This window comes from Lytechinus pictus, chromosome 11 (genome assembly GCF_037042905.1).
Source record: "Lytechinus pictus isolate F3 Inbred chromosome 11, Lp3.0, whole genome shotgun sequence".
In the NCBI taxonomy this organism is placed as follows: Eukaryota; Metazoa; Echinodermata; class Echinoidea; order Temnopleuroida; family Toxopneustidae; genus Lytechinus; species Lytechinus pictus.
Window position 1 is genome coordinate 14033952 of NC_087255.1, and position 144179 is coordinate 14178130.

Here is a 144179-nt window from a genome sequence, read left to right on the forward strand (position 1 = left end):
TGTTTGCATTGTTCATTTAGGCTGTTGCCTATGGTTTGTTCATTAACGTTTTATGCACTTTTTGTAATCATGAACAGTATAACTATACATGTATAACCAAACAATTAATGCGAGCGGGAAAATGAGATTTCTAACCTAAAAACGGGACACTCTCTTCATGTTTTGTAAATCATGAAAAAATTTGGTATAAATTGGTATTTTCCTACATTAATAATGCGAGCGTAAAGGATGAGCAGAAAGAATTTGATATTCTGATCTGAAACTGGATATATAGGCTCATAATTATTGAAATAGAGAACAAGCTGCGTATCTGAATATACATGCGTGCGCATGTTTCAGATTTCGACCTAGAATCTGGGCATTCTAAATACCCCTTTTTCAACATGAAAATCAATAAAGCGAGCGCGAAGCTCGAGCTTGAAATATTTGATATTTCAATCCGACAAAAGGGTCAATTTAAAGGAGAATGAAACCCTTGAAACCAGCTGAATCCATATCAAAGAGAAAAATCAAAGAAACATATTGTTGAAAGTTTGAGGAAGATTGAATGAATAATAAGAAAGTTATGAGCATTTGAATATCGAGATCACTAATGCCATGTAGATCCTCCTATTGGCAATGCGACCAAGATCTGTGATGTCACACACGTACAACTCCCTCATTACTTTAGTACTTATTTCACTTATATTCTCACTTTTATAGAGTCTATCACAAGGTGAGGTGTTCTCTTTATGAGAGGACAAGTACAGAGGTTTCACAACATTATATCATTGATGAATCGTTTGTCATATGATTAGAATGAGCAAAAAGAGATGTTTTGGGGTATATTTTCAGTGTCCAAAAGGGGAGAGTTGTTCATCTGTGACATCATAGATCTTGGTCGCATTGCCAATGGGAGGATCTCAATAGCATTAGTGATCTCGACATTCAAATGCTCATAACTCTTCTATTGCTAGTCCTATTTTACTCAAACTCTTGTTGATCTTATTCTTTGATTTTTCTGCTTTCACAAAAGCTAACTTGCTCCAAGAGTTTCATTCTCCCTTAAGCTCTGTATTCCAAGCAATTTGTAGAAAAATTATGAGGTAAATATGAATCACAGTTTTAAAAAAATCTGATATGTATTATTATTATTACTCTGAGTTTTGACATAGGACAGGGACATTCTAAGAAAATTATGTCATTATATGAACATTTCTCCGAAATTTTTGATAAACTGTCATGAAATGGGGATTTTTGGAAGTAGTTTCAGTGCGTGCGCATGTTTCAGATTTCGACCTAGAATCTGGGCATTCTAAATACCTTGTTTTCAACATGAAAATCAATAAAGCGAGCACGAAGCTCGAGCTTGAAATATTTGATATTCCAATCCGACAAAAGGGTCAATTTAAGCTCTGTATTTCAAGCAATTTGTAGAAAAATTATGAGGTAAATATGAATCACAGTTTAAAAAAAATCTGATATGTATTATTATTATTACTTTGAGTTTTGACATAGGACAGGGACATTCTAAGAAAATTATGTCATTATATGAACATTTCTCCGAAATTTTTGATAAACAATCATAAAATGGGGATTTTTGGAAGTAGTTTGTTATACAGTGCGCCCCAGAAAAAACGAAACCGAGATTTATCGATGATTTATCATAACTTAATCACAAATAAAATAAACAAATTACCTACCATTTTAAAGCTTAGAATCTCCTCTTTCATCTGAAATTACTTAGTGTATTTCTCATTGACGCATGAGTGAGCAAAAACAATTTGTAAATGGGATACCAAAAAGGTCACTTGGCGGGCCGTATCTGGGTTTTCAAAAGAAAACCACATTTTTAAAAAGTTCAATATCTGCTCTTTAATTTGATACCCCAATTTCAGAAAATGGTAAAAAAATAACAAAGTTCTGATTATTTGAAATAAGGTATCAAAGAAAAGAGCAGATATTGAAGTTTTTAGTCATGTGATTTTCTTTTTGAAATTCAGATACCCCCCGCCAAATGAGTTTTTGGCATCCTTCGAATTGTTTTTGCTCACTCATGCGTGAATGAGGAATAATCTAAGTAATACCAGACGAAAAAGGAGATTCTAAGCTTTACATTGGTAGGTCATTTGTCTATTTTATTTATGATTAAGTTATGATAAATCATCGCTAAATCTCGGTTTCGTTTTTTCTGGGACGCACTGTACAATTAATATTGAGATATAATTATCAAATTACCAATCAAAATGCGAGCGTGCAGCACTAGCTACTACGGTTTGACAATTTGACCTGAATAGGGATATTTGAATACAGGAAATAATAGGTACCTGAGAGATCAAATTTTGCAAGCGCGCAGCGCGATCAGAAAATGTTGATATTCAGAAGAAAAAAAATAAATTCCTACAGGGCACTTACTAAAAAACAATCTGTAAATGAAACAAATTCATGAAAGTTCGAATATCCGAGCTGAAATTTGTTTTGTATATTGATTACAACATTTGATATTTGAGCAAGATATATTAATCCCCTAAGAGGCAATGCGAGCGCGAAGTGCGAGCGAAAATTCATACTATACTGTGGCATAAAAGATTTTCAAAAGTATTTTCCAAGTCTTCCCCTCATCTTTTTTATTCACTCACCTTCCTCCTCTTATGTTTTCCGTTTTTTCTCCCCTCTTTTCCCTTCCTTTTTCTTTCTTTCCCCCTTTTTTCTTTTTCTTTGCTCCGCCAATAGGGGGCGGGCCCCTCGGCCCCCTGGATCCGCCTATGCATTAGAGGGGCTAGGAAAAAGTTAGAAGAATAAACAGTGAAAACAGACCAAAAAAACATTAGAGCGAGAAGAAAGCGATAGGAGAAGAAGGGGAAGGGTGTAAAAGGAATAGGAACATAAATTACTAGGAATGCAGAGAGAGAGAGAAAGAAATTTTAAAACAGGAGAGAGGGACGGGGGAGAAGGTGGTTTTTAAGGAAAGAAAGGGAAAAATGATCGAGATAAAAGCGCTGATGGGAAATTTGCTTTGAGCAAAACTATTTCTTTCCGCTGAGCAATTCAATTAGGAATATTAAAAATATATAGAATAATGATAATGACCATACAGCTTTGGAGAAGCGTTATTTTTACAAAAAGAACAATCATTTTTCGGTGGATGGCATTTTCGGCGTAGCTATTATCAGAGGAGCATTTGTCCCTACATGCGGAGCGATTGTCGGTGGAGCAAATGTTGGCGGAGCAATTGTTGGCGGAGCAATTGTTGACGGAGCAATTGTCGACGGAGCAAATATTGGCGGAGCAATTGTCGACGGAGCAATTGTCGATGGAGCAAATGTAGCATTTTGGGGAGCATTTGTCACCGGAGCAATCGTCGCCAGAGCATGTGTCATGGATTCGTCCATTGGATATCAAATTGACGCGGTCTTCATGGGAGTTCAAATAAATTCTCCATAAACGGCGAATTTGCTGGATTCCCACCATGTTGTCTAGACTGAGCGTTTTGGCTAAGGCAACGTATATTTCCTCACCTGTGACCTGTTTCTTTTCGTCATTCCTGATATCATCCACACGTAGAAAAATGGGCTTGGGTCCTTTGGGCATGTGTGTTTCTTGGCGTGGCGTCGCTTTCTGTGCATACATAGTGCGTGTGTATCCTATACGCATTCAATGTCACATACGCCAAACGGTTAAACTCCCCGAAATATAAAACCAAGATAGGTAATATCAATGATCCAAAACAGTTCCGTAGACTAAATATTACAAACAGATGGTTGTCCAATTTCGCGATATTTCTAGATATTAATTCCTAAATGGAGAGGATGCTAGAGTGATGTCTTAACACCTCGAAAGCGCCCTCATTAATATCCCCCGCCTGGGGAATATGATTTGGTGTCTCAACCACGGTTTAAAGGGTCTGGAAATACATTGGACCAAGTTACAAGCCCTTTGGGCTAATCAAATATATTGGTGTACACATGCGTGACCAAAAAAAAACGCGTTTAAAGGGGGGGGGGTTCAGTTTTGGACGCGGGCCGCGCGTGCACTCGTTAAGGATATCAAAAACACCGATTTTCAAGAAAGAGGGTGGTTTTGAAAGACTGCTCAATCAAAGGCTCAAAACGTAGTTAGGATATGTTTTTCCCCCAAAGTTCTTTTTTAGACTAGCCAAACTTTTTTCCCCGGGGTCAAATTCCATATACCCTTTAAACCATGGTGTAAACATCAAAGTCATATGTCCCAGTTGGATATGGAATGAGCTTTGTTCGCTCTCAGTATCAGCAGCCATTTTAGACTCCATTTTTGGAAGCCATCTTGATTTTTTTGTGTATACCAGTCCACTAACTGTCTTGGTAACTTGTCCCTTAGATGCACTTCTTGACAGGGGCCGCGGAACGGTTTTCAAAGTGGGCGGGGGGGGGGGGCTGACCATGCAAATGGTCATTTTTCGTTTTTGTACACGGTTTTGGGAAAAAGTGGGGGCTGAAGCCCCCGCCTCCGCTGCCCCTGCTTGATCATCAAAATCTTTTAAAATCCATATTGCTGCCAAATATGCATGACATGGATCAACAGACAGCCCAACTGAAATATTGCGCGATTGATATTATTGCTTTGTTTTGATCTTGGGCATTAGGCGTGCAGTCCATGTTGATACAACGCACCTGACGAGATCAGTTCATTCGAGTTTTTTGTTGTCTTACTCTTAACATCTACCGCTGTACAGCTACCTCGCACAGTATGGAAGCTTAGCCATCATCAAAATCAGGGTTCCTTCGTTGACTAAAGGTAAGATATCCCGATCAAGGGATATATATGCTTTAATCTCTCTCTCTCTCTCTCTCTCTCTCTCTCTCTATATATATATATATATATATATATTATATTTACTAAGACCAAGGAGGGATAAACGATCAAAGTCAGGGGCGGTATTCTGAAAACGTTCTTATCTTAATTTTGTTCTTATATACGTCACGTTCTCAAATTTGTATTCTGAAAACGTTCTTATCCTTTTCTTATCTTTTGTTCTTATCTTTTTCTTATCTTGCTTTCCATCGATGCCGAGCGCGTAAATTTATAATTCGCGCATATGATACAAAAGCGCGCTAAAAGATAAGAACAAAATAAAGATAAGTGGTATTCTGAAAACGTTCTTATCTTTACTTTTTTGAGGGGTTTATATATATATATATATATATATATATATATATATATATATAAACCCCTCAAAAAAGTTTGGAAATCTGTGTTTGGTCATTATGGTCATGATACTGTGAGATAACATGGTTTGAAATACCCTTGCATGTTTGTTTGTTTGTTATGTTTTGCTTGTGCAGAGGTGTATTTGATTCCATGTTAATGGTGATGTTAATGTGCATGAAAACACTTGAAAGAAACCGCTGAGAAACTCAGTCATCACCACTGAAAAAGAACGGTGACTTTCAATATTGTGTCCTTTTGCAACTTTTTAATTTTGACCTTGCCCCATATTTCAAGGCACTGCACCTCCATGTGAATCAAAATCATATCCAGTAGGGTATCATTTTAAAGAGAATTAAGCGATCTATTTATTAATATTAATAACACATTGATATTTACTAAAACCGATGTGGAATTATCGATCAAAGTAAAAAAAAAAAACGTTGAGAAACTCGCCCATCAACGCAGAAAAAAGAACAGTGACTTTCGATATTGTGTCATTTTGCAACTTTTGAATTTTGACCTTGCCTCACATTTCAAGGCACTGCGCCTCCATGTGAACCATAATCATATCATGTCGGGTATCATTTTAAAAAGAATTAAATGTTTTATTCATTTATATTAATTACACGTTTATATTTACTAAGACCAAGGAGGGATAAACGATCAAAGTCAGGGGCGGTATTCTGAAAACGTTCTTATCTTAATGTTGTTCTTATCTACGTCACGTTCTCAAATTGGTATTCTGAAAACGTTCTTATCCTTTTCTTATCTTTTGTTCTTATCTTTTTCTTATCTTGCTTTCCATCGATGCCGAGCGCGTAAATTTATAATTCGCGCATATGATACAAAAGCGCGCTAAAAGATAAGAACAAAATAAAGATAAGTGGTATTCTGAAAACGTTCTTATCTTTTATCTTTCTTATCTTTTTACGATATTTATGATAATATTTAAGATAGCTAGAGGGTTATCACATCTTACGATGTCCGCGTTCTTTCTTGCTAAAAAGCGTTGGCCGCTGGTAGTAACAAGAATTCCTCCCACCTTTTTTTTTCATTTACCCTTTATTTTGCCCGTCTGTTTTTCTATCCCTTTTTTCTTTCTTCCTTTCGTTCTGTCTTTCTTTATTTCATTTATTTATTTTCTCTTTTCCTTCCTTTCTACCTGTTTGTCTTTTTCCTTTCTTTCATTCTTCATTTATATCTTTTGTTCTATTCTTTTGAATCTTTTAATTTCTTCCTTATATTTCTTATGCGTTATTTTTTTTTTCTTTTTTTTTCTTCCTTTTTTATTTTCCCTTTTCGATTTTGTCCTTTTTTTCTTTACTAAGTTTTTCTTTTTTTATTTACCATTCTCTCTCTCTTTCTGTTTTTCTTTTGCTTTCTTCTTTTACTTTATTTTTTTAAATCTTTTTACTTCTTCATTCTTTTTTCTTTCGTCTTTATACATTTTTTTTATTTTTTCTTTATTCATCTTATTTGTTCCATTTCTTTTTTTCTTTCCTCCTTCCCTTAATTATTCATTTTCCGCTCATTCTTTTTTTTTCTTTTATAATTTCATTTTCTTTTTTTTTTCTTATTTCGCTCGTTCGTTTACTCTTTCTTTCATTCTTTTTATTTCTGCTTTATGACACTATATTGTTCCTTATTTAGGCCTACTTTCTTCTTTCTTTATTTTAATGTATGTTTTTTGCTCATTCTTATTTCGTTCGTTCTTTATTTACTGTTTCTTCTATCAATTTTTAATAATCTTTTTCTTTATTCTTTCCATTAATCTTCTTCGTTTTTTCATTCATCCTTTTTTTCTGCCTTTTTATTTCCCTTTCTTTGTCTTTCCTTCTTTGAATGTACCTTTTTATCTTTATTTAGTTTTAAATTTTGCTTTAATTTTCCTTTCATCTTTTATCTTCTCTCTCTTATCTCTTTCTTTCGTTGTTTCTCTCTCTCTCTCTCTTTATTTCTTTTTTCATTTTCCTTTTTTCTCTCTTCCTTTACTTTTTTTTAAACATTTTTATTCCTTCCTTTTCTCTCTTTTTACTTTCTTTCATTCGTTTTTCTAACTTTTTTTGGTTTTTTATTCCTTCATTATATCCTTTTTAATCTTTTTATTTTGTCCTTTTTCGTTTTTTTTCCTCTAAGTTTTTTTTCCTTTTCCTTCTTTATTTTTCCTTCAATATTTTATCATTGATTATCATTCTATTTATTCCTCCCTTTTCTTTCCTGTATTCTTTCCTTTTTAATTCTTTGATTTTTTAATTTTCTTTTAAGTTCTTTTTGCTTGCTTTCTTTCGTTTACCTTTTCTTTCTTTCATTGTTTTCTGCTTTGGTCCTTTTTTTTATTTCTGCTTTATTATGACCATTTTATGTCTTCTTACTTACCTACTTACTTTCTTTCTTCCTGTTTTATTCTTTATTCGTAACTGCTTTCTTTACCTTTTTTCTTTCTTTCTTTCTTTATTCCTTTCTTTCTTTCTTTCTTTATTTTGTGCACGTGTCTCGAAATAATAATCAGTCGATCATTGCGTATAAAATGCCTACTTCGCGCAATGTGCCAGAAACAGTGTACGCGCAGCCCCCACTATTCTCTTCACATAAGGAACGCTCCTATTGGTTAAACTGCCAATATAAAGCGCATTTTTATTGGTAATATCTTAAAAATGGGCGTGTTGAAGATAAGAAGGAGGCAGTCCTTACAGAGATAAGAACGCGTTAAGAAGATTTTTTAGAATACCGATTTGCAATGATTTTAGCGTCTTCTTATCTCATTGAGATAAGAACAAAGATAAGAACGTTTTCAGAATACCACCCCAGATTTCCATTTTTTTTATGAGTTTATATATAACCAAATAATGCTGATGATAATACTTTGATTGGCAATAAAGTTTTTATTATTCGCTCGATTTTTCGACGGTCCTCTGTCTTCTTCAGGAGTTTACAATGTGGTATCAGTATATATATATATTATTTCTACGGCATTTTCTAAACCATTTGTGATTGATTATATATATATATATATATATATATATATATGTATATATATATATATATATATGTATATATATATATATATATATATGTATATATATATACACATATGTATATATGACTCATGAGATACAGACATGTATCTCACCAACAAATTAATGCGAGCGTGAAGCGCGAGCTGAAATTTTTTTAGTATACTGACCTTAAGACAGGAAAAGCGTACCTGTTTAGCACTGTTTGTATAGTAACTCATGAGGAGGATACATATTTCACTACACAGATAATGCGAGTGCCGACATCGAGCTAAAATTTCTTTATATTCTGACCTGAAAGCTTGATATTCTAAGCATTTTTGCTACCAATGATTAAGATTGGTTTCTAAAAGAACAAATCTCTCTCTAAAAGCTCGCATCTCTATAAAAGAGATGCAAACACGAAGCGCGAGCTGACAATTATGATATTTCGATCTGAAAAAAAATGACAGTTTAATTGACGTTTTTTTTTTTTTTATAAAGAACAAGATATATATCCAACAAAAGATTATTGCAAATCGAAGCGGGAGTTATTTTGAGGGTTAGAACTGAAAACGGGAAATTCTATTCACCTATTTAATCATGAAAAGTATGGGTTTTGCTACAGAAATGATGCGAGCGCGAAGCGCGAGCTGAAAATTTTTGTATTTCAATCTGAAAAGCGGACATTTTGAGCACGATTTGAAATAGAGAACGAGTTGTGTATATCAATCTCGCTTGCTGAACATTACAATCTTATTTTATGTTTGCACATCCGGAATTATTGGGGGGGGGGGGGCAAAACGATATGTTTGCCCCCCAATATTTTAATTGGTGGAGCGATCGCCCCCCCCCCTGCTCCCCCAGGATCGACGCCTCTGGTGATTCTAGTAATGTCTGTTGATCTCTGAAATTGGTGGTCCGATAGATTTATCATTACATTCGTTATGTATTTCAATGATTTTGTTACCTGTATGATATTTTGTTTTAATTCCGTGTGTATTTCATATATCTTGCTTTATCTTTTTTGCCAACTCCATCCGAGAAAAGTTGATACGAATAAAAAGGAAAATGCAAAAAAACAAAAGAAAGAAAAACAATGGCCTAAAACGAGGAAGTTATGGCCTAATAAGGTTTTGCTTAATTTTTCACTAAACCAATGTCGGTATGCAAATAAGGAAGCAGATGACGTAATTCACTCAATATTTCATTTCCCTTTATTGTATATTTGAAACAAACAATCCAATGTTTTTCCTCAAACAATTGAAATTTGTCCTCCCTAAAACATTAGGAATGGCCATTGTTGCAACCTATTGTAATTTTTTTTTTATAGTTTCCTTATTGTAAAAAAATGAATTTATTTCATACAATCCAAAAGAAAATTTGTTAGACATCATCGACTCTCATTTGGGTATCGTTGCATATAACTGTTCTGTGAAGATATGTGATTATAACTGTTTATTGAGTTTTGTGGCGTGTGCCCGTAATCTAATCTACATGGGAAGCTTACCAAACGTTAAAGAATAAAAAAAAAATAGTTCATGGTATTGAATAGAGTATTCAAATTAAAAAAATAAAATAAAAATTCACTGTGCAGTGTTAACTCATACGCTACTACTTGCCCTTTTTTCCCTCTTTCTTAAATCTTAGAAACTACGCCTTCCTGAACAAAATGGGTCTAGCAGTGTTTACCATGTTAATTATTTCAAATTGCTCCATAATGCATTTTGCCAGATTTTCTCTATCTGCTCGCTCGCAGAGAAGCAGTTACAAGTTATGTTAAATCCCGACCCAATTTATGCAATACCTTAATAATTATATTTTGTTCCTTGTTATCTGTTTAGATGCCAGATATTCCTCTCATATTGATAGATTTCCTCGATCAGATTCTCAGGTCATTCTTTACTAAAGTTGATTTTTCAGGAGTGACATCAAGATCCCAAGCTATCAAAGCCTGTGCTTCGCGCTAGATTTTGCGGTACGTGCGATTCATATTTCTTGTGCATCTCTCCTCGGTAAAGCTCCCCCCTGCATTGAATATCCTGGTATGGTGCTGAACTGGAAATGGGTCAACAAAATGACGAGGGGGAATTCCCTCCCGATGGCCCATCTCTCTGCTCCACCTATTATGCAAGTTCCTCACCAACAAGTCTTTGTTCAATCATTGATCTCTATTGTTAGGAAAGAAGGCATGGACCGTGGTTCAATAGTCGCTCTATTGAAGATGGGTTGCGGCCGATGGCGACCCTAAAGAAAAAAAATATTACGTGATAGGGCGATATGTAAACATAGAGACGAAGAAAAGTAAATTGGTAGAGAAATAGATAGACCGAGAAAGAAAAAAAAATGAACGAGCAGGGATAGGAGAGAAAAAGCGGAAAGAAACAGAGGTGTTATAGAGAGCTTTATAAAATGAGTAAAGTCGGGTTTAAGGATACCTTGTTTCTCCTCAGTCCTAGGATAAAGATGAAACGTAACATTTTTGGGAAAACTAAGGTACTTAAATCCAATATACCCTTTCACTGTCCTTATTTTCGGGGTTTACTACACTAAGAAATACTATAAAGTATTGGAGGCCTTTATTGGAAGCGAGTTTCTCCATATATCGAAATTGTATAAAAAGCTATTGGATGTGAATTTTGTTTTTACTTTACTTATTATGACTTTGTACTCAAATATATGAATACTAAATCGTTGCTCTTTGAAGGGAAAATGTTCCCCCGCGATCACAGTCATTAAAAATACCCAAATTAACACGATATTTTTTTTCGATTAATGATGAATATTCTTCCTCCTATAGAAAATATAAAACGACGTGCTAAACTTCCGCGCTTTCTAAAAAAACAATAATAATTCACTGATTTGATTTTCAATCAGCTTCTAATAGAAAATTAAATCACTTGTCAATTCATCATTTTAATTCATGCCAGTCATACACGACCTTCATTATTCTCGACTAGTTTTGTACTAGAGTATGACAAGTGTAAAGGTAAAAAAAAGGAGTATAACCCGAAAATAACAACTCGGTGAGAACAGATATTACGCAAACAAGAAGCGAATTCAAGAAACAGGCCTATTTACAAACTCGCGTACTTGTGGTACTTGGGCTCCTGAATTTCTTAATTTCCTTGGGGGAAAATATTTGAATCACATTTTCAACGCATATTTTCTTTTTTCTTTTTAAAATGAAAAAAAAATATGATAGCCTTTTAGCCTACTTTCATAAAAGTAAATTGTGATACTTGTTCTCCTATAACTATGCTCTTTCATGAGTCTGACCCAACAAAATCACAAAACATGCCAATACTTGCGTGTCCGATTATATATACTCTTATATATTCTATTTTTTATGATAGAGGAATGTATATTTCGATAGAATTTAAAAGATAGCTATAGATTATTTGACTTCAATTTATTTTTTTCTGTAAACTAAAAAACACCGATATATTGATTGTTTTTTGTGAACGCAGCCTCATTCCCAGATTTCATCGTTGCCCCCCCCCCCCAATAAAAAAAGTAATACTAGTCATCAAACTTAATTTAATTTGTTAAATGCGTTCAAACATTTTAATCAGCTGCAATGCAATGAAAAGGCAAAGACGAGACAAACCAGGATCCATTAACTGATTTGATTTACTCGAATTTGACAAAAATTTCCATACCCAAATCCATTCATTTCAATTCTTTTATTGTCATGCAAAGCAGATTTGTACTAATTGTACACACACATTACATAAAGGCCTTAACCAGCAAACAGGCAGGTCAGGGTCTGAATTAAGCGTCGCTTTAGGGTGAGGGAGGGGTGTGGAAACAACTCCAAACATTTTTTTCAGCGCTGCACAGCAAAAACTGTGATGTTAATCGGTGTACATAGGGGACCACACCAGTTATTTTACACCGGTGTTAAACTGGCGGTGTTAGTTTTACACCTATAGGTGTTATTACAACACCTATGGTTGTTATATTTACACTCTTTGGTGTTATGTTCAATCTATAGGGTGTTATTTTAACACTTCAGGGTGTGGTCCTCTATTAACACCAATTGGTGTCAGTTTTAACACCACAGTTTTTACAGTGTGCAAGGCACGCATTTTCACCCCTGAAATGTCCACACAATGTGCTCCTTATCTGTTTCAAAGGTTGCGTGTGTCCTGTCCTATTCGAGAAATGCCCTTTCGGGCACAGTCTGAATTGTGAAAAAGTAGTGGAAGGCGGGGTGAGTTGTGACACTTTTTGCTTTTCGTATGTTAGAATTGATATGATTAATGATCTTGTAGAAATGAGTACCTTGCCTTAAAATTTAATTATTCTGAAATATTTTTTCACCTATATATAACTTTCTACCCCCACACTGAAAGTCATTGTCACCTTTGAAAAAAGAGATGTCAAATGACTCAACTTGTCCCATCTGTGGGGTAAGTTGAGCCACAAAAACTATGTATAAAATGCATCGAGGAAGAACCAGCATGTCAATTTTTTTATTGAAGGTCTTTTTTATTTTCTAATTCTCTATACATTGTTAATACTAACATCCTCTAAAACGAGTCATGTAAATTTGCTCCTTCTGCCTACATATCGATGGTTGTTTAAGGTTAGTTTGATTTTCTATATACATTACCATGAGAATGACCATGGCTCAACTTACCCCAGTCCAAACTTAATGCGACAATTTCGCATCCACATATTTATTATGCATCCATCATGCAAAAGACTATGACAAGAATGAAGATCCATACCTGGACTAACAATATTGTTCTTATCTCTTTATTATATTTAAAGACATATGTGTGTGTAAAAAACACTTATCTATTTCACACCCTTTTTTAAATACTTTTTTTGCTGAAATTTGTATTTTCCCTCTAAAAAGTACTTTTTGTTTCAAAGTTGAAAACAATGTGGTGCATGGGTTAGGGGTCATGCAATGGTTCATCAATACATGACACAACCACTATGTCTGACTCATTCATTATTGGCCTGGGGGTGGTGGCTCAACCTGCCCCTTCCCCTACTGTTGTTTTTTTATGCCACTGGCCGTCATTGAGGAACCAAAGATGAAAAACAAGTAAGGGTAGAATCTTTACCGAATAGCTCTTCCTCTTTGACAGAATACACCAGCAAATAGCTCTTTAATTTCGTGTGAGCCGTAAACACATTTCATTCGCATGAGGATAAACGCGTTGAATAGGCCTACTGAACATGTTGTAAGCGGAACTACTCAATAAAATGTCATGGGTGATTAAATTTGAAACCTCCATAACAAGCAAAAGTAAGAACCAAAAAAAAATCACAAAGGAGTTTTTTTAGAATGATTTTGTATCGAACTAATTGATAATTCATGTACGAGCCGTTGCGTACAGATGGGGGGGGGGCGCTTGTGAGTGTGGTTTATGATGTTAATTTTAAAAAATGCCTCAGAATGGCAAGGTTCGTACGTGGCAATCATCAGATTTATGAGATACACACTCCTAACTAAAATTTACAGTAGAAAAATGCATAATACGCTGTATCTGATCTTAGTTTCCAACACATGAGACATTTCGTAATGTACGCTTTATTCATGTTATGCCCCAGTTTTACCTGTGAAGACCTTAAATGAACTTTAAACCTGCACTGACTTAAATGCCTTTCGATCCATATATTCTTATTCATTATTTCATTCGCTTTGATATCAAATATATGTTTATTCTGTAAAATTGATCATAAATATAAAGAGGAATGTGTAAAAATGGGTGTGGCTTATGACGTCAATATAAATAAATGCTCAAGCTTTGGTGCATAGGTTACACTCTTCGGAGTTTTGAAGCCTATACCTAATACTGCCACTTTGAGACAAAAAAATGTATACCTAACTAGAATGTCATGCCAAAATTTCGGTCATATTTACCTGACCAAAAAATCGTCAATAGCAATATACCGCACTAACCGCACTAACGATATATTGTACAATGTGTATATCTGTGCGGCGTAACTGGTATTACCCCGACTTTAGCACGTTTACTCTTATCGGGCGCTCGAGCATTCAAGGCCTTACTTCCTACCGGTTACCTTTTTACTACCCCTGGTTGGAGAGTGGCAAATGTAGATAAACGCCTTGCCAAAGGACGCGAGTGCTGCAGTGGGATTCGAAGACTTCTCCACTGAGCCATGATTGAACACCTCTACACATACTGTTAATTGTGTCATGGAGTACTTATTAGCCTGTAGATTGAAGGTCGTGTGTGCGGCAGCATTACGTCGAGTTCTATCCATTATTTTTTATATATTGATCACAAAAAAATAGAATTGACATTGCGGTTATAAAACCTGATTGATATTGCTTGTTTGGTTTATGCCACTTGATTAATGAAAACCACTATTTCATTTACTTCCTCTATCGAAATTGCTTTGTTTGGTAAATCCATAATTATGACAGTGTATAAACTACCGGTGTTTATCAACACTGTTCGAATTTGTTTGCTTTTTTCCATTCCATCTACCATGCTTATCGCTTAGCGAAAACTATAGAAACAGTTGCAAACAAATATTGAATGACCACACACGCTGACAATTTTTAACAAAGAAAAAGAAATGTTATGAATTTATACTCCAAGGTAAATTATTTTTAAACGTAATATCCTTAATATAAGGAAATACTATGCAATCATCCATTACACGTTTAAAATCATATTCATTCTTTTTCTTTTTCCTGTTATTCAGCTAGCTTATAATCGATAAGACAAGTAGATTAAACAAATAAACACGTCTTTATAAAAAAATGTTTTTTTACTCGCTACCCCTTCTTTCCGAACATAAGATGGATATCCTCCGTATGTGCCTAAAACCAATCAATCATAATTATGCCTCCCTTTCTCCTTATAAAGAAAGAGACCCATTCTACTACTAACAGGTATAGTGTGATATAGCCCTTTTCGACATACATATGCCTGTATTATATGCTGTTCTCCTCTTTTGTGAAATGTTCATTCAGATGTGCCCTATGATTCTCGCACACAAGCCTAGTTTTGGATATAATTACGTCCCTTCTTTTTTAAATACGACACTTTGTTATCCTCAACTCAGCTCACCATATACATTGATCAATCGAGTATTGATTGGACAGAATAGCGAATGTTTCGTCCTTTCATAATAATGTTTCATTATTTTGTTCGACCTTCTTTTCCATCCCATCTACCACCATCTTCGGTTACGGGAAGCTATGGAAACACATTGCAAGCAAATATTGGATAAAGACAAACACACCAGGGCCCCGTTGTAGAAAGAGTTACGATTGATCCAATCAATCGCAACTATGGAAAGCCAGCAAAGTCAACATACGAAATGCATGTTTGTTAAAAAAATCTAGATATGAATCCATATCCATAAATTCATTGATTTCTTGACAATTTGGAGCGTTCTCCTTTGATTACAAAGGACATTTTGCAAATTTCCTGTAGAAAAAATTATGACACTGATGGATCGGATCAATCGTAACTCTTTGTACAACGGGGCCCAGGGCTCCGTCTTACAAAGAGTGGCAATTGATCCAATCAATCACAACTATGGACGGCCGGCAACGTCAACATCTATTATGCATGTTTGTTCAAAATATTTTCAAAATATGATGTATATTCATGCATTCATCATGTTCATTGTTTTTTTCTTGAAAATTCACTGTGTTTACTAAAGACATTGTGCAACTTTCCTGTAGAAAAAAAATGACACCGATGGATTTCCATACAGCTACGATTGATCAATCGTAACTCTTTGTAGGACGGGGACTAGAAATATTAACCAAGAAAAAACAGTATGAAAATGGTTGCTTCAAGGTAAACCATTCTTAATCAGACATTACATCCTAAATATTACGGATCAATATGCAATCATCCATTACAACTGCAACTTTTTTTTTCGTTACTGATTCAGCTGGCTTATTGTTGTGTTAACAAAACCACTGTGATGATATCATCGTGCACACTCATCATACCATGGTCACATTTGCTCTACGGCGAGTCGAAAACAGCCGTTTTATTAATTTTGATCCAAACCACCTGTATGTATAGCTGGTACAAAAAATGTTCAAACGGCTGTTTTCGACTCGCCGTACGGCGGCCGTAGAACAAATGTGACCATGGTATTAACACGAATGATCTAGAGCACTGGTTAGACAGATAAAAGAATTGACAGTTTCTGATCCAAATAGGCATAGGATGAGTGGGGAGCGTGAGTATACAAGACCACTTCAAGTTTAGAAGATAATATTCTTAAACGATAAAATGAGGGATTAATCCAAAATTGCTTCAACATAGTGGAAATATGCAAAAAGAATGAAAAAAATCTGATTATCTGATTTTTAAGAGGGCTCTACTTTTTTAGGCCACGGGAAAAAACGAATGAGAAAGCATGGATCCTACTAGTAGGATCCATGGAGAAAGCAAGGTGTCCTACGTGAAAGAGATCCGTTCACCCAGTAAGAAAATAAAAGAGTGCAATTTGTACTGATTAAAAAGGTATTATGACGATTGTGAGTTTCTCGAGAAATGTTGGGCCTCCGATACTAGCACTGCACATGCATTGAATAACATGAGTTTTAATGCTATTCCTTTTATTATCGTATTATCCTCATATTTTGTTGGGGTGCTCACATAGGCGGTACTTATCAAGAATGATGGAGAGAATCTGCGGAGGAGGTCATCAGTTATCCAAGCTTCTTCTTGTTCTTTGGATGCATACCATGATCCACTATGCAGCTGGTCGTAAGTATCAAATCAAATTTGATAATACGCAAAATTTATTTTTATTGGTGAAATATGCTTCATAACATTGTGTGAGAGAAACACTGTCTTTTTTTTGTCTTTTTTTTTTTTTTTGGGGGGGGGGGGCTTTTTAATACGTAAAGATTCATATCATTTATTTATGAAGTTATTTCGTCGATGTTCAGGGTTTGATAAATCACGGTCCAAGCAATGCAAAGGAAAAAGTGCGCGTGCGTTATTTTTGGGAGTATGTGCGTGTAGGTTTGGGCCGGTTTGGGCGTCTTCGGGTGTGTTCTAGAGAAGAAAAGAAAATTCAGGAGAATCCTTTCTGTTCTGCCTTATTGGTTATAAATGCCCTTGCATACACAAACACACTCTCCCTTTTCACTCAACCCTTTTTTCTTCTTTTTTTACTCTTCACGCTACTGCTATAAAGTTCACAGTGGCGTACAGACTACAAAAAAAGGAATCTAAAGAGATCTAAAGAAGTGAAATATATTATTTTCTGGATATCATGTCAAAATCTATCATAAAATTGGATTTTGTATGAAAAAGTTAAAAAAATTTGCTCGCTCGCAACTATTTTTAAAGATAAATTTGCCCGATACGCAATTTCTGGCCTTTTAAAGGACAAGTCCACCTCAACAAAAAGTTGATTTGAAAAAGAGGAGAAAAATCTAACTAGCAAAACACTGAAAATTTCATCAAAATCGGATGTAAAATAAGAAAGTTATGACATTTTAAAGTTTTGCTTAATTTCACAAAACAGTTATATGCACATCCTTGTCAGTATGCAAATAAGCAGACTGATGACGTCACCCACTCACTATTTCTTTTGTATTTTATTATATGAAATATGAAATATTCTAATTTCTCCTCCTTTTCAAGTGAAACAAACTTTTATTTTTCCCTCAACATGTGGAATTACCATTATTTTAACAGTTTATGGTTAAGTTAAGATGGTGCTTATTGTCAAATCTGTAAAAATTGAAAGATTGTATTATTCAAACAATAAAAAACAAAAGAAATAGTGAGTGGTGGATATCATCGACTCTCTCATTTGCATATCGCTGAGTTGTGCATTTAACTGTTTTGTGAAAAATAAGCGAAACTTAAAAATGTCATAACTTTCTTATTTTACATCCGATTTCGATGAAATTTGCAGCGTTATGTTTGTTTGATTTTTCTCTATCGATTCAAATCAACAATTTTCTTGGGTGGACTTGACCTTTAAAATAGTCGCCTTATTACACCATTATGCCTGTTCATACCATGATATGACCGGGAAATTTTTGGCTCTTGAACCCCCCCCCCCCCCCTGGCCACCGACCCCTGTTACGCCGCCAAAGCTGCTTGCTACTGTTCAACACGTATTGTCTAGTATCCAATAGCAACAAGACGATAAAACCTATTTCCGACTGCAAAAGTGGTCTAAAAATTGTGTAAATTTAGGTAAAATTACTTATGAACTCTACAAATAAGATAATAGCTTAAAAGTGTTAATTTTAGTAAAAACAAATTGCCTACCCCAAAACATAATGAATAGACACCAAAACCAGGGAAAAGGACCACTAAAAATAGAAGTTGTGGCCAAAACTATGATTTTTTTTAATTTTTTTTTTTATTTTTATTTATTTATTTATTTATTATTATTATTTTTTTTTTTTTTTTTGGGGGGGGGGGATGGCAGCCATTTTGGATTTTTGCCTGGCACACTTTCTCGGACCCTAGACAAAAAAAATGCCGTTTCATGTTGAGATAAGGTAAAGGAACACACACAGAAACTGATGTTTCAGTAAAACCCTAAATCACCCATTTATAGCCCACACCTATACCCGATTATTACACGTTATTCTTTTTCTTACTCTAACAGAGAATTTCAATTGCTCATTATCAAACATGAACGTGTCGTGTGCTTGATTTTGTTATGATTATTTTGTTTTTTAATTAATTTAGAATTAAAAATCAAAATGACCACTTTTCAACAAACCCCCTCTCTCACGCAACCTTCAATTACTTCAAGTTGCAATACTATTCAGGGAACCTGTTTCTTATAATAAACATGATAGATAGGGAATCGTTTTGTTTTTCTTTCAAAGAACAGATTAAACTTTGTGACTGTTTTTCGTCTTTATCCATCCTTTGTGGCATATCTTCCATCTTACTAAACAGAAATAGTTTTACATGAAATGGAACAATATGTCAGTGATTAGATTCAGTTTAACATTATGTTTAGCTGAGTGTAATCATTAAAATTGAACTATTCCCGAATATCACACTTTATTCTTTTTCTTACTCTAACAGAGCATTTCAGTTGTTCACTATCAAAAATGAACGTGTCAATGGCGATGGTTTGTGATGGATATTACGACTGTGATCATTACGAGGATGAATCAAATTGCAGTGAGTTTTAGGTTTTTTAATAAGTTTCAAGTTTTTAATTCCATACCAAGGATCGCCAGAATGTTTTTGAAGATTTGAGGGGGCTAAGTAAAATATGGGCGGAGGAGGGGAGGGGTCTCGAGCCCCTCCTTCTAAGTTCCGCAGGCATATTCACAGATATTCATAGATCTCTTTAATTTTTTTAATTTTTTTTTGAATAATGATTTTACCCCACCAAATCGCATGATCTATGTTAAATTTGTTTCAAATGTTCTCAGTTACTCTATCTAATGTAACTTAATGAGTACTATAATTCTTCATTTTCTAATTTCGTAATTGACCACGTCATGGACAGGCCTACTGCATTCGTTTTGCACAATCACACGAAAACCCAATTCTGCCCAAGAATGTTCTTTCTGAATTTCGTATTCTCACACATATAGTTAGACATTATATTAAGGACTAAATGTTTATGTCTATGTTATATATATATACAACATACATATATAAACATAATGTTTGCTTTGCCCAGATCCTCTTAATTTTCATACCGTAAACATTCCAATGTTGTCAATTTCATTTCTGTCTAAAGTTTCCTCTCCATAAAATTAGGCAAAGGTCACATACCTTGGTCATGTGATTGGTCAAGGGCAAGTGCTACCTAGAGAAGCCAAGATACAAGCTATCTTAGACTTCCCAATTCCCACAACTAAGAAAGAGTTGCTCAGATTCTTAGGTATGAGTGGCTTCTACGGGAAATTTGTTCCAAATTACAGTACAGTGGTTAGTCCTCTGACAAACCTGCTGAAGGCAAAAGTGAAGTATGTTTGGTCTGACGAATGTCAGAGATCATTTGAGAAATTAAAGGCCATTTTGGTAAATGAGCCTGTTTTGGCAGCTCCAAACTTCACAAAGCCGTTTAAAGTAGCTATTGATGCATGTGATGTTGGAGTAGGAGCAGTATTCCTCCAAGAAGATGAAGAAGGCATCGAAAAACCAGTGTGCTACTTTTGTAAGAAACTCAATCGGTTTCAGAAGAAGTATTCAACTATTGAAAAAGAGGCCCTGAGTCTCGTACTAGCCCTTCAGCAGTTTGAGATGTATCTAAGCAATGGAGAGATTACAGTCTATACAGACCACAATCCTCTTGTGTTTTTTGAGAAATTCAAAACAAAGAATCAACGACTGTACAGATGGAGCCTAATGCTCCAACCATTCCCTTTGAAAATTGTACACATAAAGGGAAAGAATAATGTAATTGTTGATGCTCTTTCAAGAGTATAAAAAGTGAAATTATTCATGCTTTTGACCAAGTATGTCATTTGAAGAAAGTGTCTTTGATGTTCATTTATTTAAAAATGTTTGTACAGTACACATTTGTACACGATAACTGTAAACAATTTATCAAGATGACTTCGAAAAGTTAAAGGGAAAAAGGGTAATCTTAAAGAAACCTTTACTACGGTAAAGCTTTCTTTTCCCCAGTGGGGGAGGTGTTACATATAAGAAGAATCGTAAGAGCAATTACATTCATTTATTTAGCATAGAATGATCAAGAATGTTCCATTACAGCTTTGTTGGACACCAATCTTTGAATACTCTTTGTTATTTCTGAATAGAGATTACTTCACAATAGACTTGTATTGGTAGTGGAAATGAACAATAGGCTTAGCTATTTTGTTGACATTGTTGATTTCAATGAGGTCATTCAAGAGTCTTCTGAAATTTGGCTGCTCCTGAAAGGAGAATGTTTTTTTTTTAAACAATACTAGAGCCTTCCATAATAGTGAATACTAGAAGTCTCTAGAATAGTTGTAATTTGTATATAAGCTACAGTTTCTTCAAGAACATCATCATATTAGATCACTTCATCACATCAGATCACTTCATCATATCAGATCAGAGCTAAGAGTTTCACGCCAGACTTTATGTCAGATCTGACTTTATTTCCACCTGGAATATTTATCTTCTGTTGAATCATTTGCACGCCATCAATGAATTGTTTGCAGTTATTTGGGTGGAAACAGCAGGGGCTGTTTCCACCAAATCAGGCAGCTTATCGCCATTTTCATTCTACTGAAACGGCCCTGTTAAAGGTTTAGAATGATCTTCTGCTTGCTGTGGATAAAGGACAAGAGGCTGTTCTTATCATTTTGGATTACTCAGCTGCGTTTGACACGCTGGACCATGGTGTTCTTCTTCAACGTTTGGAACATGATTACGGCTTCAGCGGAACTGTTCTTCTTTGGTTGGAATCCTACCTTGCCGGACGAAGCCATAAGGTTGTCGTGAATGGTTCATTTTCTAAACCCTTTTCTCTGCCCTATGGTGTCCCGCAAGGCTCCGTTATCGGAACTCTCTTGTATATCCTGTATACTGGTCCTTTAGAAGGGATTATCAACTCTCATACAGGTATCCAGTATACTACCTATGCTGATGATACTCAGATATATCTCACCATGAAGCCAGCGGATCGAGGAGTTGCTGTTCAAAGACTGTCTGCCTGCATTGCTGATATCAAGCGTTGGTCATCCGACAACAAGGTTCAGCTCAATGAACTAAAAAACTGAGATGCTGCATGTTTTCTCTAGGTTTAGGAGTTCAGGTCATTTACCTTGTTTAGATTTTCTCGCTGGAAATATCAGTGGTTCAGATACTGTAAGGGACCTTGGAGTTATTATTGATGACAACTTGACCCTTAACCAGCATATCAGAAATGTTTGTCGTTGTGCATCATGGGGTATTTGTAAGATAGGGAAGTTAAGAAAGTATCTTGATAAATCATCTACTGAACGTATAGTACATGCCTTTGTATCATCCCATTTAGATTATTGTAATGCTTTACTTGCTGGTTTACCTCAATCTAGAATAGCCCCCCCCCCCCCTTCAAAGAATTCAAAATACTGCAGCTAGATTGGTAACCCTCACAAAGAAATTTGAACATATCACCCCTATTCTCTACTCCCTCCATTGGCTTCAGGTTCATAATAGAATTATTTTCAAGCTCCTCCTTTACTTGTCTATAAAATCATCCATGGTCTCGCCCCATCCTACCTTCAAAATCTTATCTCTCTCTGTCCCTCATCCTCTGCAACTCAACGTCTCCGATCTTCTTCTACTGCTCACCTTCGATTATCTCTAGGTCCCCGCACTTTTACCCGTTATGGCGATCGTCCTTTTTCTGCTCTTGCCCCTAAACTTTGGAACAATCTCCCCATCTCCATCCGTAATGCATCCACTGTCGAATCTTTCAAAACACTCCTCAAATCTTACCTCGTTAAGCAGTCCTCTTAATTCCATATCCTGTTCTCTTTCACTGTATTTTGCTACTTCTTTTTTCTCTTTCCAATGCGCTTAGAAACTTTTGTATTAAGCGCTATATAAATGTTAATTATGATTATTATTCTTTTGAGGAGGAATTTTCAGTTCTCATCGAGATCATCAAGCTGTTTAATGAACGCCTTTCAGCACATGGATTGCTGGATTTGACTGTTAATCGTCATCAACATCGTCTTCACAGACATTTCTACTCGTTACAGTGACCCTTGTTATTCATCGTGCTTCAACATCAGTTTCATCATCGCCATCATTGTGGACTTTTATCTGGATACTATCATTTTGATTATTATCGCAATCTCAATATTTATTTATGTTTTATTTATGATTGTAAATGTATAATTAATTTCCTGTTACAGTAATAAAAAAAGGAAATTAAAATCTAAACCTAAATTTTACTTGTTATTTGTTGCAGTATAGTAACACTACTACTACTACTACTACTACTACTACTACTACTACTACTGCTGCTACTACTACTACCACTATTGCTACTACTAAGATATGAAAAAGTACAAATAATTTTGACATCAAACTTTGTTGTTTGCGTGAAAGTTTGATGTCAAACTTATTTGTCCTTTTTCATATCTTAGGTTTTACGATTCATGAATCTTGTATTAGTTACGATGCATTTAGCTCTACTTAAAAACTGATTATTAGTATAATTCTCATATGTAACTCAGAAGTAATGACCATTTACTCAACCTGTTTTACAATTATTTTAATCATTTTTGTTGACTGCGTAAATGTTTTTCATTGCAAACTTATTTGTTTCTGTCTTTTTATAATAGGTTTTACAATTCATCGTGTTAAATTAGTGGTCTAGACTTAATTGATGTAGTTTGTAGATTCTATAGGTGTTTTTTCATAGATGTACATTGTCTTCAGTTACTGATGTAAGGACCCCATTCGAAATAAGCCATCTCGGCTTTCATGGGCAATCCTGTCAAGGTATACACCTCTGTTCATATTTTCTTGTACTTGTTCATAGTAACCTGATGAATAAAATCAATCAATCAATCTACTATTGCTACTACTACTACTAATACTACTACTACTACTACTACTACTACTACTACTACTACTACTACTATCGCTACTACTACTACTGCTACTACTACTACTACTACTACTACTACTACTACTACTACTTCTACTACTACTTCCAGCCTCATACGTGCCCTGTGGCACATAAGGCCTCCACGCTTTCCGTTGCATGTGCACTCTGTTTAAAATACTGACCGGGAACCAATCAGTGCGGTTCTCCCATATTTCCAATTCATTGCAAACCTTTGTGTTACGGAGCCCTGGGCCCCGTCTTACAAAGAGATACGATTGAGTCGATCGATCGGAACTATGAACGGCTAGCAACGTCAACATCTATTATGCATGTTTGTTCAAAGTATTTTCTAGGTATGATGTATATTCATGCATTCATTGTTTTCTTAAAAATTCACTGTGCTTCTTTTGGCATATAAAGGACATTGTGCAAATTTTCGTACAAATAATTATGACACCGATGGATTTCCATAGAGTTACGATCGATCAGATCAATCATAACTCTGTGTAAGACGGAGTCCTGGTCTTACAAGATTTGTGAAACATTCAAATCAATTGAAATGCATTTGGTGAAAATCCCCTTCCTTTAATTATAGAGATATTACTTAATAATTGTAATCTGAGGTTAATATGATTTACATTCCTTGTACGTGCAGCGCTAACGGGCAAGCCGTTATGAAATAATGGCGTTCTCCACCATCCAACCTTTAAATAAGCATCAATATTAGTCGTAATGACTCTTACACATTTTTATGTACCTTGGAATCTGCTTAGATTACTCAACGACGTATCTGCAATCAGGTGAATCATATTCATTCATCATACCACGCAACTACACCATAGGATTTTACCACGCAACCTTGCTTGAAACAAATGATACGAATGGATTTCGAATCGTGTTCCAAGATTTGTTTCTATATTATAGTCATCGAATCCAAATAGGGGCAGGGACTGATCCTTCTGATCAACAATCTGTCATCACAACCATCGATGGATACAGGACCTGCTGCCCTGTTGATGTCTATGTAGAGACAAATAAGATGTGGATTGCTGTAATAGGAGGATCGACTTCCACCAATCTTGAGATTGATGCGGAGATTGTTGCTTTTGACTTTTCAAGTAAATATGATATTTTATTAACAGTTTTATATCAAGTATAGAAAAACTGTGGCCTGCCAACTTTCATTCCCCAAAAATTATAAACCGATTAAAATATTAGCCTATTTTAAAGTAAAAGAAGACAGAAACACATTGAAATTGAGGATGGAAATTGTTATGATCAGAAAATGACAGTACACCTTCAATAATGCATTGTCTGAATTTTTAGCTCACATAGCAATGCATTTTTTCCCTTTCCCCTTTCTACTCCCTATCAGCCCTGTTTAATTGCCCCAGGAGCAATATGAAAGTGTCATCAGATGTTCTGTGTGATGGAGTGTACCACTGCGATCATTATGAAGATGAATCGACATGCAGTAAGTCAAATAGAGAAGCATTTTGTCTCTTGCATACTTTTTATTTCATTTGCTTTCTATTTTGAGTAATAAGAATTAAAGTATACTGATAATGAAACAAAAAATCAAAATCGATAATTTGAGTGATATATAGTTGTCATCCGAAGTAGGAAACTAAACGACCGCGATGTTTCGGTTGCAAACTGACAGTACCTTCATTTGCTAATGTAGAGCTTGATACTTGATGTATGAGTACACCATTATGGCTGTCCCCCGGGGGGGGGGGGCACTCAGTATAAAATGCATAGTGGGTATGTGCCGCGGAGGGGACCCCCATTTTTACACTCAAATTTCCGTTCCGAGGCATAGCATTTTTGTCTTATTGAGAAAAAGAACAAAGAAAGCCGCTCCAGAGCATAGCAATTTCTTCTTCTCGAGAAAAAAAGAAGAAAAAAATCCGTTCCAGGGCTTCGCATATTTTCCGTTCCGCCGTTCCGGTAGCAATTTTGGTGAAAAGTGGCCGCAGCTCGCTGTCCGAATATCGCCTCTGCGCTAGCGCGCCCGTCAGTCGTGCCGCCGGGCTAGCTGCATGTACGTTTCATAGGGATGCATACGCACTCGCACGCAGGCGACCCGTTCCAAGGACCCCCGTTTTCACAAACATTTGTAGTTCCGAAGCCCGTTCCGAGGACCCTCCTTTTTACAATGAGCCCGCTCCAAGGCCCCCGTTTTTTGTCTCGCCCGCGGCACACCCCTACCACTTTTTTGGTCGAGTGCCCCCCCCCCCCCCGGGTGGCCGTCACTCTGTTTGCTTTCACCCATGTGTGCAAAAACAGGTTATCATTATAATAGGCAAATTCCTATAAATATGAGAAACATACACCTTAATCAGATTCCCCTATACTTATATCATTAGTCTTCGTCATTATAAGCCTTCATAAAATCATAATTCCACATGTTCCAGTAACGTTTAACTTTTGATGTGTTGACGATAAACCAGGACCTCGTCTAACAAAGATTTGTGAAACATTAAATCAAACTGAAATTGCATTTGATAATAGTTCCCTAACTTCCCTTCACTTAATTATACAGATTTAAATCAATTTGGATCTGAGATTGGTATGGATTACACTCTTTGCAAGTGCCGCGCTAGCGACAATTGTAAAGTTATGAAATAATCGCGTGCTCAATAGACGACAAGCCGTAAATTAGAAGCAATGTTAGTCAAAATGAGTCTTTAACAGGTTATTGTATATGTGTCTTCCTCTGCACCATCTTAGATTATCCAGCGACGTATCTGCCATCAGGTGAATCACATTCAATCTACATACCACACAAAAGTAATGGAATGTTGTAACACTGTGTATCACAGTGCTGTGATTGTGTGTTCTTTGTGGTAGGTTGGGTCAAACATCTTAATCATTACCTTCATTTCTCTCGATTTTATAAATAGATTACACTGCGACGTATCTGCAATCAGGTGAATCTCATTCAATCGACATACCACGCAACTACACAAGACGATTTTACCACGCAACCGTGCTGCAAACAAACGATACGAATGGATTTCGAATCGTGTTCCAAGATTTCTATATCAGATCTACCAATCAAGTCCAAATTGGGACAGGTACTGATCCCTCTGATCCTGAGTCTGTCATCACAACTATCTATGGAACTACATATTGCTGTCCCTGGGATGTCTACATAGAGTCCAATGAGATGTGGATTGGTGTCATAGGAGGACTGACTTACACCAATCTTGAGATTGACGCGGACATCGTTGCTTTTGACCTTTCAAGTGAATATTATATTTTAACCAGTGTTATATCAAGTATAGAAAAACTGGGGCCTCTCAACTTTCATTAAAAAAAATTATAAACCGATTAAAATATTAGCCTTGTGTAAAGTAGTATGAGGATTACATTAACTAAAGAGAGACAGAAACAAAGGGAAATTGAGGATGGAAATTGTTGAGATCAGGAAATGTCAGTAGACCTACAATAATGCATTGTGTGAATTTCGTGCTCACATAGCAGTGCATTTTTTCCTTCTCCATTTTTACTCCCTATCAGCCCTGTTTGATTGCCCGAGGAGCAATATGAAAGTGTCATCAGATGTTCTGTGTGATGGAGTGTACCATTGCGATTATTATGAAGATGAATCGGCATGCAGTAAGTCAAATATGGAAGCATCCCTGCCTCTTGCGTACTTTTTATTTCATTTGCTTTCCAATTTGAGTAATAATGATTAAATTATTCTGATAATGAAAACAAAAATCAAAATCAATATTTTGAGTGATATATAGTTGTCATCCGAAGTAGGAAACTGAACGACCGCAATGTTTCGGTGGCAAACTGACAGTACCATCATTTGCTAATGTAGAGCTTGATACTTGATGTACGAGTACACCATTATGGCCGTCACTTTGTTTGCTTTGCAAAACAGGTTATCATTATTATAGGCAAAGGCCTATAAATTAGAGAAACATATACCTTAATCAAATTCCCCTATATTTGTATCATTAGTCTTGTCATTATAAGCCTTCATAAAATCATAGTAGGCATGCATAACCACTTGCACTGGAAGCATTGTGATTGGATAAAACAGGTGGGTGCACTTTCCACATGTTCCAGGAACGTTTAACTTTTAATATGTAGAAGATAACCAGGACCTCGTCTCACAAAGATTTGTGAAACATTTAAATCAAACTGAAAATGCATTTGATAAAGATTCCCTTCACTTAATTATACAGATATAAATCAATTGCAATCTGAGATTGTATGATATGATTTACACTCCTAGTTAAGTGCCGCGCTAGCGACAGACCGTTATGAAATAATTGCGTGCTGAATAGACGACAAGCTGTAATTAAATTAGAAGCAATGTTAGTCAAAATGAGCCTTTAACAGATTATTGTACGTATCTTACTCTGCACCATCTTAGATTAGCGACGTATCTGCCATCAGGTGAATCACCTTAGATCTACATACCGGCAATAGTAATGGAATGTTGTCACACTGTGTATCACAGTGTTGTGATTGTGTTTTCTTTTTGGTAGGTTTGGTCAAACATCTTATTCATTACCTTCATTTCTCTCGATTTTATAAATAGATTACACTGCGACGTATCTGCAATCAGGTGAATCTTATTCAATCGACATACCACGCAACTACATAAGACGATTTTACCACGCAACCGTGCTACAAACAAATGATACGAATGGATTTCGAATCGTGTTCCAAGATTTCTATATCAGATCTACCAATCAAATCCAAATTGGGACAGGTACTGATCCATCTGATCCACAGTCTGTCATCACAAGTCTGTTTGGATATAGAAGCTCTTCTGATGATGTCTATGTGGAGACCAATCAGATGTGGATGGTTGTCATAGGAGGACTTTATGACACCAATCTCTTCATAGATGTTGACATATTTGCTATTGATCTCTCAAGTAAATAGATTTAACGCTACTATTCGCTTTCATGGATTTAAATGGTATATGATTGGAAGGACAAAGTTAAAAACATGAAATGTAACCACCACTAATGTTCAGTAATGAATCAAACCTTTAAAAAATGTTTTTGACCATTCAAGTGAATACGGTATGTTACTAACAGTTTTATATCAAGTATAGAATAGCTATGGCCTACCAACTTTCATGCAAAAACTATAAAACTGATGAGATTTAAACCTTTTCCACGGTAGTATGAGGAATATATCTAATAAACAACAAACAGAAACACGGGTAGATTGAGGGTAGTAGTTGTAATCAGAAAATACCATTATATAATGCACTGTTATAATATTGTACTCATACAGCCGTATGATTTTTTCCTCCCCTTTTCTCTTCTCTACCAGCCCTGTTTAATTGCCCAGTGAGCAATAACGGGTTATCAGTTCTGTGTGATGGAGTGTATCAATGCGATTTTTATGAAGACGAATCGGCATGCAGTAAGTCAAATAAAATGGTATTCTTCTGTCCTCTGTTTCTTGAGTAGGCCTCCTTTTTAAATCATTTGACTTATGAGTAACAGTAATAAAAGTATACTGAGAATGATATCAATATCAATATTTGTGATGTAGATGCAGTGGTCATCCGAAGTAGCAAACAGAACGACCGCAATGTTTCGGTCGCAAACTGCTAGTACCTTCATAATGTTCATCTGGTATGGAGAGCTTGATACTTATGATGACATGATGAGTAATCAGTGCATCTTCTGACCGTCGCTGTCGCTTCTTTCACCCTGGTGCGCAATATAGTTGTTATCCTTATAATTGACAAAGGCCTATAAATAAGAGAAACATATACACGACTCATATTCCTCTACTTGTATACTTGCTCTTTGTCAATATCAGCCTTTATAAAGTCATAGAGGAATGAGGCATGCGCTACCACGTGTACCAGAAACATTGTATGATTGGATAACACAGATGAGATTCATTTCCACATGTTCCATGAACGTTTTAATGTGTTGACTCCAGAACAGGACCCGGTCTTACAGCTATTTGTGAACATTTCAATCAAACTGAAACTGCATTTGATAACAAAAACCCTTCCTTTAATTATACAGATATAAGTCAATAATTGCATCATGTGATTGATATGATTTACACTCCTTGTAAGTGCTTCGCTGGCATGGTCATTTGACCATTATCCAAACATATAAATAAACAGCAATGATAGTCGTAACGAGTCTTTCTTTATGTGACTTTCTCACCATCTTAGATTATCCAGCGACGTATCTGCCATCAGGTGAATCACATTCAATCTACATACCACACAAAAGTAATGGAATGTTGTAACACTGTGTATCACAGTGCTGTGATTGTGTTTTCTTTCTGGTAGGTTTGGTCAAATATCTTATTCATAACCTTCCTTTCTCTCGATTTTATGAATAGATTACACTGCGACGTATCTGCAATCAGGTGAATCTTATTCAATCGACATACCACGCAACTACACAACACGACTTTACCACGTAACCGTGCTACAAACAAATGATACGAATGGATTTCGAATCGTGTTCCAAGATTTTTATATCAGATCTACCAATCAAATCCAAGTAGGGACAGGTACTGATCCCTCTGATCCAGAGACTGTCATCACAACTATCTATGGAACTACATATTGCTGTCCCTGGGATGTCTACATAGAGTCCAATGAGATGTGGATTGGTGTCATAGGAGGACTGACTTACACCAATCTTCAGATTGAAGCGGACATCGTTGCTTTTGACCTTTCAAGTGAATATGATATTTTAACCAGCGTTATATCAAGAATAGAAAAACTGTTGCCTGCCAACTTTCATTAAAAAAAAATTATAAACCGATTGAAATATTAGCCTTTTGTAAAGTAGTATGAGGATTACATTAACTAAAGAGAGACAGAATCACAGGGTAATTGAGGATGGAAATTGTTGAGATCAGGAAATGTCAGTAGACCTACAATAATGCATTGTGTCAATTTGGTGCTCACATAGAAGTGTATTTTTTCCTTCCCCCTTTTTACTCCCTATCAGCCCTGTTTAATTGCCCGAGGAGCAATATGAACGTGTCATCAGATGTTCTGTGTGATGGAGTGTACCATTGCGATTATTATGAAGATGAATCGGCATGCAGTAAGTCAAATATGGAAGCATCCCTGCCTCTAGCGTACTTTTTATTTCATTTGCTTTCTAATTTGAGTAATAATGATTAAATTATACTGATAATGAAAACAAAAATCAAAATCAATACTTTGAGTGATATATAGTTGTCATCCGAAGTGTAGGAAACTGAACGACCTCGATGTTTCGGTGGCAAACTGACAGTACCATCATTTGCTAATGTAGAGCCTGATACTTGATGTACGAGTACACCATTATGGCCGTCACTTTGATTGCTTTGCAAAACAGGTTATCATTATAATAGGCAAAGGCCTATAAATTAGAGAAACATATACCTTAAAGGGGAATCCAACCCAAATAAAAACTTGTTTTTATAAGGAAAAGAAAAATCAGACAAGTTGATAGGTGAAAGTTTGAACAATATTGGACAAACAACAAGAAAGTTATGAATTTTAAAAAGTTGTAAATATTAGTAATCACTATACCCATGGAGACTTCAAATTGGCCGCATATGGGATGTCATAGTGATGTAAGGCAAGGACTACTCTTCCATGTACTCCAATACATATTATGGCTAAAATTTCATTTTCCCCAAAAGTTTTATTTCAAATTATATTTTTCTTTCATGCGGACATAAAACAATATACTACCTGGGTTATATTTAAATTACTGCCCCAGGGGAATGGGTACTTAGGAGAAAACCACAAATCCCTGATAATAAAGTACATGGCCTATGGGAAAGTTGTCCTTGCCCCTTGTCATAATTTACTTACCCAATTGCCAATTTGAAATCTACATAGTATAAGTGATCTCAATTTTATAACAGCTATAATTGTCTTATTGCTTGTCCGATTTCTTTCAAACTTTCACCATTCTCTTTAATTTATTTTTCTCCTTCCCAACACAACATTTTATGGCCAGGGCTGGATTCCCCTTTAATCAAATTCCCCTATACTTGTATCATTAGTCATTGTCATTATAAGCCTTCATAAAATCATAGTAGGCATGCACTACCACTTGCACTGGAAGCATTATGATTGGATAACACAGGTGGGTGCACATTCCACATGTTCCAGGAACGTTTAACATTTAATGTGTAGAAGATAACCAGGACCTCGTCTCACAAAGATTTGTGAAACATTTCAATCAAACTGAAAATGCATTTGATAAAGATTTCCTTCACTTAATTATACAGATATAAATCAATTGCAATCTGAGATTGTATGATATGATTTACACTCCTAGTTAAGTGCCGCGCTAGCGACAAACCGTTATGAAATAATCGCGTGCTCAATAGACGACAAGCTGTAAATTAGAAGTAATGTTAGTCAAAATAAGGCTTTAACAGATTATTGTATGTATCTTCCTCTGCACCATCTTAGATTATCCAGCGACGTATCTGCCATCAGGTGAATCATATTAGATCTACATACCACGCAATAGTAATGGAATGTTGTCACACTGTGTATCACAGTGTTGTGATTGTGTTTTCTTTTTGGTAGGTTGGGTCAAACATCTTATTCATTACCTTCATTTCTCTCGATTTTATACATAGATTACACTACGACGTATCTGCAATCAGGTGAATCTTATTCAATCGACATACCACTCAACTACACAAGACGATTTTACCACGCAACCGTGCTACAAACAAACGATACAAATGGATTTCGAATCGTGTTCCAAGATTTCTATATCAGATCTACCAATCAAATCCAAGTAGGGACAGGTACTGATCCCTCTGATCCAGAGACTGTCATCACAACTATCTATGGAACTACATATTGCTGTCCCTGGGATGTCTACATAGAGTCCAATGAGATGTGGATTGGTGTCATAGGAGGACTGACTTACACCAATCTTCAGATTGAAGCGGACATCGTTGCTTTTGACCTTTCAAGTGAATAGGATATTTTAACCAGCGTTATATCAAGAATAGAAAAACTGTTGCCTGCCAACTTTCATTAAAAAAAAAATTATAAACCGATTGAAATATTAGCCTTTTGTAAAGTAGTATGAGGATTACATTAACTAAAGAGAGACAGAATCACAGGGTAATTGAGGATGGAAATTGTTGAGATCAGGAAATGTCAGTAGACCTACAATAATGCATTGTGTCAATTTGGTGCTCACATAGAAGTGTATTTTTTCCTTCCCCCTTTTTACTCCCTATCAGCCCTGTTTAATTGCCCGAGGAGCAATATGAACGTGTCATCAGATGTTCTGTGTGATGGAGTGTACCATTGCGATTATTATGAAGATGAATCGGCATGCAGTAAGTCAAATATGGAAGCATCCCTGCCTCTAGCGTACTTTTTATTTCATTTGCTTTCTAATTTGAGTAATAATGATTAAATTATACTGATAATGAAAACAAAAATCAAAATCAATACTTTGAGTGATATATAGTTGTCATCCGAAGTGTAGGAAACTGAACGACCTCGATGTTTCGGTGGCAAACTGACAGTACCATCATTTGCTAATGTAGAGCCTGATACTTGATGTACGAGTACACCATTATGGCCGTCACTTTGATTGCTTTGCAAAACAGGTTATCATTATAATAGGCAAAGGCCTATAAATTAGAGAAACATATACCTTAAAGGGGAATCCAACCCAAATAAAAACTTGTTTTTATAAGGAAAAGAAAAATCAGACAAGTTGATAGGTGAAAGTTTGAACAATATTGGACAAACAACAAGAAAGTTATGAATTTTAAAAAGTTGTAAATATTAGTAATCACTATACCCATGGAGACTTCAAATTGGCCGCATATGGGATGTCATAGTGATGTAAGGCAAGGACTACTCTTCCATGTACTCCAATACATATTATGGCTAAAATTTCATTTTCCCCAAAAGTTTTATTTCAAATTATATTTTTCTTTCATGCGGACATAAAACAATATACTACCTGGGTTATATTTAAATTACTGCCCCAGGGGAATGGGTACTTAGGAGAAAACCACAAATCCCTGATAATAAAGTACATGGCCTATTGGAAAGTTGTCCTTGCCCCTTGTCATAATTTACTTACCCAATTGCCAATTTGAAATCTACATAGTATAAGTGATTTCAATTTTATAACAGCTATAATTGTCTTATTGCTTGTCCGATTTCTTTCAAACTTTCACCATTCTCTTTAATTTATTTTTCTCCTTCCCAACACAACATTTTATGGCCAGGGCTGGATTCCCCTTTAATCAAATTCCCCTATACTTGTATCATTAGTCATTGTCATTATAAGCCTTCATAAAATCATAGTAGGCATGCACTACCACTTGCACTGGAAGCATTATGATTGGATAACACAGGTGGGTGCACATTCCACATGTTCCAGGAACGTTTAACATTTAATGTGTAGAAGATAACCAGGACCTCGTCTCACAAAGATTTGTGAAACATTTCAATCAAACTGAAAATGCATTTGATAAAGATTTCCTTCACTTAATTATACAGATATAAATCAATTGCAATCTGAGATTGTATGATATGATTTACACTCCTAGTTAAGTGCCGCGCTAGCGACAAACCGTTATGAAATAATCGCGTGCTCAATAGACGACAAGCTGTAAATTAGAAGTAATGTTAGTCAAAATAAGGCTTTAACAGATTATTGTATGTATCTTCCTCTGCACCATCTTAGATTATCCAGCGACGTATCTGCCATCAGGTGAATCATATTAGATCTACATACCACGCAATAGTAATGGAATGTTGTCACACTGTGTATCACAGTGTTGTGATTGTGTTTTCTTTTTGGTAGGTTGGGTCAAACATCTTATTCATTACCTTCATTTCTCTCGATTTTATACATAGATTACACTACGACGTATCTGCAATCAGGTGAATCTTATTCAATCGACATACCACTCAACTACACAAGACGATTTTACCACGCAACCGTGCTACAAACAAACGATACAAATGGATTTCGAATCGTGTTCCAATATTTATATATCAGATCTACCAATCAAGTCCAAATTGGGACAGGTACTGATCCCTCTGATCCAGAGACTGTCATCACAACTATCTATGGAACTACATATTGTTGTCCCTGGGATGTCTACATAGAGTCCAATGAGATATGGATTGGTGTCATAGGAGGACTTTATTACACCACTCTTGAGATTGATGCGGAAATCGTTGCTTTTGACCTTTCAAGTGAATATGATATTTTAACCAGTGTTATATCAAGTATAGAAAAACTGGGGCCTCTCAACTTTCATTAAAAAAAATTATAAACCGATTAAAATATTAGCCTTTTGTAAAGAAGTATGAGGATTTCATTAACTTAAGAGAGACAGAAACAAAGGGAAATTGAGGATGGAAATTGTTGAGATCAGGAAATGTCAGTAGACCTACAATAATGCATTGTGTTAATTTTGAGCTCACATAGCAGTGCATTTTTTCCTTCTCCATTTTTACTCCCTATCAGCCCTGTTTGATTGCCCGAGGAGCAATATGAACGTGTCATCAGATGTTCTGTGTGATGGAGTGTACCATTGCGATTATTATGAAGATGAATCGGCATGCAGTAAGTCAAATATGGAAGCATCCCTGCCTCTTGCGTACTTTTTATTTCATTTGCTTTCTAATTTGAGTAATAATAATTAAATTATACTGATAATAAAAACAAAAATCAAAATCAATATTTTGAGATATATAGGGGAAGGCGGGGTAAGTTGAGCATAGGGGCAAGTTGAGCCACCGCCCCCATGCCAATAATGAATGAGTAAGACATTATGGTGGTGTCATGTATTGATGACCCATTACATAACCATTAACCCCACCACATTGTTTTCAACTTTGAAACAAAAAGTATATTTTTAGAGGGAAAATACAAATTTCAGCCAAAAAAGTAAAAAAGGGTGTGAAATAGATAAGTGTTTTTTACACACACACTTCTTTACATATAATAAAGCATAAGAACAACATTGTCAGTCCAGGTATGGATCTTCATTCTTGTCACAGTCTTTTACATGATGGATACATAAGAAATGTGTGGATGCGAAATTATCGCATTAAGTTCGGACTGGGGTAAGTTGAGCCAGCAAACATGGGGCAAGTTGAGCCATGGTAATTCTTATGGTAATGTAAACAAAAACACAATCAAACCTTAAAAGCCATCGATATGCAGGCAGAAAAGAGCTAATTCACATGACAGTTCTTTTACTTTTAGAGAATGTTGGTATTTTTAGAGAATTAGCAAGTGAAAAGACTTTAAATAAAAAAATGATATGCTGGTTCTTCGCGCATACATTTTGTACATAGTTTTTGTGGCTCAACTTACCCTCGAAGGTGGCACAACTTACCCCATAGATGGGGCAAGTTGTGCCACTTGACATCGTTTTTTTCAAAGGTCACAACGACTTTCAGTGTGGGGGTAGAAAGTTGTATATAGGTGAAAAAGATTTCCCAGGAATCATATTTAAAGACAAGGTACTTATTTCTACAATATTATTAGTCATATCAATTCTATCATGCAAAATGCAAAAAGTGTCACAACTTACCCCGCCTTCCCCTATAGTTGTCATCCGAAGTAGGAAACTGAACGACCGCGATGTTTCGGTGGCAAACTGACAGTACCATCATTTGCTAATGTAGAGCTTGATACTTGATGTACGAGTACACCATTATGGCCGTCACTTTGATTGCTTTGCAAAACAGGTTATCATTATAATAGGCAAAGGTCTATAAATTAGAGAAACATATACCTTAATCAAATTCCCCTATACTTGTATCATTAGTCATTGTCATTATAAGCCTTCATAAAATCATAGTAATAAGGCATGCACTACCACTTGCACTGGAAGCATTGTGATTGGATAACACAGGTGGGTGCACTTTCCACATGTTCCAGGAACGTTTAACTTTTAATGTGTAGAAGATAACCAGGACCTCGTCTCAGAAAGATTTGTATAACATTTAAATCAAACTGAAAATGCATTTAATAAAAATTTCCTTTCACTTAATTATACAGATATGAATCAATTGCATTCTGATTTACACTCCTTGTAAGTGCTGCGCTAGCTACAAGCCGTTATGAAATAATCGTGTGCTTAATAGACAAGCCGTAAATAAAGAGCAAAATGAGTCTTTAACAGGTTATTGTATGTGTCTTCCTCTGCACCCTCTCAGATTACTCAGCGACGTATGTACAATCAGGTGAATCTTATTCAATCGACATACCACGCAACTACACAAGACGATTTTACCACGCAACCTTGCTACAAACAAATGATACGAATGGATTTAGAATCATCTTCCAAAATTTCTATATCAGACATACCAATCAAATCCAAATAGGGACAGGTACTGATCCATCTGATCCAGAGTCTGTCATCACAACTCTCTTTGGATATCGAAGCTCTTCTCATGATGTTTATGTGGAGACCAATAAGATATGGATTTCTGTCATAGGAGGACTGGCTGACACCAATCTCCTCATAGATGTTGACATCTTCGCTATTGATCTCTCGAGTAAATAAATTTCATGCGACTTCACTTTCATGGAGTTATATGGTATATAATTGGTAGGGCAAAGTTCAAAACATGAAATGTAACCACTTTAATGTTGAGTAATGAATGAAATCTTTAAAGATTGTCGAAACCTGCCACTTTTCACGCAAAAATTATAAAATTGATGAGAATAAAACCTTTTCGACGGTAGTATGAGGGGTATGAGTAATGTATCTAACAAAAATAAAACAAAACAGAAACACGGGTAGATTGAAGGTAGCAGTTGTAATCAGCAAATGCCATTGAATAATGCATTGTTATAACTTTCTGCTCAAATAGCCGTACGATCTTTTCCTTCCCTTATTTCTCCTCCAAATCAGCTCCTTTTAGCTGCCCAGTGAGCAATATGAACGTGTCATCAGATGTTCTATGTGATGGAGTGTACGATTGCGATCATTATGAAGATGAATTGGCATGCAGTAAGTCAAATATAGAAGCATTCCTGTCCATCTTGCGTACTTTTTATTTCATTTGCTTTCTAAATTGAGTAATAATGATTAAAGTATACTGATAATGAAAAAAAAAATCAGAATCAATATTTTGAGTGATATATAGTTGTGATCCGAAGTAGGAAACTGAACGACCGCGATGTTTCGGCGGCAAACTGACAGTACCATCATTTGCTATAAATGTAGAGCTTGATACTTGATTTTTGAGTACACCAATATGGCCGTCACTCTGTTTGCTTTGCAAAACTGGTTATCATTATAATAGGCAAAGGCATATAAATAAGAGAAACATACCTTAATCAGATTCCCCTATACTTGTATCATTAGTCATTGTCATTATAAGCCTTCATAAAATCCTAGTAATAAGGCATGCACTACCACTTGCACTGGAAATATTGTGTGATTCGATAACACAGGTGAGTGCACTTTCCACATGTTCCAGGAACGTTTAACTTTTAATGTGTAGAAGATAAACCAGGACCTCATCTCACAAAGATTTGTGAAACATTTCAATCGAACTGAAAATGCATTTGATAAAGATTCCCTTCACTTAATTATACAGATATAAATCAATTGCAATCTGAGATTGTATGATATGATTTACACTCATTGTAAGTGCCGCGCTAGCGACAAGCCGTTATGAAATAATCGCGTGCTCAATAGACGACAAGCCTTAAATTAGAAGCAATCTTAGTCAAAATTAGTCTTTAACAGGTTATTGTATATGTGTCTTCCTCTGCACCATCTTAGATTATCCAGCGACGTGTCTGCCATCAGGTGAATCACATTCAATCTACATACCACGCAATAGTAATGGAATGTTGTAACACTGTGTATCACAGTGCTGTGATTGTGTGTTCTTAATTTATGGTAGGTTGGGTCAAACATTTGATTCATAACCTTCATTTCTCTCGATTTTATAAATAGATTACACTGCGACGTATCTACAATCAGGTGCATCTCATTCAATCGACATACCAGGCAACTACACAAGACGATTTTACCACGTAACCGTGCTACAAACAAATGATACGAATGGATTTCGAATCGTGTTCCAAGATTTCTATATCAGATCTAGTAATCAAGTCCAAATAGGGACAGGCACTGATCCAGCTGATACACAGTCCGTCACCAAAACTATCTCTGGATCTACATATTGCTGTCCTTGGGATGTTTATATAGAGACCGATAATATGTGGATTGCTGCCATAGGCGGACTGACTTACACCAATCTTAAGATTGATGCGGACATCGTTTCTTTCAACCTTTCAAGTGAATATGATATTTTACTGACATTTTTTATATCAAGAGTAGAATAACTACAAATATTGGTGTGAAACTAATAACACTGTTGAGAATTAAGCCCTTTTCAATGTAATATTAAGAATAACAAGTTGAATGGTTATGACAAACCCGTCTACATTACATACAACATAGAAGCAGTGCTAACTTTGAAAACAACTAAGCTGAATAATTGTCAAAGAGAGAAAAGGGGCATTTTATATTCCTAGTTCATTGACCAAAAAGACCTCCGACCCTGACTGAGAATGTTTTTATTCATTTCATATAAATTTGTGACATCGAAAAAGCAATTTTATATAAGACTTATGATATCAGCATTATCTTTAGAATTCAAAACCTTAAATTTTGGTTGAGTTCTTTTAAGTTGATATCAATTATTTATTGACCCTAAATAATTTTGACCTTCGCCCAGTGACCTAAAATTTCATGCCGATATTTAATAATCGCTCTTATCAAAACATGGTATGATCGAATTTATCCTAAATGACCAGAAAATGTCAAGTATTCAGAAATACTTTGTACATTTATGTCCTTAGATTTATGATGAAATTGTCAAGTTATAATGACAATTCAAAAACTTAACCTATCCAAGCTTTTACTGATACTACAGCATGGAAAATTTCATTGACCCTGAATAACCATTGCTCTTGATTATGTGACCTGAAACTCTTGACAAATGATCATTGATACTTCATAACCCTTGTTTCAAACTTTCATGAAATCGATCCATACAATGTCAAAGTTATGATGACATTGCAAAAAAAAATGAACTTACGTCCTGCTTTTGTTATACGATGCAGGCGAGATAATATTGAGGTTATCTTATAATTTCAACAGAAACACGGGTAGAATGAAAACAATCGGGAGTGATCAGAACAAGCCAGTAGATCTAGTACAAAGTTGCCTGATCCTTATTTTATTTTCATTTACTCTCATATGGCCCTATGATTTTTCTTCCCTTTTCCCTTCTTATTTCCCTTCTTCTACCAGCTCTGTTTAATTGCCCAATGAGCAATATAAACGTGTCATCAGATGTTCTCTGTGATGGAGTGTACCATTGTGATCATTATGAAGACGAATCAACATGCAGTAAGTCAAATAAAGAAAAAAAAAATGTTTTTTTGCCCTTTAAGCACCTATGATTTCATTTAAAAATTATTTCCATTTTACAGGTCAAGTCCACCCCAGAAAAATGCTGACTTGAATAAATAGAGAAAATCAAACTAGCAAAACGCTGAAAATTTTAGCAAAATCGGATGTAAAATAATAAAGTTATGACGTTTTAAAATTTTGTTTATTTTTCACAAAACAGTGATATGCCATATCCAATGAGACAGTCGATGATGTCCCTCACCCACTATTTCTTTTTTTTTTTTTTTTTTTTACAGATTTGACAATAAGTACCAACCTGACTGAATCATATAGTAGTAAACAATGCTCAGTCATTATGTTCAGGAAGGAATTAATTTTTTTTTGTATTTTCTTATATGAAATAGGGAATATTTTTCTCTTCATTGTCAAGTGAAACAAGGTTGTTTCACTTGACAATGAAGAGAAAAATATTCCCTATTTCATATAAGAAAATACAAAAAAATAATGTGTGGATGACGTCATCAGACTCCTCATTTGTATAACCACCAGGATGTGCATATAACTTCATAACCTTCCTTTCTCTCGATTTTATTAATAGATTACACTGCGACATATCTGCAATCAGGTGCATCTTATTCAGTCGACATACCACGCAACTACACAAGACGATTTTACCACGCAACCGTGCTACAAACAAACGATACGAATGGATTTCGAATCGTGTTCCAATATTTATATCTCTATTCTAGTCATCGAATCCAAATAGGGGCAGGTACTGATCCGTCTGATCAACAATCTGTCATCACAACCATCAATGGATATAGAACTTGCTGCCCTGTTGATGTCTACGTAGAGACCAATAGGATGTGGATTGCTGTCATAGGAGGTCTGACTTACACCAATCTTGAGATTGAAGCGGACATCGTTGCTTTCAACATTTCAAGTGAATATTGATATTTTACTAGCAGTTTTATATTGTATAAGTATAGAAAAACTCGGTCCTGCCAACTTTCATTAAAAAATTATAAACCGATTAAAATATTAGCCTATTTTAAAGTAAATGAGATAGAAACACATTGAAATTAAGGATCAAAATGGTTGTGATCAGAAAATGTCAGTACACCTAGAATAAAGCATTGTCTGAATGTTGTGCTCACATAGCAGTGCAATTTCTTCCTTCCCCCTTCTTTCTCCTTATCAGCTCTGTTTAATTGCCCGAGGAGCAATATGAACGTGTTATCAGATGTGCTGTGTGATGGAGTGTATCATTGCGATCATTACGAAGATGAATTGGCATGCAGTAAGTCAAATCAAGAAGCATTCCTGTCTCTTGCGTACTTTTTATTCCATTTGCTTTCTATTTTGAGTAATTATGATTAAAGTATACTGATAGTGACAAAAAAAATCAAAATCAATATTTTGAGTGAAATATATTTGTCATCCGAAGTAGGAAGCTGGACGACCGCGATCATTCGCTTGCAAACTTACAGTATATACCATCATCTGGCAAATAATGTAGAGCCTGATACTTATGATGTATGAGTACACCTTTATGGCAGTCACACTGTTTGCTTTCACCCAGGTGTGCAAAAAACTGGTTATCATTATAATAGGCAAAAGCCTATAAATAAGAGAAACAAATAACTTCATCAGATTCCCCTATACTTGTATCATTAGTTTTTGTCATTATAAGCCTTCATAAATCATAGAAATAAGGCATGTACTACCACTTGCACCGGAAGCAATGTGTGATTGGATAACACAGGTGAGTTCACTTTCCACATGTTCCAGGAACGTTAGATTTTTAATATGTTGACGTAAACCAGAACCTCATCTCAGAAAGATTTGTATAACATTTAAATCAAACTGAAAATGCATTTAATAAAAAATTCCTTTCACTTAATTATACAGATATGAATCAATTGCAATCTGATTTACACTCCTACAAGCCGTTATGAAATAATCGTGTGCTTAATAGACAAGCCGTAAATAAAGAGCAAAATGAGTCTTTAACAGGTTATTGTATGTGTCTTCCTCTGCACCCTCTCAGATTACTCAGCGACGTATGTACAATCAGGTGAATCTTATTCAATCGACATACCACGCAACTACACAAGACGATTTTACCACGCAACCTTGCTACAAACAAATGATACGAATGGATTTAGAATCGTCTTCCAAAATTTCTATATCAGACATACCAATCAAATCCAAATAGGGACAGGTACTGATCCATCTGATCCAGAGTCTGTCATCACAACTCTCTTTGGATATCGAAGCTCTTCTCATGATGTTTATGTGGAGACCAATAAGATGTGGATTTCTGTCATAGGAGGACTGGCTGACACCAATCTCTTCATAGATGTTGACATCTTTGCTATTGATCTCTCGAGTAAATAAATTTCATGCGACTTCACTTTCGTGGAGTTATATGGTATATAATTGGTAGGGCAAAGTTCAAAACATGAAATGTAACCACTTTAATGTTGAGTAATGAATCAAATCTTTAAAGATTGTCAAAACCTGCCACTTTTCACGCAAAAATTATAAAATTGATGAGAATAAAACCTTTTCGACGGTAGTATGAGGGGTATGAGTAATATATCTAACAAAAATAAAACAAAACAGTAACACGGGTAGATTGAAGGTAGCAGTTGTAATCAGCAAATGCCATTGAATAATGCATTGTTATAACTTTCTGCTCATATAGCCGTACGATCTTTTCCTTCCCTTCTTTCTCCTCCAAATCAGCTCTTTTTAGCTGCCCAGTGAGCAATATGAACGTGTCATCAGATGTTCTATGTGATGGAGTGTACGATTGCGATCATTATGATGATGAATTGGCATGCAGTAAGTCAAATATAGAAGCATTCCTGTCCATATTGCGTACTTTTTATTTCATTTGCTTTCTAATTTGAGTAATAATGATTAAAGTATACTGATAATGAAAAAAAAAATCAAAATCAATATTTTGAGTGATATATAATTGTGATCCGAAGTAGGAAACTGAACGACCGCGATGTTTCGGTGGCAAACTGACAGTACCATCATTTGCTATAAATGTAGAGCTTGATACTTGATTTTTGAGTACACCAATATGGCCGTCACTCTGTTTGCTTTGCAAAACTGGTTATCATTATAATAGGCAAAGGCATATAAATAAGAGAAACATACCTTAATCAGATTCCCCTATACTTGTATCATTAGTCATTGTCATTATAAGCCTTCATAAAATCCTAGTAATAAGGCATGCACTACCACTTGCACTGGAAATATTGTGTGATTCGATAACACAGGTGAGTGCACTTTCCACATGTTCCAGGAACGTTTAACTTTTAATGTGTAGAAGATAAACCAGGACCTCATCTCACAAAGATTTGTGAAACATTTCAATCGAACTGAAAATGCATTTGATAAAGATTCCCTTCACTTAATTATACAGATATAAATCAATTGCAATCTGAGATTGTATGATATGATTTACACTCCTTGTAAGTGCCGGGCTAGCGACAAGCCGTTATGAAATAATCGCGTGCTCAATAGACGACAAGCCGTAAATTAGAAGCAATCTTAGTCAAAATGAGTCTTTAACAGGTTATTGTATATGTTTCTTCCTCTGAACCATCTTAGATTATCCAGCGACGTATCTGCCATAAGGTGAATCACATTAAATCTACATACCACGCAATAGTAATGGAATGTTGTCACACTGTGTATCACAGTGTTGTGATTGTGTTTTCTTTTTGGTAGGTTGGGTCAAACATCTTATTCATTACCTTCATTTCTCTCGATTTTATACATAGATTACACTACGACGTATCTGCAATCAGGTGAATCTCATTCAATCGACATACCACGCAACTACACAAGACGATTTTACCACGCAACCGTGCTGCAAACAAACGATACGAATGGATTTCGAATCGTGTTCCAAGATTTCTATATCAGATCTACCAATCAACTCCGAATTGGGACAGGTTCTGATCCCTCTGATCCAGAGACTGTCATCACAACTATCTATGGAACTACATATTGCTGTCCCTGGGATGTCTACATAGAGTCCAATGAGATGTGGATTGGTGTCATAGGAGGACTTTATGACACCACTCTTGAGATTGATGCAGACATCGTTGCTTTTGACCTTTCAAGTAAATATGATATTTTAACCAGTGTTATATCAAGTATAGAAAAACTGGGGCCTCTCAACTTTCATTTAAAACAATTATAAACCGATTAAAATAGTAGCCTTTTGTAAAGTAGTATGATGATTACATTAACTAAAGAGAGACAGAAACAAAGGGCAATTGAGGATATAAATTGTTGAGATCAGGAAATGTCAGTAGACCTACAATAATGCATTGTGTGAATTTTGTGCTCACATAGCAGTGCATTTTTTCCTTTCCATTTTTACTCCCTATCAGCCCTGTTTGATTGCCCGAGGAGCAATATGAACGTGTCATCAGATGTTCTGTGTGATGGAGTGTACCATTGCGATTATTATGAAGATGAATCGGCATGCAGTAAGTAAAATATGGAAGCATCCCTGCCTCTTGCGTACTTTTTATTTCATTTGCTTTCTAATTTGAGTAATAATAATTAAATCATACTGATAATTTAAAAAAAAATATCAAAATCAATATTTTGAGTGATATATAGTTGTCATCCGAAGTAGGAAACTGAACGACCGCGATGTTTCGGTGGCAAACTGACAGTACCATCATTTGCTAATGTAGAGCTTGATACTTGATGTACGAGTACGCCATTATGGCCGTCACTTTGATAACTTTGCAAAACAGGTTATCATTATAATAGGCAAAGGCCTATAAATTAGAGAAACATATACCTTAATCAAATTCCCCTATACTTGTATCATTAGTCATTGTCATTATAAGCCTTCATAAAATCATAGTAATAAGGCATGCACTACCACTTGCACTGGAAGCATTGTGATTGGATAACACAGGTAGGTGCACTTTCCACATGTTCCAGGAACGTTTGAATTTTAATGTGTAGAAGATAACCAGGACCTCGTCTCACAAAGATTTGTGAAACATTTCAATCAAACTGAAAATGCATTTGATAAAGATTCCCTTCACTCAATTATACAGATATAAGTTAATTGCAATCTGAGATTGTATGATATGATTTACACTCCTTGTAAGTGCCGGGCTAGCGACAAGCCGTTATGAAATAATCGCGTGCTCAATAGACGACAAGCCGTAAATTAGAAGCAATCTTAGTCAAAATGAGTCTTTAACAGGTTATTGTATATGTTTCTTCCTCTGAACCATCTTAGATTATCCAGCGACGTATCTGCCATAAGGTGAATCACATTAGATCTACATACCACGCAATAGTAATGGAATGTTGTCACACTGTGTATCACAGTGTTGTGATTGTGTTTTCTTTTTGGTAGGTTGGGTCAAACATCTTATTCATTACCTTCATTTCTCTCGATTTTATACATAGATTACACTACGACGTATCTGCAATCAGGTGAATCTCATTCAATCGACATACCACGCAACTACACAAGACGATTTTACCACGCAACCGTGCTGCAAACAAACGATACGAATGGATTTCGAATCGTGTTCCAAGATTTCTATATCAGATCTACCAATCAACTCCAAATTGGGACAGGTACTGATCCCTCTGATCCAGAGTCTGTCATCACAACTATCTATGGAACTACATATTGCTGTCCCTGGGATGTCTACATAGAGTCCAATGAGATGTGGATTGGTGTCATAGGAGGACTTTATGACACCACTCTTGAGATTGATGCGGACATCGTTGCTTTTGACCTTTCAAGTAAATATGATATTTTAACCAGTGTTATATCAAGTATAGAAAAACTGGGGCCTCTCAACTTTCATTTAAAAAAATAATAAACCGATTAAAATAGTAGCCTTTTGTAAAGTAGTATGATGATTACATTAACTAAAGAGAGACAGAAACAAAGGGCAAATGAGGATAGAAATTGTTGAGATCAGGAAATGTCAGTAGACCTACAATAATGCATTGTGTGAATTTTGTGCTCACATAGCAGTGCATTTTTTGCTTTTCATTTTTACTCCCTATCAGCCCTGTTTGATTGCCCGAGGAGCAATATGAACGTGTCATCAGATGTTCTGTGTGATGGAGTGTACCATTGCGATTATTATGAAGATGAATCGGCATGCAGTAAGTAAAATATGGAAGCATTCCTGCCTCTTGCGTACTTTTTATTTCATTTGCTTTCTAATTTGAGTAATAATAATTAAATTATACTGATAATGAAAACAAAAATCAGAATCAATATTTTGAGTGATATATAGTTGTCATCCGAAGTAGGAAACTGAACGACCGCGATGTTTCGGTGGCAAACTGACAGTACCATCATTTGCTAATGTAGAGCCTGATACTTGATGTACGAGTACACCATTATGGCCGTCACTTTGATTGCTTTGCAAAACAGGTTATCATTATAATAGGCAAAGGCCTATAAATTAGAGAAACATATACCTAAATCCAATTCCCCTATACTTGTATCATTAGTCATTGTCATTATAAGCCTTCATAAAATCATAGTAATAAGGCATGCACTACCACTTGCACTGGAAGCATTGTGATTGGATAACACAGGTGGGTGCACTTTCCACATGTTCCAGGAACGTTTAACTTTTAATGTGTAGAAGATAACCAGGACCTCGTCTCACAAAGATTTGTGAAACATTTCAATCAAACTGAAAATGCATTTGATAAAGATTCCCTTCACTCAATTATACAAATATAAGTTAATTGCAATCTGAGATTGTATGATATGATTTACACTCCTCGTTAAGTGCCGCGCTAGCGACAAGCCGTTATGAAATAATCGCGTGCTCAATAGACGACAAGCCGTAAATTAGAAGCATTGTTGGTCAAAATGAGTCTTTAAAGCTCGTGGATAGTGTTGGTAAAGGATACAAAAATTCCACTTGAATTGATCTTTTCCATTGAATAACAATTGCTGATAATAGTTCAATGAGAAATTGATAAAATTTCTTCTTGGAAATATTAAAATTTCAAATAAACACTGAGAAATGAAATCATTTTCCTCGCTGAATTTAAACAGCATTTGGCTGAATTTACGGGCACTCACATAGCGCCCACTATCGTCCACGACTGATTTTCCCACCTGTTCGCCGATCGCTGGCCATTCCACTTTTACCAACCCGAAATATCCCTGCGAGCGTAGTCTGCTAATTCCGTGTGTACGCTCGCCAGTCGTTGTTATACCATGGTATCCGTCGAGTTTCTCCCCCAGCGAGTTCGGCGAGGAGCACAGTACAGGCAACGGTAACATTGTAAATAGATTGGTTAGAGAATAAACCGGGATAATAATATAAAATATGTGGACTTACTTACCCTTATGATGTCCCTCCAACCTGTAGTTCACATGTTACTTAAGTTTGTTTTGACGTTCATGTAAACGTATATTCATGAAAACGTATTGGAGATGTTTCTGTGAAAATTTTGGCTACAAATTTTCTCGTGCGACAAGATGCAAGATTGGTTGAACCACGGGATACATTGCACTACACTGCGACCGACATTGGCCACGCTCGCTGAGCAAAACATTCACATACACATTTTTGCGGGTATGACATTATCTTTATGGTGTACGATGATTGTGGTCATGTTTTTCACGTCATATTTCAACGCATGCATTGGGGAAGGGAAATGGGAAGAAAAAGGGAGAAAAGAAAGAAAGGGAAAAGTAAACAAAAGGAAGAAAACAAGAAAAGGAAAAGAAAGAACATGGAGAGAAGAAAGGGAAGGAAAAGGAGGAGACTGATGTCGGCCTACTAGTGAGAAAGAACACTCGCGAAATACTAATAAATGATGGGGATTAAAAATATATATACATAAGAGATTGGAAAATGGAACGGGAATTTATCTCGGGAATGGGAAGGAAATGAGGCATAAGGAAACAGTAAGTTAGAATGGAACGAGCTAATATGATAGCAGGGGCGGATCCAGCTTTCGCCAATAATGGGGGGGGGGAATTTTTTCATCCATATTTTCCACGATCGACCGCTATAAGCAGGAGGGGGGGGGCTGGGCACTTTTTTTCCAAAACCGTGTACAAAAACGTAAAAATTACCATAGGATTGTGATTTTTTGCGTGGTCAGCCCCACCCCCCCCCCCCGACTTTGCAAACCGTTCCGCGGCCCCTGTAACAGTCAGCTTTATTCTTATAAAACAACATAAATGTATATTCCTATAAGTCCTGTTCAAAAGTACGAGCGTATAAAGTGAGAGCTAAATTTTTTTTGAAATGTCATATTTTTCCTGAAAAAAAAAGTTCTGAGTAATGTTTTTGATCCTGAGCAAGATTCGTACAACTAATAACTACTGCGAACATGAACGTGAAGCGCGAGCCTGATAGAAAAGGACCAGTTCTGATTGCAGTATAGCCATGACGATACGTAGGCCTATTTCAACAATCGAATAATGTGAGTGCGAAGTGCGAGCCGATCATTTTTTACATTCAAACCGCTAGCGTACCTACGGGGGGGGGGGGCAGTCTGTCCCCCTGACGAGCCACAACCCATGCAAAAGACGTATCCCTGCCCCCCCCCCCTCAGTGACGAGCTTGAAAGACCTGTTTTGCCCCCCCCCCCCCTGACAGATTTGAAGACATTTATTGCCCCCCTGACGAGCTTGAAGACCTTTTTTTTTTTTTTTTTTTTTGCTTGTCAAATTTTTTGGCGGAGGGTTTTGCCCCCCCCCCCCCCTGTGGAAAATCCTAGGAACGCCACTGATTCAAACCAAGAAAATTGACATTCTAAGCATTTTTTGTATTCCTGAACTGGATAGGTATATAACTAAACAATACGAGCGCTAAGCGCGATGGGAAAAAAATGAGATTTAGAGCTAAAAACGAGACACTATACTAGCATGACTAGTATTCGTATTTTGTAATTCGTGAAGATGGGTATAATTAGTTATCTTCCTACATCTATAAGTGCGAGCAGAAAATTTTTGATATTTTGATCTGAAAACGTCAATATAAGCACTAGTTTCAAACAATGAAAATGAAAATTGTAAATTGGAGTTGGATCGCACTTAAGATTCGAGCGCGAAGCGCGAGCTGATATTCTAAGGACATTTTGTCATCATATGAAAATGGTAATTATCTTCCTATTAGTCTCCCTAATCACGAGATGAAACTTGTCGACATTCTGAAAAAAGGACAATATAATTGTTGGGAATTCATGAAATTGTTATCTTATTTACTACTCTGATAAGCCCGATGAGAGCGAGAAATTAGTTGATATCAAGTTCGGAAAACTGGATATTCTTAGCATTTTTGTATTAATGAATAGAAGGCATTGGTTGATACATCTTTAACAATTAATGCAAGCACAAATCACGAACCGAAAATTTTGATAAATTGTCATGAAAAGGGATTTAGAATAGTTTGTTATAGAGTTAAATTTCTCACCAATCAAAATGCGAGCGCGCATCGCTAGCTGATAGGTTTTGACAATTAGACATGAAAAGGAATATTTTGAGAATTTATGGAATATATGAGAACTAGAGAATGGGTACTTGACAAATAATGCTAGCTAGCGCGTAGCGTGAGCTGCATTGATAATGAGACCATAAAACGGATTACGGCTGCACATTAAAAGAAAATGTAAATCAAACAAAATAATAACGGCTCGATGTCCGAGCTGAAATAGGTTTTGTATATCACACACACACACACATATATATATATATATATATATATATATATATATATATATATATACATATATATATATACACATACACACCCTCACACACACACACACACACACACACACACACACATATATATATATATATATATATATATATATATATATATATATATATATATATATATATATACCATATCGGTCTATTGAGGAAGATTTGTATCTCGACATCAAACATGCGAGCGCGAGCGAAAAACTTATATAATGATATGAAAGATTCTTTTTTTTCCAAGCCTTCCCCTCACCTTATTTTATTTACTTGCCTTTCTCCTCTATCCCCCATTCTTTTTCTCTCCTCTTTTTTCCCTTTTCCTTTTTTAGAATTTTCCTTTTTTCGTTTTCTTCATTTTACTTTTTTCGTTTTTTCCGCCACTATAGGGGGACCCGGGTACTTCGCCCCCTAGATCGGCCTATGTGATAGCGATGAAGCTGAATTGAAAAATGAAGAGAAGGGATTAAGGAAAAGTGGAATTGGGCCCATAAAGACACATCCGGATTGACGTTTGAGGATTATTAAAAAAAAAAAAAGAACGGGAGTAAAAAAATGTGATGACGTATGTGCCATGAAGTCTATATCCTATTTAATGCTAAATCCTAGCCAAAGAATTTGGGGGCATACCCCCCCCCCCCCCCCCATTTTCGCTTTCACCGCCGTGTATGTATGGGTGTCCAGTGTTGGTCTTCCCGGGGTTGGATAACTGACACAGTTAAGTTTGGTCCCTGATGTGAGTATTTCTTTTTTACATTTAGGCCTATTATCTATCATTATCATTATGATTATTTTTTTTTGAGGGGGGGGGGGGGTGTCAGTTCCATAACCAGTCTAAAATTTGTATGGGGGACAGAATTGCACAAAAGGATAAAATTATTAATAGAAAAGCTGCGATCGAGCGAGCAATTTTTTTTACCCTTTGAATTCAATACAAAAATGTAACTTTGTGTTCAGTATATTTTGACGTGATACTTGTCATGTCATGTTTCACCCTTCTCTTTTACTATTCTTTTCTCTTCAAGGGGGGGGGGGCAATGCACCAGGATGGGGGTAGACCAAGACTGAGTGTTATAAGGATTATATCAGCAATGCTAGCGCGAGTTTAGATGCTACCAGAATCATGATCATAATAATAATGTTACTCCCTCCTTATCATGATCATACTTGTCATTATAATTCATAAAAAATTATGTCGTTCGAAGTAAGGGAAGTTTATCATGTTAATGTATCCCCTATCACCATGGATCGACACTCACCACCCCCCCCCCCTCCCCCGAACTCTGAGCAATTCCTGGAGGGTAGTGATGGAGCCGGACTCGTATTATTTTAGAGAAAAATGGGGAAAGGGGAGTATAGGGAGTGTGCATGCGCGTAAATGGATCTCAATTTATTTGAAAGGGGGAAGAGGTCATCTATGTCAACTAGTGGGTTATTCATGTTTCATTCTAGGTGTTTTTTGTACAGTGTAGTGTAATTTTAGGGTATATCCAAGGAGATATCACCTCTAAAAGTTAGAGGTGATATCTCCTTGGTATATCTTAATTTTTGGATGTATATGGGAATTCATGAATATGGTATTATGAAAAATGATAGAAATTAAGTGCAAGAGATGTTTCTTTTATCATTTTCTTCCCTAACTCATCTTTTCATTCCCTCCCTCTTCTTTTTTTTTACTGAGCTTCCCTTTTCGCCGCCAATAGAGGGGGGGCCTAACTGGCCGCTTCGCCCCCATGGATTTGAAAGCCTTGCCTATATACATAATGATCCTGTCTTCATTACAGAATATTTTCACTTTAAATTTCCACAAAGGCGGATTTAGGGGGGCGAGGGAGTAGGACCGTCCCCCTTTTTGGCGGAGCAAAAGCAAAATGAAAAAAAGGGGGAAAGAAACAAAAACGAAAAAGAAGGGGGAAAAGAAATAAGTGAAATATGAGGAGGAAGACGAATGAATAAAATAAGATGAGGGGAAGACTTGGAAAATAAAACAAATCTTTCATGTCACTTGATAAAATTTTTGCTCACTGTTCGTGCTCGTATAGCCTGGTAGGTTATTTACATATCATGCACAATATGGACTTTGAAGTATCAAATTTTAAAGTCAATATACAGAACATACTTATGCTCAGTAATCGAACTTTCATTTCAAAAGTTACAAATTGATTGTTCTGTAAAAATGTCACTTTTATGGTCTGAATATTAGTATCTTCTACTCGCGCTGTGTAAAATTTGATTGGTTTATAGGTAGGCCTATATACCTATATTATTTTCCAGGTCTACCTATACGCTCGCGCTTCGCTCTCGCATCATTGTTCAGTGATATACCTATCCTGTTCACGTTTACAAAAAAAAACTTAGAATTTCCCTTCTTTAGGTAAAAAACATTGCGCTCGCACCATTTTATTGTTGAAACATGTAACGCATTCATTGCTAACTGCAAGAAGTCCTTGACAAAAAAAAATTCTACTCACTCTTCCAGTAATTATTTGCATACACAATGTGTTCAGGACCACAAACATTGCCTAGAATGATCAAATTTTAGGACAAAACACATACAATTTCAAAAGCAAAATTCGTTCGCGCTTCGCGCTCGAACTATTCAGATAAGGCTTATGAGATTATTATATATTCTTGCTGATTTTTAAGAATAAAGGTAGAGAGGTGCACTGTTAGGGCTATACCCCTTCAAATAAACATACACAAATCAACTTCGAGCTGCCGATCGGGGAAAATATGGCAGAAACATATATGATCCGCCCCCGATCAGCGAAGGCTGGATCCGTGTCTGTATCCGATATATTATTTGTAAAGATGCCTCTACAAAGGAGCTATGTAGTCCTTTACTAAATTGTATTTCTGCTCATACTCATCAGAAAGGTCCAAATTGGAAACTCGAAACTGAGCATGTACCCATTGCCATTTTGCCAGGGTATAGGTGCATGAACAACTTTTGTTTCTTAGCAATCGATTTATCAGTATAGTTGATGTAATTTTCAGTCCATATCAAATTGGAAAGAATGTGTCAGGCAAGCTCCCAATTTATAGTAAAACGGTTCTTATAAAATTTTACGTTGTGAAGAAAGTTTGAATATGGTCACTCGTTTCGTGTTAGATGTCAAGTAAGATTTTTATTTTATTTTATTGGAACGGGTAAAATGAACATTGAGCATTGTCACAGCACCCCCAGTAACAATAAAGATCATCCTCCGTGGCCAGGTCCATGATTATTTCAATGCACTATATGAATTTTGTTGCAATAATTTAGGCCGATAACGCAACATATTTTTTTACAGCTTTTCTCTCATAAATTCAGTCCGATTGACAATATCCGGATATTTATCCATTTTATAATGAGGGACGTACGTATATGTGCATGACTTGTTTGTCAAGTTAGAAACGGAAAGTTGCAATAAAGTTTTGAAGGCTCCATCATTGTCAGAACAAATTCCCAACGACGCGATCTAGCCCCCCCCCCCCTTTCTTCAGTTCTTTCTTTCTTTATCTACTAATTTCTGTCTTGCATTTTTCCTTCTCGTTCTCAGTTTCTTCTTGCTTATAAATGACTTGAAAATCAGTGCTTATAATTAAATCATTGTCACTAGCTGCAATTTTTGCACCGCGCACATGGTTCAATGTTTAAAGGTCCCGTCCACCCCAGAAAGTGTTGATTTGAATCAATTAATAGAAAAAAATCTAGCAAGCATGATTTTGAAAATGTCACCAAAACCGGATGTGAAATGAATGAAATGAAATTGTTTGAATTATATAATCTTAGAGATTTGAAAATAAGGACCAACTTGACTGCAACCATTAAAATGTAATCCACAACGGTTATTCCACATATTCAGGAACAAATAACACTTTTTGTCACATTTCAATGAGGAGGAAATTAGATAGTCATATTGCATATACAACTAAAAGAGGTGTATGCCGTCATCAGTCATATACAGAACAGGATGTGCATATAAATTACTGTTCTGTGAAATTATGAACATACACAAATCTTACATCCGATTATCATGATCATAAAATCATAATCATAACAAAAAAATTCATCCGATTTTGATGAAATGTTCAGTGCTTGGATTTTTCTTTTTATTCAAATAAACCTTGGGATGGACTCCACCGACTCCATTGGACTTCGTTCAATCGATCGCTGTGCTTCCTTTATGTGGATACAAAACATATATTTGGACGGTTAGTAGCAGATCAAGTGACAGTTTGCCATATTTTTCCACATGAATATGACCCCGCCCCCAAAAAAACACGTTATAAAAATATATATCTCATTCGAGTCTAAAGTATATAGCACTAGCGTACCTACGGGGACATTCTGCCCCCCCCCCCCTGACGACCCACCTACAAAGGACGTATCCCTGCCCCCCCCCCCCCTGACGAGCTTGAAGCCCCCCCCCCCCTTTTTTTTTTGCTTGTCAATTTTTTTCTGGTACGATATCTTTTTTTTGTGATTGAAGACCTTTTTTTTTGCTTGTCAAATTTTTTGGCGGACGGCTTTGCCCCCCCCCCCTTGTGGAAAATCCTAGGTACGCCACTGATAAGAAGGTAAAATCTGCGCACATCGATCACTGAATGTATGAATAGAGATCTGAGAAGTGAGACAGATATTCATAACAGTATAACATTTGGTGACCCATAATATGGCATCAGTGCCCCCCCCCCCCATTGCCAGTTATAAAGAGAAAGGGGGAAATTGAAATATGGAGAAAAATATGACGATCGAGGCCCTAATTATCGACGTTACACCCAACCCAAATTTCTTTTTTTTTGGCAGGCCTAGTTAGTTTATTTAGTGATTTACCATGTGAAATGACCTACATCCAGTTATGGAAAAATATACTTTCAAACTGAATGTCATTATTTACAGAACTTTATCCAATAATTAATTACAAGTTCATTACTATTTCCATAGGATTGCCAGTTTTCCAAAATTTGACACTGGCATGCTGAGGTTTAGTTAGAGATTATCTCTGGGCAGGAGATGAGTTCTTGTCCATAGGTCCATGCCCTGACAGAACACGAGAAAAGAGCACATGCATGGAACAACACATAAAAACCAGTTGACTGAACTATGTCCATGGGCCATGCATGTGCATGGTGCAGGGCAAATGTGTTTTTGACCTCCTTAGTCCTTACGTAACCTCAAGGAGCTTCCAGCTCCTTGGTAACCTGCAGTGATTCTTCAACACAAATACACACATCCCTGCCTCGCACACACACACACACACACACGTATCCAGGCCTACTGTACTACCAACACACACTGCCAAGGCGCATACTGTACTAGTCTATAAATTCAGACACAGTTTACCCAAAGACGGTTAATATATCATTTTAGTGAGAAATCAGTGCATTTCCAAAACATAAACATGATGCATAATCTTGGAATTTCCTTTGTAAGGGTTTCTTTCTGTTGGTTTTATTTCCCTTTTTTCTCTTGGTTCATCAGTATCATAGAATAAAACGTTTTTATGAATCGATCTGAAACAATTATGAGCTGAGACTAAAACGCGGATAGTCAGAGAAGAACCCAAAAGAAGTTTTTTTTCTTCCAATTCTGTGCTAGTTGTATTCATTCTGAATTGAGTTTTATGAATTGTTCCCGTGTTATCTCGGCAGTGAGAGAGCATATTTATGTGCAACAGCGTATCACATCGTGGTCCACTTCTTTTTTTTTTTTTTTGAAATGGGGACGATCGGGTTTGTTTATCGAATGCAAGCCCCAGCCAAGGCAAGAGCATGCAAGCTGCAAGGAAGGTAGGAAAAACAGAGTGGTGTTGCATGTTGTGCATAGCGCATGTGAGGAACGTATATACTGATTCTAATAGTAATATCGATATGCGATCGATGCTTTTTAGATCTAAAGTCTGCTCTGCCGTTCATTGTAATGTGATGCAAGAAAATCAGGAAAACGCAATGTATCAACGAGCTTTATAAAACTGACTGACAACTCAATTGTGTAGCGGACTACATTATCGTTCTCGCGTAGCACACGCACGGCAGCAGCGGTGATGCGCACTGTGGTGTCTGTGCGTTTCAATTCTCGGGTATCCCGGTAGAATTGATTCACTCATAAAAGAGCATAATTTATCATGAAAAACACCATTTCATTTCATATCATTTACATCATGACTGTTTAAGGGCATACCCATTCATATTATATACAAATTAGTTAGAATGGTGACAGGCCGATTTCGAGGAATTTACCAAAACTATCCACCCTCTTTAACAGGTTATATGTCTTACTCTGCACCATCTTAGATTATCCAGCGACGTATCTGCCATCAGGTGAATCACATTCAATCTACATACCACACAAAAGTAATGGAATGTTGTAACACTGTATCACAGTGTTGTGATTGTATGTTCTTTATGGTAGATTAGGTCAAACATCTTATCCATAACCTTCCTTTCTCTCGATTTTATTAATAGATTACACTGCGACGTACCTGCAATCAGGTGAATCTTATTCAATCGACATACCACGCAACTACACTAGACGATTTTACCACGCAACCGTGCTACAATCAAATGATACGAATGGATTTCGAATCGTGTTTCAAGATTTGTTTATCAGATATACCAATCAAATCCAAATTGGGACAGGTACTGATCCATCTGATCCACAGTCTGTCATCACAACTCTTTATGGTACTAGAAGCTCTTCTGATGATGTCTATGTGGAGACCAATAAAATGTGGATTGCTGTCATAGGTCTGACTTTCACCAATCTTGAGATTGATGCGGACATCATTGCTTTCGACCTTTCAAGTGAGTATGATATTGAGTTCTTTATCAGGTTTAAAATAACTAAGACTTGCCACTTCTTTATAAGATTAATGAGAATAAAACCTTTTCCACGGTAGTATGAGGGGTATGAGTAATGTATCTAACAAAAAACAACAGAAACACGGGTAGATTGAGGGTAAAAGTTATAATCAGAAAATGCCATTAAATCATGCATTGTTATAAATTTTTGCTCAATGACCGTACGATTTTTCCCTTCCCTTCTTTCTCCTCCATATCAGCTCTGTTTAGCTGCCCAGTGAGCAATATGAACGTGTCATCAGATGTTCTATGTGATGGAGTGTACCATTGCGATCATTATGAAGATGAATCGGCATGCAGTAAGTGAGATATAGAGTCATTCCTGTCTCTTGTTTATTTTCTTTATTTTAGTATGATGTCTATTAAAAAAATAACACTGATGAAATTCGGTTAAGTGATATATAGTTGTCATCCGAAGTAACAATCTGAACGACCGCGATTTTTCGGTTGCAATCTTACAGAACCATCATCTAGTAATGTAGAGCTTGATGCATATTGTGTGCGAGTGCAACTTATGACCGTCGATCTTGCTGCTTTCACCCAGTCATTCCAGTTGTGCAAAATATAGGTTATCATCGTAACTGGTAAAGGCATATAAATAAGAGAGACATATACACTATAGTAATAAGGCATGCACTGCCACGTGTACCGAAAGCACTGAGTGATTGGATAACAGAGATAAGTGTCATTTCACAAGTTGCAAGAACATTTAATTTGTTCATGTGTTGACTCTAGACCAGGCCCTGGTCTTACAAATATTTGTGAAACATTTAAATCAAACTGAAATTGCGTTTGGTAAAAAAATATTCCTTATAAATCAATAATTTCAATATGTAATTAATGCGATTTACTCTCCTTGTAAGTGCTGCGCTAACAGGTAAAAATTGCGTTTGATAAAAAGAAATTGCTTATAAATCAATAATTGCAATATGTAATTGATATGATTCACTCACCGCTCACGCTCACGGCTAAGCCGTAATGAAAAAATGGTGTGGTCAATTGACCACTTTCTAAACATATAAATAAGCAGCAATGTGAGTCGCAACTAGTCTTTGACAGGTTATTCTATATTTCTCCTCGTCTTAGATTATTCAACGACGTATCTGCAAGCAGGAGAGTCACATTCAATCGACATATCACGCAACTACACCAGACGATTTTACCACACAACCTTGCTACAAACAAATGATACGAATGGATTTCGAATCGTGTTCAAAGATTCATATCTGTATTCTAGTAATCAAATCCAAATAGGGAAAGGTACCGATCCGTCTGATCAACAATCTGTCATCACAACCATCAATGGATACAGATACTGCTGCCCTGTTGATGTATATGAAGAGGCCAATGAGTTGTGGATGTCTGTCATTGGAGGACTGACTTACACCAATATCTTTATTGACGTTAATATCATTGCTATTGACCTGAGAAGTAAATATAAGATTTTATATATACTGGTTTAGAAAATGCCGTCGAGATAAAATCATAGATTTTAAAAGGAGCATAGCTCTCATAATGAAAGGTAAAGTCACACTCTTCGTCAGTGCCCATGGTGTGACAAAAAAAAATAGAAATCAAAATCCGTTATACATATATATATATATCTATCTATCTTTCTATATATATATATATAAGTGTATATGTATAAATATTTTGCATTATTCATTGCTATTGATCATGACTTATTCTTGAACAATATATGATTTTGAAAAGAAAACAAGTGTACAAATAATTTGCCATTGCTTGCCATTTAATTCCATACGAGGCATCAAAACACATGATAGGCGATATGCCTAAATAACATAAAAGGTAATGAACATCAACACAATCTGAATAATGTCGTGAGACATAACAAAAGACTACATATGCATTAGAACTGTGGCATACTGAAAGATATGGTCACGTGAACACCAGGAGGGTAGTAACTCCTCCATGGGGCTGTTGATCACGTGACCCACCCGCAGGATAGTAGTTCCCACAGGTATTTCCCCTAAATATTGGTAATCAACATCTTTGGAGCATATACTTTGATATTAATATTGGTGATCTGTCAGGTTTCAAACAATTTGTTTCTTTTTTTTTTGCCCCTTTGTATGTTAAAGGAATTTGAGGCATACATCAGTTTGTCATGTTTGCAAATAAAGCTGCCCAATATATTGGCATGGAGCTGCTTATTCCTAGCTCCCCGTATCCAAACATAAATTCACAGGAGTGCCCTATGCATGAATGCAAACGGCTTGTAAGAGAACAATCCATCTAAGTTAACATAAACAAATTCCACCTGATACAATAATCTCAGGATTAAATACATGTAGTAAATTTGGAGGAACTGAACAAAATAGCTTGGAAAAGGCTTAACACACTATTCACAATCATCTTCATGCAGCCTTTAGGAGCAAAATTATTCCAAGAAAATCAGTATCCTCTCAAAAGGTATGTCCAAAAATAGTGTATTTTGTTCTCCTGTCTTAGTAGAAGTCCACTTTTTTTTCCTGTTTAAATTATGCATGTCACCACAGGGACAGCCGCGCCTTGCGACTTCTGATTCTGTTTTTTTTTTCTTTTTTTTTCATTTCACTGGTCATATCCAGTGGTTAGTGGACATTTGGGCTAAGACATATTTGCTTGATTTATCCTAGAATAGATAGGGTGGTAATCACCCTAGGGGCATCCCCAATAACATGGAAAGTGGGGGAATCGGCGGACAAATGTCCGCCGCAATGGGAGGACACGTGGCACTGGGGCACGGAGGAGATAAGGGCAAAAACCAATAGGACGCAATGGCAGTGCCTCCTCACTTGGAGGGGTTATGCTGGAGAAATTCCCTTATCATGCTTATGGCCCACCTGTGTTATGGTAGGTGCGACCGAGACTTGCTCCACCACCGAACCACAGACCACTGACCTACCCGGTGAATAATTGGATTCATTATATTGCACTTGTGTATTTTGCAAATGATCTCTATCCTGAACCATGTTACATGTATACCAATGCTATGTCCACATTCGAGGCCTTACAGAGATCCAAATTATGATATCTGACCTTTATTCAAACAAATAAATGCCATCTCTTGCGAGAGTTATGGTTGGTTCTGTGGATGGCAAGTTGGGTTATAGAACAGCCATTTTATTGAAATGGGTACCTCAAGGAATGTCACATGAAAGGCCATGTCGGACGTTTCATCCGACAAAATCCTGTTTATCTAATTGTAGTCAAAGTAAATGAGGTTTCTTTTAGCTAAGCTTACTCAAGAATAGTTGTTAAATTGGACCACATTTGGACCGCACTGTTGATGGGACACTCCCCAAAACCACCAATTCCGAATTTTATCAATCAATAAAAAATGTGACATTTCGGCTAAAGATACAAATTCAAATTGGATGATTCTCCATTACCGTCCCGACCCATGGCTAATGGGTCCAATTCTCAGAGGATCAGACTAGCCCCCAAATTATATTAGTGCTTAACTATGATTTGCCATCTACAACACCATTCTAGTTGTAATTCTTATCATTTAGCCATCCTTCCCCCTCAATTCGATTTCTGGGTAGCTCTCTTCATAAAGACAGACACCCTATAGTATCAAGATGTGAGCCATGCTCTGATCTCCTGGGGGGGGGGTCCATTTCATGATGATCTTGAGTACAGCAGAGAGGCTTTTCTGACCACTGTGTTCAATGAACATGTCAATAATAAAGCCTGAAATATCAGGGTTGAGAGAACATCCACGACTGGTGCTGGCCTCTTTCTCATACTAGTATGCGGGAACAGTCCATGCAGCTTGTTGTGGGTCTCTGCATGTCCTCAGGTCTGACACCAACATGCCTGTGTCCTTGAGTACCCTATGGCATGCCCAGCTACCAGCGATCAGCTGCCCTCTCATCTAGTCTCCAAGTAACTCCATCCCCAGCAACAAAGTGCGGTCGTCTTGTAACAGGCCTATGGCTGGGGTGGGGTGGGGACATAGACCCCCAAACGTTTACACGACCGCAACAAGAGAGAGAAAAAGACAAAAGGAAATGGTGAATTATGCTAGCATTCACTGGGTATTAGCCCAATATATCATCATATTAGATTTTGCGTAAAGAATATGTTCAAATTTCGACTCGCACCCTAGTTGCCCCCTATAGGGATAAATTGCTTATAATCATATAATTACATATGAATTGCTAATATCAAATCCCTTAGCAAAGTCAAATAATTGCAGGGGTCCTAAGGGGCACATGAATATATGAATGTGGAAATAGTGAAAATTCGGCATAATAAAACCAAAGAAAGAAATAATAATCACAATTGGCCCAGCAAAATGCCATCTCTAATTTCATTTCTACACCACACTACTAAACCACAAAAATTACATATATATTTGTGTACATATGTACATTATCTGTATCTACAAGCACATATTCATGTGAGCGTATTGTGGCTGCCTGTTGCCTGTTTAGTTTTAGTTTGTTCTTCTTTTTTTTTGGTACAATATTTTGTATTGCCCATTCACATTGTGTGACATATGCCATCAGTATGTTCCACAACAATCTCAGCGATGATAAACATCCCGGTGCACATTACATTACTTAATATGAATCGTAAAACAATTCAGTGTGTGGAACAAAACTGGAAATGTGTATACATGTGTATACAGCACTGTGAAATGACTATGAATTTGATCAATGTTTGTGCAATCAAAACCTGAGCAAAGACCTCTCTTTGCATAAAAAGGGTGGCCGGCTATCGTTATCGCAAACAATGCTTCGAGCCAGAGTTATTCTAGTGATTGCGTGATAATGTATAGAAATCTGCACAATGACCAATAAATTCAACCAATCAAATTTATGGAGCTTTACTATGTGTGAGCTGTGAACACAGACAATTTTCAAACCTACTGCTCAACTTCATTACATAACACTTTATGAAAGCTCATTTTCGAGATATCCTCTATATCATTCCCGACAATTGCAATTGGGAAATTCTTGGTGCAGGAGACAATACCTTTTGTATTGCGTTATTTATTTATTTTTTTATCCTACTCATCCCCCCGCCCCCGTCTCACAATTCCTTTCAGCCATAATAAGCATCCAAACTCACTGTTGCCAGCTTAATTAAAGTAATGACTCTCTGCGACTACTAGCTGAAAGCACCATTCGTTCCCTGACTTTGTTAATGATGAAATAGTGTTTGTGAGCAATTTTTGATCTGACATGTACATGAAGTCCAGTAAATACGTATGAGGACGTGTGCGGTGTGCTCACATGCCCCCAATGGGGAGAGTGACAGGAGTAGTGCCCCTATTACTTTTGTGTCCTATTAAACTTTTTTTTTCTTATTTATTAGTCAATCTAACCGTAGAAATCTTCTCCTTTTTTTTAATTATCATATATTCATCATTATTTCTAAAACTCCAAAGGTCTAGTGGTCATGACTTCCACCCTGCAATCTGAGGATGTGGCACAATTCAAACCATTGTGTGCCCCTTCTCAGCAGGAAATGCTGAGCTGCACCAAACCCAGGTGAGGCTAATAAAGCACCTGGTAAGAATCTACATGTATTCATTAATACACAGAGCGCATAACAATCACTCTGCAAAAGCCAGGGTGATTTTGCTACCTTACTACATATCACTTAGACTCCTCATAAGAGGCCCAAGTCTTAAGCGGTATATAAGCCAATATAATTATTTCATTAATCTGTTTATTTTAGTTTGTCTTATTGTCGATATCATAATGCTATCATCGTAATAATATCATTTTCTCACACCTTTGGTGTTTTGCAATGGCCGGGGGGGGGGGGGGGTGGGATAAGATCACCTCTGACACTTGGCCCCATAGATAAAATTAACATCATCATTAAATATACTGACTTCCAACTGAATATCCAACTGGTTTTAAAGGTATGGTACCTTTATGCACAAAATGTATGACTTTGACCTATGTATTTGCTAAATGACGCTCAGCTTTTGTAGCAGTGACTTAAACTGAAAATCTTATAGAGCGTGTTATCCCTTTGAATTTGATACCAATTTTAGGTCTGGATAGGCCCTTTACATGATTGTATTTGAGATATGTTCCTAAAAACTAAAAAACCTCGGCCATTCACTTTTGCCAACGACCAAATAATACATGCGAAAAATAGGCCCAGACCAATAAAACCCAACTCAGAACCGTGGAAAATATTGAATAACAGGCACTTCATGTGACGGTCTAAAAATACAGCTTTCTTTATCAAAATCCCTATGTAACATGGAAATTAACGGGTGCTGAGGGTTTTATCTCTCAAAGGAATTCTAACGTTACGGCCAAGGGATGAATTTCATGAAATCAACCCAAAGTTAGTGAACTAAGTAAAAAGAATTTCATGTTAATTTAATTATTGGGTTATTTATATCTATTGCGTGGCCGTACGTGTGAGAAAACAAATCATGCAAATGGTTGCCTCCATTCGTATAGCTAGGGATGCCAGTGGAAATTGATCAGAGTCCTGAAAATCACTTACAATACAATATTTTGTACACAAAAGTAGTATAAGTTAACTACGTCTACGGCCTGAAAATAAATGACCAGAGCCTGAACTCAGACTTTTGCCCGAAAACTGGCACCCTGTATAGCTTATAAGGGATGAGAAAGAGGTTACAACATCGGGCATAGTAAACCTGAGGACATTACCTGTTATTTGTGGAAGAAGCCGTGGCGTGGTTGTTTTCCCTACCACGTCACCAGCGGGTTGGAACCAACGGCCTGCGCCTGTACCTGTCTCCCCGCTGTGCGGCGGGGGTTAGCGCGTGAAGCCCGTATCAGCTGGTCTAGATCTTGTCCTCCATTTAGGCATACCGCGTTTCCGGCCGGCCGGCCGAATAGATGCTGTATTTTGCTTCTTTTTGTTTCTTGTTCCGCCTCCAACTAAGCTTAAACTTTCAATCGAGAGGTGTGCTAAGACCTTTGTCCTCTTCTCTTTCCCGTCTCTATGGCACTTATTGTTGGATAGACGGACAGATTTCTGAATTTCTGAAGCGAAAGCTATAAACTTGTTGCCTCGATGGGATTTCAAACTGCAATGGCTTTATACGAGCACATGTCATTATAGAGCCGGGGTAATAGTATGGAGCGCTTAGAATCATTTGTATTAAGCGCGATATGAATGCTGCATATTATCATGCAAGTTCCCTGCTGTGATTATTTCACATGATTTGCAACTAGTGATCAGATGCGCGTTCTAACTCAATTTAAACTATTTACATAGTTAAGCATCTGACTTATTATTCAATAAAGCTAACACTTGTCTCTCTCAAAATTTTACTGATCACTAACAATGATCATTACCATTTGTACAAAGAAAGAAAAAGGTCACCATATACATGTTATCATACATTTTTTTGCAAACAACCATTCAATTACCTACTATTCAAACTACCTATTCAACGACGCAAATCGTCTACTGGGTGTTCGTCCACTACACACACAGATATTCTAACAACCATTTTGTACCGTCACCATTTCATACAATCACCATTTCGTCTAATAACCAGTTGGTTCAATGGCCATTTAGTCCATATACATTTGGTCTTATTTGACTACGTGTTAATTGGGCGAAATTTATGAAAAAAATGGACATTAGACCAACTAGTTATGGGGCGAAATAGTCATATACGAATTGGTGATTAGACGTAGTGACGATTGGACAAAAAAGGTTTTTGAACCAAATGGTTGTTAGACGAAATTTTGATGGACGAAATGGCATTAGGATTAAACCAAGGTAGACCATGTGATAAGTAAACGAATTGACAGTTTACCCCTTATCATATATGCATTCCTCCCTGTCTTGTAGAATCCTTTCATTGTCCAGTCTCGAGCAGAAATATATCAGTAACCTTGGCATGTGATGGATATTATGACTGCGATAATTTCGAGGATGAATTATATTGTAGTAAGTAATGGGGATCACTTCTTTGGATTATCTTCTGGTGTTGATGTTTGGTGTTTCTTTGTCAGCGGGATATTGTTGATAAATTCAATTCAGGTTCTAGAACAAACAATCATGCATTGACTAATTATTCTGCCTCACAAAATTGCAAAATCAATGACCTATTCGAGTAATTAATACTTTCTAATTCCCTCTAGTGCAGTGCACTTTTCATATTATTGAATATTTATTTTCGAAGACATTATGATTGAATAGTTTAAGCTGGAGATTCCTAGACTGTTGATATATAATATACAGTGCGTCCCACAAAAACGAAATCGAGATCGATGATTTATCATAACTTAATCACAAATAAAATATACAAATGACCTACCATTTTAAGGCTTAGAATCTCCTCTTTCATCTGAAATTACATTATTTCTCATTCAGGTATGAGTGAGCAAAAACAATTTGAAAAAGGGGATTCCAAAAAGTCACTTGGCGGGCCGTATCTGGGTTTTAGAAAGAAAACCACATTTTTTTTTAAAGTTCAATATCTGCTTTTTAATTTGATACCTCAATTACAGGAAATGGATAAGGAATAAGAAAGTTCTGGTTATTTGAAATAAGGCTTGAATTTCAATAATTTCATAAAATGAAGAGGTTTTACAGGCTAGCGTTCAAACTCACTCGACGCTCCGTTTTGTTGACGATCAGCCATGCATTAACTCTTTTGTTACCGTGCGATAGCTTCTGTGGGAAACTGGTGAAAACACGTTTAATGAAATTATGGAAAAACAAGCATTGTTTCGAGGGATCATGACTTTTTTTACTTCTTGACCATTTTTTGTGATTAAGGTATCAAAAAAGGAGCAGATATTGAACTTTTTAGTCATGTGACTTTTTATTTGAAATTTAGATATCCCCGGCCAAATGAGTTTTTGGCGTCCTTTCTTTGATTTTTTTTGCTCACTCATGCGTGAATGAGGAATAATCTAAGTAGTATCTGATGAAAGAAGAGATGCTAAGCTTTACGTTGGTGGTCTTTTTTCTATTATTTATGATTAAGTTATGATAAATCATCAGTAAATCTCGGTTTCGTTTTTTTCTGGCACGCACTGTATATATTTTTAGTATCGTAAAAGAAGCGACACATTCATGAATTCATAATCCATAATTTACATAAAGTTAAAATGATCATGCAGATGTTGACAATCATTTTTAGATTTATCATTATCATCATTGTTATCATTTAAATTACTTTCTCTTATTTTTGCAGTCGCTTATTTGCTTTATTATGATATTTTGTAGATTACTTGTTTTTAGAGCTCATCTCCGTCTCCATTATTGCTTTGCTTCATTACGGCTTTGTTAATTAGTATTGAGATTAAGTTTATATGGACTTTCCTTTTATACAAGCACTGCTTTTCTTGGAAAGTCAGATAATTTATCTTCTATATTTGTTATGAAATGTCATTGAACTGTCTGTATTATTCCTAATATGTACTATTATTTCGATTATATTTTGTTAGCTATGTTGAACAGAAATAAAGAAATCTAAATCTTTTTCTCACAGCTGTTCGAAAATGATAATTGAGAGATTACGTTGAATTTAATTCTCTTCTCCAAAACCTCATGTGGGAAGATCAATAAGATTTAAACATTGATTATCTTTCTATATTTAGTCAAGTCGAGATAGGAGCCATCACAAGATAGGACTGACATTTTTTTTTCTTATTCTCTTTTTTTCCGAAACAACTACAATTTAGATAACCCAGTTACACACCTCGAGGAAGGCCAATCACATTCTATCAGAACGCCATCTTTCACAAGAGAATTCTACAATACAACCTTGTTAAAAGCAAATACTACAAATGGATTTCGAATTGTGTTCCATCGTTTGTATCTCAATTATTATGATGACGAAATCCGAATAGGGACAGGGAACGATCCATCTGATATCCAGTCTATTGTAACAACTATCCATGGATATGCATACTACGAGGATGATATGTACATAGATAACCATAAAATGTGGATTGTTGTCATAGGATCAAAACAGTACAGTCATTCATATCATCTTGATCTGGACATTAGTATTACTGCCATCGATTTATTTAGTGAGTATTTGAACTTCATTTAATCCCAATTTAAATTGTTTTGTTTAAGTTCTTGATAAAATGTAATGAGAATTACATTACATTACACAATGATAATTCTCAATCAACATTGTAATATAGATAACTCATTATTGAATTTTTCACACGTTAAAATCATCATATTACATGCGTAGAATTTCACCATTATTACCATATTGCATGGTATTCTGATAATGTCTAAAATAACACAAATGTAACATTTCTATCATTATTAAAATAAGGTTTAGCAAACCAATAAAATAATGCATACTTGTAGATTGTGGTTAGCATCAGTTTGATAAGCACCAAGATGGCCCGCAATCAGATATTCATTATTCTTCAATTTCAGATTCTTTTCCTTGTACGTCGTCTTACATGAACGTGCCAGTGACGTTGGTTTGTGATGGATATTACGACTGCGATAATTATGAAGACGAATCGTTATGCGGTAAGAAATACAATAACATTACATTACATTATTATTGAGCTGATATATCAGTCACCAGCGCATACACCCTACCTATGGCATCCCCTCTTGTTCTAGCCTACATGTAATCTAGGCGGAGTCTGCAGCTATAAGAAACTGTTCGTAGTTTACCGCACCTTTTGAACTCGCATACATGTCTTACGAGAAAAACCAACCGCATCAGTCTTCTTTCTTTCAAAGAATAAACCCCTTTACTCAACCTGCCTAATACACTCTACAAATTCGAATGTTAAATCAACATTTGAAAGGTTGGAGATGTTGGATTCAGCTTTATACAAGGTTGAATGTAACATTTGGAAAAGGTTGTCACTCCTCCAAGTTGGAGGAGTGACAACCTTTTCCAAATGTTACATTCAACCTTGTATAAAGCTGAATCCAACATTTTAAGTGTTGGGTAGAACCATTTAAAGTGGTAAATGCAACATTTACAAGGTGTTGTCACTCCTCCAACCTTTTAAATGTTTCGTTAACATTTCTGTTTTTTAGAGTGTACCTACAACCACGTACACTTCCGTCCTCCCTGTTTTATATGCAGCCTACCTTATTGCATATCTTACTATAACAAATCCTTATGAAGTACACCCCCCTACTTGTGCTAACTTAAGTCTGCTTTTCAAACGCCGATATCCCTTTGCAACTCTCTACATCCATGCTCACACACCCCGACCTATTTTAAAAATGCACACACTGTTTAATATATTCTACACACGCATTTACACCCCCTCGATATTTCCAAACACACAAAGGCCTACTCCTTTGTAATAATTTACAACTCACCTCATCATCTCCTTTAAAATGCCAAACTTCTTTATTGTACACTGACGCACTACCTCAAACACGCAAAATCATTCATAATCTAGACACACACACAACACTTGTCTTTATCTAAGTTTAAAAAGAACATAGACCTATATACTCTTTCATGGTATTCTACCTAGAACCCGCCGCACTTCTTTTTCTTTGATTACACTATCCCATTTGCAATGTTAAACAAACTCGTACGCACACACCCACACGCAAACTCACCCTCATACACTATTCGATTAAAACGCACACTTTCCATCCTAATATTTACACGCACACCTGATGTTTTACTTCCTTTCAAACGCACATACTACTTTGAAATATTCTAAACTCACACTTTCATTTTTTTTTAATACTTAATATTTTACACGCACATGCACACACGCTAACTTCCTTTGAAATGCAGGAACCCACTGTAATAATCTACACCCACATACACCACCCTCTCTTAATTCCTTTGAAACGCCTACAGCCCTTTGAATATTCTACACCTGTGTGCAAATACTTTCTGAAACGCACATATTCCTTCTTCATGTTCGTGATGTATACTTTTTGCATTTTGCATGAATTTTGATATGACTAATAATATTGAAGAAATAAGAACCTAGCCTTTAGATTTGTTTCTTGGGAAATATTTTTCGCCTATATATAACTTTCTACCCCCACACTGAAAGTCATTGTGACCTTTGAAAAAACGTTGTCAAATGGCTCAACTTGCCCCATCTGTGGGGTAAATTGTGCCCACTTGCTGGGGTAAGTTGAGCCACAAAAACTGTGTACATCCAGCATGTCAATTTGTATTTAAAGTATTTTTAATGGCTAATTCTGTATGAATACCAACATCCTCTAATATTAAAAGAACTGTTTGCTCCTTTCTGCCTGCATATCAATGGCTTTTAAGGTTGGTTTTTATTATACTTTACCATAACAATTACTATGGCTCAACTTGCCCCATGTTCGCTGGCTCAAATTACCCCAGTCCGAACTTAATGCGATATTTTCACATCCACACATTTCTTATGCATCCGTCATGTAAAAGACTATGACAAGGATGAGAATCCATACCTGGACTAACAATATTGTTCTTATTTCTTAATCATATTTAAAGACGTGTGCGGGTAAAAAGCACTTATCAATTTCACACCCTTTTTTACTTTTGGGGCTGAAATTTGCATTTTCCCTCTGAAAAGAAGTTGAAAACAATTAGATGGAGTTAAGGGTCATGAAATGGGTCATCAATACATGACACCACCACAATGTCTGACTCATTCATTATTGGCCTGGGGGTGGCGGCTCAACTTGCCCCTATGTTCAACTTACCCCGCCTTCCCCTACATCCATACGGTCTCACACACCCTTTCTTAAAAAGATAAGCAACCAAATTCTACACCCACACACCTCACTCTTCTCTCAACTTAAGATCGCATGTACTCTTGTGAGTGTTCCTGCTCCCACTATCCCCTACCTTTTTCTTCCTTTAAAACACACCCTCAAACACACACACTTTTGTCATATTATAGACCTGAGCTTGCTCCTCTTCCCTTAATATACCAATACTCCTTCATAATATTTGAACACCCACATCTAAACTCTATTTTTTTTAATGCACACACCCTTTGTAATATTCTACACCCATTTTCACCCATACACACGCACACATTTCAACGTTGTATTGTATTGCTACCCTCACGCACACACTTCAACGTTGTATTGTATTGCTACCCTCACGCACACAGTTCAACATTATATTGTATTGCTGCCTTCCCGCACACACTTCAATATTATATTGTATTGCTACCCTCACGCAAACACTTCAACGTTGTATTGTATTGCTACCCTCACGCACACACTTCAACGTTGTATTGTATTGCTACCCTCACGCATACACTTCAACATTATATTGTATTGCTGCCTTCACGCACACACTTCAACGTTATATTGTATTGCTACCCTCACGCACACACTTCAACATTATATTGTATTGCTGCCTTCACGCACACACTTCAACATTATATTGTATTGCTACCCTCACGCACACACTTCAACGTTATATTGTATTGCTACCCTCACGCACACACTTCAACGTTGTATTGTATTGCTACCCTCACGTACACAATTCAACATTATATTGTATTGCTGCCTTCACGCACACACTTCAACGTTATACAGTGCGTCCCACAAAAAACGAAACCGAGATTTATCGATGATTTACCATAACTTAATCATAAATGCAATAGACAAATGTCCTACCATTTTAAAGCTTAGAATCTCCTCTTTCATCTGAAATAACTTAGATTATTTCTCATTCACGCATTAGTGAGCAAAAGCAATTTGAAAAGGGGATACCAAAAAGTCACTTGGCGGGCCGTATCTGGGTTTTAAAAAGAAAACCACATTTTCAAAAAGTTCAACATCTGCTCTTTAATTTGATATCTCAATTACAGAAAATGGTCAAGAAAAAACAAAGTTCTGGTTATTTGAAATAAGGCTTGACTTTCAATAATTTCAGAAAATGAAGAGGTTTTTCAGGCTAGCGTTCAAACTCACTCGACACTCCGTTTTGTTGACGATCAGCCATGCATAAAGTATTTTGTTACCGTGCGATAGCTTCTGTGGGAAACCGGTGAAAACACTTTTGAGAAGAAAACACGTGGACAAATGATATGCCATTGCTCGCCGTTTAATTCCGTACGAGGCATCAAAACACAGAGGCAATATGCCTAAATAACATAAGAGGTGATAAACCTCAAAACAGTCTGAACAATGTCGTAAGACATAACGAAAAACTACATCTGTGGCATCCTATTAATCTTACTGAAAGATATGGTCACGTGATCGCCAGGAAGGGTAGTAACTCCTCCCTGGGACTGTTGATCACGTGACCCACCCGCAGGATAGTAGTTCCCACGGGTGTTTCCCTAAATCTTGGTAAACAACATCTTTGGAGCATATACTTTGATATCAATATTGGTGATCTGTCAGGTTTCAAACAAATTGTTTCTGAACAAAAACCTTCCACCCAATTAATTATTTATTTATTTTATTTTATTTTATTTTATTTTATTTTATTTATTTATTTTTTTTTTTATTTTTTTTTTTTTTGCCCCGTCATAAGTCACATGATTCTGGAGCATACATGAACTTGTCATGCTTGCAAATAAAGCTACCTAATATATTGGCATGGAGCTGCATTAAACACTTAACCTCACATGAATGGATGCAAAATGCCTATAAAAGCACGTTCCTTCTAGGGTAAACTAAAGCTACTTCTAGTTGATATAATCATCTCAGGACTAAATGCATATAAGATGGAGGATACTGAGCACAATGGCCTGGATAAGGCATTACACACCATTTACAAACATTATCATGTAGCCCTTAACAGCAAAACCTTCCAAAGACCATCAGTATCCTTTCAAAGAGTATAAACAAAACAGTATATTTTGCTCTCCTGTCTTAATTATCGTCCTTTCTTTCCCAGTTCGTTTTCGGTTCTCAAATTTATGCACGTCACAACAGGGACAGCCCCGTCTTGCGATTTCTGATCAACTAAGCAATTCCAAGAGTAAATAATGTATTGTACAACTACAATAAACAGGCTTTACCAAGCTGATTCATTCGAAAGAACTGGTTTGTCATAATTGACCTATACACTCTCCAGTGCAGTCCCTGCTTCTCACCCCTAAAATATGAAGAATAAAAAAGAATTGTTCGTCTATCTATTCATTCTATTCAGTTGTTCTTTCTTTCTTTTTACTTCCAAGTGTTATTATCCTCAATCCAGACACGTGCATATCATTATTGATAATAGCAAGGTAGTACTGTTGACGGTGCCCTTCACAAAGCCCGTAAACTGAAGTATGTACATAAACGACTAGAAACAATAAACGTAATAACACTAAGATACATTACAAAAGAAAAAAAAACCTTGCCAGAAGCCTCGAGTTCTCAAAATGTTTCTCAAACTCGTCTCCTCTCCATATCTAAACAAATCCTGCTTCCCTTGCTGCAGTTCTGAAACTGTCAATGAGAATGTCTGAACCCAAATCAGAGAGGTGCAATCCATCTCTATTGAAGAGGATGTGGATTGTGGGGTCAAATTCATGTTTGATGATGGTGGTATCCGACATCCTGGCTAGTTTCCTCCTAGCGTATTTGTTAAGAGACTTACGAACTCCATCCAAGGCCTCCTGTGAATTAGAGCCTTGCTTGCAACCATAGTAGAAGAGCCGCGGTAAAATACCAGACCAGGCGGTATGGGTGTGCGGCATTCTCGCGCGTAGATATTGGATGGCTGTGTCAATTGCCATCCTGCACCGGCAGACATCATACTGTCCGATGTCATTTGATCCTAAGTGGACAATAGCTAATGCAGGAGGAGTGCCGCATCTCAGCCGGTTAGAGACCATCCTGGGGAGATCCTGGAGCGTGGCGCTGCCTTGCCCATGCCAACGGACCACGATACCTCGCTCTCCAAATTGCTGATAGTTGCGTTGTGAAGCTCGTTCTTTTGCTCTTCTGACCAGGCTATCCCCTACAATCCAGATCCAGTTTCCAGTCCCCTCTGCAATAAAAAAATGAGAGTTCCCGGAAGTAACATGTTCTACACATGTACACATGCCCAGTGCACTGACATCTTTCTTGTCATATTACATTTATAGCTGATTGGCTATTATCTCTGTTATTGTACTTTGACAACTGATTGTAGTTAAGTTGATAAGTAGGTTAGGATGTATAAATTAGAGCTTTGAGAAAGTTTGAAAGGCACTATATGAATATTGAATTATTACTCATTATTGTCATCATGAACTTGGATATCCGTTCACACACAAAGGGTAATTACAAATATGCACCCTATGCAGTATCCAATTGTCTACATTGTTATTAGCCGACTAGATATATCTTTATTATTATTGTGTTACTTCTGCTTACATACATGTTTAGACAAACTACAAATGTGCTCCCCGTGTAGAAACCCACTACTCGGCTAACTGGATTCTACCTTTATTATTATTGTATAGTTATGAATAAATGTAATGATACGTGGATGAAACTGCGACCAAGTATAGCGAATTATAAGTATGCTTCCTGAGTAGTAACCACAGGAACCATCCATAATTGTTTGCCCATAGCTTACATAACCTTCCCACAGAGTTAGCTGTGGTAGTTACAATGTCGCAATAGGTCACCTTATGTAACGTAGATAGGCATCACTACGCCATCTACCCGTGGTCATAATTTGCTCAGGAGGTATACCCTTTAGAAGTTTAGGGCTGCCATTGTGGCTGCCCCAATGCGAAAGAAGTGTGTTCCATATTGGTTAGCCCCGACCCCCGACACAAACAGTGCCTCCTTCAATACTGCACTGAACTGATACCTGGAAAGGGGGGAGCCATTCATATGGCAGAAAAGTGGCCCTCTCCCTTTAGACCGTACCCTTAAGTACGTCTCCATAGCCTCGACAGGGCATGTGCCCTCTGTCTTATTTTCTTTGATTTAAAGCGTGGTACCCCTCCCGTATTGGTCTGTCTTTGAAAATCTACTCTGTACCAACATGAATTGTGAATTTTCTTCCTGACCCCATTGGATATCATCTATAGCCAATATCTTCCTCCCATCATCACTCTGACTCTGAACCGTGAATTCTCCAACCCTCAAGAAGCCAAAGAAAGCCAAAAAAAATGCCGCTTGAAACATTATTGACTCAAACCTCGAGATTTGCAGCCGGCACGCCTGGGCGTTTGCCCCCTTTGTTTACCCACTGTTGATGAATGGGGGCAGGGCCCCTTGCCGAACATGGAGATCCACCCCCTACTACGTGGAGGAGCCACAACTCCCCGTTTATCTCCGCCCAGGAACCCCCTGTGGCATGAAATCGGTGCCGAAATTCTATATCGTAGTCCCTCCAACCATATCCGTAGTAGCGTGAAGCAGCAGAACGAATGAGGTGACAGTACTTCAGAATGTCATGAGTGTGTCGTGGATTTGCTGCCAGATAGACGCTCATGTATATTAGGAAGGCATTTGTCCAAATTTCAATGGACATGATTTTGTTTTTGGAGGGGGCATTGTAGGGCTTTAACACCCATTTTCCTTCCTCCTCGGCTATCGCCAGATTAGTTCTCTGTTCTGCTGCTTCGCGCAGTGTGTTGGAGGCTACATCTTGGGCGTTAACTAACAGATTTAGATCCACATACTCCCCCTTCCAAATCTTTTCTTTTATGCTTTTGGGAATAGATACACCCAGTGTGTCACCTACAGGGTTTAACGGGGAATAGTGAGGGTGGTGATAGCCTCTATTCATGTTCTCTGTGTTAGGTCTACGTTCTGTATTGATTATGGTTTGGTTATTTGGCCCTGTGGCCTCATTATCATGGACACAGTGTGAATTTTGAGTTAGGTCGGTTCTTATCTGAACACTCATGACACTAGGAGGTACAATTGCGGGGAAGGATGATGTGAATGGGGTCTCTCGTACCATCCCAGACTGACTTCGTTCTCTAATATTGTGCGATTCGTGACCTGTAATGTTATTATTAGTATGGCCAGGTACGCAGAACGAATCTGTATGATCTTGTATTTGTACTGACATGTATTCAGGTCGAGAAGGCTCACCTGCGGTATTATTACTAGTGCTGGTCCTGGGACAACTCTGAGTCTGACCCTGAGTGGATGGTAATTGCAGCACAGGCCCTTGTGAAGCTGCTGGCCTCTTAGCTGAACGGCTGGGTGAACGGCCGGATGAACGACCCTGCTCAACGTCAATGGGTTCTGGCGCTGCTCCTACTGCAGTGGCAGCTAGCGGGGGCTTGTCCGGGCTCATTCCCCGTCGTACTCGTAGGCCTACCGCTTCCCGGTGGAGCTACCGTCCGAGTTGCGTGTGAGGCAGCTGTCGTTTTTGTCTGGCGGGTGCCTCGACTTCTACCTCGTTTTGCCCGAGAACGCGTCTGAGCCGGTTCAGTGGTGGCCTTTCTCCTCTTCCCCATTGTTTTCCGATTCTGTTCGATTATGGAATGACTAAAATAGAAGACAAATATCGCTATTTCGTCGTTGGGGAAAACAAAAACGTTGCGACCTCCTAAAAAATTTGTTGCCTCGAAGGAATTTCAGACTGCAATGGCTTTATTACGTGCACACGTTACTAGTATATTCCACAACGCACATGTTTCCCGCTGTGATTAGATCACATGTTATCCGGTTAGTGATCACATGCACAATCTGTATCGATTTGGACTTTTACACATTATATTCCTCTATGAACCTACCACTTGTTTCTCTCAAAAATTTACTGATCACTGAGAATGATCATTACCTTTTATTTAATGAAATTATGGAAATACAAGCATTGTTTCGAGGGATCATAACTTTTTTAATTCTTGACCATTTTCTGTGATTAACCCTAATTCTCCCGGGGGGGGGGGGGGCCATAATGGCCCCCCCTTGACAATTTTCGCGATATATCTGCTGCGCAAATTTTTTTGACCTCGCCGCTCACTGACTTTTTACTTTCAAGTCTCGCGCAAATTTTGAGACCAAATTTGTGACGCCCGGGTACACGGTTACGACATTACGCAACATTATGTAAGTGCATGTCAGACCCAAAATTGCTCATAAACGTGATTTCATGTACAAATCCAATGCAAATTGTGTATTTAGCCAAAATTCATAAATGTATCATTATTTCTACTTTTACTGATTAAACTGAATTAATTTTGCCTTGTTTATGATCAGAACTAAGTCTGGAATGATTTCCATTGAAAAAACAATAAAAAACAAAAAGTAAAAAAACAAAGAAATACATAAGAAATTCATAAAACAATAAAATACATAAGAAATTGATTTCCGAACCGAAGTTTGTTTAATTGCGATTGTTAAGATTGCTACAAATAATTTTTTTACAAAAAATTAGCATTCTAGGAGCTTTATTTAGTGAATTATAGCAAAAAGTATGATTTATGCATAAATTAGCATAATTAATTCATATAAAATAAAATCTAATTATTTTGGAAAATTTTACCATACAGCCTTGTAGATTACATCGCACACTACCAGTGTGCAAATTTTTGCGTCGCTCGCGCAATCGGCGGCCGAGATCTTAAGGGGGGGCCATAATGGCCCCCCCCCCCCCCGGGATTGACAAGAATCAAAATACCCCGGGAGATTGAGGGTTAAGGTATCAAAGAAAAGAGCAGATATTGATCTTTTTAGTCATGTGATTTTCTTTTTGAAATTCAGATACCCCCGCCAAATGAGTTTTTGGCATCCTTTCTTCAAATTGTTTTTGCTCACTCATGCGTGAATGAGAATTTATTCAAGTAATACCAGATGAAAGAGGAGATTCTAAACTTTGCATTGGTAGGTCATTTGTCTATTTTATTTATGATTAAGTTATGATAAATCATCAGTAAATCTCGGTTTCGTTTTTTCTGGGACGCACTGTATTGTATTGCTACCCTCACGCACACACTTCAACGTTGTATTGTATTGCTACCCTCACGCACACACTTCAACATTATATTGTATTACACACTTCAACGTTATATTGTATTGCTACCCTCACGCACACACTTCAACGTTATATTTTATTGCTACCCTCACGCACACATACGTGCGCGTAATTCGTATTAAACACACATTTTTTTTTCTAAAACTCTTCCTTAAAATGCACACACATACACGCTCTCTATATCTTCCTTTAAATCACTGACACTCCTTCATAATATTTTAGACGCACACTCTATCTCTACTTTTAAAACACCCAAACCCTACTGAAATATTCAACAAATATGTTCCCAAAGCATATCTTTAAAACGCACATCCTCCGAAATATTCTAAACCCACACCCACACACACCCTATTCCTTTAAAACACTCATACTCCTTTGTTACATTTCTACACCCACATTCCTCACATACGCTTACTTCGTGTGAAACGCAGCTCTCCTTTGGAATATCATACGTCCACGGTGACCAATTCTTAGTCTGCAGGCACAGACCCTGATTGAAACTTTGATACATAGTCCTCTGATATTCTAAACACACACACACACATAAAATCCCGAAAAAGCACAAGTGCCTTTTCTTTTGAAATGTAATAACACACAATCTCATCAAACGGCACCCACCCTTTGTAACAGTATTTTTTTCACGCTCACATGCTCTACACACATCCGGCCCACACACTTAATTGTAGATACATCTCTTTTGTGGAAAATAAATGAAACTTTAAAATGTCAAAACTCTTTTTTATAGAATTATACATCCGATTGTGATAGAATTTTCAGTGTTATTCTTGTCTCATTTAATTAATCAAATCAACATTTTCAGGGGTGGACTTGACATTTAATGTTACCGAGGCGTTCCACTACATTCCACCCCACACCCTTCCTGTTCTGTTTAGATCTTACAAGCTCTCACCCTTACAACTAAGTGCAACCATAATCATATTCTCTCTGGTCTTTATTATTTATTGTAAAACATTACTATCTTGCCCAAAGTAAACCTAGATATACATGTTCATGTTACTCTTTAACTGCGTAAGCTGTCTTCCAATCGTAGGATTTATAATAATAATTATTATACTTGCTTATATCGCGCTTAATACTTACTTTGTCAGAAGTCTCTAAGCGCTCTACAGTATATGCAGCATAATTACCCTGGCTTTAGCAGTGCAGCTGTAACGCGCGCTGCGTTTCAAGGAATAAATTCCTGCCAGGTACCCATTTACCTCACCTGGGTTGAGTGCAGCACATTGTGGATCAATTTCTTGCTGAAGGACATTACGCCATGGTTGGGATTCGAACCCACGACCTTCTGTTTCAAAGTCCGGAGACTAATCCACTGGGCCACAACGCTCCATTTATTACAGATTATATATTTGTTGTGATCACATCAATTTTTATGTTCCTTCTGCTACATTATTTTAAATCATTTTAAATGATTTTATTTTTCACAGAATATCCCGCAAGCTTTCTACAAAAAGGTGAGTCATATTTTATCTACCTCACACACAACACAACGCGCAGACGATCATACGATACTCACCTTTTGCAAACGGATACTACGAATGGATTTCAAATTATATTCAGGGATTTATATCTCTATTATGGCGAACAAATCCAGATAGGGAAAGGTACTGATCCGTCTGATCTACAGTCTGTCATTACAGCCATCAATGGATATAGACATTGCTGTCCCAGTGATGTTTATGTAGAGAGCAGTGATATGTGGATCGCGATCATAGGAGGCATGGAATACTACAACCTTGAAGTATATGCTGAGATAATATCTACTGATCTTTCCAGTAAGTGATTTTAAAATCATAACGTTTTGTGTCGATTTTCACTGATGCAATATAATCCATGAACGGCTTTTAGAAGTATCACTTATATGATTCATAAAAACAATAATTAATAGAAGTGTTCAATTTTACTATCAATTTATAAAAACTTGAATGTTCTTAAAAGCCTTGTTTGAGATTTATCTTTACTCTAAAAGCGCAAACACAAGTTCATACTAAACCAGGCTGAATAAAGATTGCACATGTGAGTAACTGTTCATATTTTTTTTCTGTGTCATCTTTTCATAGCTTTATATAGATGTTCGATTTCTGACAAATTTGTTCCAACGTCAGCCCTTTGCGATGGATTTTACCATTGTGATCATTTTGAGGATGAATTAGCGTGCAGTAAGTACATAAAGAATAAATATTCAGCACTGTTCCCGAAATTATGGTTTGCGGGCACTAACATGAACTCCTGTCCTGTAATATTTTGAAACATAGGGTAGACAAAGTCTTAACTTTATGGATGGCTGGGCCCTGTCTTTCAAAGAGTTACGATTGATTTGGTCAACCTCAATTATATGGAAATCCATTAATGTCATAATTTTGTAATGTCCTTTTGTAAACAAAGAGAAGCAGCTTCAAGAAAACTATGAATGTATGAATAAACATCATATCTAGAAAATATTTTCAAAAACATGCATTTCAGATGTTGACGTTGCTGGCTTTCCATGATCGGGTCAATTGTAACTCTTTTTTTAAGATAGGGCCCTGATCTGCGCTTCATACCATTCCAAACAGACTTCCAATATGGGGCATTTCTTAGCTTGGCCGAGTACTTTGAGCAAGTTCAAAATTTTCGAGTGGAATTGTGCAGGGTCGATAACTTGAAGGCAGATTGCCCTCAACCATGTCAACACGGTTATCTTGCCGAGCTTGAACAACTAGGCTCCACATTTTGTTTGATGGCCCTTTAAGAGTTTTCAATTGGCAGTATGATCTGAGCCCCTCATGGGTACAAACCTCGGTCTAATTCATTGGAAATTATCTATTTCTTAACTATAGATCACTCAACAAGGTTTTTAGCCTCTGGCCAGTCCACTTTCATCACCGCTTATTTCGTGGACAGCGGACATTTTGGTATATCTGTTCTAAGCACAAACGCGACTGCAATATTTCGACTCGAGTCCCAGGAGGATCATCGTCAAAACAGTGAGGAAACAATTCTAATAGGAACCGGAAATGACGTCAAATCAGCTATTAGAACGTTCCATGGAGATACTCCATACCATGCTGATATATACGTAGGATCAAATGTGATTTGGATTGCTATTGTTGGTCATAAGGACTACAACTACTACGGGAACTATCATGACTCTTATGAGAGTTATTATGACTCATATGACTATAGTTATGACAATAGTGACATCAATCTCAAGGTCACTGCAATTGACAGGTCTGGTAAGTATTTCTGTTTTATGTTTATTTATATTTGCCATTAAAATATGTATGAAAATTATGATATGATCAGGTGGTTTGGGTAATTCAGTGAAATCTTATTCTAAAACTATCCGGAAAAAAAAATTGTCCGAAATGAACACAGTGAACTTAATCCTGTTAATTCCAGGTTTAAGTTTTCGTTAACCATCGAAGACCATGATTGTCATATACCCCTTTCATAAACCTATCCTCCAATTAGCCGCCTAATAGTAATGCGGATAATTCAATAAAAATTGCGTTCACAAACTCCGAAAATTATCCGCATTATTTTTACGAGCGCCCGTCCTGAAAAAGGCGGATAATGGTCATGACAACTGGACACGCCCCCTCCGATGCGGTTGTGTTGGAAAAGGGTGACCTTGTGACCGCACCATGGCAATTATCCGCATTATTTGGAAATGCGTTCATAAACTCAAAATCTTGTCCCGATGCTGCTATTATGCGGATAATTGCAGCATCAAAATAATGCGGATAACTCTGGTCCTCCTCCGATTTTACGACCAAATTATGCTGCTATTAGCCGCATAATTGGGTTTATGAAAGGGGTATTAGATGATATTCCAATCACATCCATTAAGTTCTTATTTCAATAATAAAAGGACAAATGGGTACTGGCAGGAAGTAATTCCTCAAATAAGCTGTGAGCGCCGGAATGGGTTGACCTTCTTGGACGGGGTAATATAGGAACGCCTTGAGCACTTAACAATTTGGATACGTGCGCTATACAAATCTTATATTAGTATTATATATATAATACAGAAAAATATATGTATTCGTAGGTAATCCTAGATGTGATTTCAATTTTTTTTTGTATTTACATTCACAATAGATCTACAGGAATGCGGAATGACTGGCCTGTCTTTCTCAAATAATGACCGATGTGATGAAGTATTTACGTGTCCAGACTTTGCCGATGAAGAAGAGTGCAGTGAGATTTTCTTTCTTTTTTTCATTTTGAAGATGTAGGGACTACTTTACTGTCCACAAATAATTGATAATTGATAATGCGGGTGAATTTTTGGGCCCTTCTATATGCGACCATTCTAACTGTTCGCTCGGTCATATCAGAATGAAATAAAATACCTGCCAAAATGTATTAAGTTGAAAACGTCAGAGATAAAATGTTCGAAGTAAAATCTTAAAGAGGTAAAATTGAACTGGCAGAAATGTCTGAAGAAAGGTGTCCGGAAAGACCGAATGAATACTTGATATAAATGTGTAAGGGATATAACGTCAGATTTTGAAAATGACAGACCGAGGGGGAAAAAGGGTTCCCCCCCCCCCGCTCTGACCACGTTTACCTATACACTATTAAAAATGTTGGGCAACATACTGTCCACACAACAGTTGGTTAAAACTTTATGTAATTCTGGGTAGTTTTAAACCAATAATGTGTGCTTTGGGTGAAAACTACACATTCGTTGAAAACTACCCAGAGTTGGATAATTTTTTAACCAATTGTTGTGTGGACAGTATGTTGCCCAACATTTTAAGAGTGTAACAATCTCACACCTAACTTAACCGTCTACTTCTGACAGGTTTACAACTGCATTTTTACCTCTTTACAACTTAACCTCTAAACAATCTACATGTATTTACCCCTTCCTCCACAATCTTAGCCCTGACCAAGTTTACTTGTGATATTGTATTATTTTGATATTTAGACCTTTATTCATTTTTACCACTTATCAATAATTGTTTTTGTTGAACTGGTACAGCTTATGATTAAACAAATATCCTATCTGACAGGCCAATCGTTCTATCTGGAAATATTAAGGTAGACTTATATTTGCTCTGGATTTCCCATATATTTATTTCAATAGATATGGTATAAGAATGATAAATTCATTAATTTCACCGATATTCCATCCACAAATTTCATTAGCTATATGAATTATTCCCGATACTGATTTGATACTATAAGGATAATAGTCCTGTGTAATGTCTCCAACGAATTATTCTATGCACTCTTGATAACGTAAAATGTTTTTATTAGCTACGTTTCCCTTTTCCTTCGAAGATCTTTTAATATCAGCTATCATCACTTCAATACTTTCAGCTGTCTTATGTAATTTTATTTGTTTGATTTAGAACAAATGGTAAATACGTAATGCAACAAGATGTAAAAATAATATTCATTTCTTTCTACAGAGGGAGTATACTCCATTAATATATCATTATTGTTATAAATATTTTTACTTTTATAAGTATTATTAAAATCTCCATGCTGATGTTTATTATTATATTACGATAACTATCATTACCAATGGTAGTAGTATAGCTATTATTATCGCTATCATTGCCATTATCAGTACTAATTATCAGCAATAGTATTCTTATAATTATTGTGATAATTATTATTGTTATTGTTTTAATATTAGGGCATATTATTATCATTATTGATATTATTATGTTTATTCTTCTCATATTCAACAGGTCATCCATCCATTTTTCTCCTTGAAAACGAAAATTACACAATTGCCTTTTCCGATATCAAAGCAGAGACCTACAATGAAACACTTTTTAAGACCAGCGCTTCAAATGGATTTCGAATAAGGTTTTTGGATATCTACCTTGCTTGCTATGATTATTATAGTTATGGACAATGCGACGATGCTGTCATTCAGATAGGCACCGGATATGGTAGTGCTAACAGCCGATCGATCGTGAAAACACTTCGTGCTTTTACTTATTTCGAGGACGATGTTCATGTGGATTCCAGTGAGATGTGGATATCAATCAGCGGTATATGGAGATATGACACGTATGGCTCAAACGCGTACGGCTATGGCGAGATGGAATTGAGCACTGCCAGGTTGAATAGTACGTATCGCAGGTTTAATAAGAGCATTGACAACTGACATAGTTTACAAGATGAACTGAACAATGAAAGTCAATGAATATTTTCATATAATTATAATTCTTTTCACTATTTCAGGATTATAATATATTACAAAAAAAGATTTTACATGATATAAGAATTGTAGAGGGGGAGGGGGGGGGGGCTACAAAAGCAAGGGCTATAATTAAACAGTTGTTCACATATGACGACAATAGAAGAACCAGACCAGGGGGCCGTTTCATAAAGCTGATCGTAAGTTAAGAGCGACTTTAAGAAAGACTGGTGATCCTTTCTTATGGCGAATGGTATATTCATTAGCGATGGTTTTGCGCGTAAGAAAGTATCACCAGTCGTTCTTAAAGTCGCCCTTAACTTACGAACAGCCTTATGAAACGGCCCCCGGCTTTTACGGGGGGGGGGTTTGATCACCTTACGATGTCGGCCTTAGGTTGTGCATTTGCAGCGAAAACATGCAAGTTCGTACAGCCGGATATAGAATTTAAGACTGTATAGTTAAATTTTTAAACGATTATTTTTTGGTTACATTTTTGAATAAATATTTAAATATTTTCATAAACGTGTTTTAGTGTATGTTTGTGCATTGAACTCACTTTGAATAGTCAGTGGAATGCGAATTTTGTTCGAAATTTGAAAACTTGCGCTTACAAAATATTGCGTAACTTCGATCCGCGTACCCAGGCGTCGCACAGTTGTTCAAGACTTGAAAGTAAAAATACATTGAGCGGTGCGGTCAAAAGATACGGCGCAGTGGCATAGTAACAATAGTAAACGATGGGGTTCAGATTGACCCCCACCCCCTAGTTTATAAGGCTTGAAGACAATGAAGGGAATCGATATGAAAAAAGGAAAACATACCTAGGAATTCAGAAAAGGTGAAAATGTCCAATTTCTTATCTATATTATTCTAGTAATTATTGCCGCTAGCAATTGTGTTTACGGACATGTGTGTAATTGACCTATATCAATTTTTACAAAGGTCTGAGACCCTGTGCCAACTCGAATCGGGTGATTTCTCAAGACAATATCTGTGACGGATTTTATCAATGCGATGATTATTCGGATGAAATATCTTGCGGTAAGTATTCAAGAGCTACTGACTGCTTTAAGAAAACAAATTTATAATCATTATAGTAATTCTTATGCATATTATTGAAACCAACATCGTTATTGTTTTTAGTATATTTATCATTATCATTATTATTAGCATTAGCGTTGTCATTCCTTTCCCCGTTCTCCTTCTGCTTCTTCTGTTTCTTGTTCTTCTAGCTCTTCTCCTTCCTGCAATTCTTCCTCTGCCCATCCTTCTTTGTATTTTTTATTTAATTTATCCTCATCCTTCACATTCTTCTTTTTTTTTATTTATTATTATTTGCCTTGTTTCTACATTTACTGTCATATTTTCTTTTCGTATTTTAGATTTCTACTGCTTCTTATTGATCTCTGCCATTACAAGACGCATCTGGTTCATTGAGGTCTGCTTTTTGTCGATACAAAAAATACCTGAAGCTCTTCACTGTTTGCCTACCCTCATACATTGTATTCCAGGGGGGGTACTCAAATTATTTTTTTTAAGGGGGGTGTGCCTCATAAAACCCTGAAATGGGGGTCTAAGGAACCCCCGGGATTGTATTCCCCATAATGTTAATGTTATATACATAATCTAATAATGTTATATAGTTATTTTCCCCAAGTAGTAACTGATGTTGTTTTGGTTTGTATTTCAAAGATAACGCAGAGGTAGTTTTGCATGAAGGAGAATCGTTTGGCATAAAGGTTGTAAATGCTGCACGTAGATCATATAATACTACGATACTTCAAACGAATGTAACATTGGGATTCCGAGTGCATGTCGGCTCCTCCGACTACGGGGATTGGTACGGAGCTCGTATTGCAATTGGTACACGTAACAACTCAAGTCCAATCTATGAATGGTCCTCGACCAGTAACTACAATTATTTCTCCAATGACTATGATGTGTATGTGACGACGAATGAAATATGGACTGCCATCATTGGTGGTGTTTACCATGCGTATGGGTCTATGGAATTCAATGTCACTTCGGTTGATATACCAGGTAAGCAGTGTATCATTCTAGAATTCTTGCAATAATGATGATTATTATAAGGTATTTTAGTTTTGCATATATCCAACGTGTTGAGTGCTCAAGGTGCTCATATACATCACCCCGGCCGAGCTAATAAGTTATCGATTCCGATGTTCACGGTGTTTTAAGATATTGCTCGCTCGTACCCCTTCACCTCACCTGGGTTGAGTGAAGGATTAACTTCTTGCAGCAATGAAATTGTAAGCTAAAAGTTTCAAACTCTTTTCATAAAGATGTTCTTACTTGTGGTCCTTCACGTCCTTTTCGAGGAAAGACATTATTCGCATTAACTTTTACCTCGAGGGAATGATAATTATGTTTTGATTACTCTCAATGCGAAAAATGTATTTGGGCTCATTAGTCATTTACTTTTAAAGTTTAGTGAAAAAAAAAAGAAAAAGACGATTTGCACTCTGAACATGGCACGCACACCCCTGCTTTCCAGGAAGCAAAATATATCTAACACGATAGTATTCAAAGTTATTTCAAAGATGCAATGATAGCAATAATAATTGTGATCATCACGGTATTTCGTTAAGCAGTGATTAGAGCACAATTAAACAATTTATTTAATTTTGAATCCTCCACAATTGATTACAACTAATCCAGTTCAAGTTCGTACTTTTGGCATCAACATGAATTAACAAGTCGTATAATGTGTTAAATGGTTTACAATTTTAATGACCAATTTGGGTGTACAGTGATAATAACAATAATTATGATAATAATAATAATAATGATAATCATAATAATAGTAATAAAGATATATAATAATAACAATTATTGCATTAATATAGCGCTTCAAACTTTGTTTTCCTACATCACTACATTGAACTGCAAATGTTTGTAAGGGTGGGTATGTGGTTGGGAGTGTGTGTGAGAGAGAGAGTTCATACACATTGGTGTTTGTATGTTCATTAATAGCCTACCTGGCGGATCTATTAGAAAAAAATATCAAGGCCTGTAGAAAACAATGACGTTTAGTGATTTTAATGTCTCAATTAATTTTTGTCTCTCAAATCAGACTTGTATACCTGCCCGGGAAACTCCCATATCGGAATTCCTCAGAGTAGACTGTGTGATGGAAGGTATGACTGCAGCAATTATGAAGATGAATCGTCATGCAGTAAGTTCATACTTTTTTGTGGGATTTCGTTAGTGTAATATCTCTATATTGGTGTTCAAAATTTACTGCACCCCACCAGGAAATGAACATATTTGAAAATGTATATTGTTCTGCCATTTTTTTTAAATTTAATTGTTAATTCGGGTGTTTAAATATAACAATCAATCTAGGTTCTTTAAACATTGTATTGTTGTCTACGTTCAACACCCAGCATGAAAGTGTGCATTTTGTGGTGGGGTTCACTAATTTTTGAGCACAAATGTATACATATCTCTAAGCAGATCGTTAACGTCATATGTAGTGCGTATCAATAGCACGTTTACCCTTTCAAAAAAGCTTCCCAAATTGAATAAAATACATCAAATTAGATAACTATATTATCACAGAATTTCATGCTTGAGTGAGAGCTGTCCATTTTTGAAAAAATTACAGAAATCGGTTTGGGCAAGTGACATTTTACACAAAAGTTCCACTTCTTTAGGAAAATTACTTAAAAATTGTATATTGCACACTAGTTTTTAGTATTTATTTCAAAGTATTGATGATACACATTGTCAAACAAAAAATTGAATTTAATGCCGTTTTTTTGTAGGACTTATTTCAGTTTGGTTATTGTAACTCGCGTGACGCGACACTAGTAAAGATTCCTGACCTAAACTGTATTAGTCTGTAATTTCCTCAGAAGATACTAACCAGATTTTGATAAAATTTTGGAGAGAATTTTAAAACATCGGAACTATTATGTTAAATATTCATTAACGTATGACTCTTAGTTTTGGGACGATTGCCATTTGAAATTGAGACTCACGTCACACAGGAGTGTGACTCTCGCGACAAGTATCATTTGGGACCACTGACGGATCCAGGGGAGGGGAGGGGAACCAGTGCCCCCACCTTTTGAAAAGCAAAAACATATTTGTTAATGTCAATGTAATGTTATTTTCTTCAGGGACGCAATGTCGTAAATTTTTATTTAAAACCCTTTTTTTTTCTGCTGGTGAAATTTTTTTCGGGGACGAAATATCCTTAATTTTGGGTTAAAAATCGTTTTTTTTTTGCTTATCAAATTTTCCCTCGGAAAATGTGCACCCCTTTTGAAAAATCCTGAATCCGCACCTGTTTGGGACTATAAATTGAACAAATCATGATTTTATACAGTACCAAATTTCATTCAAACAGAATTATGGTAATTTGCATCCCATTTCTCTTTTAAACAAAGGAATTTTGAAATGAAGCTCTGATACATAAGACTTAAATGAAATTTTACCTACATGATAAGCCTTCATGTAAAGCAGCTATCCAGTAATGGTCTTGGTGTGCGGGGGAGGTGGGCAGTGGCACTCGTGGGAGGGTTTTGGCAAAGGAAACTAGGTAGAAAGGAAAAATATCTTCAATTCAATCTTCTTAGCTAAAATCCATGCATGTGCTATTCATGATTAATCCTTCCGGTGCGAATATTCAAGAAACTTTCGACACAAACCTCACGTATTCGTCAGGATACAAAGTTCTGTATCCTTGACGAAGACATAAGGTTTGTGTCGAAAATTTGGAGAATACTTGGAAATAAGCTTTGTTGTAACTGCAATGCATTACTTCTTTGTCTCTTTTGTCTCATCTGCGTCCAACAAACGGGATGTAATATCGTTATTAGGTGGTCTGTCATGAAAATGACAGATCACCTATTATATTCGTCAGAATTTGCTTTATTTTTATTGCCAAATCTTTGTCCCACTTTATCTCAAAATCGGGCATGTCAATTTCCTTGATTTTCATGTCATGTATGGCCATCATTATGGACATGGGAAACGAAACTTTTCAAGGTTATCAAATCATGATGACGTCATCTAGGCGCCATTTGGTAAAATTAAATGATTGATCATATCATCGCAACTAATCATAAAAAATCATCCATATTTGCATCATATCAAGTTCAGGTGACAGGTCATCAGGACATATCATCAGAGGTCATGCAAAGGTCACGACGCGCACGTACGCGCGCGTCAAAATTTTAAATTTCCCCAAATCGACCGTGGTCAAGTTTGGCTACGTGTCTGGTCATTTTGAGCATGTCAAGAATTTGCGCGCGCACAGGTATGCGTGCGCGTTCTTGCACCTACCATCGGTATGCATCTTCGAGTCATCATTTGTTTCATGTCTTTCCATTGTCCATTATCTTCTAATTAATTTGATACCTCATTCAGCCTCTTACGACCAATAATACGGGAATGCGCGTCCATTCAAATTTGCATTACTCGCGCGTGCAAACTTGCAAAATAAGTCATAAATGGGCAAAAATATGCCTATATAAAATTCACTGTAGCTCTTCAGGGAGTCCGTTGACCCCAAATTTTTTCTCACTCTTGGATATAGTCAATATCTCATTTGGAGATTTCGTAATTATGTCAAGATTAAGTTATTAGTGAGAATTACATATTTTCGCAACATACATCAACGTATTTGACCGTATCTTCGTTATTACTGGTCAGTTTTCTCCCAAATTTTGATATGATGTAGTTAAGATAATTCTCTGCAAATAACGTGTGCCTAATTTTCATTTTTGACCACAGCATCAATGTGTTATGACTTGTTTAATTTTTTTCAATTTTTTTCTGGACCTAATTTTTTAGAAATTTTTAAAGGACATTTTTTACTAATCAATTGTACGGTCTTGCTGAAAATGTCAATCCCCCTTGCATTGCGGTTTTTTATGTAGGACATTTTTTTGTAATTTTGCCGGAACTTTATAAGGGGTAATTTTAACATTGTAAAACATCATTTACGCATTTTTTTAAGGAAACGCTGCAATATTGAGACGCTAATGGGTTGAAAAATTTCATTCTGGACTTTTTGCGGAAATTCATGGATTTTTTCTATTTGGTAATTTTTACTAAATAACGTATAACAAGTTTTCAGGTACCTTCTGTCAAATGAAAAATTGTGCAATTTAGTTAATTACAGATTTTCCCTAATTTTTGCAGGAATATTGCATGTATTTGAATATTTTACCTGACGTTTTTCAGCAAAAACCATCAAGAAAGAATTTTCAGGTAAATTTCGAAGTCTTACACAATTGATATATGGATATTGAAAATTCTTGACGGAAAATATTATGTGAAATGTCTAGAAATTTGCAGAGATTTTGCAAATATTTACCCCAAAAAAATATACTTAATTCTTTTATCAAATACATCACTGATGAGTATTAAAGTGAATGCTGTAAAATTGTTACATTGTGAAACTTCTCATAAAAATTATTAAAATTAGCAGAAATTTTGAATGAAAATATTAAAGATATTTTATTTTTCAGAAAGTATCACCTATGAATTTTCAAGTATTCTGTAAAATTCATTCCCAATGATGTTGTAAAAATTCTTGCTTGAAATCATTAAAAAAAATGCTGACAGTACAAAGAATTAAAAAAAAAAGATTTTGCATAAAAACATTAAAGTACTGTCGATTAAAATTAGCTGCTGTGAAAATTAAGGCGCCTTTCAATACGTTATTTTGAAAAACTAATTTGGGTAAAATCGTCTGAAAATTTTGAGGAGTTTTTAAGGCGTTTTACGTGCTCCAAACTTCATTTCGTATTTACCGTTTTGCATTATCACCACCATCATTATAATCATCCGCGATTGGCATCACCACATTAATAATCACATTTAGCAATGGTCAAAATTTATTCCTATGATGTCTATGATGAAGATTATCAATCATATCTAAATGATTCATTCCATACAACATTAGCCAACACTGAATGAAAAATCATGACAGACCACCTAATTCGTCCACATGACGAATTAAAATCTAGTATATATTTATATATGTATATGTATGCATATATATATATACGATAGACCAGGCAATATCTGTTCTATTATATAGTCTACAATGTATATGGATTAGCCATCGGAGATTGCATTCTTCATCATTCTCGCTCTCTGATTAACCCCAAATTCTTTCTGCAGCTCTGATCCATCTACGTCATAATGTAAAAAATTCGGAAAATACCTCAAACGCGTTCTTCATGCAATCGACGCGATAACACTAGCGCATAGTCGGATCCAGGGGGGGGGGGCGAGGGGTGGAGCAAAAAAATTAAAAAGAAGGGGAAAGAAAGAAAAACAGAAAAAGAAGGGGAAAGAAAGGAGGAAAAAATAGGAGGGAGACAAGTGAATAAAATAAGGTCAGGAGAAGTCTTAAAAAATGATTTAAAAAATATTTCATGCCCACAATATTAAATTTTCGCTCGCTCGCGCTTCGCACTCGCATTGCCTTGTAGGCGATACACATATCTTGCTCAATAGGCTGATATGTAGCTTAAAATATCAAGTTTTCAAGTCAATATACAAAGCATATTTCAGCTCAGACATCGAGTTTTCAATATTTTGTTTGATTTACAAATTGATTGCTATGTAAAATGTCCGTTTTATGTTGTGAATATCATTTGCAGCTTTTTGCGCTGGGCGCTCGCATTATTTGATTTGCCAAGTAGGCCTACATATTCTCTTTGTTTATTCCATAAGATTATTTATATATTTATTCTATAACAAACTAGTTAAAATCCCCCTTTTATGACAGTTTATAAAAAATTTCGTCTCGCGATTTGCGCTCGCATTAATATTTACAAATATATCAACTCATAAATCCTAATCATGATTACAAAAGTGCTTAAAATATTTTGTTTTCAGGCCTCAATGTCAACAAATTTCACTCACTCATTAGGCTTATTACATTAATATGTAAATATGATAATAAAATTTCATGAATTTCTAATAACTAAATTGTCCCTTTTTCAGAAAGGAATATCGAGAAGTTTCATATTACGGGTTCATATCGCATTCAGAAAGGAATAGGAAGATAGTCATTTTTATGTGATGACAAAATGTCCTAAAGCCTAGAATTTCCAAGTCCTAGTTCAAAATAATAATAAAAATATCAGCTCGCGCTTCGCACTCGCATCATTAAGTGCTATCAACATCCACTTCACAATTCCCCTACACAGTGCTTAAGATAGCGCATAAAATTATCATCCTTTTTATACCGGATCAAATAATTTCCACTCGCGCTTCGCGCTCGCATTATTGATGTTCATAATAAAACATAAGTATTCAGAATGCCCTGAATCTGTCTAACTCTAAAACACGCGCACACATGTTTATTAAAATACGCAGCTTGATCTTTATTCAAAACGTGCTAAAATTATCCAGTTTCAGATCAGAACATCAAAAACTTTCTGCTCGCACTTTGCGCTCGCATTGTTAATGTAGGAAGATACCAAATTACCCATCATTTTTCATGATTTACAAAAAATGAATAGGGTGTTCCATTTTAACGTCTGAAATATCATTTTATTTCCGCTCGCGATCTGCGCTCGCATGAATTGTTTGGTTATTTACCTATACCGTTAATGATTACAAAAAATGCTTAGAATGTCATTTTTTGTAGGTCTGAATATCAAAAATTTTCAGCTCGCGCTTCGCGCTCGCATTATTTAATAGTTGAAATATGCATCGTCTGAATGGCTAACTGCCAAACTTCCTTAACCGGTCCCTTTCCGATCAAGCCAAACAATATCTGCTCGCGCTTCGCGCTCACAGTAATTATATAGTTGCATACACATCTTGTTCAGGTCAGAAAATTGTTGATATTCTGATCTGAAACTCCACACTGAATGTAAAATGGTTTGAACAAATAAAGAAAACTCAGACGAACATAAGAATAAAGATTTGATCAAAATCAGACAAGGAATATCACAGTTATTGTATTTTAAAGATGAGCATTATTCCAGTGAAACATTTTAGGCATGTCTTCATTAATATTCAATGAGCAAACTGGTGATGTCATATCCCCACTTGTTCTTTTGTATTTTATTATATAAAATTAGGTTTGTTCAATTTTTTTCTTTCAAGAACCAAAACAGTTGAATTGACAACTGATTTAGTCCATTAGATGTTCTTTGCTGCAACTTATTTCATTATGAGGGAGACATATCATTCACTCTGGTATGAAAAAATGAAACTATTTTGATTCCACAAGAAACAGGATAGTGGGAATTTCACAGCATCAGCCAACCTATGAAATATTCATGACGACATGTATATCACCATTTTCATAAAATATTGCTAAACTTTAGAATTAAATAATTTAACTAATGGTTATCAGATTTTGATAAAATGTATTCATTGTTCATAAAATGTATTTGATATAAATATTTTCAGCCCGGAGTACACCCCCCCCCCCCAATCAAGCTGCGTATCTGAATAAACATGCCTGCGCGTGTTTAGAGTTAGACCTAGAATATGGGCATTCTAAATACATTTTTTTATTATAAAAATCAATAATGCGAGCGCGAAGCGCGAGCAGAAAATATTTGATATTCCGATCTGAAAGAGGGTGATTTTAAACACTATTTCAAGTAATGTGTCGGAAAATTCTGAAGTGGGGGGGGGATTCTATAAAACGTCGTTCATTTTCATTACATTTCTGTTATTTATCATACCTACCACTAGATTTCCAGGAGGTGCGCTGCCTATGGAAAATAACACACGCAGCACCCCCAAATTTTGGGGGTGCTTCACCCCCAGCACCCCCGCTTCCCAGCCCCCAGGGCCATGGGGCAGGGCGAAAAAGACTGAAATTTGATTTATATTATCTGACTTGTAATTTGTGTATACAATACACGGGCGGCCGGGCGCGCGCTCACTTAATTTGACATAAAACCTGGAAGTTTCAAGTCCAACCACCCCCATGTCCCTCCCTGCTATCGAAGAGTGTGTATGGTTATCACGTATTGCGCGCGACCACGTCTGTATCGGAGTGCTGCCCCGCTGGAGCTTGATTGAGTCGCGTTATAGGAGGGATGTTATTGGAATGTGTGAAAGACTATGTAAATGATTTGCGATTGTCGGATGTGATAATTATGTACATTATAACATATTTAAAAAAATACAGGGGGACCCGATTTTGTGGGGGTGCTGCCTATGGAAAATAATACACGCAGCACCCCCAGGATAATTTCTGGGGGTGCTTCAGCACCCCCAGCACCCCTCTTCCCAGGTCCCTGCCCCCCCCCCCCCAATTTTTCACGACCAAGAAGAAAAAGAGAAAAGGAAAGGGATAAGGGTGAAATATAGGCCTATTTTTCCAAGTTTTATGTAAAAATCTATCACAAAGTTTGATTTTTGTATTTAAAATGTCAATTTTTTGCTCGCTGGCTTCGCTCGCTCGAAACTTATCAATTTTGCGCAATATACCATATCGAGCCCCCTCAAAATTTTTGGCTCATTACGCCACAGGGACAACTTCAAAGAAACAAACAAAAACTTTAAGCGGCCGATCGGGGAAAATATGGGTGAATTTTTTTTTCGCCCCCCCCCCCCCCTATTGGCGAAAGCTGGATCCGCCCCTGCCAGCGCGCACATGAAAAAAACTACTGCATATGTTGTGAAAGAAATGAATAAAGAGAACAAAAGGGAGAATAGCTCTGGGAAATTTGGGGACAGTCATTGAACTGTAATACTTCATCATTAAACGAGACCTAATTCCACATTGATTTTCCAGATATCGAGCGAGCGCTGCGGCATTTTTCGCGGATATACGGTCCGCATACAGGGAGCATGTGCAGTTCTCCCTTGAGATAACATATCGGGCGGAGCATGCGCAGTGTTCTCCATGCAAGTTTACTTACTTTACTTACTCCAACGATGTTGTAGGACTAATCCTGTTCATCGATCAAAATAGAGATGTCCATTGCTGCTCTCCTTCAGACAAAATTACACAGATGCACTGCTTGTGTTGGCAGGGAGGGGTGGCAGGGGTATCGAGGACAGCTACAAATTCAATGAAAATATAGGGAGCTATATAAGAAAATTTTACGGAATTATTTTCAGCGATTTTTGTTTCCTAGTGAAATTCTACTTTGTCACATGATCTGATGACCACGAATTGACCAATCGTTTATCTAGAATACTCATGAATATTCACGAGAGGGATATATATGATGTACGAAATTAATCTTAAATTGCTTACTATCTTAATAATCTTTATCAAATAATTCTAACTTCATAAACATATTGTTTTCTTCTTTCGTATTCACATGTTAAACGAAATTGGAAACGTTTATGAAACGCACAGAAGAAAGCACGAGCCATTATAATAAATTTAAGGTATATTATGTTCTTGTTCAATATGTCAAATAAACGTGATGAAATCGTTATATTTACAATTAAACCTATTATTCTATTACCACTAGACGAATCTTCAATACTTATAAACGACGAGACGTTTTACTTCAGTGTCTACACTTGGGTCTACGATTATCAAAGACTTTACAGAGATTGGCTCTTCGAAACGAACACTGGAAATAGCTTTCGTGTTGACCTGTATATAAACGTGGAATGCTATAACTATTACTGTAGACAAGGTCATGAAGGTGGACATGATGGAGTGTTCAGTCTTATTATTGGGACAGGAAAAGATTCAACCAACCAGGAGTCAGTTGTTCAAACATTCACTACCGAGATTACTTATTGGCCATACTTTAGGAGTTATGAAGAGTTGTATGTTGACAGCCAAGAAATATGGATTGTTTTGATTGGTCCGCAGTTTGTTGGATATGGTGACAACAGCGCAATTAATTTAGAAATAAATGGCGTTAACATGTCTGGTGAGTATTTAATTAACATGAATTAGACTGATACAAGTGTTTTATTTGATCGATGGTTCCGTGCCGCTAAAATAGCCCGGGAAGGCCCGGGCTATTTAAATTTACCCCTCAAACTCCTTCCCCGCCTAGATCATTAGAATGTATATAACTGAGGAGGCGTTCGTTCGTTCGTAAAAAAATAAGTCAATGTAATAATCGCAATTTAAGGACCGCCATAAAGCCGAAGCGTGAATAATGATATCAATCTGAAAAAAAATATTTTGAATAAGTAACCCACCCATTCTTATTAAGTTTATAATCGAAATAATTATGACCAATATTTAGTCCTAATTCTACATGTCTTAGCTTAGGCCAAGGTAATTTGGTAGCCAAGAACTTGTCATTTCGTAATTTTACTGATTTTAAAGTATTTTTCACTTTAATCGCAAGTTTAGTGGGTCATATAATTGTGGTCTGAGCGAGATGCTCCTGAGTGGGTAGGATAAAAAAGTTGAAATGAGGATTCATATATCCGTACTGTTTTCATACAAACGGAAGCTTCTTTATTACGATACGAAAACAGGGGCTGTTATTATTTGAAAACAATTCGTCTTAAATCCCTTTTGAATGAATTTACATAAGTGGGCACATCCGTGGCTGTACGCAGACCCCCCCCCCCCCCCCTGGAAAAGGGGGCGGCGAGACGCACACATATTTTTTGAAGAAACTCGAGATTGACGGAGCTTGTCATGGGGACCTTTGCGTGTTTTGATGTGAAATTGGAGGATTTTATGTACACTTCTGGTGAATTTTGTAAAAGTTAGGTAAAAGAGGGAAGTTTTTAAAGTCCCCCACCCCCACTGCGTATACGGTCGTAAGCACAGTCGGAAAGATAATCGTGTCGGTGAAAATTTAATGAAAACGAATGTGCATAAGAGACTTGAGCTTGACAAAGCTCCAGAGGTAAGTTGTTCCCCATGAAGTCGAAATCAAAATGAAACTTTTAAAACAAAAACATGTATGACACGCAAACTACACCTTGTAAATCACGTCTTCACTTATTTAACCCAAAATGATAGGGTATTTGGTGGGGATTGGACTCTTTGAGAACGTATTTTCGATCAAAAATCCATTTTGCAAGGCATTATGAGATAATGTAAGCATGGTAAATTTGACTTATCTTTAATTAGTCATTCTTATTTAAGCACAACTGGGACCCCCCCCCCCCCTTCTCACTTCGCGGGCTGGTATCCGCAAAAGCTTTTGTAATTTTGATTTTTTAATTCGTAATTTCACTTATCTTATATGTAAAATATAACTTTCTTTTGTATTTAATATCATATATGTGTAGGATGGATACCATGCAAGGATTCAAAAACAAGTGTGTCTCCAGATTACGCATGTAACGGTCGGTACGAATGCGACGATTACGGAGATGAAATATCATGTGGTAAGGGACTGTTAGACTGCTATTACATTTAAACAGTTATGACTAAACTTCTAAATACTTGTATACTAAAGAATCAGAAAAAGAAAGGCGCCATTTGTGTCTAACTCGTAAAGAATAATCGATCATGTGAATTTCAATGGTATTAGTTGGTTAAGTCAAGATTAAGCTCAAAACATAATGTTAAGGGGTCTAGATACTAGATATTGATATGAAACTGAAGAACCGTTCTAAGTTAAATCAAGATACCTCCCCCCCCCCCCCCCCTGGATTGGGTAAAAATAAATGGTGAGGTTCGTATTTACTCTTATTGAAAGGATATAAAGCAAATTATAGAATAAGCAAAATAATATGTATATATACACTTTCAATAAAAGTAAATCCCAACCTCACACACAGGATGAGAATATGGGGGAAAATGAAGTGTGACCAGTGGGTCGTTTCATAAACCTGTTCGTAAGTTAAGAGCGACTTTAAGAACGACTGGTGATCCTTTCTTACGCGCTTAACCATCGCCAATGAATATATCATTTACCACAAGAAAGGATCACCAGTCGCTCTTAACTTACGAACAGCTTTATGAAACACCCACCTGGGCCCCGTCTTATAAAGAGTTGCGATTGATCCGATCAATCACAACTATGGCAAGCTAGTATCGTCAAAATCTACAATTCATGTTTGTTTTCAAATGTTTTCTCGATATTGTATATTTAAACATATATTGTTGTCTTGACAATTCAGTGTGCTCCCCTTTGTTTACAAAGGACGATGTGCAAATTTACTGTGGAAAAATATGACAATGATGGATTTCCATATAGTTGAGGTTTGATCGATCAATCGTAACTCATTGTAAGATGAGGCCCTGGTCTCTATTTACCGTTCTTAATTGATTTATTTTGTTTTTGTTTTTTAATCTGATATAAAATGCAACCACGAAAGAAAATTTTTTTAAAATGCCTTAAACATTTCAGGTGTCATAATAGATTATGCTAATAGCTAATTAAATACGAATAACGCACAAAGGTAATCGACTGTTCAAAAAGATTCATTGGCAGCTACACTTTTAAAAGATTGGCATGTACTTGAAGATAAGTACTTGATCTGTTTTCCAAAACTTTAGAGAGGAATCTTTGTGGGTATAGATGTGGGTACTTTTTTTTTTTTTTTACATATATGTACCTTTTACAAAGCAATTATTCATGAATTTATTTTATTAATGTAGATGATGAAGATATGGTTCTTTGTAATTTTCAACATTTCTGCCTCTGAAAATACTCTCGTTGTAAGTTTACAAGTGTAATATTTGCTCTATATTGTTCTTGATTCTCTTTTCGTGTGTCAGGTTTGTTATACTTGTCTCTTCTAACGGAGCATTGAATAAATGAAATGAAATTGAATTTTTGAATTGAAATTAATACGCTTTTATTTTAACTTTAAAAATGTGCGCTGATTTAGTCTGCTGTTTATTGTGTTATTGACAGATCGTTCACCGACCATCATCAGTGAAGGGGAATCTTATGCCATCTCAGATTTGGAATTGTTTGAACGGGAATACCATGCCTTAATTATACAAACCAACCAATACTCTAGATTTCATATCAGGTTCCAACATATCTCTCTTGGCTGTTGTGATGAGCGTGTGCAGATCGGAACGGGGACTGATCTATCTGACGAAGATTCCGTTATAATGTCCATCCAGGGATATACGAATTATGTCGATGATGTTTATGTGAATACTACCCACATGTGGCTTGTCATGACTGGTCATAAGGACTCTGACAACTATCCTAATGGTCATGTCGATATGATTGTCACTGCTACCTCTCTTTCTGGTGAGTTTATTATGGTGGAGTTTTTTTAATTATATTTTCATGGTGGCATCCTTTAGGAGAGATGTTCAGATGACCAATTCCCTTCATGGGGATATCCTAAAGGATGTAGGTATGGCGAAATCCAAGATCATGTCATCCGATGATCTCTCTAATTGATGTGGACATGATGAGATCTGAGGTCCTGTCATATCTCTTCAGCAGGATGTTGACATGGCAACATTCGAGATCCCGCCATCTCAACCATCGTTTCTTCTACAAAAGTTGAAGAAACAACGAGACTAGAAATGCTGTAATCTTATCATCTTGTCTAGAGGGTGTTGACTTGACATGACTTGATCTTGGATATTGTACTGTGATCATCTCTTTTGCATGATGTCGACATGACAATATCCATGATCTAGTCATTTTGTCATCTTTCCTAAAATGTTGATGTGAAGAGATGATTATCCGTACACCTGGCTGACGCGTACTGTATGTGTCAAAATTCAAATTCGAGGGGATCGGAGAAAACCTTTCAAGATAAAAAGTTTAATGTAAAGAAGCCCTCATGAGCTTGAATTTGAATTATCTGTATTTACACAGGAAAACTTTGAAGCACATGGTGGCTGATTCGAGTCGTTCTCATTGTGATGACATTGTTAAAAACCCCAGCTTACAGTTCAAGGACAAGTCCAACCGAACAAAAAGTTGATTTGAATAAAAATAGAAGGATTTAACAAGCATAACACTGAACATTTCATCAAAATCGGATGTAAAATAAGAAAGTTATGACATTTTAAATTTTCGATTAATTTCACAAAACAGTTAATGCACATCCTGGCTGGCGCATACATTCGTAATTCCGAAGCTTCGTTATTCCGAAGGTTCGGATATTCCGAAGGTTCGTTATTCCGAAGGTTCGTATTTCCGAAGGTTCGTCATTCCGAAGGTTCGTTAGTCCGAAAACGAATGATTAACGAACCTTATTTCGTTTTCGGACTAACGAACCTTCTGAACAACGAACCTTATTTCGTTTTCGGATTAACGAGCCTTCGGAATTACGAACCTCACTTCGTTTTCGGACTAACGAACATTCGGAATTACGAACCTCATTTCGCTTTCGGACTAACGAACATTCGGAATTACGAACCTCATTTCGCTTTCGGACTAACGAACCTTCGGAATAACGCCACAAATGTTCGGATTAACGAACCCTTTTATGTTTTCGGATCAACGAACATCGAGGTATAGGCAATTTACGTGTTTCGGAATTACGAAGTGTAACCCTGGCTGGTATGCAAATGAGACTATGAGGAGACTTTTGTATTTTATTATATGAAATATTATAATTTTCTCCCCATTGTCAAGTGATACAACGATTAATTCCTCCCTGAACATGTGGAATTAGCATTGTTTAATAATATATGATTCAGTCAAGTTGGTCCTTATTGTAAAATCTATAAAGAAATGAAATATTGTATAATTCAAACAATAAAGAACAAAAGAAATAGTAAGTGATGGACATCATCGACTGACCTACCTAGTTGTGCATATCACTGATTTGTCATAACTTTCTTATTTTACATCCGATTTTGACGAAATTGTCAGCACTGTGCTATTTTAATCTATTTATTCAAGTCAGCATTTTCCTGGGGTGGATTTAACCTTTAGGCTATGTTTTTGAAAGGAAACTCTAGGTGGAGGTGGATTTATTCCTTGAGTGCTTTAGCGTTTATAGCGGCTAAGGTTGTGATTATAACATGATTATACAAATGTACATAATATATTTATTTTATATGATTTTTGCTCAATAAAACATCATCTTACAACTGTATAGTTACCCTCTTAGATGATTTGGCCGGCATTTCTAGTATTTTTACCTGATTTTATGGCAACCTTGTCCTAGACAATACAGTTTGAAGAATTAAGTACCATCAGAATGTATAAGAAATGCCTAGGTACTGTAGACATGGTAGGCCATACCATGTGTAAAGCAAGTTTATAGGCCATTAAAGCACGTTAGACATTCCTATAAAAAACGTGCCGATAATTCAAATCGAAAATATACTACAGACAACCCTATAACGGAAAACCCGCATTTATTAAATACATTTTGTGAAAAAAAAATGAATTCAAGCGTCTCTTTATGTTAATACTGTAATGATTATCAGGACACCCTACTAAACTGCTGAAGACCAACAAATCTTTACATTTGCGATTGTCTTTATTTCTGGTATTTCGATCCCACTTGATGCTAGAAAACTGGAATTGCCCTCGAGATTAGGTAGATTTTGTACGGTTTTCTTGATTTAAAAGGTGGATGTCTCTCAAACCCCTGTCTAAACGGAGGAACTTGCAATCACATTGCTGATGGCGGATACCGATGTGACTGCATGAATACCTTTACCGGACTCAACTGTGAAATAGGTTTGTGCAAACTGGCAAAGCCCCCCCCCCCCCTCCCCCAAAATATATATATTTTTTTTGTTTTACACAGTTTGCCTTTCCTGGAAGATATCTCTGACTCATTTCACCTTTTATCTTATGCTACGACCGTGATATATACGATATTTTGCCAGTTTTTTTTTTAATCTGACAGAGGTAAACACCAAATATTAGTTTTGATTGCACAGATGCTATTATCGGGCTTAACTGAATGACTTGTGTGCAACCAGGATAAGGTCATACGAAGAACACATAAATGTTTACAGTTTGCATTTTCTAAAAAGATATCATTTGGAAAAGTCTGTACAAAGTGAGCTTCATACGAATTTTGGGAGACTGTTGTGAATAATGCTTCAACGATTACATGTTGACTGAAATAGCATGCAGTGTGTCTTCCACTTCCTGAAAGAGTCATTACATATTCTTGGCCCTAGATTCCTATTAAACACTACTGTCTTCTTCCCCCCTATTCATTATTTATATTTATATATATATATATATATATATATATTTACAGCAAACACCAATCCCTGTGTCGAACGAAATCCGTGTGTCCATGGTGTCTGCATTAACATAGGACAAGAACGGTACGAGTGCGAATGCCAAGATAATTATGACGGGATTCATTGTGATGAACCCATTCGTAAGTAATAGCATTCCTATCTCCATATTATAAATTATTGTTTCGGGCAAAGCATTTCAACTCAATGTTTTTATTTCACAACTAGCAAATATTTACCCGACGTTTATATCAAATTCATTACTGAGTTGAAGAAACATCAGCTTATTTAAGAGAAGACTGATTGTTTTCGAAAGCTCTTTATTACGAAAATGAAACCCTCTCTTGGGTCTTATGTTAAAAGTTTCGTTGAATAATTATGTATAAACATGTCGTTCCAGACATGGAAGACGATGCCCGAGCGACACGATAAAACCAAGTTTTTAAACATAGGCCTAATTATTTGTGACATTCTTGTTCTCCTATTGTCTTGCACACTTACCACCATTGTCTTCTTCATCATTGTAATAATCGTTATCTTTCCATATTGCTCGCAATCTCATGGTCCTATTCTAGTTCCAATAGAGGTTTCTCAGCATCCGTCTAGCCAAATAGTCAATATCAATGCCATTGTAAACCTGACATGCGGTTTCAACCATGCCAAGCGTTACCACTGGTACAAAACTGTCAGGGAAGAGGGATACGGTGTCCTTTTGCCAGACAGTGAGAATCGGAATCCATTGATAATCACGTCTGCCTCACACAATGACATCGGGTATTACTTCTGTAGAGGTGAAGGTAGAAATGGAGAAACTTTGGAGACGGCGCGAGCATCTGTATATCTTAGAGGTAAATACAATCATCTAAGATGCAACCTTTTCGACTTTAGTTTAGATTTTTACTTCCTCGGACTACCAGCTGGTACAGCTAGTTACCTTTGTTCTGGATGCTCTCGAATCCTAGCATTCTCGAAGAGTAAACCATGGCTTCTTACATGTATATTGAATACCATTCATAACCAAAATCACCTATTTTTTATTTCCGTGTCATGGATCGACATAGTAGGTCTACCTTCTTAATAATCACATGATATTTCCTTTCTGCTCAAATTCCGGTTATGATTTTTTGTTGAAACATGACAATAAATTTGTTCTTACCTGAATCCCCTGAATGTAACACTAACCTTAAAGCAGATTCGAACCAATAGCGCCATCTTGAGTCATCAGCTACTCATACCTGGCCAGTTTCTTGACCCATAATGTTAGTGTAGTCAAGTAATATAGACCCATTTAAATGATAACATGTTGATTAACTACTCAATACATTTATACCTCAATATTTATGTTACCAAGTATATCAAAACATTTTAGTTTCTCTATACAAATACAATTATAGGTCAGTTTATTATCTGTAGTATTAGTATACATGTATATCTGAAAACGTATATTTTAAGACTGTGTTTATAACACACAAGCAATGAGAGACCACACAGTACACCCCCCTTCCTTTTAATTCCTGTCTGTTTTTTTCCAGATCTAACCAATTTAGAGGTTTTGAATGTTCGATTTGCTACTCCATTTCGCGAAGAGCTTCGTGACCAAACTTCAATAATGTATAAAGAAACAGCTTCCTATATCACCACCTTTGTGAGTTTTTACTGAGTTTTATTATCGGCAATTGTCGCAGAAAACCCCCCGATTCATCATTCTGTTATTATGATGTGCTCCGATAACGATGATTGAGATCATATCTTAGAAACAATTTATGATATGAAATCAGAGGCGTCGATCGTGGGGGGCAGGGGGGTGGGGCGATCGCCCCTCCAATGAAAATATGGGGGGGGGGCAAACATATCGTTTTGCCCCCCCCCCCCCAATAATTCCGCATGTGCAAAAAATAAAATAAGATTATAATGTTACATAGAAATCAGCAAGCGAGATTGAGATACACAACTCGTTCTTCATCTAAAATCGTGCTCAAAATGTCCGCTTTTCAGATTACAATATAAAAAAAATTCAGCTCGCGCTTCGCGCTCGCATCATTTCTGGAGCAAAAACCCATACTTTTCATGATTAAATAGGTGGATAGAATGTCCCGTTTTCAGTTCTCAACCCAAAAAGAACTCCTACTTTGATTTGCAATAATCTTTTGTTGGATATATATCTTGTTCTTTATTATAAAACGTCCATTACACTCAAGTTTTTTCAGATCGAAATATCAAAATTTTCAGCTCGCGCTTGCATTAATTTGTTGGTGAGATATGCATATATATGTATATATATATATATGTGTGTGTGTGTGTGTGTGTATAGGCATATGTGTCTGTGTGTGAGTTTTATTTGTTTTGTGTGTGCGAGCGCCTTTGGAAAATTGATTCATGATTTTGCCCCTCCCCCCAATCTGAGAAATGGATCGACGCCCCTGTATGAAATCAAATCAGAAGTTATAATTCCATAATTAAGCTCCTGAACATTTTTTTTACAATCTCTTCTTTATTCCGACATTAACGGATTTTGTTCATGTTTCTTCCGAAGTCACCTAGATGAAGTTCTGCATTGCTGAAGGGAACGATTTATATTCTCATTATTATTTTTTTATACAAGTTCACATCTAGTTACCAATAATGCATATAGCATTTCCATTTATATGAAAGCAGGATAAAAGAGCATTGTATATTAAATGCCTTGCTCACGGGCATATCTGCCGCGGCCGGGGATCGAACCCCAGACTTTTTCATGTATAGCCAGGCGCCTTAGACCACTCGGCCAGGGCACCTCCACGAATTGAAGTTTAAAACGATCTATTTATTGAGATTTAGTACAGAACCAGTTCGAAGACAATGGATAAAGTTAAAGTATTTTATCCTAAAAAACATAAAGCATTATACTGGGGGTCTGAGGAAACAGTCGGACGATTGTTGTAATAAATTTGCATTTGTTGAATATTCTTCTCCGTCGTTTCTCAACAAACCTTCTAACGAGGATACTAATCAACTAGGTAATGTAATTTCATTAAAGGGGAATCCAGCCTTGGCCATAAAATGTTGTATTGGGAAGGAGAAAAATAAATTAAACAGAATGGTGAAAGTTTGAAAGAAATCGGACAAGCAATAAGAAAGTTGAAGCCGTTTTAAAATTGAGATCACTAATACTATGTAGATTTCAAATTGGCAGCTGGGGAAGTAAATTATGACAAGAGGCAAGGACAACTTTCCCATAGGCCATGTACTTTATTATCAGGGATTTGTGGTTTTCTCCTAAGTACCCTTTCCCCTGGGGCAGTAATCTAAATATAACCCAAGTAGTATATTGTTTTATGTCCTCATGAAAGAAAAATATAATTTCAAATAAAACTTTCAGGAAAAATGACATTTTAGCCATAATATGTATTGGAGTAGCATGCAACTAAATGTAAACATGATAAATTTATAGGACTGTTTTTGAGTGTTAATAATTCATGATAAAATACATCACTGTTTTTCTGGTCTTATCTATTGTAAAGATGGGAGAAGGCTTGAAAAAAAGTACCGGTCTAGAAGGTGTATCGGTAGTATGTAGAGCTCTAAGACCAGGAAGCATCGAGGCTGATTTGAATATCTACCTTGATGACACCAATATGACGGCACTGGATACGGAACATCTAATCAGTGAATCGATTCAAAGTATGGCAGAAAACTCCAACGGTTTTCTAGATTCATCGTCAATTTCAATTCAAAATAACGGTAAGCGCTTTATTTTTATTTCATTTTATGTATTTATTCATTTATTCATTTATTATTATTTTTTGTGGGGGGGGGGAGTTTAGATAATTTAGTGTACGGTCATCGTCGGGTGGTTGTAGGGTGATCGTATCCTGTAACTCGTACGTTCTCCCGAGGGTGGTGTACGACGGTCGTATGTTTTTGGTGTACGAGGATCGTAACTATGTTTCACGTACAGATCAATGATCATCGTAGGGTTTACGATTTTGTTTAGCACTAAGTTACACATATTTTACAATATTTTTACCATGGCTGCAACACTTTATAAAACGGACCCTTGATACATTCATCTGCTGCTTTGTGGCGTTCATTTAATACAGCTGTACTTAACTCTTTTTACTCTTTTTACAATATTGGTGGGTTCTCTGTTTATATCAAGGCTCTCTATATCAAGTAGGTGTGTCGTACAGGTGAAAAATGCGAATGGAAGGGTATGTTTTCCTCTAGGGTGCCTTAAAAAAAAGTGACTTCGCAACTGTGCTCCAAGTTATCTCGCCTCCTGACTTTCTTAGCTTAAATCATGATGCATTTGATTTTGAGAGGGAATTCGCTTATTTTGTTTCAACCCCATTTTTCGGCACAAAAAAAAAATTTACAATACGGTATTCAAGATGCTATATATTACCATTGTTTCAGCTTTGTTCGTTGAAGCCTTTAAAACTTTTGATTTTCTTATTTTGTGAAGCAATTTGCCGGAATATAACATGGATTTCTCCGCGTCTCGAGAGGGTTGAATTTCCAGTTGGTGAAAATGGAACATGGGCAAACTCAACAGGAAGATGTCCGTTCAACACTACACAAGGTTGATCCATTTTATTATCTTATATTGTTACTTTGTACTCTAAAGAAAGCCGGCAGGTATCTTTGGACAACAACAACAAATGAAAATTTTCTCTTTAACATTTTTTAAACTGTAAATATGATTGAGTTTCGCCGACTATTCTGGTCCTAATGCTGAAGAAAGCATTAAAAGCAAATATTTTTAGTCATCAGGGTGATAATTAGGCCTACCTCCAAATGACCAATTAAAACATTTATGAACGTTGTTTTATGGAATCAATTAACTATATGGCGTTTCGTTGGCTCGTTAGTTTAACTCGATTTACTGCCTCGTGATCTTTTTTTTTGTACCGCGCCGTTTTCTGACTTTTTAATACTTTCAAGTCTTGCACAACTTTCGAGACCAGGGCAAAGGTTAGCCATTGATAGATAATTGAAAAGAACAATTCTGATTGGTTCCTCGTGGGTCTACTGAGCAAGATACGCATGCAAAGATGATCTTGATAGGCCGTTTCATTTAATCACTAACCTTTGTGTTACGTGCTTTATGCAGTTACGCAACATTATTTAACTGCATGTCAGACCCAAAATTGCTCAAAAACGTGATTTCATGGACAAAGTCAAGAGAAAATGCGTTTTCAGCTAAAATTCACAAATGAGAGATTATTTTTACTTTCATTGACACAGGACATTTATTTGATGCTCTTCATGGCGGAAATATTAAATGTCACAGAAGATATGAACAAAATAATAACAAGAACAAGTAAACAGAGAAATAAACATAAAAGATAAAATAGGCCTAGATCGAGGCCTATACGAAATCGATTTTGGTACCGACATCTTTTCATTTACAATTGTTCAGAAATTCATCAAATAATGTACATATTTTGTCTGATGGGGTGTGTAATCCTTCACGCGGTCCAAACCATTCCACTTGTCTACTTTAGTCCCGGTCCCACATACGGTATGTTATTTCCGTGTTGTTGTTGTTGTAGTTGAATATGATGGCGCTCTTCAATCTCCTCAGATTATACGCGCCAGTCGCTTTTGTAAGAAGGACGTCGTCGGCAAAGGAGATCCATACGACGTCAAACCATTGGTGACGATTATATGACATATTAATGTAGATTAGTCACCCATCCACCTATTATATTAGTAATTGGTAACATCTATTCGACGAGAGGGCGCCACACACGTAGACAAAATACAGATTTTGATCGTATCACATGACGCGCTATGGACCAATCGCGCTTCACTATCTGTCTTGGCTATCTAATGTAAAATATTTTCACCCAAAATGAGCCTTCTAGGACTTTTAAAAATGAATCAGAGCCACAGGCGGCGGAAGCAGGGGGGGGGACAGGTCACCCCCCCTAAATTTTGTGTTGATAACCTTCAATTTTTTTTACCTATGACCATCACACAATTTCAGGTGGACCCCCTAATTTTTTTGGCTTCCGCCGCCAATGATCAGAGCAAAAAGGTATTAGAGCAGATGTCATTTAATTTGAACTGGCTAAGGGACTAATTTTAAACTCGAATATGCATATTGGATGATTACGATGACTAAATTTTGTGGTCTATGGTCAAATAGATAATTATTTTAATGGTGTAAAATAAATGCTTCGACTGGCAATTGCGGAGGATTACATTTTTAGTTGAAAATTCATCTAGTTATTATTTCATTTTCACATCAAACAGCTGATGGACCCATTGGACGAGCACTTTGTATCGGAGATGGCATTACACAGAGTCGATGGCAACCTATGGATAATTGTGGACCTTTTAGAAATGTTACAGATATTCTCACAGAAATTGCAGAGGTAATTTTTTAAGCTATTAAAAATGTTATTTATGTAAATAAGGCTCATACAAGTTAGACAATAAGATGAACCAATATTGAAGTTACACCCAAGGTGGACCAATGAAACACCTTTTGGGATACAATCTTGCATCCTAATTGACAAACGTGCATATTAGATGTATCTCTTGTTTCGGTTTGCACCCAGAAATGCCAGTTAGCACCAGATGTGGTACAACTTTGCATCGTGCAGGGTGAAAAGATTGTTATCTTGAAAAGGTGATAGTTTGCCCCTTTGCCAAATGGTACATTTCTGCACCTTTTACGGGTGCCATTTTAAGGTGCAAAAAATCACCGTAGGGTACAAAATGGCACCCTAAAAGGTTTTCACAGTGTTACATAATATGTACATTCGAAAGGGTGCAAATTTACACCTTTTTCTTCGTGTTTGTCAAATAAGGGAACTGTGGTGAATAGTTGACAATTATCACTCGAAAGGAAAATATTTTTTATTGCAATCCTATTTTGAATATCTATTCCCTAACTAATTTAATTGGGGGGGGGGGTCAAATGCAATGAACATGTTTATATTTTTGATTCCTTAGTCCATCAACCTGTTTACAAGATACTGGAATATTCTTCCTCGTATGTCATTCTGTCTACTGTTTGTAATTTGTGTTTTCGTCATGTAACTTTTCGCGTGCTATTTTTTTTTTTACTTTTATGAAGTCATGGTAATGCTTTTTATATCGTATTGTTAGCTTCATTTTACCACAATAAACCCACCGTAACAAGTGAAATTAGGATATAGGTCATTCTTATCAATATTTTTATTTCTAGATTTTTTTTTTTTTTTAAATAAACCAGCCTATAACTGAATGTCAGGCCTTGGCGACTTCACCTATAATCACGATTTCAGAAAGAAAATATGAAGAGGTTTACAAAGCTCTATTCTTTCGATTTTGAAGTTATTAAGTGAGATAGGCCTACATGTAGAATCAGATTGTGTTTTTAAAACATAATTTGGAAATGTGTGCTATTCAAAAAATATAAACGCTGTCAGAAGAAATTCTTACTTTCTGTATATACATTTATTTTGTCTGATATTAGGCAAGCATTACTGAAGAAAACGCAGGTGAAGTTAGCCAACAAGTGGAAGCAGTTTCTTCAAATATCGAAGACATCACATCAGATGACGTCACATTAATAGCAGAGATTACATCAAGTATCGTACAGCAAAATGTTACAAATGAACAGGTAGCATATTTTCTATACTTGATATCTTGGGAAATAATTGTAATAAGTGTTTGATGAAATTTTCAGCATTATGCTAGTTTGATTTTTTTTATTTATTCAAATCAACATTTTTCTGGGGTAAACTTGATCTTTAAATAAAAGTAAAAGTAAGTAAAGTAAGTTTTAAACGTAATGCTGCCCATTTATGGGAAACTTTCATTGTGGTCCTGAACAAATGATTTTCCTTTTATTTGTTTGACAGGTAACGGAGGATCTAACTGGTACTCTAAGCAATGTAGCAGAGGTACAAACAGATGTACTCGTAGCTGCGGAGGAAGCCGTTTCTAAATTAGTAGAGGCTTTTGAGGAGCAAATCAATCGTGTTGAGGTAGCCGACGGTGAGATGCTCAACATTCAGCAGCCAAATGTTGCTGTACAGGTGATTATATGACGATTTATACCAACATTATTTAAGGAGTGAATCTTCAACAAGAAGGGGAAAGGGAAGAAAGATGAAAGAAATGTAAAAAAAAAAAAGAGAGGTCTGAGTTGTGAGTTGTGTTTTAACCCTATTATTACAGTGAGAAAACACAACGTCATTTATATTTCGTCTAATGTCCCCCAATCGAAATATTCTGCACTGTAAAAAAAAAAGCTGTTTAAAATTGTAAGCACGTTGTTTAAGCCTGTCACTTTGACATTTATTGTTCAAACTTTTTAGCAAATTGTTTAAACCTTTTCAAGTTTGTAACAAGTTATTTAAAAAGTTTAAACAATTACAATAAAAAAAAAAATTGTTATGATGACAGGCTTAAGCAACGAGCTATTTTGTTACTGTGTGGCAGTGGCCATGAGATGATGTAATTTCTATGAACCACTAGTACAAATGATATTAGAACATTTCAATTAAGAGTGATTGTAGAAAGAAAAGACACCTTAAATGGACCCTGGAATATTAAAGGGATGATCGAACGGACTCTTGATAGATGCAATAAAAAACATTTCCTTAGGAAGCACCGTTTCTGTGTTATGATACCAAACAGCTTTTAACTACAGTAAGACAAAATATGCAAATAAATTCATTTAAGGCCTGGTACAGTGAGTAATGTAAGTTGAAAAAAGACTTTTGCAAGGCGCCTCGGCCCCTCGCACCGTTTCGAATAAAGGTCAGTCCTTCCGGTTCATATTGGATGAGGGGGAAATTAAAGTACTCCCTTACTCCACCCCTCCCCGATAGTCCTACATGCAAAATCAACGAAGACATTAAAGGCGACCGCACACCTTGCGATTGGTCTGCGACTCAATTTTGGAATAAAACGTAGTAGAATTTGATGCTAATATTGAGACTTCAAATATCTTACTGTGTATAATGTTCAAAATCATTGTACGAATACCTATTTTCAAATCTGTGACTATGCTATCATCCTTAGATTAAAAGCAAATTTGATATCTAGTCGTAATGACGTCACAGCAGTCATACGATTGGCTATGATTTCAAACTAATTTGGCCTTTACTCCAAAATGAAGGCTTACAATCTTACAAAATGGTTATATTATTATTCTTTCAATTAATTTTAAGCTCAAATAAAATTACGTGTTCCATTCACATTTTCAGAAAATTAGCAAAATGCGATTTGTTCCAAAATCGGATCGCGAACAGTCGTGAGGTGTGCGGTGGCCTTAAGACATTATCAAGTAACATAAATCAAGCTGTCCCACATTGTAGACAAGGTTGAGCACAAATGTGTCAACACGGATTAGAACCCGGGTCTTTGATTTTGGATGCAATTGCCTTAACTAAAATTGCCTTAACGGAGACAGTGGTTTCGGGTAATCCAGAGTTTGGAAACGGACACATTTACCAATATTCAACCTCTACTAATTTTTGGTTGTAGATTAGTTTAAGAATGTGTCATTCATTCTCATCAAAATCAAAGTTGTTTTTTTTTGGGGGGGGGGGAGGAGGGGGTTACTCACAAGTGAATTATGTGGAAATTAATAAGATCTGGTAGATTTGACATATCAAATTTCCATTTGTAAGGTTTCAATAAAAAAAAATTCCCGTTTTGCAAATGGTCTGCTTAAACGTAATGTTTACCTTATAAACCAATCATTTTCGGTTTTAGTAGAGAAACTTGTCTTGTAACGCATTATGAAATTGCGAGCATCATACATTTAAGCTATATGATTTTGAAGAGGAAAATAAAGAATGGATTCCAACGTTGATTCTTTTTTTTTTACTCTGCATTCTAGATCCAGAGTGTATCTGCTGATGAGGGTATGGGTGGACTTGTTCTCTCTCTGGCCGGATCTAGTCTTTCTGATCTGACTAAGGCCAATTTTACCATCAGCGCTCCGACCCAAGGTGACCACCAGGACGATGACAGTATTGCTTCTAAACCAGACACTATCGCACAGGTCAACATCCCATCTTCGGTTTCATCAGCCATATCATCCACGAATCCTCTTACGGGATCGTCGTCGAATGGCAGCGGTGAATACATCCGTATAAACTTCAACGTTTTTTCAACTCCAGCCTTATTCATTTCTAAATCACTGCGTGAATTCAGTGCAGATAATGAAGTCGTCAATCGTTCAGCTAACACTCCTGTCATAGCCGTCAGCATCGGTGGGAGAAAAATAGAATCTTTGGCAGAGTCCATTAACTTCACCTTTTCGACACTATTGGTAAGAGTCTTTAAACATAAATGCACAATATTTCGGCATATATCCCTCCAGGTGTTACTTTTAATCCCCATCCGTCCATGAACAACTAAGCTGTCAAATTATATCCATATTTTTAAAGTGCTTTTACCGGTGCATTTATAGACGTATGCGTAATTCAGAATCTCTTATTTCAACAATGTGGTTAATTGTTTTCACGAAAATAAGATTTAGTAATTTTGTTAAGGACTAAGAACTGGCAAATGGGTCATCATTCATTTAAGAGCTATTTTTCATATTATCCATTGTATTTTTATATTAATTTTATAATTGCATCTTCTTGCCTTTTCAGGGACTATAAATCAATAATTATTTTTATTTTGTATTTTTTTATAGTCTGGATATGATAATCCCATGTGTTCATTCTGGGATGATGAGAAAGCAGATTGGGCCCAAGATGGATGTTCACTTATTTCTAGAGTCGGATCAACCGATGATGATAATAGTTATGCCAACTCTGAATCAACACAGGAGGGTTCTTTTGATGAGAGAGTTCGATGTGCGTGTGACCATCTCACCAACTTCGCCGTATTAATGGTGAGTGACAAAGTCATTCGGCTGCTATAAATCGGTCAATCTCCTGGAAAATCCTGCAGTCTGATCAAACTTTACTGACATATCGCAGCTTGGCATTCTGTACCTTCTGAAATGTAAAATATCACAAAATTTGTTATCTCATTGGCACATAAACATAGATATGTGTCTGGATAACTGAATTATGACCGCAATATTATACCAAAGAAAGGGTTTCTCCAAAATTTGATGCTAATACAGTTGGTTGTAACAAGTGAGATGCAATGATGGATAATGGATATTGAATTGATATCTAATTTAATTGATATTTTGGTTGTTAATATGAATGATCGATTTTTATTTCTATTCCATTCAAAGTTCATTATGAAATATTTTGTTTGAAATAATGTTACAATCTTGTCAGGGATTTGAGGACGAAACAGACCAGTCAGATCTTCATCTGTCTATGTGCAACCTTACTGTGTCTCTACATAACGTTCGTCATCATGATCTCTCTGGATTCAATCAGAGATTACCGTGAGGTTCAAGCAGGACCTTGTGGGTTCCTTTCAGCCCTTGTACACTACTTCGTTCTCTCCTCTATTGCATGGATGGGAGTGGAAGGATACAATACATATCTTATTATTGTGAAGATATTCAACACCTACATCCCAAACTTCATGATCAAGGCATGTCTGGCTGCATGGGGTAGGTCTAATGTTTGTTTTTATTTTTCTAAGACCAATGTGAGGCAAATGTTTTCCATAGGCCTACTACAATTTCAATGTGCACTGCATGCTGGCCACCACTTACTATATTCAAATTGTATGTTGCTTAAAGCGTAACTTGTAATTTTACTCGGATAAGTATTTTTGTCTCGCATGCCAGAGCGAAACTATAGGCGCCGTTTTTCTGACGGCGGCGGCGGCGTCAACATCAAATCTTAACCTAAGTTAAGGTTAAGTTTTTGAAATGACATCATAACTTAGTATATGGACGTAGTTCACGAAACTTATACATAAGGGTAATCAAGTATTACTAAACACCCTGCCTTGGTTTAAGAGGTTAAGGTTTTATAAGGTTAAGTTTCTGAAATATAATCATAATTGAAAAAGCATATGGACCTAGTTCATGGAGCTTACACATAAATGAATTATACTGAACATCCTGCATGAGTTTCACATGCCCAAGGTCAAAGATCATTTAGGGTCAATGAACTTTGGGCATGTTAGGGTTATTTGTTGAATTCCTATCGTAACTTGAAATGTTAACATGGTTAATGAAGCTAGTTCAAAAAGCCTGGACATTAGAGTAATAAAGTATCACTGAACATTCTGTGCAAGTTTCAGGTCACATGACCAAAGTCAAAGGTCATTTAGGGTCAATGAACTTTGGTCATGTTGGGGGAAATTTGTTGAATTTGCATCATTACTCAGAAAGTTTATGGATCTAGTTCATGAAACATAGACATAAGGATAATCAAGTATAAATGATTGTTTTGCACACATCTTAGATCACATGGTCAAAAGTCATTTCTGGTCGATGGACATATTATTTTGTTATCATATTAATGTTTTCTTTTGTGTATAATCATTCAATAGCTATTTTCAAAGTCGGCACTGCTGCTATATCAAATCGCGTAATACAGGCGAGACTACCAGAGGCGTTACAGTTGTCTTTTTTTACCGACGCTGCAGATGCACAAAATCATGGTCGTGACAGTAGGTCGTTCTAAACCCAAACATGACTGTGTGAAAGCATACTCAAAACATCAATTCTTGTAAATATGTTCAATATTCGTAATGTCAAATAATTTTTTTGGAGTTTTCTTGTGAAGATTGGGAACAGGTAGTCATGTGATTCATGATGATACAGTCAACCTCCTAGAATTATTTGAATCATTTCCAAGCATGACTATAAGAGCAGACAATCTTTAGAAGACTCGGGCAGCAAAATCCCAGTCGCGACAAGTGGGTAGGTTAAGAATTAAAAATGCGAATTTATTACTCTGTGCATGCAGGCATGCTCAAAGACCAATTCCAACATAAACCCTCTTTTATACATGCACAGACCACGGACACACCCACACACACCCAGCGCACACCGTATACACACATTCAAAAACGGTTGTTAAACACAGAACATTGTTGGTAAATCAGAAAAGGTGATTTTTTTTTTATCGTTTACTTTGTTTTTGGTGCTTGAGGGATGACAATGTTACTGAGGGAGAATGGGTGTGTGATGGTGTGTTTGTGTGTGTAATGAAACGATGTGAGACTGTATGCATGGACTGTTGGACACATAACATTTCAAAAGTGGAGAAAGTAAATAAATTGTGTGCAGTCATGTCAGGTTTCGACGACCAGAGTAATATAGACACATAATGCATTAAGCGATATAAATGCAATTTGTATTGATTATTATATATTTTTTTAAATATAATCTTTATCCACTTTGGGTCAATTAAAATGATGCAATCTTATGAATATTGTATTTTTAACCAGTCATGCGTGCACACATCCACATGAAAATGGTACCACCAATCCCTGGTACGATAATAATAATAATAATAATAATAGTCAATTCTCGTATAGCGGATAACACATTATGAATAACGTCTCTATGCGCTTCCAAAGGACTTGGATATTACCCTGGCTGTAGCTCAAGCAGCTTTTACGCGCTCGGCATTTCAAGAAAAAAATTCCTGCCATGTACCCATTCACCTCACCTGGGTCGAGTGAAGCACAATGTGGATTAATTTCTTGCTGAAGGAAAGTACGCCATGACTGGGATTTGAACCCACGACCCTCTGATTCAAAGTCCGGAGACTAATCCACTGGGCCACAACGCAGTCTTCCTGCACCCAACAACACAACTTGTTATGGGATATATTTTTTCAGTCTTGGTAGACTGTACTTGTATTTCACCAGAACGGAATCGCTTAAAACCCCAAATAGGGTCTGAATTGTTGGTTTTGAATATGGGATAGGGGGCCATATACATAGAATGTTATACAAACCTTCATAGCCAGCGAATATTCATATATTGTACCAAATCATTACTTTCAGGAGTTCCTGCACTCATTGTGCTTCTCACAGGGGTTATTGCCAGAGAATCGTACGCCCATGATGATTTGTAAGTAGTACTGTTTGGAAAATAAAAAAAAGTAAAATTTTGATGAGATATGGTGCTGACCTTGCATTGCATTGCATATGTAAATGCTTAGATTATCAAGTTCACAAAACTCTTGTTTTTCATATTAACCTATACTTAATTGTTTCAGTGAGCTTGATTCAGTGTTCATCAACTCAAGATGGCATTTGATTTTTTTTTAATCCTTCTAATGCATGAATAGTTAATGAAATAATTGTCATAATATAGATGAGTATTCAGTTACGTACTAAAGAGTTGCAGTCCTTCAATTAGTAAAATGCATTATATTACCATTAACAGGTGTTTCCTGCAATTCTGGGCTCAGATTGGTGGTCTCCTGATTCCTATGTCTATCATCCTCGCCATCAACATCGTTATCTTCATCTTGGTCATTCGTCAGTTGTACCAATCAGCCAACATCGCTGGTCGGATGAAGAGGGAGGCTGAGGTTGAACGTCGAGAGACCATTGAACGAGTCCAGAATGCGATTTGTATCCTGCTCCTTCTTGGTCTGACTTGGATCACTGGTTATCTTCTGCTGATTCCATCATTTAGTCCAGTAAATACAGATCTATATCATTGGTATCGTTCCCTATAATCTCAATAATATGGCTTACAGTCACTCTGCAGAAGTTGACCTTCAATAAGTCAAATATTCGACAATGTCAGAGCAACTTTTGAGATCAGATTATGGACGACATATGTTTATCTTCTGTAAGTTGAACGAATCTCTGTGGTGCAAAGATATTCGACTTATATAGAGTTGCCTTTGAAAATTAACATATATATAAGATATTTAGTGGTGCAGTCTTATCCCATCTTCTCTACCATCTCGATAATATTTCGATCCTCAAAATTTCCTAGAGCAGTATCAAAATTCTGAATGCAGAAACATGACATTATTTTTAGAGCGATAATCATGATATCGATTTTATATATATTTTATTATTTAACAGGTGGCTCAGCCAATCTTTATCGTACTGAACTCCTTCCAAGGACTGTTCATCTTCCTACTATATTGCGTCAGGAAACCTCACATCCGGAAGAGATGGGGGCTAACTTGTATTGACAAGAAGAAAGAAGTTAGCACTTCTTCTGGTGGTGTACAGAGTTCACTAAACCCATCCAGTACGTCAGCTGGTGTTATGAGCGGCACGATTGGTTTGTTGTCTCCTGGCTCATCTGGTAATTACCTATTACCTACAAATAAAGATGACCCTCTATGTCTGCAAAACCCAACATATGACATAGGGCAGATTGCAGAAGAAGTCGACCCACCACTCGACAGAGATGTCAATAGTTCTAACAATGGCCAGAATAACAAAGACAATGATGCAACTGATGCTGGGATGGTCAGTTTCCATGTTGGTTAACTGGCCAAGGATGTTGATAATTTTCATTAGATGAGTAGAATATTTGAGGTGTGTGTTTGGGTGTTGAAATGCGTGTATGATTGTATATTTGATGCAGGGGTGAAAATTATTGGTGATTTCAGTTACGAAGAGCTCAGTCGCAAAAGGCATTAGGTCCATTTTTCATCTGTCTCAATGTATAGATTCTTAGTACATGTAGCTCTATAAGGTGAATCCCATTAAAAAGTGAACAAAAATGGCAAAGAAAAATCACCTTTTTTCAAAAGGGGTTAGGTCCATTCAGTAAGGGTTAGTTCCTCCAAAAAAAATTTTGGAAAAGAATATCTAAAAAAAATATGAAGACAGGTAGATTTCTATTATACCCAATTTTATGTTCTAATGGTAGGGTATCATGAGAATTTAGTTTCGAGTTAGAATATTGCATTATGGGAAAAAAAAAACAAATGATTTTCTTGGAGTGGACCTTACCAATCCAATCAAACTCTTCTGAAGAGCTCATTTGTCAAAAGTGGTTAGGTCCATTTTTCATGATTTTTTATTGTTTTCTTTTTCAAAACCAATAGATTTTTAGTTGCTCTGATGATACTAAAGAAAAATTGAAATTCATATATATATATATATATATATATTGAAGTAAGTCTATTGCACCCAATTTCATATTCACATAATTAGGTAGTACATCATTACGATTTAGTTTCTCTTATGAACACATGTATTTCAATAAGTGAGAATAAAAAACGTGGTTTTTCTAGGAATGGTCCAAAGAGGATAACCCCTTTTGCAACCGAATTCTTCAAATAAAATACATTGTTTTGCGTGATATATGACATAGTATAGTGTGTTACACAGATAGGAAATATGTTTTCTGCATTTTTGTTTACAAAATGCATTAATAGGATTACGAGCGAGTCGTTATCACAGCTTTCAATATTAGGTTATTGAGATGCAGTAGCTATATAATGCTCTTAAACATACAGTTCTCTATATAACTTTCAAAGGCTATCTATTAAATGTATAGAGTGTATAGTTATTTTTTTTTTGGTATATTACTCAACGATGTAAGGTGCATAAACTCAACTTATGAGATTGTTCCTTGAGAAAAGAATTTTTTTAGGTTTAAAAGTTATTGTTAGTGTATACTGCTTTAATGGATAAAAAAAAAAGTTGTTTTACATTGTGGATCGTTATAATCATCCCCGCATAGACATTGTTGCTAATTAATTTTGCATATATACACAGATAAACCTGCATAGATTATACGATTGTTCATTGATGGTTTCGTTATACCAGCCAATCACTCATGATTTTATCGCTAAAATACTCAGAATTTTCTTGCATTGGTTTCAATTTAATGTATCAACAAATCATCAACAAATGAAAGCAGCCCGTGGTGTATATATACATGATCTGGGCCCAGTAACAGACGTTAGCGATTAATCGTATACTTGAGTTTTGCGATACGCAATCAAACGTAAAAAAATTGTTGTACGAAATTGCTAAGGTTTGTGGTACGGACTCCTGTTCATCGCATACATTACAAATTGTACCATGAGAATTAGTTCATTACTCTATCATTATTTTCATGTCAGGCGTTCCAGACAATAAATTGATGTTAGGAGAACAATAATTATATTCTCAACCAAAAAAGTAAGTCCCCTCTTAATTAAAATGCTGCAACTCTTAAAAGAAATAATTTCGAGATTTCTAATTTCGCAAGGAATTTTCTACACACGTTGAATAACTCCTATGAAAAAAAATGAGATTGATCGGTTGAGTCATGCATGAGTATTCAAATATTAAAATAAAAATGACGATTTTGGGAAGTCACAAGATCAATTTTTCGTATTGTGTAAATACAGTGGGTGAAATCTTTCTAAGCAGTTCTCCTCACTCAAGGTTATTTTTAGTATTCTGTCCAAATTTATACTTTCAACTGATAGACGAGACCAATGGCAACGACAAAGAATACATGCTAAGAAATTCTCCGGGAAATTCTCAATGACTTTTTCAAAGTGCATATACAAAACTTTTGAATTCAATTTCAATTCAATTTCAATTTATTTCATTTTCAACAGAACAAAGTAAAGTGGTCGAGATATAATTACAATGAACTTATACAGACAATATAAATTGAGGCATGTACAATATATGATATTTTTTTATAAGTAATACAAAACAGAGTATTATATATTGGCCTATACATAAGCAAAATATCATAACCATTATAAAATAAAGTTCTGAGAAAACGGAGGGATCCACTTAAAAGCAGTGATTGTATTGTTGTTGAAAATGAAATAAATTGAAAATTAAACTTTTGATGATACGCACTTTATTAAATTGTATATATTTGTAACTTTTACTGAATAAAATAAAACAAATTGTATGCGATGCGGACAGGGCCGCTGCGGAAGGCACATTTGTAGCTGACAATGCAATCCAGTGTAAAGAAAAAGAAATTAAACATTTTTTTGTAAATGAACGTACATGTCTGATCATTTTCGTTGTCTGTGTTTGTTGACGATGTAAATGTCATGTTAAAAAATGAATATAAACTTAATTTTAAATTAATATCTGATCTGTTTTTACTTTTGGCAAATTGTTGCAAGGATTATGGTGCGTTTAGAATATAAACACACGGAAAGACCCATATGACTACCCTAAAAAAATCTTAGGCAAAAATGCTGCGCATTCATTTCTTACTCCTTATTAATCACTATTGATCAGAACGTACTGAAATCATTACTATTTCCCAATGTGCTATAATCAAACTCCAAATTGTGTTCAATTTATGATATATTTCATATATATGGTATATATGGTATATATATATATATATTTATATATATTATAGTGCGTATCAAAAAGAAAGTTTACACTTACAAATAATGCTGTAAAATTATATATTTGCAATATCCTGAAGCCTTTTCCACATTTAAACATTGCTACAGTGAGCACCACTTAATTTTGAAAAGTACGTGAAAAATGATTTGCGCAAAACTTGGAAATAGTCATGTAAATAAAAGTAGACGTTAATCATGAAGAACACACGATTTAATCTCGGATGATTGATTTGAAGATATGTTTTACGTTTTAAGCATGTTTCCTTGCCAAAAACACTTTATAGACCGGCACTGCACCCCCCCCCCCCCCCCCCCCATTTCCCCACACACCGAGGCCATCATGATGATATCTGCTTTAAACGGAGCGGTGTTGCACATGAAATGGCTAATGCTTGATTTTGGGTTTCTTATTCAAATATGAAATATGGCCCTGTTGCATAAAAGTTTATGTATTGATTTATGTAATGATTTATGTCACGATTTATGTCATACAGCATAAATCATGACATAAACACAAATATAGACATAAATCCGTTGCATAAAGCTTATGTCATAAATCACGACATAAAATCATGTCATAAATCACGACATAAAATCATGACATAAATCCATTTGAATGGCATAAATTTATGTCTTGATTAAAATCAAGACATAAACGGTGGCTTTCCGCAATAAGTGACTTAAAGGGATCGTTTAACTTTGTGAGCAGCTGATTAAAAAAATTCTCAAACTGAGTTGAAACGTGCGTATGAGTGCCTGTATTTGTCCTCAAAAACCCTGAAACAGACCACAATATAGGATGAAAAACTCTGATTTAGATACAAGTAGCAATTTATTAGCCTGATTTTGAGAACCGTCTAGTAGACGGGTTCAGCTTATGACCAGTTTTCTCCAATTCAAAAAGTCCGTTGGCTATTTTGACTGCCTTCTGTTGTGTGTATCTCCTATACACACGCTATTAGCTGCACTGTACATTCAGTGTATACCTTGTACACACTGTATGTAGGTCAGGCTGTGTTCATGCATCTAGAAATAATGTGTTGTGGTGCACAGATTCCCTGTAGGCCTATACACTAGTCATTGAAACCAACTCCCAATTATTTTCAAACTTTGGTTTACATCTCCAAGGTTTTAAAATTGATCCTGTAAATATAATACTTTGAAACTTTTGGGATGGTATTTTTACACTATAAGCCTAATGTTTAGCCCATTTTCAGGAACAAAAAGGAGAATTTTTTAAATCAGAACAAAGTGAAATGATCACTTTAAGGGTAATTTTACGATTATTTTTATAATTATGCCCTTTTTAATTTGATGTTATTTTGAGTTTTATTTGGAGTTTCGAAATAATTTTTATGTCATTGGATAGCCTAAGATGTATTCTTTCAATAAAAAAAATATTAATTGTAAATATTTTCCTTATGTTTATAACCAAAGCTAGGCCTAAGCATAAAATACATTGTGCATAATTTTTTAGGATAGGACATTTTCCTTTATATATCAACGTCACATATTTTTCAAGCACCACCCCTCCCGCCCGAAATAATGATAATAACTTTGACTTTCAGTCTAGAATTGCCCCTTTTGTGCTTAATTTTTGTGCTTAATTTGTGCTTAATTTTTTTGTCATAATGACATAAATTTCGATCATGATATAAAATCATGCATAGCTTATGTCGTTGACATAAATTTCGCTGCATAAAAATATTTATGTATCGTTTTAGCTTACTAGTAGGCGGCAAGTAGTAAGAATTCCAAAATAAATCTGTAGAATCTTATTTTTGGTGCTTATCCCCCTATTTTTAGGGTGCTGAATACGAATCTGCTTGTTGCCAAATTTATAAATGCTGTCTTCGACCGTTGCCATGGCAACCAATTGATTTATCAAAAATAACATGTATTCCCAAGTAAATGGTCCCAGGTAACAATACAGCGTTGGACCAACGTTGGATCAACGTTGGGAAATTTTTTCCCAACGTTGCCTCAACGTTGGCAGGCCAACGTTGCATCATCGATAGAAGTGCACGCGCATACATCATCAGACCAACAACATTTCCAACGTTAGTTCAACGTTGTCCAGCAACAATGTTTCAACGTTGTCTGGCAACGTTGATCCAATGTTGGCTAAATAGTCAAATACAACATTGCTACAACGTTGGTAAGCAACGTTGTATCATCGATAGAAGTGCACGTCCATACATCGTCAGACCAACAACATTTCCAACGTCAGTTCAACGTTGTCCACCATCAATGCTCCAACGTTGGTATAATGTCGGCTGAGTCATCAATAACAGCGTTGCTGCAACGTTGATGGGCAACGTTGAAGCAGCGATGGACGTGCACTTGCATACATCGTCAGTCCAACTATGTTTACAACGTTGGTTCAACGCTGTCCAGCAACAATGCTCCAACGTTGTCTGGCAACATTGCTCCAACATTGTTACAACGTTGTCACAACGTTGCTCCAACATTGCTCCAACGTATGGCAGTAATTAACAAAACATTAATTGGTTTCAAGGTGAAGTCCACCATTACAACTCTACACTCAAATCTTTATCATCATATGTCTTATCCTATCCTAAAATCCTACATCCTAATCCTATATCCTATTCCTATCATCCTACACCTATCCACTGTATCCTGTCATTGACTCCTATATATAGAGCAACTTTGCTATACTTGGCAGAATACAGTTAATATCATTTTCCACACTTAACCTTGAATATTTCACTTAGAATAATATGTTTTGATTATATATGATATGGTAATGGAGCCACATACTTTTCTGAAACTTTTCATGGTGGAAATATTGAATAAACATAAATACTCTAATTATTATAGCAATATTACCTAAAATTTTGGTCATTTACTGATGTAATGAATATTCATGAGTGCATAATCATTGTCCAGATGAGGCAGGTATGGCAGCGTTGGTCCAATGTTGGTCCAACGTTGGGTGACGTTGATCCAACGTTGGTATAATGTTGGTCCAATGTTGATGGAAAGTTGATTCAACTTTAGTCCAATGTTAGTCCAACGTTGGCGTAAACGTTGATTCAATGTTTGTCTAATATCGGTTAAATGTTGTTGTAACGTTGATTCTTTGTTGGTCTAATTCTAAACAAATCCAACGATGCGCCATCTCCATCAAACAGTTTTCAACACTGTGCCATCATCATTTGTAATCTGTTCATGATTCTATCAAAAAACATTACAACTATTATTACAGCTATTCATTTCTTTTCATTCTTTCTGTTACAAGTCTCTTCACATAATTAAGAGAAATCAAGATAATTACGTGTGATATTTATTGAGGCCTTTGTAGCATTCAAACTTTTTTGACATCCTCTTTTTCTCAAACAAGACTAATACCAAAAAAACATATGCATATGTAATAAAAATTAAGATGTATTACATTTTCTTGCGAGTTGCAATCTCTGTTTCTGTCTACAATTGTTTAATGACTCGGTATGCAATGCCAATTGCAACGTCAGTAATCATCACAAAAACTCACATGTGTAATTGCAGTCTCTCAGTATTTACAAAATCAAAAAAGGAGGTCGCGTAACTTGGCCTCACTCAGAGTAACGTAGCTACTGCCTACTGTAACTAAAGAGTGCCTCTTTTTTATTAAGATAGAAGTCAACTGATATCTCAATATGCATGGCCATGGCCTAGTCTCGCTCGTGCCATAACTATTAAATGATATTTCAGCGTCAAGTGTAGCATGCCTCACATAGCAACTACAGGTTTGACTGCAGTTGGAAAACACTCGGTCCAGGCTAGGCCAGGCAGGACCGACCAAGTCAATTCAAGGCAGCGTATAATAAATAAGGCAGGAATGCCAGGTAGCAAGTCATTTGGGTGTTTTCAAGTACGGTGTACGGTGTTGAGAGCGTGAAAGGGCTGCTGAACTGAGCTCCAACACCAAGCGTAATATTATTTTTCATTGAAATGTATTAAAACTCTAATGATTTGCTCTCATCTTAAATGTAAAAGATAATTTTACGGAGATGGTTCGTCGTGTTCGCCCCCTGTTCGTAATTAAGCTACAGTTCATCAACACCAACACTGAACTTTAAATCACGATTCTCCCAATCCCTGGGGTACGTCGGTGTTGCTGAATGGGGAAATTGCTTGTAGATCATCAACACCATGCAGCCACAGTGCAGTGTTGGGTTCAGCAGATGACAATCAACACCAGCCTTCAACACAAACTGCCGGAAATACACCATATTTTCCGAGGTCAATCTTAACACCAGCCTGATTCAAGTACGGTGTTGTCACAACACCAACACTAACCCAGGGAGCTCCGGCCCGCTCAGCGGGCCGGAGCCCAGGGGCTTACCGTGTAATTCACCATACCCACGGTAGTAGCGTGAAGTATGGTCTAAATAATTATCCGAATAAATAGTTAAAACAGAAATTAAGCACTTACCACGATTATATGGATGAAGGTCTAACGATTGGCAGCTTCCTGACATCGAGGCACAGACTGGAACCTCAAAAAACGAAAAAGTTATGTCGCGGTAGCTCTCCTTCTTTCAGAATTCATAGCAAAATGGCCGTTCGAGACCGGTACCGAGGGTGTAGGGCGCATGCGCGAATTTGACAAAGTCTATATCATAGAGATGTATACTAATGCACTAGTGCTATTAGTCTCGGTCTCAATCGGCCATTTTGTTTTGAATTCTGAAAGAGGAGAGCTACCGCGACAGAACGACAGAACGTTTTTTTAGGTTCCAGTCTGTGCCTCGATGTCAGGAAGCTGCCACTCGTTAGACCTTCATCCATATAATCGTGGTAAGTGCTTAATTTCTGTTTTAACTATTTATTCGGATAATTATTTAGACCATACTTCACGCTACTACCGTGGGTATGGTGAATTACACGGTAAGCCCCTGGGCTCCGGCCCGCGCAGCGGGCCGGAGCTCCCTGGGTTACACTCACACGTATTGCCAGGTTAGTATTAGTATACTAACCTCGCACCACGAACCGCGTTTGGCAGTGGATTTCTTACTAGTGGGTCGCACGTGCTGGGATCTCACTTCTTGGGTCCACAACACACGACTTCTATGGCTTGATTTTTCTGTGCGCGGCGGCATGTAATGAACCCTTGGGTGCCTGGGTTACACCAACACCAGATTTCAACACTGTACTTGAATTTTGAAAATCATCCAATGACTGTTGCCTTGCCATTGGTATCGCATACTCGTTCCCACTCACACGTATTGCGAGGTTAGTATTAGTCACTCACACAAGCTAATTACGAGGTTAGTTAGTATGTTATACTGTGCAGTGACTGGTGTTAAGTACTACTTTACTACTACTTACGGTACACGAATATACTAGCGTCGGACTGTACGCACACAGAAGCTGACTCCGTGATCTTTCGGAGGGGATCAATGGTTGCAGTTACCGATTATCTGCAAGTGCAAAGAAAATTCAACTGTAGATTGTAGGTCCTAAATATACAGCTTATAAGTACTGTTCCAGATCACTAGATATTCTGGAATTTACTTATCTATATCCACTATCCAGTCCAAATTCTGCCAGATTCTTCAAGTTCAAAATTGAAGGAAGCAGACTACACATACATGACATAAGGAGTCCGACGTCGCGACTAATTCTGCGCATCAGAATAGTATGGTATTTTTAAATAGGCACATTTGATGCTTGTATTTCCTTCTTCAATTTCTTCTAGTTATGTGACGGTAGGCCTATGACATATCTCGTACTTACTGTGAAAGGCCTTGCCAGCTGCAAAGGATCGACGAGGGCGTTTCTGGAAATTCTGGTCTTGAACTACATTTTTTTTCTTGTTTTTCTTCTTTATTTTCTATATTAATCGACACATTTGCATCCCCAGGTGCATGCAGCCTCTCTATTCTACCCCATCTTTATTTTTGTTTTCCCCTTAGACTTAGTTTTAGTTCCTCTTTCCCTTCCCATTATTTTCCTTCTCTCTCGATTTCTTTTCCCCTTATTGCTGGGGGATACCAAGGGTGACATGGATAGACAAGCAAACTTACTTGATCGACCCCCCCCCCCTTGGCCCCATTGGAAATTATGCCAGTAGTCTTGTCTTGTCTTGGGTTAAGTCGGCATATGCAGACTTGCTGTACTCCGCCAACTTTATCAATTATCAATTCTCCAATGAACCAGTTTCTAACGTTCTCAACACTGTGTATATTATGCCGGGATATTATGTTGACTGTCAAACAAATATCCAACAAACTATAGTTTCCAACATTGTGTCAATGTTAACTGTCCAATAAACTATTCCAATTACGCTGTCCACGTTGTGCCATTGTCCGTTGTTCAACAACTCTCCATCAAACTAGTTTCCAACTTTGTCAACGTTGTGCCATTGTCGACTGTCCAACAAATCTCCAAGAAAATAGTTTCCAACGTTGTTCCTTTGTCGGTTGTTCAGCAACTCTCCATCGAACTAGTTTCCGACGTAGTCAACGCTGTGCCTTTGTTGGCTGTTCAACACCTATCCAATCAAACACGCGTTTCCAACGTTGTGACGTTGTTGGCTGTCCAACAAATCTCCAACACACTAGTTTCCAATGTTGTGCCATTGTCTGTTGTTCAACAACTTTCCAACGTTGCCAACGTTGTGTCATCGTCGACTATTCTACTGATCTCCAATCTACCAGTTTCCAACGTTGTGCCAGTGTCAGTTGTTCAACAACTTTCCATCTAACTAGTTTCCAGCTTTATCAACGTTGTGTCATTGTATACTATCTAACTAATCTCCAATCTACCAGTTTCCAACGTTGTGCCATCGTCGACTATCCAACAAATCTCCATCGAACTAGTTTCTAGCTTTGACAACGTTGTGCCATAGTTGGTTGTTCAACAACTTTCCATCGAACTAGTTTCCAACGTTGCCAACCTTGTGTCATCGTTGACTATCCAACTAATCTCCAACCTACTAATTTCCATCGTTGTGCCATTGTCGACTGTCCAACAACTCTCCAACTAACAAGTTTCCAACGTTGCCAACGTCGTGTCATTGTTGATTGTTCAACAACTTTCCAGCGAACTAGTTTCCAACGTTGCCAACGTTGTGTCTTTGCTGGCTGTCAACAACTATCCAATCAAACGTGTCTCCAACGTTGTGACATTGTCGACTGTCCAACAACTCTCCAACTTACTAGTCTCCAACGTTGTGCCATTGTCGACCGTCCAACAAATCTCCAACAAACTAGTTTCCAACTTTGTCAACGTTGTGCCATTGTCGGTTGTTCAACAACTTTCCAGCGAACTAGTTTCCAACGTTGCCAACGTTGTGCCTTTGCTGGCTGTTCAACAACTATCCAATCAAACGTGTTTCCAACGTTGTGACATTGTCGACTGTCCAACAACTCTCCGACTAACAAGTTTCCAACGTTGCCAACGTCGTGTCATTGTTGATTGTCCATCATCTTTCCATCAAACTAGTTTCCAACGTCGATTCAACGTTAATCCATCAAGTTTTCCCAACGTCCAACGACTTTCAAGTTTCCAACGTGGAGCCAACGTTGGCTTGTTACCTGGGGTAGATAAACATGATATAAATTAGCAAATTGATTGAATTTAAGGTTCCAATTAAATACAGATGAAATTAAAAAATATTCAAGATCATCAAAACAGTTCCAATTGGCCCGTTGCCATAGTAACGGCTCATTTTTCCTCCGGAAAAGTGAACATTTTGATTTAAAGTTGTAGAATCTGTTTTTCATTTCATTTTCCCTGCGATTAAGGTGTTAAAAATACAAGTGATTCTTGCTAAATGTATAAATACACTCTCATTCTGTTGCTATGGCAACCAAGTAATACCTAATTTGGTAAAAAAAAAAAAAGAAGTGACATGGTAGAAAACGATAATGGCGGGAAATACAATAAAAGCGACTTAACCTACATGTGTTGAGTTTTCCCACTCACTTACAACAAAAACTACATTTTACAAATTTACAAAGTGTTATGCGTGAGTTTATTGGAATGACAGGAATTGATGTTGCCTTGACAATGCTTGAATTTAAAAATAGATATCAATATTGCAAATGGCCTGTTGCCATGGTAACATCTCATTTTTCTCAGAAAAGAACAAATTTTGATAAAAATATGTAGTCACATGTTTTCCCTTTCATTTCCACTAAGTTTAGGTTGCTAAAATTGATATGCTTGTTGGTAAATGTGTAAGAACCATCTTAGACCATTGCCATGGCAACCCAATACCAATTTATTTGGTAAAAAATAGCATGTTGAAAAAGGTAATGGTGGGATGTACAGTAAAAACGAACTAATCTAAATGCGAAAGACTTGACCTATTAATCTGATTTTTAAACCAAGATTACGGTAAGAATTCTGCATGAATTCATTAGAATGATAAAGATTGATGTTCCCTTGGCAACACTTGATTTTATTAATAAATATAAATGTTGCAAATGACCTGTTGTCATGGTAATGGCTCATTTTACACCAGAAAAGAACAAATTTTAATAAAAATATGTAGAGTCCGATTTTTCTTTCATTTCCACCAAAGTATACATGTATGTTGCTAGACATTGATATGCTTGTTGCTGCTGCTTTGGTAGTGGTTAATTATTTTAATTTTATATGATAGATGTCAATATTGAAATTGCCTGATGCCGTGGTAAACATCACTCCTCGCAAAGTTCCCTTCTGCAGGCTTTTCAACCTGAAGAAAGTAAACTGTGAGCAGTTTGCCATAGATGTGAATACATATCTTCAGAAATTCCCTGCACTCCCTACTCACTACGAAGCTGCTGAAGAAATCATCAAGGAAGAATATTCCACAAGGATGCCGTACAAAATATATTCAGGGCCAGCAGAAACACCAGATTCGGATCCCTGGGAATGACTCTACAAAGTCCCAATCTAGGTCCCAAGTTACCACGGGCCAAGTGGCCAGCCAGCTTCTAGTGAACAGCCAAGGTAACCCTCGAAGATCCAACATCAAAGAGTGGGGACAGCCTGCGAAGAGTCACCTCAATTCACAAGAACTTTCAGCATAAACAACTTGTGCAATGCTGTCAAAGCAATGAAGATCAGCAAGGGAGCTGGATCGGATGATGTCCTCGATCTGTTTAGCAGATAAAACATCTTGGACCTGTTGCACCCCAACGGCTGCTTGACATGCTAAAATACTGTCGTGAGTGGAATCACAATGCCAAACTTATGAAGGAAATCAAGGGTAGTTGCCTTATTCAAGCCAGGCAAAAAACAGCTAGCACAAAAAATCTACAGGCCCATATCTCTGCTTTGTCACACATACAAGATCTTTGAAATGCTCCTACTCAACAACATTGCTTCCTTGGTGGATAAGCTCCTCATTCCGGAACAGGCAGGATTTAGGCCAGGAAAGTCTTGTATTAGTCAACTGCTGAATCTGACACAGTACATTGAAGATGGCTTCGAGAAAGGATTGATAACAGGAGCAGCCCTTGTTGACCTCACTGCAGCTTATGACACAATCATCAAATACTCACAAGGAAAGTCTTTGAGATGAAAAAGGACCTTTAGCTGACACAGATGATACAGAACATGCTCTCAAATCAGCAGTTTTGTGAATCTCAGTGGTTCCAGTAGCAGATGGCTGACACACAAAAGGTCTCCCACAATGAAGCATCATCGTCCCACTCTTTAGCATCTACACAAATGACCAACCAATCCTCCAAACATTGAGAACTACCTGTACGCTGATGACATTCGCATTGCTTCACAGAATCAGTCCTTTGAATGAGATGAAAAAGGACTCAGCGATGCTCTGGTAGGCCTGACTCCTTACTATGCTGCAAATCATCTCTGGGCAAATCCAGAGAAAACCCAACTCAGTGCTTTCCACCTAAAAAATAGAGGTGCAGACCAGTAACTAAGGGTCGGATGATAAAATAGTTGGAACACACCAGTAAGCCAATCTACCTTGACGTCACCCTAGACAGTTCCCTTACCTACAAAGAACATGTTGCCAAGACAAAGGCTAAAGTTGGAACTAGGAACAGCATCCTGAAGAAGCTTGCCAACACAAAATGGGAACAAATGTCAAAACCATCCGTGCGAAATCTCTATGCTACTTGAATGCTGAGTATGCAGTCCCAATCCGTTTAGGTCATCACATGCTGCAAAGATTGATGCAGCCCTGCATGAATGCTGCTTGCAGAGCAATTACTGGCTGCGACAAAAACAAGAGCAGATGATCTCTACCTACTGTGTGGTATTGCCCATCCACACATCAGAAGAGAGGTCAGCACAGGTTTTAAAAAACGCAGGGAGATCACCCTCTTCATCCACTCTTTAACTGTGATCCCGCCAAAAAGAGACTCAAAACAAGTAGCTTCCTCCCACTCGACTGAATCCCTTGATGGCTCTGCTCACAATCAAAGGTTCACCCTTTTGTCCAACCACCTATAGTCTGTGAAACAAAACAATTCCTATCGCTTCCCAGGTTCAAGTGAGGAATGTGGAGTGTAAAGATCCGTTTTTGACCATTTGTGCTCTAATAAATTTTATAGAAAAATAGCCAGTTTGCCAATTTTTCTAAGGGTTTTTGAAATTTGGGAGAATTCAGCAAGAGACCATTTTGAGAATTTTTTTTTTTTTTTAGGCCATTCGGCCCAGAAATCTGACAGAAATTGATTTAGGGGTAAAGTTTTGAAGAAATAGACATGGGAAATCTATTTGTTGAATTTAATTGCCCCCAACTTCAAACTCCAAGTTGGCTGCCAATTTAAGAGTCACAAATGTCTATATTTTAAATTTAATGGTTAATGTGCTAAAATAAATTTGCTAATCACATTCATGTATAATTTGTTTATGGGCAATTAATTGTATGAAGAAAAATTGACCATGAAATTCGTATAAAAACTTTAAAATTTTGAAAAGTTATTTTTGGTGGATTTTGTTATAAAGCTGATCAAAATGTTATAAAGAATGGGTTTATAGGGGCAAAGGAAATCAAAATCTTAAGGCTATTTGATGAGTTGAAGTGGTCTTGACCTCATGAACAGAGATTGACTAAAATAAAAATATCCGGAGTGGCTGCTGATGGGCAGTTTGAAAAAAAGTATTTTGGGTTGATTTGTGCTATAAATTAGCTTTTAAAAATAGCAATATGGGGATTTTGGGGGTTAGGAAATGAAAATCTTAAGTCCACATAGTTAACAGACCTAAACTTGACCGCCTAATCAGAGATTACTGCTATGGAAAATTCAACCTGACAGCTGCCTGTGACAATTTTAGGGGGTGGTTCCATTTTGATAGAGAGTTGTTCAAAAATATTTATTTGGGAGTTTTAAAATCAAGAAATCAAAATATGAACTACATTTGACACACTGACCTTGCCTTTAAAACGAATGGCGGTCGGTAGCCATTAAAAAGGGTCATGGGTTGCAATATGGCGTTCCTCAGGGTTTTGTACTGGGACTTTTACTTTTTACTCTGTATTTATAACCACTTGGGGACACTTTGAGGCAGAATAATGCTGAATTTAATTTCTTTAGATCTCAAATCTGTAACTTGTTTTCACAATGCTGTTATACAATATTGTGTTCAGGAAATTAATGAATCATTGATAAGAAATAAAGTTGAACCTACTCTTGAATGAACAAAAAAATCCTAAACATAGACACTATTTAAATGCCCACGTTCATTTGTTAATTGGTAATTCTGAACCTGCTGAATCTGTCAGAACGACTAAACAAGGAAATTTGCTTAATTTGATTAATGGTCGGAAAGATATTGACGGATGATGCTTGCCATCATTCTGTTCAATAACTGGTGTTCAGCCGCCTGGATATTAGTCATTACAGCACATTGAGAACCGAGCAGGCGGTACCATTTCAACGGCAAGAAAGTATGATCATGTGTTTCCTTCAAAGAGCTTCACTTGCTACTTTTCAAAAACAGAACAATAGAAAAACTTGCTTTGTTTACTTGTCCATTAAATGCTGTTTTTTTTTCTAGACCCTTTTCTATCCCCTAACTTAGGTCAACAGTGCATACGTTTCACTGGTCCCAGTATTCAAAATCCGTTCATGTCCTTATGTACAATTATTTTTTTAAAAGCTTACAAACCTATGAATTTTATATGTAACACCCACTTTATATATTGTAAACACATGAATAGTAAAATTATTATTATAAATAAAATAATGTAGGATTTGTATAGTGCTCCTATATTACCCTGGCCAAGCTGGTCTACCGCATCCGGTGCTCACAACTTTTTAAGGACTTACTTCCTGCAGGTACCCATTTACCTCACCTGGGTTGAGCGCAGCACAATATGGATAAACTTCTTGCTGAAGGTAAACACACCCTGGCTGGGAATCGAACACATACCCCTCAGATTAAAAGAAACAGTCTTAACCACTAGACCACGACGCCTCCACAATGCTATGTTATATTGGAAAGTGCTTTGAGCATGTTTACATGAAGAAGTGCTATGAATGTTAAAATGTCTGTATTTATTTTAATAGAAAGCTGTTCAAGATAATTTAACTCCAAAGTTTATTTGGCAAATTGACATAATCCTGGCCTCCTAGTAGATACAACTCACCTTTTGAGGATACTAAGGTAAAATTCTTTTATTTTTTAATGTAGACTCAATGTAGGATTTTCATGAAAAACCCATTCATTTGATAATAGAATCCTAAGGTTTTTTTTTTTTTTTTTACCTCAAAAGACCCTTGACCTTCACCTACTGACTTGATATCTAATTATCTTGAAAATTAATAAACCTAAGTAACGTTTTTGATGTTGATACTACAGTACAGCCAAAGTTCATTGACCATAATTTCAATTTCAGTTTCTGTTTCATTTATTTCACATCTCTCATAAAAACATTCAAATAACAGATACAATATAGAAACATTTTCATACAAATATACACCGTATAGAAACAACGAAGAAGAAAAAAATACACAATAAATCAATTATAAAAAAGTGGACAGATAGGAGTGAATAACATTAACAGAATATAGGATATGAATAGGAGTGAATAACATTAAAAGAATACTACTAGCTTAACCGCTCACGATGGCGGTCTCCTGCATTCATTTAAACTGTTATTTTCTTTTGATTGAATATTGCTTCTTGCTGATATTTATTTTTCATTGCTTTATTATGACAACTGCTTTCTTATTTTGTAAACCTAAATGTATCACCTTGATGTTATGTTGCATATATTATCTTGAATGCAGAAATAAATAAAATCAAATCAAATCAAAACATTAAGTAGCAGCGGATGTGGGGGATCAGCAATAAGCCATTGGCCTGTCTAGGCTGATCCCTTGTATACTGCAAAAAAAAACAATTATGGATTTAGTAGAAATAGAAAAGAAATACCCTACATAAAAAATAAAAAATATTAAAAAAAAAAATCAGGGAGGGGGGGGGGGTGGAGAAGGGGGTAACATGCAATAAGTTGAATTTACCTAATAATGTAACAATTCAATAAAAAATATCTTATATATATTTTTTTTTTTATTACTTAAGGTTGGGTATTGTTTCATATCTTGGGGCAAAGAATTCCATAAAACAGGTCCACTATAACATATAGTACTTTTAGAGAATTGATAACCCCATGAGGGGATATTCAGATCATAAGAGTTACGACAATTATACCTATTAAAGAAATATCTATACACAAAATAATCATTAAATACTTGAGGTAGGAGCTTCTTCATTGCTGAAAACACAAAACAAGCCGTTTGCAAATTGTACAAGTCATGAACTTTTAAAATTTTAAGTTTGTTAAAAAGAGGATCAGTATGAGCAAGATAATGACTATCTGTAATTACTCTAATTGCTCTTTTTTGTAAAATGAAAATTCTATTGATAAGGTATTTCGCACAACTTTTCCCATACAGTAATACATAAGTTATATACGGTGAAATCATTGTGTGGTACAAAGTAACACATACATTTAATGAAAGGATTTTTTTTAGTCTATTCAAAATGCCCATGGCTTGAGATATTTTGGTACATAAGTTATCAATGTGCACTCTCCAAGAGAGGTTGGAGTCAATGGTCACTCCTAAAAATGTTGTATTGGTTACTCTCTTAATAGTGATACCGTTACGAGAAATGTTGACAAAGTCGTCATCATTGTTCTGTTTTTTAGATTTGAAGATCATGTAACAAGTCTTATCATAGTTTACCAACAATCTATTTGCAAAAAACCAATTACTAATATGAACCAATTCAATTTGTAGTATGTTATTTAAATCTATTAGATTTTTTCCACTTAAAAAGAGATTGGTATCATCTGCGAAAAGCAAAATTGACAGAATACTACTAGCAAATTGAAGATCGTTGATATATAACAAAAACAAGAGCGGTACGCCTACGGTTATATTCCGACAATCAGAGATGAAATCCTGAATTTTTACAAATTGTTTTCTACCGTTTAAATAACTAGTGAACCATTGTAAAACTAAACATCTGATTCCATAAAATTGTAATTTCTTAAGTAAAATAGAATGGTTAATTGAATCAAATGCTTTAGATAAATCTAAGAAAATGCCAACTGTGGTTTGTTTATTTTCAAAAGCCTTTGCAAGTCTAACTGTGAAATCAATAAGTGCTAAGTTTGTGCTATATCCATGTCTGAATCCGAATTGTTTAGTACATAAAGTATCATTGCTTGAAATGTAAGTCATCAAGTTATTGTAAACAAGTCTCTCAAATATTTTACAAAAGGTGCTCAAAACAGATATAGGTCTATAATTGGTAAGTTTACTTCTATCTCCACTCTTGAAAACTGGTATTACTTTAACCTAAAGCTCATTCACAATGATCGGTGATACTTTATGTCCAAGTTTCATGAAATAGATTCATATATGCACTCTCAAAGTTTTGCCCTTTCAGAAACTTGATGAGATTCAATGATGATAATACAACATGGTCAAATTTTGGTGCTAGTAAGACCTCAGACCTTGATCATATGACCTGAAACTTGTGCAATATGATTAATGATATTGAATGATTATCCAATGTTTTGTTGAAATTTAATGATATAGATCCATATATAATCAAAATTATGAAAACATTTCTAAATTTACTTTTTCAAAATGGACACCAGCTGCCATGTTGGATATGGCAATAATATTAGATTAGGAGGTTACGACCACGGTCACCTCCTGACATAGATTTTTATTTTCATTCATCAAGTGTATACCCCCCCCCCCCCCTATTATTATGTTGAATACTTATTAGCACAAATCACCCAAAATCACTTTACTTGAAATGACTGCGGTCATTTTGGAGTTACAATACTGGTTTTCATGCAGAATAAGTACCATTTTTCTTTAAAGATTGTCCATCATTAAACTGAGTGTAATTGGATAATTTATTTGAGTACATGTTATGTCGAGAAAATAAGCTGTTACCATGGTAATGGGAGGTTTGCAACAATCAATATTTATATTAAATGTTGGTGTTACCAATGCAACAGCAATTCTTTTCTTTCTAATGAACTCATGCAGACCACTTACTGGATTTTTTGTTCAATGAATAGTTCAAACATTACGCATGTAGATTGTGATTTTTATGGTATTTTACACCATCATCCCCCCCATGTTATTTGGTTTCCATGGCAATGGCCTAAGATGGCATTTATACATTTAGCAACAAGCATATATAGATCTAGCATCCTATAATTAAGGAAATGAAAGAAAATTCAGATTCTACAATATTTTTATAAAATGTATACTTTTCTGAGAAAAATAAGCTGTTACCATGGTAACGGCCAATTTGCAATATTGATATTATCTTTAAATTCAAGCATTGTCAAGGCAACATCAATTCCTATCATTTCAATAAACTCCTTTGTGTTTGTGTTCTAAATGAGTGGGAAAAACCCAATTGATGTAGATTAGGTCGCTATTATTGTATTTCTCGCCATTATCTTTTTTTTTTACCATGTTATTTCTTTTTTTACCAAATAAGGTATTATTTGGTTGCCATAGCAATGGAATGAAAGTGTATTTATACATTTAGCAAAAATCACTCCTATGTTTAACACCCTAATTAAACGCAGGGAAAATGAAACAAAAAACTAATTCTACAACTTTAAGTCAACATTTTTACTTTTCTGGAGGAAAAATGAGCTGTACCATGGCAACGGGCCAATTGGAACTATTTTGATGATCTTAAATATTTTTGAATTTCATTTGTATTTAATCAGAACCTTGAATTCAATCTATTGGCCAATTTATATCATGATTATCTACCATTTACAGGGGAATACATGCTATTTTTGATAAATTAATCCGTTGCCATGGCAACGGTCGAAGATGGCATTTATAAATTTGGCAACAAGCAGATTCGTGTTCAGCACCCTCAAAATAAGGGAAATAGCACAAAAAATCAGATTTTTTAGAAAAATTTTGGTAACCTTTAATATCATGACGAGGAGCTGTGTACGTCAAGTTATCACACGATACGGTATACGGTACATATAAATAGTTATGAACGAGCCTGTTGTCTTTGAAGAGAACATCCAACTTAGGAAAAGTATGGGAAATGGTAAAAGGACTACAAAATGGTTCTGTCTCAAAGCATATATTTCCCAATTTATTAACAGAAAACAATACACCAGTAGCTAATGCTCAAGAAAAGGCAGAATTGGTTGCTAAGGCTTTTAAAACGATAGACAATCGATTAGACAATGACGAGATTATTAGAAGAAATTCATTTGAAAATTTAATACAAAATACGATCAAAGAAAGCTGCTCCTCTGAATCACCTCTTGATGATGAATTTACATATGATGAATTAACAAGCGCTGTTAAAGAAATGAAAATTCTGCAGCAGGAACAGATGAAATCAAGTCAATTATGATACAACACCTACCGAAAATAGCTCTTCAGTTCATATTAGTTTTAGTAAACAATATTTGGAATTCCTCAATTCTACCCTCAGATTGGCATTATTCTACCCAGATCCCTGTACTTAAACCAGGTAAAGACCCAACAAACCCTTCTTCATATCGACCTATTTCCTTGACATCAACTTTCTCCAAACTGATGGAAAGAATGGTTAAAAATAGACTTGTATGGTTCATGGAGCGATGCAGAATCCTGACACCAACACAGGCAGGATTTAGAAAAAATAGAAGTTCTTTAGATCAGCTCCTTAGATTAGAAACGGACATACAGAAAGGATTAGCTAACAAGGAGTATGTCCTAGTTATTTTCATTGACCTTGAAAAGGCATACGACCTTTTATGGAGAAAGGGAATAGTATTTAAATGTCATCAAGCTGGTATAAAAGGAAAAATGTTACAGTGGATTAATTCATTTTTACAAGATCGATATTGCAAGGTAAAAATTAATGGCCAGTTATCTTCACAATTTGTTCTGGAAAATGGAACGCCCCAAGGTAGTGTTATTAGTCCAATTTTGTTCAATTTAATGTTGAATGATCTAAAACTGATAGAAAAATCTGTTAAAATCTCTATGTATGCCGATGATATTGCCGTATGGTGCTCAGGCAGAAATCTTGACTTTTTACAAAAGAAAATGCAGAAAGCTATACAAGAAATTGAACAGTGGTGCTCAACCTGGAGTATGATTATTTCTCCTCAAAAGTCTGCTGTTATGATTTTTACCAATAGGCAGCATATAGAGGTAAATATTAAGGTTAAAGATAACTCTATACCACAATACAAAGAATATAAGTTTCTGGGTATTTGGTTTGATGTGAAACTCACCTGGAAAAAGCACATCGATTATATAAAACTCAGATGTTCAAAAAGAATCAATTTGTTACGGTGTATAGCAGGAACAAGTTGGGGAAATAATAAAACAATTCTTTATATAATATACAAAGGTCTTATTAGATCCATATTAGACTACGGATGTGAGTTATACGACTCGGCTAGCCTTTCACTAAAACAAGAATTAGATTCAATCCAATATCAGTCACTGAAAATAATAACTGGTGCAATATATAACCCTGCCCTTGAAGCACTACAGGTAGAATGTGGTGAAAGACCTTTACAACTAAGAAGAGAACTGTCTGTTGACAAATACATGTTTTATCTTTTAACAAACAGAGATAGTCATCATCCTACTTTAGAAATTATTGAACCTTCCTGGTATACTGATAAATTTACTTGGAAATCAGGTCGTGGACCCTTTGTAGTCAGAGCATGTAAGCCAAATGAAGAGATCCAAATTGAACAACTAAGCCAAAGAATATTACGAGAACCTTATTTTTGGTCATATGAAATACCTAGTATATCTTACTATATCCATAAGATTATCAATAAACAACGTAACTTAGTACAAGATATGAAAAACTGTGTCTCAGAAAGGATACACACAAGATGGAAAGGTTACTTAAATATCTACACTGATGGATCAAAACAAGAAGACAAGAGAACCGGCTCTGCTTTTTATATACCAGAACTGGATATTAAAAGATTCTATAGATTAAATTCTGTAAGTATAATGAGAGCCGAATTAACAGCAATAGTAATGGCACTTGATTGGCTAGGAGATAACAGAGGTATGTCCGTGGTAATTTTTACAGATTCGTTGTCTGCTCTTCAAGCACTTGAAAGCAATCGTATACAAAACAATCTTATTGTTGATATCTTGTATAAAATCAAAGTTTTACAATTATCAGATATTTATGTCAATTTTGAATGGATACCATCCCATTGTGGTATTCACGGGAACGATGTGGCAGACCTTTTAGCAAAAAAAGGAACATCAAAAGAACAAGTTGAATTAAACATTCCATATATCAAAGAGGAATGGAAAACCCACATGTCTTTGATTTATAAAGAAATATGGCAGGCTCAATGGGTATCCTCATCTAAAGGAAGACATTTATTTAGCATCCAACCCAACGTGGCAGATACAATTAGTTATCAAGGTCTCATTCGGTTTGAAGAGACTATGATACACCGTTTAAGACTCGGAAAATGTAAATTGAATTATTATCTGTATAAATTTAATCAACATGAAAATGGTCTATGTTCCCATTGTCAGGTTCCTGAGACAATTAATAGAACATTTTTTACTACAATGTAAGAAATATGAAAGAGAAAGAAGAATTATGCAAAGAAGCCTGAAATTAAACAAGCCAATATCAGATCTGGCAACATTATTGGGAAGAAATGCAGATTATAAAGTCATCCTGAATTACATGAAAAAAACAAAGAGATTCGAATAAGAATATTCCACTGATCTCTCTCCATCTCTTTCTCTCTCTCTCTCATCCTTTTGTTCTGATGATTAGTGATAATTCTTAGACTACTAAAATTGAGCTTCGACCTAGCTTCTTATATAAGTTTGCATACTATGAAGTACAAATACGCACATTTAATGGTGGTGGTAACTAATCATAATTATATTGCACCTCGCTATATGACAGGTCAGACTAGTCTAACGCCGAGGACATTGATGCGGGAATTAAGCAACTAACTCGGAAACGACCTGGCGCAGATAATCTACCAGATTGAAGAGCGCCAACTTAACTCCAACACCAACCAACCAACCAACCTGTTGACATTGGGCCGTATGCATAAAAAGTAGCAATTGCTTGTGCTATATAGCCTTTTACTTGAATCCGTATGCATAAACATAATCAATTGCTTGCAAGCAAATGCTTTTGCGAGCAAGCACAAGCAATTGCTTGATGTCCGCAAGCAATTGCTTAAAGATCAAGAAATTGCTTAAAACGTATGCATAAAACAAACCTTTTACTTGTCTTGATAAGCAATTGCTTGCGTTTTTTCAAGCACCTCCAGACCAGCTTGAGCTCTTGCTTACTCATGGCATTCTCGTTTAAGGATTAATTTTTCATACCGTTTCAAGCTCCATATTCCAGAGGTTATGTTGTGATTTCATATCTAATCAAATTCCTGTTATTTTAGACTTTTTACGGCAATTTTTGTCCATCGATCTACACAGAAACCCCCCTGATGCTCTGCGCTGTTTTCCCCCTATTTGCGTAATAAAAAATACTTCTGCCAGGTCGGGAACGAAGCGTCGTTGTCCTACTGTGCGATGTTCGCACAACCGTAACGATCCTTTGTCCAACACATAAGCAATTGCTTAGGCAGTGCAAGCAAAAGGTTTCAGCACAAGCAAAAGCTTGTGCATACGAATTTAAGCAATTGCTTGAACTTGCCCTTTTGCTTGACCAGCTCTTGCTTTTGCTTAAAGCATTTGCTTATAAGCAATTGCTTGTCTAGCTTTATGCATACGGCCCATTAACTTGGCAAAAGTTGTCATTTTTCAGCCGCAGCAAGCGCAAGTTCTAATTGCGAAAAAGAGTTCGGCTCCCCATTTTGACGGGATCGAGACATATTTTGGTATGTATCAAATTTTCATTGTTTATATATCATAGATAATATATACCTATCTCACTTTCTGTCAAAATTCAAAGTTTATAAGGATAAAAAGATCGTTTAAATGAATTATCGCCGTCCATTGATACTCTCCGGCTGTTTTAACCCAGGGAGCTCCCGCTCGCTGCACGGGCGGGAGCTCCATGGGTTACGGCTGCTTTAGCCGTACAACGCGACGCCGGCAGTGCTGGTGCTGGTGGGTGTTTCATAAAGCTGTTCGTAAGATACGAATGACTTTACGAACGACTGGTGATCCTTTCTGTGCTCTGTGATATCCCTATTTAATTGAGATATGAACTAAGAACATGTTCCAGTCGTGCGTAAAGTCGTTCGTAACTTTACGGACAGCTTTATGAAACATAAATAAAGCTTTATGAAACACCCACGTCCACCAGGCCTGGGGGGGGGGGCACTCAGTATATAATGCATAGTGGGTATGTGCCGCGGAGGGGACCCCCATTTTCACACTCAAATTTTAGTTCCGAGGCATAGCATTTTTGTCTTATCGAGACAAAAAACAAAGAAAGCCGCTCCAAGGCATAGCACTTTGTTCTTATCGAGAAAAAAAAAGAAAGAAATCCGCTCCAAAGCTTCGCAAATTTTTCGTTACGCCGTTCCGGTCGCATTGATCTGCTGCAATTTTGGTGAAAAGCGGCCGCCGAGCGCTGTCCGACCATCGTCTCTGCGCTAGCGCACCCAGCGGAGGCCGCGTATAGCTGCATCATGCACGCATGCCCGTTCCATATTACTTATTAGGGGTACATACGCACGTACTCGCACGCTGGCGATCCGTTCCAAGGACCCCCGTTTTCACAAAATTGTAGTTCCGAAGCCCGTTCCGAGGACCCTCCTTTTTACAATAAGCCCGCTCCAAGGCCCCCGTTTTTTGTCTCGCCCGCGGCACACCCCTACCACTTTTTTGGTCGAGTGCCCCCCCCCCAGGCCCAGGGCCCTGTATTTAGGCTGTAACACAAAAAGCTTAGGCTTAGCGATGAATTGCAAATATGAAAGAACACTTCTTAATTGGTTCCTGGTCAGTATTTTAAACCAAATACGCATGTAACATTGATCTTGGTTGGTCAGTCCATTTAGCGACCGATCGCTAATCTTTGTGTTACGGAGCCCAGGTCCGCGAATATTTTTTCCGTACATGGGAATGCTAGCTAGGCCTATGCCTAACTATGCCATGGCGCATGAATTATTAAAGCTGAGCTAAATAACTGAACTTCTGAAGTGCGCAGGCGCATGGACTTGTCCGATAGTTCTATAGCTTCATCAATTATTTACCTGAATGAATGGACGAGCACACTCTTGACTTCTTGTACATAAACCCAATCGCCCCGCTTTCTCAAAGTTCGATTTCTCTCTCTTCCCCTCTCTGTCTGAGCACACCACTCTCTCTGTTTCTTTGGCATTATTATCGTGATCCAAGTCCCTGGTGACTCGGATCCACGGACAATTTTTCACAACGTAAAACATGTCCTACCTGTTTCTCTACCAACCTCGTAGAGTCGTAGTTGTGTGTCACTTGTCTCTTTTCAGTTTCCACCAAAGATTGTAGAGCTCCGCATACGCGGCGCTCTACAATCTTTGGTCTCCACTTTATTGGCCTAAGAAATCAGAATTGCATCTACTTCTTTTCAATCTCTATTGCTTTAGTTCGTAAACTAGTACTTTTAACAAATAAATCATGATTATATTCATCTTTTTATGTTTCTCACAATATAAAATTTGCTTTATTTCATCTACGTTTTTACTACAGAAATCGATAGGCCCTATATCCCTCTTCAGTCTCCATTGCTTTATTTCGTTGATTCCTAATTTACTAAATAAATCAGAATTGAATCTTCTTTTCAATCTCTATTGCTTTATTTCGTAAACTAACGTTAGCACTTTTCATATAAATAAATCAGGATTATATTCATCTTTTTTATGTTTCTCACAATGTAAAATTTGCTTTATTTCGTCTGAGTTTTTACTGAATAAATCAATATAGGCCCTATCCCTCTTCAGTATCCATTGCTTTATTTAGTCGATTCATAATTTACTAAATAAATCAGAATTGCATCTACTTCTTTTCAATTTCAATTGCTTTATTTCGTAAACTAGTACTTTTCATATAGATAAATCAAGATTATATTCACCTTTTTATGTTTCTCACACTGAAATTTGCTTTATTTTGTCTACGTTTTTACTCAATAAATCGGCCCCGAGTATATCCCTCTTCAGTCTCAATTGCTTTATTTCATTTATCCCTAATTTACTAAATAAATCAGAATTACATCTACTTCTTTTTCAGTGTAGCTTATATGTTTGTCATGATTATGCTTTATTTCGTCTATCTGGTCATTCCATGCCAATTCACCCAATGAATGCGCAATTTTGCACCCGACCCTCTCAGAATTTGTTGTAATTTGGTATACATAAAATTCACCATGGCCCACGCACAAAACAAAAAAATTAGTCCAATCGGTCCGTTGGTTCTCGTGCTACAGCCCGCCCTTTTCTCCTTGTTCTGACAAAAATGGGCGTGACCTTCAACTTTCAATGGCCATCGCGTTGTATCGTGTTGACCCATTTTCACGAAACTGGTACCATCCAAAAGGAAATTCAGAGAGGAATCCAAAACATGCATCAAATAATGTATTGGAGCGATTTTTAAGGTCATGACCTTTGACCTTTACTTTGACCTTGAGTTTGACCCCCGGACAAATAATTTTTTACTTTGTTTTCGTGTACCGGTATGTTAATTATTAGTATGATATTGACAAAATATGTTAAAACCAATGATGATATTTTATTTCTTCACCTTTTAAACTCTTCCAAAGATACCAATTATCTGATCTGAAATTTCACTCTAGTCCCACATACTGATATTCCTGTTAGTAAATTGTTTACCAGTCCCATGGCCATGATACATGATTTCTTCCAATCTTAAGTTACAGTATGCAAACACATGAAAAGAAATTAAGCTCATCAGTTAACCAATGAAATTAAACTTTTATGCTCATGAATAGGTATCTGTTTAGGCATTTTGATGTTGGGCAATATCTAATATTTCATTATTAGAAAACTGCTGGGAACTGCAATATCTTGCTTTCTAGTCAGCTTTATTCCCCCAAAGTGAATACATCCTTCAGATCCTTGAAGCATCATACATTCTTGATGATGATGTTAGAGATGGATGATCGATTGGATAAATAATTTTGTTTCTAACTATCCAGCAGGTACATTCACCCTTCTTTACACTGCTCCCATATGGAAAAACACAGTGTCTGACTTTTTTTCAAGTTTTTTTTTTCAGAAAAGTAGTCAGTACTTAAGCCACTTTTTTTACATGACACATCCAGTTTTCCTAGTTGCATTCTGAAAAGCAACTTTCGGCAAAATGCAGTATCTGCATTGCACAAGATAAGATATTAAGTATCAACTTTTTTTTATAAGTCGTCCTTACTATTTTATTTCTCAAGTATTCCTTTATCATCAAATTGTAAAATGCTTATTTCAGGCCAAACATATAAATTTTGTCTTTATGTTTTGAGATATCAGTGTAAATGTAGATTTTAAGCAAATACTCAGTTTCCCATGGAAAATGCAGTATCAACAGATGAAGAACATCTTAATTAAACTCATTTTTATCAGGGTGCCCTCTGTGTGTCTAAGGTATTATTTTCCCCTTTAAATACACAATGACAAATTATTTCATGGTTAATGAAGCAAGTGATAGTAAAACTGAATGGAATTTTGGTCCACCTGTATACATGTCCTGCGTCTTTCCATGGAGAATCCGAGCATTGGCTTCGACTTTCCCAGAGTAGGCCTATCTATGGTACATTTCTTCAATATCTTGAAAAATCCTTAAATAGGCATATACTCAACAATTTGATGATTAAGGAATACTAAGAAATAAAATAGTTTTGAGCAGCTTTGGAAAAACACAAAATGCTTAATATCTCAACTTATGCAAAATGTAGATGAACTGTCTTTTTTTTTCAATGGGGAGGCAGTGAAAAGGATACCTGCTGGGTAGCTAGATACAATATTATCTGTCCAATTGATCATCCATCTCTAGCATCATCATTATAAAGAATGTATCCAATGCTGATGCTTCAAGGATCTCAAGGATGTTTTCACTATGGGGGAGTACAGCTGACTAGAAAGCAGGATATTGCAGTTCCCAGCAGATTTTGAGTTATTATATATTGTCCAATATCAAAATGCCTAAACAAGTACCTACATGTATTCATAAACACAAATGTTAAATGTTTAATTTATCAACTGATAAGCTTAATTTCTTTTCATCTGTTTGCATACTGTAACTTAAAATTGGAAGAAATCATATATCATGGGACTGGTAAACACTTTACTAACATGAATATCAGTATGTGGGACTAGAGTGAAATTTCAGATCAGATAATTGGTATCTTTGGAAGAGTTTTAAAAGGTGAAGAAATAAAATATCATCATTGGTTTTAACATATTTTGTCAATATCATACTAATAATTAACATACACGAAAATCAAGTAAAAAAATTATTTGTCCGGGGGTCAAACTCAAGGTCAAAGTAAAGGTCAAAGGTCATGACCTTAAAAATCGCTCCAATACATTATTTGATGCATGTTTTGGATTCCTCTCTGAATTTCCTTTTGAATGACCAGTACCAGTTTCATGAAAGTTGGTCAACACGTTACCACGCAATTGCCATTGAAAGTTGAAGGTCACGCCCATTTTTGTCAAAACAAGGAGAAAAGGGCGGGCCGTAGCACGAGAACCGATGGACCGTTTGGACTAATTTTTTTTGTTTTGTGCATGGGCCATGGTGAATTTTATGTGTACCAATTTACAAAAAAAAACTGAGAGGGTCAGGTGCAACC

The 144179-nt window shown here is 36.4% G+C and overlaps 4 protein-coding genes across 4 annotated transcripts; 2 read left to right on the forward strand and 2 right to left on the reverse strand.

Moving 5' to 3' along the window:
* Positions 1–16835: 16835 nt before the first annotated feature.
* On the forward strand, positions 16836–67400 carry LOC129271814 (uncharacterized). Its single transcript, XM_064106829.1, has 30 exons — positions 16836–16891; positions 19196–19294; positions 24443–24787; positions 25045–25143; positions 26576–26920; positions 27195–27293; positions 28234–28575; positions 28983–29075; positions 30024–30368; positions 30644–30742; positions 32286–32630; positions 32907–33005; positions 34549–34893; positions 35168–35266; positions 36871–37212; positions 37572–37670; positions 38628–38972; positions 39993–40091; positions 40693–41037; positions 41296–41394; positions 42145–42486; positions 42846–42944; positions 43898–44242; positions 44516–44614; positions 45564–45908; positions 56907–57005; positions 57793–58137; positions 64525–64623; positions 66369–66719; positions 67087–67400. The coding sequence occupies exons 1-30, from the start codon at positions 16861–16863 to the stop codon at positions 67221–67223; spliced, it is 6375 nt and encodes a 2124-aa protein (XP_063962899.1). The 5' UTR covers positions 16836–16860; the 3' UTR covers positions 67224–67400.
* A 3701-nt stretch (positions 67401–71101) lies between these two features.
* LOC129270848 (uncharacterized) lies at positions 71102–72651 on the reverse strand. The gene has a single exon (XM_064106830.1). The coding sequence runs from the start codon at positions 72645–72647 to the stop codon at positions 72012–72014; it is 636 nt and encodes a 211-aa protein (XP_063962900.1). The 5' UTR covers positions 72648–72651; the 3' UTR covers positions 71102–72011.
* A 1081-nt stretch (positions 72652–73732) lies between these two features.
* LOC129270847 (uncharacterized) lies at positions 73733–75339 on the reverse strand. The gene has a single exon (XM_054908187.2). It carries the CDS (start codon positions 74849–74851, stop codon positions 73733–73735), a length of 1119 nt encoding a protein of 372 aa, XP_054764162.1. The 5' UTR covers positions 74852–75339.
* Positions 75216–118567, forward strand: LOC129271822 (uncharacterized). The gene is made up of 27 exons (XM_064107024.1): positions 75216–75225; positions 77983–78330; positions 78616–78714; positions 79375–79770; positions 80639–80737; positions 82246–82632; positions 83649–83747; positions 84399–84746; positions 85801–85902; positions 94154–94567; positions 95898–95996; positions 97475–97825; positions 100121–100231; positions 100767–100892; positions 101325–101597; positions 102282–102394; positions 104250–104469; positions 105194–105310; positions 106990–107111; positions 108200–108346; positions 108588–108764; positions 110579–111013; positions 111386–111606; positions 111987–112270; positions 114631–114697; positions 115016–115274; positions 115672–118567. The coding sequence occupies exons 1-27, from the start codon at positions 75216–75218 to the stop codon at positions 116086–116088; spliced, it is 5841 nt and encodes a 1946-aa protein (XP_063963094.1). The 3' UTR covers positions 116089–118567.
* Positions 118568–144179: the final 25612 nt, after the last annotated feature.

Coding starts and splice junctions, on each gene's coding strand:
- LOC129270848 (XM_064106830.1), bottom strand. CDS start 72,647: ATGTGTACATGTGTAGAACATGTTACTTCCGGGAACTCTCATTTTTTT.
- LOC129270847 (XM_054908187.2), bottom strand. CDS start 74,851: ATGAGCCCGGACAAGCCCCCGCTAGCTGCCACTGCAGTAGGAGCAGCG.
- LOC129271814 (XM_064106829.1), top strand. CDS start 16,861: ATGCATACCATGATCCACTATGCAGCTGGTC. Junction 41,038..41,295: donor CGTTGCTTTCAACATTTCAA/GTGAATATTGAT, acceptor TCTCCTTATCAG/CTCTGTTTAATTGCCCGAGG. Junction 41,395..42,144: donor CGAAGATGAATTGGCATGCA/GTAAGTCAAATC, acceptor GCACCCTCTCAG/ATTACTCAGCGACGTATGTA.
- LOC129271822 (XM_064107024.1), top strand. Junction 85,903..94,153: donor TGAAGATGAATCGTCATGCA/GTAAGTTCATAC, acceptor TATTACCACTAG/ACGAATCTTCAATACTTATA. Junction 101,598..102,281: donor AGCATCTGTATATCTTAGAG/GTAAATACAATC, acceptor GTTTTTTTCCAG/ATCTAACCAATTTAGAGGTT.